Source organism: Crotalus tigris, unplaced genomic scaffold (assembly GCF_016545835.1).
Source record: "Crotalus tigris isolate CLP2741 ecotype Arizona unplaced genomic scaffold, ASM1654583v1 scf7180000017674.1595824, whole genome shotgun sequence".
In the NCBI taxonomy this organism is placed as follows: domain Eukaryota; kingdom Metazoa; phylum Chordata; class Lepidosauria; order Squamata; family Viperidae; genus Crotalus; species Crotalus tigris.
In genome coordinates, this window is record NW_024096559.1 from 800209 (window position 1) to 944387 (window position 144179).

At 42.7% G+C, this 144179-nt stretch overlaps 2 protein-coding genes across 16 annotated transcripts in view; one reads left to right on the forward strand and one right to left on the reverse strand.

The window, feature by feature from the left end:
- Positions 1-9947: 9947 nt before the first annotated feature.
- On the forward strand, positions 9948-82024 carry BAZ2A (bromodomain adjacent to zinc finger domain 2A). Of its 11 annotated transcripts, none has more exons than XM_039337338.1 (31): positions 9948-10086; positions 11019-11084; positions 12525-12646; positions 41748-41885; positions 44936-45478; positions 46226-46390; positions 48122-48343; positions 49009-49206; positions 49302-49362; positions 49492-49600; positions 50917-51018; positions 51867-52077; positions 53729-53790; positions 54616-54696; positions 54805-55053; positions 56205-56459; positions 58598-58812; positions 59603-59677; positions 60105-60270; positions 61020-61079; positions 61245-61389; positions 62786-63366; positions 67112-67337; positions 68748-68903; positions 68990-69153; positions 70662-70945; positions 74935-75067; positions 76207-76353; positions 76607-76854; positions 77110-77253; positions 77923-78091. In XM_039337338.1, the coding sequence occupies exons 4-31, from the start codon at positions 41750-41752 to the stop codon at positions 78089-78091; spliced, it is 5307 nt and encodes a 1768-aa protein (XP_039193272.1). In that variant the 5' UTR covers positions 9948-10086; positions 11019-11084; positions 12525-12646; positions 41748-41749. The 11 variants fall into 11 exon arrangements, with proteins under 11 accessions (XP_039193272.1, XP_039193270.1, XP_039193273.1 ...); XM_039337336.1 differs by lacking the exon at positions 12525-12646 and adding an exon at positions 38538-38678; XM_039337339.1 differs by lacking the exon at positions 12525-12646.
- Positions 82025-91128: 9104 nt separating this feature from the next.
- The window catches only part of RBMS2 (RNA binding motif single stranded interacting protein 2), a 72635-nt gene continuing 19584 nt past the window's right edge, over positions 91129-144179 (reverse strand). Inside the window, exons 1-14 of one of the 5 annotated variants that reach the window (XM_039337348.1) lie at positions 140887-141185; positions 120824-121017; positions 115062-115120; positions 113839-113930; positions 111650-111807; positions 107312-107391; positions 102479-102588; positions 99746-99792; positions 99472-99565; positions 98425-98475; positions 97696-97809; positions 97523-97603; positions 95971-96057; positions 91129-94130 (exon numbers count right to left, since the gene is read on the reverse strand). In XM_039337348.1, coding sequence (XP_039193282.1) covers positions 95977-96057; positions 97523-97603; positions 97696-97809; positions 98425-98475; positions 99472-99565; positions 99746-99792; positions 102479-102588; positions 107312-107391; positions 111650-111807; positions 113839-113930; positions 115062-115120; positions 120824-120993 — 1137 coding nt within the window. In that variant the 5' untranslated portion in view covers positions 120994-121017; positions 140887-141185 and the 3' untranslated portion in view covers positions 91129-94130; positions 95971-95976. Of the gene's footprint in view, positions 94131-95970; positions 96058-97522; positions 97604-97695; positions 97810-98424; positions 98476-99471; positions 99566-99745; positions 99793-102478; positions 102589-107311; positions 107392-111649; positions 111808-113838; positions 113931-115061; positions 115121-120823; positions 121018-121514; positions 121682-140886; positions 141186-144179 lie in introns of those variants that run through there. The other 4 variants (XM_039337346.1, XM_039337343.1, XM_039337345.1 and 1 more) reach the window with 4 other exon arrangements.

Sequence of the window (144179 nt, forward strand, 5' to 3'; positions counted from 1 at the left end):
GGTGGACCGGAGGAAAAGGGAGGGGGAAGCATTTTACATGCGTGCATGCGCGCACCGCAAACGGGGCAGGGCTAGCGTGCGCGCGATACTAGCCCTGCCCCATTCTTGCATGGCGCAGTGCCTTGCTTCCGTGCCCCGCGGCGTGTCATCGTCCATTTTTACACCTTGCCCCATGGCCGCAGCATTAGCGCAAGTGAGGGGGTGTGCATGCATGTGCGCGCACTGGCCAGCCTGTCTCACGGCCCGGTGGCCAGTACACCATGGCTCACTACTGGGCCGCAGCCCACAGGTTGGGGACCCCTGATCTGAGGAACCTTCTCACCCTGATGCAATTAGCCTGCCCCCCCCCCACTCCATGCCGGCATGCTGCGGATCCTGTCAGTCAAGGAATTTCAGCTGACAAGAGTCCAGGACAAGAGCCTTTTCTGCCGTGGTGCCCACCTTCTGGAACATTATGCCTCCCCAGATGAGATATGCACCTTCCCTTCGGAAAGGGCTTGAAGACCTGGCTCTGCCAGCTGGCCTGGGGCCCCAATGGGGAAGTGGTATCTTGGAGGTGGTTAGTCAACTTGGTCAACTGAATTTTACATTTATGGACTTTATTGTTCTAATGTTTTATATAGTATTTTTATTGAATGACTATAAGCCACCTAGAGTTGCCTTGATGAGGCAGGCAGCATAGAACTGTGGTGGCATGCAGAGCCCTCTCTGGGCATGCGCGTCATCGCCCCAGTCCTAGGCCTTCAGCTGGGTTTTATAAAACCTTTTTGCTTTAGGCCTCTGCCGCCGTGCGCAAAAAAAAAAAAGGTTCAATCAATCAATCAATTTCAACTTCTCGCGGAAAAAAAAGATCTCACAAAGTTGGAATTGATTGATTGAACTTTTTAGTCCCACCCAGTCTGCTGTTACCACCGCAGCCACGCCCACCCAATGGGTCACCCCCACCCAATGGGCCACGCCCACCCAGCACCCGACAATACATAAGTGGGTTTTGAGTTGCAGTTTGGGCACTCGGTCTCTAAAAGGTTCGCCATCACTGGCATAGAAGTTTAATAAATAATCTGAAGCAGGACTATGGAACTTCCCTCCTTTGCTTCCTCAGTAGAATAGGAAAAAAATCTAATTTCTCCTTTGTCCCAGAGCTAATGGTTTTTCATTCCATTAAGATGATACTCCTGGTTGATCAAACTCAAAGACTTCTGATGCAAGAAGCTCCTATTTTATTGGTTCATTAGGAATCTGTGGGCTTCAAATTCTACTTCTGATATGAAGGATTAGGAGGCACACACCTAAGAGTTAAATCATATATTAGGATGTTCCCTGCAGCTATATTTGTCCTTTCCTTACTCAAATGTAATTTTGTGTACGTACATATGGAGGGAACATCTGGATCAAAAGCACAGGAATAAGAAAAGACAACTTTAATTTCTCTTCTCCTACTGTAACCCAAATTTGGGAGGGGGGGGGTGAGTCAATCTGCTTTGTTCCTCCTCCAATCTGTTTGTTTTCAACCTGCATTTATCAGATAAGAAGAACAACATGAAAAGTGGAATCTTCAGTATTTTTATAGCTGGATCTCTGCTGAATATCTGAAATGTGTTTCTCATCTTATGCACAATTATTTCCACAGGATACAGTTCAGTCATTTTTATGATATTTTCAAATCAGAAACGAAAAAAAAAATTGCTATTATATGCGAGTGTTGGGAAACTGCACTGGATAAAGTGGTTGCATTTATGTAACATCCTGACTCATGATTTGTTTAACCATAGTTTACTGAGTAAATTACACTTGAATTCTGAGTGTCTTCTGTACATGCATATATAGAGTAAACCGCAAACCACACTTGTATGCTGAGAATGTTTCTGTACACTCCATGTGCTCCTTAATTACCGGTAATGGGCTGTGGGCAACAATATATTTATTGTAAGGTAATTATTAGCCTAACTTGCATAATACAGCATAAGTATGCTGGAGCAAACAGCTTGGTTTCCACTTGTGGCATTCTAGTCAAAATGTGCCTGAATTGACCCCTCTGTCTCCTGCAAGAAGACCTGCAAGGTCCTTTCCAACTCTGTTATTCTGTATTTTCTGTTAGTAGAGAATATTGTGTGTGATATAGAATGACTTAGGCAGGTAACTCAGTCCTTACAAAACAGTGTTATGTGAAAGCCATAATGATTCATGGTGGGGGCCCAATCACAGCATATGGAACATGGCTAGGAATGGAAGAGGATTAAATGGTAAAGAAGATGAATTAACATATGAAATTACAGAAGAAAAACAAAAATGTGTTATGTCTGTGAAGCTAAGAGAAAGGGGAGGGGTGTAATTGATGTGAATGAAAGGAGCCAGATTGTGTGGAGTACAGCTAATGAACACATTTAGGGAAATGGTTTAATTATGAATGAAAGAACTAACATGTCTGTCAGAAAGTCATCAAGGTTGTTGTAATTGTATATGAAAGTAGGAATCCATAGGACGGTGATAGTCACATGATGTGCTCTAATGAACAGTTACCACTAAATAAGAATTAGTTGGGGAAGGAATGTACAGTATTGTATGTGATCCAGAAAACTATACTGTTAAATGACATGAGTAGATGGGAATGGGCGGGAGAACAGAAAAACTGATTGAGCCATTTGGAGACCTAAGAATGAGTATCTGCTTAGAAAGAAAGATTTGCTTTTAACTGTGAAGTCCTTGGTGCTCTCTGAGTTTGGTCGTTTGCTTGCAGACATTTCATTACCCAACTAGGTAACAACATCAGTGCTAATGACTGGGGGGGGGGTTGCTCCCTGTTTATATACTGTAGTTTGCCCTGCCAGTGTTGGTGGGAGTGTGGTTTTGTCTTTAGTAGTTCCTGATTAGGGTATTGTTTTGTGCTTCCAAATAGCCAGAAATAGTTAAGTCTGTTCATAGGTACAGATGGCAAAGGTATAAATATATATGTAATAGCATGGCTAATATCATGATTTATAATGAAAGATTGATTCAGTTATAGAAATAGGGTGATGAGAGTTCTTATTGTGGGAACATCATTTTTTTTACTGCACCAAGAATTAATCTTGAGATGAAATGGACAATGCAGAAAAGGGAACAAGTAAAAGAAATGAAAATAGAATAACTGCAGAGTGCACATATGATTCCTGTATAAAGACGTGTCAGAAGATAATATCCACAAAGAATGAACACAAAGTAGACATAGGGAAAGAGGATATAGAAACTATTTGGAACAGAGTAAAAAAAAATTCTGCAAAATATTCCAGAAGTTTCTTGAGTTCCATTACTGTAATGTATGAAAAACTGAGTGGCATGATGAACTGGAAGAGCCTGTGGATGACACATAATATATATTCAAAAGAATTATAGTTGCAAAAACTGAAGATGAGAGAAAGATATTCTACAATACTTATAGAAAAAAATACAGTTGCAAATGTAATTAGGGAGAGCAAGGAACAGTTAAAGTTTTAAAAGGCTGGGAACATGTAGAGCGAATTGGATAGAAACATGAAAAGAGGAAGTTTGAAATATGAAAAAAGAATCCTATTCAGTGCAGTGAATCGAATTAAAAATATAAGTGGAGAAATTATTTGAGATTAAATTTAAATAAATGCATGCTGGAATTTTAGAAATTTCTACGGTATCACAGAGTGAAATTGAAACAAATGACATAAATCCTAGTGTTCAGGAAAACACGATGATAAAAGGGAAATTGTAAGTCAAGCTTTAGTTTACATTACAGAAGAAATGGTGAAAAATGAATCTAGTTTTCTTATCAAGTGGTGTGCAACTTGTTTAATGTATGTGCAAAGCCTCTGTGCCTGGCAATTGGGAGGATGCTATTATTACATTAATAGGGGAAACTAGTAAAAATAAATGCAAAAATATTTTTTTTGAGAAGCCTTTTGACAGTATTCTGACTGAAGGGTAGTTGAGCAGACCTGATAGTATTGTCACCCTACCTAGTCAATATTTCTATCCTACAGACTGACCAAATTAATTAGGAATCTATTCTGATTAACCACTCCACTATTCCTGCAGAGATCTGTAGCTCTTGTCAGATTAAAATCAACTTTGCCTATGGCAACAAGATTTGCAGAAAGCTCCTCCACTCTCAGATCATTAACACCAACCAAATGGTATTATAGCCCATTCAATGGGAATCTTGCAACACTAGATACTGCTTGGGAAAAGTCCATAGTCATCATAGTGAACATTAAACTTTGAGTAATCCCTGATTGGCAGTCTCTGGAAGGTCATTAAATTCCTCAACATAAACCCAGGATAGTCCAATGCTAAGCTAGAAATCACCACAGCTAACTGGAGTGCAGTAGGGCAGACAATACACTAACAGTATTCTTACACTATTCTAGCCATCTAATGATGATACTGAAAATCGGCAGGCTATTGGATGGAGCTTCTAGTCAATAAGATGCAATTCTTATGAATCACAATCACGCCATCACTTCCTGTCCCATTTAAGCCATTACTTAGGAGTCAGGTTGGAACTGAAGAGTGAAAAAATAAAATGATGGCCATTTAACCTTACTACATGTTGAAAAATAAAGCACTACAGCCGGATTCTAGTCTAGATGGCTAGTGTAGGCAGAAATCAAGACAGAAAGAGACAGTATGTATTCTTTGTGATTTAACAAAACCTAGACAGCTTTCCTGAGTGATATTAGCAATCTGCATTGCCCTGGTCTTTGCAAGATAACACACCTAAGTGCCTTTTAGCATCCGACCCGCCCTGAAGCAACCGGACTCATGTTTTAACAATTGCCCCAGCTAGCCTACCTTACCTCCCATGAGATTCACATCTTTTTCCCCCTATTTCTGCTCAAACTGGCAATTTCAGTCCTTATTAGTGTATAATATTACATGCTCACCAAGCACCTAATTACCTACCCAGGGAGCACACTGAATTACCTGAAGTGAAATCTCCAACCTGGCTTGATTCCCTTTAAAGCAGAAGAAGGAATATGTAGAAGCAGATCTGTTCCTAACAATGGAGCATCTAAGGAAGAATGCTCAATTCAAGTTAAGATTAACATATCGCAAGATTTCAAGATTATTTTCTAGCACAGGTCTCTGCACAGAATATATCAGCAATAATATAAGACCCAAGGGTGCATCTGAGCATGTGCAGTATCATTTCTTCACCACTGAGTAACTGGGGACTTGTCTTTACATGATAGGAAATGGGAAGTAAGGTTTCCTGAATAGCACCGGTTCAGTAACTTTTGGGGGGGGGGCTCACCCAAAATGCAACTTTCTCTGGAACTGACACAGAAAATGAAAGGAAATGCTTCACATTTCAGAATTCATTTAGACCAGTGGTTCTCAACCTGTGGGTCGGAACCCCATTTGGGGTCGAATGACCATTTCACGGGGGTCACCAAACAACGCAGTCCACCATTTTTTCCCCTTTTCCTTAGCTGTGCTATTCCCTTTTATTCTATTGGCTTTTGAAAGCCAATAGAATAGACTCTCTTGAATAGAGTCTAATTCTATTGGCTTTCAAAAGCCAATAGGAATTGTCCAGGCTGTCTCTGCCCTGCTGAGTCTGCCAAAAGTCCCATTCTGCAAACGGTGCTGCACCAGTTGAGTAGTCCTCGACTTACAACCGGTTGAGTAGTCCTCGACTTACGACCGATTGGGGGTCACGGCATTAAAAAGGTTGAGAACCACTGATTTAGACATAGCACTGAGCAATTTGGGGTCATAGTTGCTACCTGTAATTTTGGAAAGGTACCCAGAGATGCAGAAGGCTGAGCAATTATGCAAAGTAGGCAAAACCATGTATGACTTATCAAAAGAAAGCCAAGATTGGGGGGGGGAGTTTTCTTGGGTTTGGAGATGTCTTTGAGGTTCTCCTACATTGCAACAATGAAGTCTATTTTAGGAATTACGCTACAGTTTGAATGTTTTAGTTGCCTCAAAATGACCCACAACGGTAGAGCCACATTAGTTTACAGTAGCAAAAACCTGGGAGTGCCATTTCTGTTTAACGAATGTTATTAAAAGATTATAACTTTCTTCATTTGACACTGCAGCTCAAGAAAGCTTATGTCTTTAAATACAATTTGTTAGCTGGAAAAAGTGCTATCAGATTCCGTCTGATTTCTTGAAATGGTAGGAAATTGACTTTCCTATTTTTAACCATTGTAGTTAAGAGGCAGCTACAAGAGCACAAAAAATGAGAGCAAGAAAAGGGGGGGGGAAGAGTTTTGGTTCAGTTTGATTAATTTGGTTAATTATCCAAGTCCTTTTTCACAGCCGTGGCTGCTAGATAAACTGGTATCTACCACACATTTCAGAGGCTTACCATGTTTTTGTATGTGCTGGTTTTATCATCCTAGTGATATATATTCATTTCTTTACAAAGCAACCCATGAGGTCCAAACTAATAGCTTAGTTTTCATTCTGAATGTGTTGAAAGTTCTAGTAACATTTACTAAATGCTTAACGTTCTCCATTATAGTTATTTTATAATTTGTGCACTGGAATTCTTTATAAAAGCCAATGCATTAGGGTAGCCTATCAAATCAGTTAAAACAAAACAAACCAGAATTAAAACAATCACAGTCAAATCTAACAAGAAGCAAAAAATGTTCCATAGATTCACTCTGGGAATGACTACACAAAGTAAGCCCCATTGTAAGGCTTACAACTGTTAAGTAAACATAGATAGGACTGCAATTTAGCTGGCATTTAAACTTCTATTAAACTGCTTAAAAGATAGCCCAAGTGAGCTTTCATCAGAAAGATTCCACAATGTGGCAAGAGAGATATTACCAAGAAGGCAAGTCTACATCTTAAAAATTTAATATCTTTAACAGGGATATCAACACCCCCGGCCACCACCAAAGCCTCTTTACCAGATATGATGGCATACATAGAAATGTATTTTCTTACCTATTGTTTCCCAGGCACATTAGACTATAGGTCCCATCATTTTCCCAGCTCACTCACTCGATTCCTAGAGCAGAGGTCCCCAACCTTTTAGGCACAAGGAACTGATTCCATGGAAAAAGGTTTTTCCGCAGACTGGAGGGTGCGTGGTTTTGTGTGCTGCCTGCATCCTGTGGATGGGGCTTTGCTTGTTTGTGCAGGCTGGTTGCTGGTATGCTGCGGCCCAGTACTGGTCCATGGACTGGGGGTTGGGGACCCCTATCCTAGAAGATATCAGGGCAGGAAAGATTAAAGAATGTTTATCTGGAGAATGTAGCCTGATGCAAAGTTGCTGTCCCATACCTGCCTACTAACTGTCTTAAAGAAATTAAGAAATGATTGCATTTCCCCCTTCTTCTTTCCATTTTGTTTCTCCTTCTTCTGTTGTCTGATATAGCAAATAATCCTGATTTGGCCTGGCAAAAGATAGTTAATCACACTGATGATAACTCAGTACAAGGAAAAATGTGCCCTTGGGAACAGAAACTTTTAAGTATTGAAGCCACACCCAGTTTGTTTCTTGAGCTACCCTTTCTAGTAACTAACTGCAGACATCAGACCATGCCTGTAAATGCACCTATAAAATCAGCCTCCTCCAACAGCATTGGCCAAGTGTGGTTGTTAATTACAAAATGCTGCAGACTGATTGGCTGTTTGACAGAGCAATAAATAATTTTAGATGATTTATCAATCCAACTATGGGTTGGCAGAGCTTTGATATTTCAACTTTGGAAAAGCTCCTAAATCTCTGAATTACTTTTTCAATATATAGATTATTAAAAATGTACTTTGAATGTATACATTCTAATACAAATCTACGAATGACTGGGAGCTTGGAGGTCTTCCCTCCCCTTGGCATGGGGTATCAGAAGTTAGTTGTTTTCTGTAGTTTTTGCAGGGTTCCCAGACTTGGGCAACAAGAATTTAGAGGAACACTAGGTGGCTGCCAAGGACTAAAAGTTTGCGGTATTGCATATCCTTGCTGCCATCTAGTGGTCATCTGATTTGTTTGCAGCCTTCATCTAGTTTTGCCACCCCAACAGCCCAATTTTTTAACATCTTTTTCTATGCTAGCCCTTCATTTTAGCAATGCTCCAGATATGTTTTCTTTAACTGACTGGGTAGCACTTCATTATTTCAGGTATGTAATAATCCAGGCTTTACGCATTTGTGGGCCAACCTACTCTTTCTGCTGTTTTCCTTGAACTTGTGATGCTGCCACTGATTTTCCTTAGACCAGTTTATTTTGAGGTCATTCTGCTCTGGAACTATCTTGATGGAGGTTTTGCTTCTGTTACAGGTTCCCACTTAAACAGTTAACGTGAACAGCAAAACCAATTGTAGGTCACATTGCAAACATCTGGACAGCCACTAGACAACAAAGTGATACAGAATCTCTAATTCTTTGCTACCATCCCCCATGCTGGCCAGGGAATTCTGGGAGTTTAAGTACATACATCTTAAAGTTTCTGAGATTGAGAAACAGTGACCTAGTGGTTGTCTGAATTTTTGCATCCCAAATATGGTGAACCCCAATTTTGTTTAGCAACCCCAACTTACTTATAAGACAGGGATCCCCTAGACCTTTTTTTTTTTAAAGGATCCAATCTTATAAAGGCTTTTTGGAATTCAGCTAGATTTGCCCCTCGTTCTACACTTTCTGAATTTGATTTAAAATATAGTATCCCTTTTCAAGTCAATAAAAATAGAATTTGTCTCAGGGTTTTTTTTAAATAAAGAAAAACAAAAAAGGGCAAATTTCATTTAACCTGTCATTCGTATAAATTACAGACTAGACTAGGAAATTAGAAAAAAAGAACCCTCCCTGAGGAAAGTGATGGCAATGGTGCTGGTGTTGTACAGAATCTAATAACTTCTTATAAGATTTTCCTTATTTTGCAGCACTTCTGGTGGCCAAGCTACATCTGATGCTAAAGCACCAGTATAACCCTAGTTGCTCAGGTAGGCTGCAGAATTTGTTAAAAGCCGAAGCTAAGAAATAACAGCAATGAATACAAGCGACGCTTATTTGAAAAAGGTGATTGACATATATGTATTCTCAGTAATGGGAAGAAACAAGATGCTCATTAAGTCTCTCACTATCACCCCATCTCTTACACAGCAATTGAATGTAGAAAAAAAAAAGCATTAACCGAAACGGGCCGTTCTGTGGGAGGGGATTGTATAGTACCATTACCATAGGACCACAGTCCGTTTTGGAGCTGGTCCTGCCAAAAGAGTTATAAAAGCGGGGTGGGGCCAATGTGTGTCCTACTTAGGTCCCCCCACTGTGAGCTTGGAGTAGCTTGTTGACAAGGTTACTCAGTCCGACTCGGAAGTCTGGATAGGGCATTTCTTTCAGTTCGTATGCTTTACTCCCCCCTCCGCAAGGCGCAATTAATACTGCCCAACGTAAAGCGTCTTTCTCCCGCTGGAATAAATCCTCTTGGCTGCGGTAGGATTTACTTCTATCCACGGAGATGATCCCGTGTACGCTCGCAGCCTTCGTGGTTTCCCAGAGAGCGGGCGAGAGAGAGGAAGGGAGGGCCGGTGCCTTCATCCGAGGGCTGTAGGGAAAGAACTCAGGGCTGTTTGTTCCCCAGGGTGCATTAAGATACCCAGGATGGTGCGTCCGCCTGCAACCAACCGCGTGACATAGACCCGTTAGTGACGACCTGGAGCACGAAGAAGGGGGGGGGAGAGAGAGAAATCCCTATTACTAAGGATCTTTTCTGCCCCCTCCCGACTCGCTCCTTAGCCGGAGGGATCTCCCCGTGTCCCCATTTCTGGGTACAGCGGGAGGCTGGCGGTAACTGGACTAGGAAACGGGAGTGCCCCCCCCCCCCCCGTTTGCGATCTCCCTCGCCTTTGCCTGCAAGGCTCCTGCACCTTTAAATAATTCATCGTCCTGCCTTCGCCTCTGCCTCCTGCATGGGGCTGGGGAGGAGACAGCAGCAGCAGCAGCAGCAGCAGCCTGGTGACATCAGCGCCAGGGTTTCAACAGCCACCTGCTCCCCGACGGAGACTAAGGAAGAGAGGAAACGGCTGGGAACCCCCGTCGGATCTGCCGCCGCCCTCCAGCCCGGCTCCCCAGACCCGCTCTGCCTCCGGAGAAGCTTTCTCCACCAGGTAAGCAGGCACGGGACGTGCAGGACGCGTGGCGCGGGGGGAGCGTGGGGGGAACCCCAGGCGATCCCACCGAGTTGATCGGATCCGATCCAGGCGGAGCCTGGGAGTCCTTGCTTCACCATCACTTTTCCCCCGCCTTATTCTCTCGTCCTTCATGCCCTGCCTGCGGCAGCTGCCGCCGCTCGGAATCCCCCGGGTCTCAAAGCCAGAACGATTCCGTGCGGTTTCTGTTTTCCTTGACATTGTTTTAAGCCGCGGAGAGTCCTGGCGGGGGCGACAACACCACCTCCCCGCTTTTAAGAAGAAGGATTCGAACGGGGGGGGGGGCTCTCTCTGAAGCAAGTTCTCCCCGAGTGTTCATTTTTCTTCTTGCAGTCCAATACCGAGCCTTTAGACCCCTTAAGAAACTGTAAATTCCTATTAAATCCGAAAAGAGATCTAAAATTGGAAGGCTAGCGGGCGGCTTAGAGGAAATCCTGGCTTCTACAAGTCCCCTGAATGAAACGAAGCAACTAGAAAGACGTGTTTTCTAGTACTTAGGCTACCTGAGCAATTCTCTTAAGATCCTGAAGTGAGCCATTGGGTGTTTTCCTTTTCGGAACTTCCCTTAATCGTGAATTGGCTTTATCCACAGTTGATTAGAAACGGGGGAAGCACAGCTCTGACCTCTGTTACGAACATTTAAGTCGAGAATGGTGTTTTAATAGAGCCTGAAGAGACCCATGAAGGTATTTGGGCATCCAGAACACAGGGCTGGGGTTTTTTTAATTAAAAAAGGATATTGGTAATAACAACCCTTCAGCTCTGGGGAGAGATGGGTGAAAAGCTATTCTGGGAGGCGGTGCTCCGACTCTCAGGTGAAATTGGGAGACGGTATTCCTATCCCATAAGAAGGTGAATGAGTTTGCAGAATAAATGCATTTGCTTTGCAGCTCCTGGATTTTCATAGTCTTCATGAAAAGCACTTTCCGAGGAGCCGGTTCATCCTGGAAGAGGAGGTGGGTATGCTAATGAGACCGTCTTAGCTAGCTTCTTCACCTTCATAGGAAGAAGGGGAATGAAATCTGACTGGACAGCCCTTTTCTCATTTCAAGCGCTAGCAAAAGTCTTCATTTCTGAAGCTTGGGTTGGCTAAGTCGGGGGGGGGGGGCGGATTAATGCTTTTGCTCTAGAATTTTCTGCTGTTGACCTTGTGTTTTGGTCCCAGGTAAATCCCAATCTTCCTGAATGGGGTCTAGCTGGTTCTTAGCCTACTTCCAAACTGATGAACGAGCAGCTATTGATTGACTAGATCAACATATCACATTAAGTCATAATCTGTTGTGCTTGATTTTGTCTTGTCTTGGGTGAATTCACACATCGGGTCTATAAATCATTTGTCTTTTGGTGAAATGCATGAATACAGTTAATTGTAACTTGTTAATCCATGTAGACAATAGGTGTAACCCACAACCCATGTAACTTAATTACAATCATATAACATACTTGCCCATGGTTTAACTTGGCTACCAGCTTGGCTGGCTTCAGGAAAGGGCTGGACCAATTCATGAATGTTCTGGAGCTCAATGGCAGTGTGTCTGTCTCTTAAGGCCACCTCCTGGCACACTAGTGAGTTTCCTTATGCAGTTGGTTGGCCATTGTGAGAACAGACTCCTGGACTAGTTGGGCCAAGTGTATGATCCAGCAGGGCACTGCATACGTTCTTAACCAATCTTAATAATAGTGTTTCCTGGGTTCATATAATGCAATGAACTATAAATGGATAACATGGTTTGGGTTTAGCCAGCATGCTGGACTGAAACATGGCTTGCTAGTTTGTGATTTGTGCAAACAGCATGGCTACAGATTCAGCTCAAGGTATTGGCCTACCCAAGTCAGAGCTTCACATACTCCTTCATGATAGTTGTGAGTTTTGGTCCATAATACAGGAAGTCCCACAAGATTCCTCTCCTTGTCCTTAGATGAAATAAATGCAATACAGGTAATCCTCGACTTACAACACTTCATGTGGTACCATTTAAAATTACAACGGCACTTAAAAAGTGACTTATGACAGTTTTTCAAACTTACGACTGGTGCGTCCCCATGGTCATGTGATCCAAACTCTGACGCTTGGCAACTGACTCATTTTTATGACAACCGCGGTGACCCAGGCATCATGAGATCACCTTTTGCAACCTTCTGGCAAGCATAGTCAATGGGGAAGCTAGATTTTTAACAACTGTGTTTCTAATTTAACAGCTGTAGTGATTTACAACAACTGGCAAAACAAAGGTCCTAAATGGGGCAAAAATCAGCTCTTAGCAACAGAAATGTTGAGCTGAATTGTAGTAAGTCAAGGACTACCTATAACAACAGAATGCTATAGTCTATAGTCTAACAGTATCTATAGTAATCTACACGGGATGACCACATACCTGTTCCCTCTCAAATCTCAGGTCTGACCCTGAAAATCCCTTTGTGACCTTGGCCTTTGCATTGTCTGAATACATCTCTATAGTGCATGCATCCTGATTTGAAAAAAACAGTGTGGCAGGAAAAAGAGCAATTCTTTCTTCAGGTAATGAGGTTTGATTCACTGCTCAGAATATTAGTAACGGTGCTTCCTAAACTAGATCACTTCCTCCATGAATTAAATGTTCCTGTGTTTGTTTGTTTTAGTCTATTCTTCTGTTGAGAAACATATCCAGTAGACTACAGGATCTTTAAAAAGATGCATGCAATAAGAAAACTTGAACTTCTATAATGAGAAAAGCTGAATCTTATATACCTAATTCTCATTCATTTTAATGTAGAATTATGCAAAACCAGACAGAGAACAGAAACTGGCACTTTATTTTGTGCAAATTTAACATTTCTCATAACTTATTCTGGTTTTTCTAGAGATGAGGGATGGCAAATTAACCTTAGCACTGAAAGTCTCTCCCAAACAATTTTTACTCTTTCAGCAAATATTGGATAGATATTTTTAACTACATTTTAAATCCTAAAAAGGATCAAAGGACTTCTCAAAGTTGTATTCTATTCCCAAGACCCATGAGTAAGGCATGGTTTAAGACGGGTTTATTCAATAAACCATGTTTGGATGGGTGAATAGAAAAGCTAAAACAAAACCAAACAAGCTACAACATTAGCATAGTACGAAGTGCAAACATAGTTCTTATTTAACTTTTTTTACTGCCTGATTTCCAACAGCTCTGGGCAGCTCACAAGAAAAAAATACAGGTAGTCCTCGACAGACGACCACAACTGAGCCCAAAATTTATCTTGCTAAGGGAGACGTGTTAAGTGAGGTTTACGACCTTTTTTGCTGCAGTTGTTAAATGAATCATGGCAGTTGTTAAATTAGTAACACAGTTGTTAAGTGAATCTGGTTTATCCATTGACTTTGTTAGAAGGTCACAGAAGGTTGGCACATGATTCTGGGACACTGCAACTGTCATAAATGTGAGACAGTTGGCAACAGTCTGAATTTTGATCACATGACCATGAGGGTGCTGCAACAGTTGTGTGAAAAATGGTCATAAGTCACTTTTCAGTGATGTTATAACTTTGACCGGTCACTAAATGAACTGTTGTAAGTCGAGGACTACCTGTAACTATAAATAATTAATATTTACGTTTTACTCAAGCTGTAACAGAATCACAGCAAAGAAAAAAAAGTGCAACCATTCTCCTCTTTGAACCAAAACTTCAATTCTATTATAAAAATGGAATTCACCGGAGTTGGCAGCCAATAAATTTAAATAAATAATGTAAATAAAATCTTATGGACTTTATTTTTGTTTGGAATTAGGTTTCCTTTTCAGCACTTAGATTTTGTAAGGCATGTAATAGATCTAAATTATGAAAAAAATGTGCCCCAAATTAGGTGTTTCTTTATGCTTAAAGAGGTAAGCACATTTTTATATCTTATTCCTTGCTAAGGAGATTTTAATCAGAGTTGGACATGACCTGACCAGAAATGGATTGCAACCAGCCAGCAAATCTACATTAGAAATTACGGTCTGAATTGAGTTTGCTTGCTGTGATTGTAATATTTGCAGGTTAGAATTTTCAGGCTTGAAACAATAAGTCTGATCTACTTTAATCTCTGAATGCAAGATGCTAAGTAGAAAGAAATTGAAAATAGTCAAGCTCACTGTGATTCGGCTAAAACAGAAAGAAAATATGATTTGGAAGATTAATCCATTATTTGCATTTTAAATTGACTCTCATTCAGCTTGGAAGGATTTTGGGTCAAGAATCAGGACTAGTAGAACTAAATCACACTTTATGGTTAGTTTGAGCCATTATTTGACATGACATCAGAGCTGAGCCAATAAATGAGTTCACGTGTTGGGCTCACTCATTTGTTTAACCATAGTTTATTAATCAGCCCAGCAAAACATTATTTTAGGATACCTAAACTACATGTAATCATTTCTTTAGTGGCTTAGATGTGGTAAAATAGTTCTCAGGTTTCAGGAGAGCAATGCAATTCTTGGCTAGAGATTTCTATTATGCCACTAATATAAACTCACTAGCTACTCTCTTTCCATTGACTTATTGAAGGGCAGTTCCTTTAGTATTCTAGGATTACTTACCTTAGCCAATAGATGCAGTGGCTTGGAAAAAGAAAATATGACTGGTTTCACACAAGCCATACTAATAATCACTTGGCGAGCTGTGGGAACTTAGTCTTTGTGGTTTTGTCGGTTCTGTAAATCCAGTCAACTGTTGTTCCTTCAGAAAACAGTGATAAATCAAAGGTTTATGCATTGCTGGAATTTCTTTCAGAAACATGTGTTCCAGAATCTAGGGTTGCACCTGAAGTAATGACATAAGAGTTTACAGATTAGGTAAGGATTTCTTAAATGGAAGACCCAATAAGTTTCAAAGGTCACAAGGCAATGGAAGACGTTTGAATGACCACTTAACCCAAATTTGGCAGTTCACTGCTCCAAATTCCAAAGCTTTTCTATCCATTCCTTAACAACTGTTATTGATTGCTTAAATTGACTTTTGTTGAAAAAGCCTTTTACGAAATTCTAAGGGCAGAGATGGGAAAATGTGGGGTGGATTATATTACCATTAGATAGATATAGAACTGGTTGAATAGTTTACCCAATGATTATACGTTAGTGGCACTGCATCAGGCTAGGAGTTGAATAGCATATCACAGGGCTCTGCGTTCAACATATTTATATTTAACTTGGAAGAAAGGCTAGAAAATACAGTTATCAGATCTGTGGATGACACCAAAATGAGTGGATAGGTTAGCACTTTAGAGGACCACATCAAGATTCAGGAAAGCCCTGACAAGTTGGAACAATGGGGAGAAGCAAGCGAGATGAATTTATCAAGGACAAATGCAAAATCCTTCACTTGGGTAGAAAAATCACAGGCATGAATTTAGGATGGAAGACATTATGTCGAACAGCAGTGTATGTGAAAAGGATCTGGGCATCTTAGTTAATTACAAAATGAATATGAGGTGATAGTGTAATAAAGCTAGGGGGAAAATGCAATCCTAACTACATCAATAGAAATATGTCATGCTTGAGAAGTTAACATTCTTTTCTTTGTTGATCTGCACCTAAATGCTATGGCCAGTTGTGAGCACCATTTTTCAGGAAGAAAATTAGCTCTGGGCATGGAAGAAAAAACTTAGAAGGCCAGAAGCACTGAGTTTGTTCAGTTTAAGAGAACAGGGAAACATGATAGCTTCTCCTGAAGGGCTGCCATGTAGAAGACAAGGTAAATTTGTTCACTGTTGTTTTAGGAGACAAGACAAATACTTGATTTAAATGACAAGGAACATAGTCACTGGGAGTTGGGCGGCATATAAATGTAATGCATGTATTGTTTATTTCATTTAAACAACAGGAAGAATTTCATAACAGTGGAGCTGTTCAAATGGAACAGAATGCTTTGAAAGTGGTAGACATTTTTCTTTTGTTAAAAATATTTAAACAGGCCAAATGGACATCTATAGGGATTGTTGCAGAAGTGGATCCTTGTACTAGGCAGGGTAGTCTTCGACTTATAACAATTCGTTTAGTGACCATTTGAAGGTATAAGAGCTCTGAAAAAAGTGACTTATGACCATTTTCCAGCATTTGATCACATGATCAAAATTCAGATGCTTGGTAACTGCTTCATATTTATGCAGTGTCCCAGGGTCATGTGCTCACCTTTAGCAACCTTCTGATAAGCAAAGTCAATGGGGAAGCCAGATTCATTTAAGAACCGTGGCAAGAAAGGTCATAAAACAGAGAAAAATTCACTTAACATTTGCTGGCTTGCTTAGCAACAGAAATTTTGGAGTCAATTGTTGTAAGTCAAGGACTAGCTTTATATGATGTCCAAAGTCTCTTCTCAGCTTCTTTACAAATGAGCAATCATTTGATTCCTTATTGGTTAGTTTGTTATCTCATTTTTGAGGAGTTCAAGATGTCAGACATGGCATGGCCTCCTCGTTTTTCCCCCATGGCAACAACCCTGAGGTAAATCAGACTGAGAGAGTAACAGGCTCAAAGTCATCTAGGCAGCTTTTATACCAGACCAGTCACTTAACCATCCCCATGTTCTGCAGGCATGGGGATTCCTGCACTGTATGACTGTGGTTCCATCAAATTGTTTCATCAGTGTAAGGTGTTTTAGAAAGCTATCCTATCCTTCCTTACATTTTAAAAAATAACCCAGATGCATTCACGGATTCTTATAGATATGCTGGAGTTGCTGAGGTCATTACAAGGACGATTCCTCATCTTATTTCTATAAATGTAGTGCAGTCTTCCACAATACAGGGTCCCCTCTTTAATCTGTTGAAAACTCATTGCTGGACTGGCTGAGACTTCTGGCTGTTATGTAGTCACCACCTTACCGGGTGAACGGCAGTTTGGACTGGGCTGGAATTGAATCAGAAGGACAATAATGCTGGATTCAAACTCGCCTTTTCTTCTTGCCCGTCTCCCTAGTGAGGATAATTACCAAGCCGCCTGACTTGAGGGCGGGAAAGGCTTCTGTGCTAGTCAGTCCCTGAGCATGACTCACACGCTGGCGGAGAACAGGGTGGTTTGGGCTAAAGGCCCTGGGAGGGAGAGAAGGAGGCAGGCAGGGGGAGAGTGCGAGCGCCCACCCGCTTCTGCCGCTACTTCGCTGGGTGGAAAAGGAAGCCTTTGGCGGCTGCAGCTGGGAAAGGCTGGGGAGAGAGGAGGGACTCGCAAAACCCAAACCATCTGCCTCTCCTTGCTTACCAGCCTGCACCTTGCAGCAGCGTCGTGCAGCGCACGCAGCCTCTAATGGCCTCTAGGTTTGTTTTCTTGTTTGTGGATGGGTGTCGACAGATCTTGGGAGCGACAAACGAAATGGAGCGGGAAGGAGGAGATAAGAGAGATGGGGAGTTTCCCAGCTGCCTCAGAGAACCAATCCCGGCCCCTTCCAGCCGTCCTCCTGGGAGCAGCTATCTACCAACCTCTCCTCCCCCCCCCCCCGCCAACTCCCTGAGAAGCCGCTGCGTGCTTTTCTGTGTTGTCTGGGCGCGCGGCCCGCCCCACTGTTTTATATCCCTCGTGACTCGAGGAAGTTGCTTCTCAGTCCTCTCCCGAGCGTCTCCCGCCTGCAGCTCGAGCCTTCTAGGGGAGGCGAGGTAGAAAATCGTCTCACAGCCGCCGGGGGTCCCTCGGAGAAGGGCATTTGGGTTGTCACTGCGGAGCGGATGAAGGACGTGCCAAAGGCTCCAGGCGAAGCGCCTTTCTCGGAAGAAGTCTCCCCTCGTCCCGAAATACAAACTTCAGAGTCCGTCCCTGAATGCTTATGTTTGGCATCCCTTTGACCTCTATGTTTTCACTCCTGGCGCAGCGAGTTTATTTCAGTTTGCAATCGGGGGCCTTGCCTGGGCTAGTCCGAGGCAGTTTCCCCTGTCTGCTAAATGAGCATTAAATCTCTCTCGGCTTCCTCACGCAGAGGAGGATAAATTCTGAAAGAAGCATATTTCCCTTCGGAAACGAAATGCCTTCAAACCTGCAGAACGAGATGAGCAATGTACTCCTATTCCGAGTCTTTGGCTGTAAAAGAAATGGCCTGCTAATTAATATTTCCAATGAAGAGAATATTTGTAGCTCAGGATTGAAATGAAGGGTCCTTGGTGGTAACATCATCAGTGCTCCCATCAGTGCATCATCAGTACTGATGATTTACTTAGTTAGGGTAATGAAACGTCTGTAAGAAAACAAGCTCAGAGAACACCAAGGACCCCTCAATAATACTTAATATTCAAAGCACTCCATGCAGTGATGGGATTCAGCCAGTTCGGCAGAACCGGTAGGTAGTTTTCATTGCCCAGGCCCAGAATGGACTTCCAGAAATGGCATCCACCAGAACTGGTATAGGGTTTTCTGCCTGAGCAGGGGGTTGGACTAGATGACCCCCAAGGTCCCTTCCAACTTTATTATTATTATTATTATTATTATTATTATTATTATTATTATTATTATTATTATTATTATTATTATTACTGGTTGTTCACCTATTTGAATTCCACCATTGACTCCATGTATGTGCTTTGAGTAATCCTTGTTCTGTAGGGAGCTCAAGTATTGCTGTCCTCATTTTGCTAAGAAGACTGAGGCTTAGAAAACCAGGGCTTACTGGCTTACCTCAGCTGGTCAAAGGGAGGCCTGAAGTGGGGCCCAAGCTGAACAACTGATTCCCCCGGCTCATAGTCTTGGAGGCCCTTCAGCCTGAGCTTCTGCAAGGACCCACAGAGGTCCTTGCAGAACCTAGCTGGTTCCTACAGAGTTCCAGGTCACTGTTTCCAATCGCTCTAGCTTGAGATGCATTTCCCTCAGCTTGGGATCTCTCAGAGAAAAGGAAGGTCTTTTCTCTGAAATGTATAAAAAAAGAAACAATACATCAGCAACTTTGTCCATTCAACATCCAGAAGAAACTTGCCATGTCTTGTCCAATCACTGTGACATCCCACACCCTTGCTTTATTCACCCTTTGTTGACGCTTCTGAGACTGACAGGACAGAGACTATTGCTGGTGAATGGATTTATAGGATACTCGTGTCTACAGGCAGACTCAGCCATTGGCAGGGTTCCTGTTTGTGCAGATCTTTGGGATTTCAAAGATCTGTTTTTTCAACATGATGCCCTGTATAGATTTTAGTGTAGGACTGTTGTGAGACGAGAGGATCAGTCTAAACAATGGCTCCCTATCTCCACTTTTAAAGGAATTGGTCTCATATTTTATTTTAAAAAGTTGATTCCATCTCTCTCTCTCCCTCCCTCCCTCCCTCCCTCTCCCTCTCCCACACACACCACACACACACACACATACCAAGCCCTCTAATTAATACAATAGGTCCTTTCATAGAATTACACTGAGGATTCATGCTGTTACTCAGTCTCTATGGTTGCCACAATGGTGCTACCCTGAATGTTTATGCAGCAGATGTGTGGGCATCTGCAAAGGAAAATCTGCATACAAAAATATCTATATGTTTGGAATGTACATGAAGACTATAGTTGTGTAAGGTACAGGGACATATGATAAATTCTTATTTTTCTTTTCTGATGTTTAATGAATTTGCAAATGGTGCTGTTACTCCCAACTGCTCAAAGTGTTGGATTTTGAATAAGTTTTAGCCAACAGCAATGTCGTGCCATGATCTGATAGTATTTTATAGTAAACACATCTTGAATTCCTGCTTTTGTTTTCTTCTTTTCTGCTATGAAAAGCAAAGGCAGAATCTGAAAACCCATACATTTTCTACACAGGGACCATGTCACTGCAGTATTTTATTCAACTAAAAATAATTTGCAGTGAACTTGATGGTGTTACAGGAGAGAGATGTGCACAAATACTAAATTTAGAGTTCTTAGATGCAAATCTACGAGGGCAGAGTGTTAAATGAAGAAAGCAGAATAAAAGCATAAAATCACCATGGGGGAGATATTCACCATGTATTATTTCACTTCAAATTTGTCACTGCTGAATCTTGGTTTTCACTTAAAAAAGCACAGATAATGTATATTTCATCATCTTAAGCTATAATGTAGGTGAGAGTAAGAACGTGTGTATGTGTGTGTATACACACACACACACACACACACACACACATATATATATATATTCATTAATTCAGCTTATACTGAATTTATACCATTTTTTCTGTTCAGATAAGTATGGCAATTAGCAAGTTTGCAAAACTACAAAAGATTAATATTAAAAGATTAAGTAGTACCATAACACAAAACCAATTAAGAGATTGATTAAAAAGTACATCTTCAGAGACTTTCCAAATACAGAAGGAGGGTCCAGACAAAACTCCTTAAAGGTGGTACATTCTGCATCCTTGGAGTAATGCAAGTAGTGCATCCATGTATGTTATAGATAAGCCTCTGACAGCAGAGCATCTTCAAAAGGCCTCTCTTGTAGATCCTTAGGAGTGGACAGATTTGAAAAGAGAATGGCAGTCCTTCAGATAGTTGCCCTAATCATTTTAGAGGTTTAAAAGTTCAGTATAAAAACCTTAATTTATCATCTGGCAAACAGAGTAGATATTTCCATATTGGCATCATCATATGATCCTTTTAACCTTTATTATTTATCATCATCATATGATCCTTTTAACCTTTAGCAGACTTGCTACACTGCAACCTCAAGACACTTTTCAAGGATAGATCCATATATAATGCATATTGCAATAATTAAGGCGGGATATTAGCAAAGCGTGGACCAGATCTGACATGCCCCAAAGTTACCTAGTAGCTTATATATCTGAATAAGAATTTGAATTCAGATCCAACTTTACATAACACATATATTAAGTTTATATTAAGTTTGTGTTGGAGTTTATAGGACACTATAATTATCCTTGTACTACACAAGGGGGCGCTGAGGGACAGTAGCTTCAGTTGTGAAGCAATTATTTCCTTACTTGATTATATTATTTCTGGACAGTTCCTAGGCAGATTTCTTGAACTTGGAAGAAAAAAAAAAACAAAAACCTCAGAATTCAATTCCTGTAAAGACCAAGTATTTTTCCAAGGAAAAGTGCTGGCAAATGAGAACTCATTTTACTGCTACCTAAACATGAGGCAGCTGTCTTTATATTTCCTTGTCAGACAGCCTCTCAGATCCAATATATCCCCCACCCTATGCTTGAATGCACAGAAAGGTTCCTGCAACACACTCTAACCTACTTTTGCTCCCAGCAAAACAGGGCAGGGAAAACCTCCCTTCCACTCGCTGGATTTTGAGAGCTTGCAGCTCTTAGTTAATGGGTTTGTCTGATGCGCTCCTGCAGAGTCTGGCTCAGAAAATGCTGGACAAACTGGAAAACAGCTGCAAGCAGGTTTGGCTGCAGGTTGAAAGATGAGCCAGCATGCTTTCATCATAGATTACAATATCTGTCCCGATGAAGCAGAAGTGATCAGATTCTGGTTTAGGCTAGCATTCCTAAAGTGATCATTGTTGTTCTTGTTTTCCGGTCTGCAAAGTGATTGGAACTCTGTGTAATTAGATATTCTGTACCAGCCTGGCCATGTCTTTAGTAAGCAGACAATAGTGTAGTATTTTTGAGACTAATTCCTGTACTGTTAACTTCACTTGTAATTATCCACTAAGCCCCTAGGAAGCATAAGAATTTAGGAAATATATGTGTTAAGAATACATTTAATGGAATTGATCAAGTATCAATGATTATTTCAACCTAAAAGCTGATGGATACACAGCATTGTTTTGAAATCTATGCATCTAATGTTTGCATGCAGGCTTCCGTTCCCATAGTAGTGAAGTCCTTCAGCCTCCCCTTACATAGGGGAGCCCTGAGGAGGCCTTGTGGGAAAGTGATGGGGCTTTATACCGACATTTTTGTACTGCATTTTGGGCAAAACATGTAAGGAATTCCTATCTCGATTGGAACAGGATGTTAGCTGTTCCTTTCGTATCTATCCAGAGGTATATCAAATATTCTCACTGCAGTTCTAAGCACACAACCTTCAAGTCATTTATTTTGTAGAAACATAAGTGTTGTTAATAGCTTTATTATAGTTTTTACCAGTGTCAGATTTGTTACAACATAATTTTAGCAATTATATTCTTCCATGTTTTGTGGAATAGAAAATGTATGTGTCATGAGTAATCTGTGACATTAAATGCTATGGGTAGTGGTTATATTCTTCAGGGTGGCCAGCCTGCCTGCCTTCTTCATATCAAACCTTTGGATACAGACCTAATATAAACTATAATGATATGAAGGATATCTAAGCTTTCTATGGCAGAAATGGCTTCCATGATAATGAAGAGTGGGCAGGTTCTTCCAAGGGAAAAGGGTGCTTTTGGCCATAAAGGCTTGAAACACGCTTTAAGGTTTTTAAAAGCACATTGTTTTAAAGGGAGATAGCAGAGCCAATACAAACGTGCTGTGAGAGGGAGCATGTAACGCTGCTTGGCCCTGATGTATTCTCCTCTGCTGACTTACTTGAGAGTAATGCGTCCTGTCTCTTTATTTCCCCAACTGCAGAGTATAGCTAAATCGTTATCAGTGGTTAATTAATAAGTGTCTTTCAGCATACGAGGTGGGAGGCTGAGCTGAGGGAAGATAAGAATAATGAGTTGTTTTGCTGCGTCTGGCTGACTCAACCAGCCGGATTCAGCACAGAATGGAGGGAACTGGGAAGAGAGGAAGATGCATTCTGCTTCCTTTTCTTCCAATCCATTTTGATCTAGGTCCCACTCCCTATAGATTGTAGTCTTTCCCCATTACAGTCTCCAGGTGGGGTGCAAGCATGGGTGCTTCTTCCGTTCGTCCCTTTGCTAGCGAGATTTTTTATGTTCGTGTTTTCCCTGTGTCCTCCAGCTGCCCTCTGATTCCATCCCCCGCCCTCTGGTTCAGATTTTTCCTGCAGCCACAAGAGATGTATTTTGTGAGCGTTGTTGGCGTCAGCTTCTGTATGTCAGAAAAGGAGGGGTGGGTGAGTTGTAGCAGTTCCAGTCTCCTCACACCACAAGCAGCTGGGAAAGCTGAACTTAGCAGTGGGCATCTGCATGGGGAAGCTGCTGCTTTTGTAGTCTGACATATACTACGTGCCTCTTGTTGTGTGGGCTTGTGAAAAAGGAGTTCTGTATAGTCCTGTCCTAAGCAATCTTGTGCCCTGCTCCTCCAAGTTTGTGAATGGTTTTAATGTTATGGACGAGCATACCATAAAATAAACTAGACATTCATAAAACAGGGATTAGAGGTCTTATATTTTTAGAATCTTGCACTCTGTAAGGAGAATTTAATTCCCTCATTTGCTTTTTAAAAAAGATAAGAAATTTGTGGATGAGGAAATTCTGATAGCTGTAGCTGAAAGAGTAAGGGTCTGCAAGAGATGTGTTTTTGATTTCCCCCCTCTTATTAAGAGAAAAATGCAAATTGTTGTCAGCTACAGTTTTTCCATGTTATTGTTATAAAAGAATTGCTAATATTAATAGAAATGCATCAGGAAGAAATACTGTTAGACTGCATAAATGAAGTACAACAATTTCATAAGCCCTTCTCAGAGTGGATCCATCCCATAATTCCCCTCCATACCAACTGGGCATAATCAAGTTAGTTCAACACATCTGAAAAGCAACAGGCTTAGGGATAGTGTCTTGTATTAATAAAATAACCTAAGGGGACCATAGCTACACATAAGATCTGATTGATCTTTCATAGAAATTGTCATTATAAACTCATGATAAAAGCTATGCTAGAAAATTGCTGCCAGTCCAAGTAGACCAGTTTGCGCTGACTTCGTATAACACATCTACATTTAGTAAAAAAAAACACAATAGAGCTCTATCTTTACTACAGCAGGAGATAACCTGATTTTCACTTCATTTTGGACATTAACTCCCTTTGCCCAAATCAATATGACCAATTATAAAAGGTTGTGGGAGTTGTAGTATTAAATATGCGAAGGGCACGATTGCTTACTCTTGCTTTATTGGAACCAACAAAATTGCCACATTACTGTGAATGATTGTGACACTTCAGCTGATCCAAAAATAGCTATTATCACCCCCTCCCTGTTTTTGAATTGGCTGCTCATGCACCAACACAGCTATCTATTCCATACATCCAGACAATTATTTGTAGAGATTTCCCTCTTCATAATGCTATGAAGGAGAGCCAGTTCTGTGTAATGGTTAAAGACATGGGATTAAAAACCAGGGTGCACTAAATTCTAGCCTTGGATTAGTTTAGCCTAGCCATGAAGCTAGCTGGTAACTTTGTGCTAGCCATTCTTTCTCAGTGCTACAAAGACAACAACAACAAACCACTTTTGAAAGTGTTGTCAAAAAGATTGCATGGACTTGTCCAAGCATTGCCTGAGTCAAGATTGACTCAAAGGTACACACATACACACAAACAAACAGCTAAAAATATTCCTCATTCGCTATACACTTAACATGAAATATGCTGCTGCATGCACCGGTGAGGGCCAATAATTTTCAAAGGAAAACAGAATGATAAAAAAAGTTGAAATGTGTAGTTTTGAGGACAAAACTCAGCAGCACTTTTTCGTGCGGCTGCTGATAAAAACAGGATTGCCAACATGATCGCCAACATCCAATAACGGATACGGCACAACAACAACAAGAAGAATTTTTGAGGATGGGGAATAATGGGTGGGTTCTTCTAAAACAAAATAGCTTGATACTTTTGCCAGAATAGGACACTTGGTTCAATGCAGACATACTCCTTTGTCATTACAGTAGATTTACAAAAACACAAACCAGATTTTGGAATATAATTAGGACAGATTGAGAGTCATTCCACTGTCTTTTAAATAACAGAACTGGCTATCTACAGGTTTACAGCTACTTAAAACTGCTGGTTTTCTGTCCCCTTACTCAGCAGATCAACCTTGGGTGTTCCCAGATCCCCCCAGGTTTTCATTGTTATAGTATAGAAACAAAGCCTGGTAACATTGGGAGGAAAGTTTCACAGATTCCCACACCCTAGTTAAGAAGACAGAAGTATACAATTTTATTTCTTTTATGGCAACTAAAGAGAGCTCTGATTCTGTAGCAGAGAATATTCCAGTACTGTATTCCTAAAGATGCACAAGAGCACGTGGAGCCTATGAGTGGGCAGTTGTCTAATTCTGTTACCATCCCTTTAATTCTTTATAGATTAGGAATGGTGACACCAGAGACTTGCTGTTCAGTTTAAATCCTTGTGTTAACAGCTCTTTCCCAGGATGCTTGTTCTCCAGATCTACCGATTTGTATGTCTCTATATACACCCATACTCTTCCTGTTCTTCCTGTTACTACAGTTCAATTCTCTGACAATAAATAATAAATGGCATATTAAATGGTATATACATGCCTCCACACTGATCCCCAAAACAGGCTACTCTACATGGTAGTCAAAGGCCCATGGCCACACAATCTTAACCTCCAAGAACTACTCTTCATTTCCATTAAGAATTTGTTTCATTGGTACCATGTTCTTATTTTGATAGATCCTAGATCAGGCCAGGAGCCAATCCCCCTCTCCCTGTATAGCTTTGTATGCCTTTTTTCTGTTTAAGGAATTTTTCTTTATTGCTGGTATTATAGCAGTCAGTTGCCCATTGTCTGATAGTCACCATTCTACTAAGCACCCTTGGTCACTAGAAACCCATTTTAGCTTGTCTCTGTGCAATAAGCCTTTTGTGATATTCTTTTCTGTTCCTTATTGCATCAGCCTACATCAGTCTAAATTCATTCTATGACAGAGGTCCTCAACCTTTTGGGCACCAGGGACTGGTTCCGTGGAGAAAGGTTTTTTCGTGGACAGGAGGGTGCGTGGGTTTGTGTGCTGCCTGAATCCCACAGATGAGGCTTTGCTTGTTTGTGCAGACTGGTTGCTGGTATGCCGCGGACCGGTACCGGTCCACGGACCGGGGGTTGGAGACCCCTGCTCTATGACAATCACACATTTGTAAAATCAAAGAATTGATGTTTTGTCATATAGTGAAACTTATCAGCACCCATCATCTTTTCTAACTACATGTTTCTCCGTTTCAAATTAAGCCCTTTCTGTTTTCCCAAACAATTGCTTTTAAGCACACGCATTCCCTCACTTCCCACAAGATGCTTCACATTGAAGCTAGCTTGATGGCCCATGCACAACAAATTACAGGTAGTCCTTGACTTATGACTACAACTGAGCCCAAAATGTCTGTTGCTAAGTAAGAGTTAAGTGAATTTTGTCCCATTTTACAACCTTTCTTGTCACAGTTATTAAATGAATCACTGCAGTTGTTAAGTTAGTAACGTGATTGTTACGTGAATCTGGCTTTCCCATTGACTTTGCTTTTAATAAGGTTGCAGAAGGTTATCACATGACCCCAGGATACTGCATCATCATAAATATGAGTCAGTTGATCATGTGACTCTGGGGATGCTGCAACAGTCGTGTGAAAAATGATCATGTCACTTTTTTCAGTACCATTGTAATTTTGGTCACTAAATGAACTGTAAGTCGAGGACTACCTGTACTCTATTTCTTATCCTTTGATAACCTGACAGTAGTTGGAGCCAGGTTGCAAAAGGACACAATGGGTCAAGGAAGTGCTGGTTTAGCTCCTCAGCCACTGTGTGGCTCACTCAGTTCCTTTCTGTCATCCTGACATCTGTTGTGAAATAGAATGAGGCAATGGAGAATCGTATCCAGGGTGCCTTTACTTAATCGCAAAACAAAACCCTTTCCAAACCGAAGTTGCCTGAGGCTAATCATCCTCGTCGTATTTCCTGGCGAAGATTGTCCAGAGTTTGAGAGCAAGCCCAGCCCTAAGGGGAGGAGGGTACAACCGTACGTGTGTGCATGCAGAGCATTCGCTGAACCCGCAAGAGTCCATAGCCTTAGACTGACCTCCACTGGCAATCCCAATCCCTACGTCGCCTCCTCGCAGAAGGAAGTAGACCTTATCTTGGTATTCGTTGCAGGGCTTCTTCCGCCTCAGCAGCTTCGCTTTTGCACGGGGAGGGCGATCTCGGACCGACTCGCTCTTCCTTTAGGCCGCGCGTCTCCTCTGGCGGCGGAGGTGGCGCTCGCGCCTCCTACTCCATCTTCAGCGCTGCTCTCGAGGGCGGGCGGGCGTTAGGACCTGGTGGCAACGGCGGCAGTGGCGGAGGCTGCCGTCGACCGTGGTCCCGGCGCTCTCTTGGTCCTTCGCAAGCTGGCTCGGCTTCCTGGCCAGGGACGACGACGACGACCAAGAGTGTAACAACGACAACGGCCGCCTGGCCTGGCTCCGGCCTGCCTTTGCCTTCGCTCGCCTCGGCCGGCGGCTCCTTCCGCTCGCCGGCCCCGGCCAGGTTGCCCCCGCAGGGCCCGACCTCGCTCCTCGGTGGGCCATGTGAGGGGAGCCGGCTGACACCTCCCACAGGTGAGGGGAAAGAGCTCCTCCAGGAGGCCGCGGGGCGCCTGGGACGCGGCCCCGTTTTTTTTCTGAGAGGAAGTGAGGGAAGGAAGTTTGGGCCCGGATCCCTGAGGAGGAGGAGCGGCGGCAGCGGCGGCAGCAGCGCTACTTCGGCAGAGCGGGCGAGGGGTCTGGCGACCGCCGGGAAACGACTCCGTCCTCGCCCCGCACGGTGAGGAAAGGCGCGGGGGGTGGGTGTGAGGGGAGAGCGGTAATGGCCCCGGCGGGATGGGAAGTCCTGGCGGCCATCCCTCAGGGGTGGGGAGGAGAAGGGCCGGGCGAGAGCTGCCTCCTGGGGAAGGAGTCGGTGCGAGACGTTTTCGTGGGAAAGCCCAGCCGGGTGGGGTAGAGCCAGGGCGGCTGCGCTTCTCCCGTGTTAAAGGGCGGCTGGGACGCGGCTCTTGTAAGGGTTTGGCGGGGGGGGGAGGGGGAAAAAAAAAAGACCAACGAGCTTTCTAGGGGTGAGCGAGGGAAGGTCGGCGGCGGCGAGCGTTGGGAAGCCGGCCGGGAGGCCTGGCCTGGTGGGGAAGAAAAGGCGAGGGAGAGTATCATTAGCCACCACCGCAGCCTCGCCTGTGAAGCGAAGAACCCCGAAAACTTGGGCGGTGGGGGTGGTGTTTCCGCACTTTCTGCGCGGGGGGGGGAGGCCAGTGATGGGCCTCGAGCGGGGAGTTTGAGACGCGAGCGAAGAACTCCCATCTTTTCGCTGCTTTTGAAGAAAGGAGGCGGAGGGCTGCGGGGAGAGGGCTCCCGGGGATGCAGGAAGAGCGTTATATCCGACGAGGTTGGGAAGTCTTTCTTGGAGGGAGGGGGGTAGGTGGGAGGAGGTGGCCCAGCCGAAGAACCTCGTCTAACTAAGCTTTTTTGGATCCTTCCCTGCTGGGAAGAAAATGGCTTTGGAAAAGAGATACGGGTAAAAAAAAGAGCGAGGCACGGGACCCGGAGCTTCTGTATTGGCTGGTCGGCGTCCGTTGCTGCCTCGTGTGTGATTGGCGCTGGCAAGAGGAGCTTTTTTTTGCTGGACATATGAGAGAAAACCTGGGTTTCTTGCCGGTAGCAGAGCTTGAGATTCTGGCATCATCGCTGGCATACTTAGTGGGGGAGGTGCAGTCTGATGCCGGGGAATCTCCTTTTTTCCATGGGCGTATCTTGCCTGTGAGAAATAGTGTTGCCTGTAGATAATCTGAGGTGATATTTAGTGGCGATCTCTTAAATTCTTGGACAGGCCAATATACCTGTTTTTGGAGACTGAGAGAATAGTTCAGGTAGATAATGGCTAAGGCTGAGAGTCTTTTGTGTGGGTGGAGGTGGGATGCAAAGCGTAGTGAAAGAGCCTTAAGTGGCTCTAGGGTGAATGAATGCTCAGAGCTGTTGTTTTCCCTTGCTGAATCACGTGTGCTGAACCTGATGCAAACAATCCTTTTCTTCTACTCCCTCCCCCATCCTTGCAGGAAGTTGCCTGGAAATGGCAGCTGTGTTTGTTGCTTTTTGAAATTTTCTTTTTAACCAGAAATGGTTTCACTTTATAGCTTTCTCTAAGCTCCTTGATTAGATTGTCCCTGTTTCTCTGTAAGGAATTAAGGAAGTAAATAAAATTCATGCAGTTTGAAGATATTGCCTTTTAAAAATATTATATAAGATTTAGGCAGTCATATGCATATCTTTTAATCTAGCAAAATGGCAAATCCTACAGTGTGATCCACATCTAGCGACTTGCTCAGAGACGCTAACCCTTTTCATGTAGACATATATTTCTGTACTTAATTAAAATTAAATTTAAAGGATTAACTGCTATGTTTCTCAAACATAAATATTTTCTTATGGCTTCCTATTTGGAGTTGTTTTTAAGAGAGAAGAACATAACCTTGCATAAACATAGCTCCAAAGATTTAAATGATTTTTAATGATTTTCAATAAAAATATACTTTAAATAATAATAATAATAGTAGTAGTAAAGTTGGAAGGGACCTTGGAGGTCATCTAGTCCAACCCCCTGTTCAGGCAGGAACCCTACACCATTTCGGACAAATGGCTGTCCAGTCTCTTCTTAAAAACTTCCAGTGTTGGAGCATTTACTGCTTCTGGAGGCAGGCTGTTCCTCTGATTAATTGTTCTCACTGTCAGGAAGTTTCTCCTTAGTTCTAGGTTGCTTCTCTCCTTGATTAGTTTCCACCCGTTGCTTCTTGTCCTGCATTCAGGTGCTTTGGAAAATAATATTTTCCAAATAATTTACATTTGAAGTGAAGAGATACTGAAACCCTTTCATTGGTGTCTCAGCAGGTGGCAGCACTTGACTTGACCTTGACTTAGTCTGATTTCAGGAGCTAAACAGTCAAGCCTGGCTCTAATTTGGAGGGACTTTCAAAGAATGCCTATGCTTTAAGCTAGACTAGAGAGTCAGAAAATAATTCCGGGCAAAGATATTAACGAACTATTGTTACATTGCTGCTAAGAAAACTGCATAAAAACTGTATAAATATGACCAGGAATTGAGCTCAAATTGAAAAGGAGTCTTAATTCTTCATTGATATCTATTAGAGGAGGGGTGTCGAACTTGCAACATTACATGACGTGTTGTGTTGCGACGTATCATGACTTTTTCCCCATTGCTGGCAATGGGGTGGGCGTGGTTTCAGCATGACGCATCCGGCTCGTGGGCCGGCAGTTTGACACCGCTGTATTAGAGGGTGCCCTAAATTGGGCTTTGTACTAACTAAACTATATCCTTTTTTATTTATTATTACAGTTTTTAATATTTTACATATGCTCTTCAGTGCATAAATTTGGAGAATAACCAGGAATATATAAATGCATGTAAATGATCTTACATAGGAAGACAGACTTGAACACTGGGCGCTATCTAACAAAATGAAATTCAATGGTGAAAAAAGTAAGGTTCTACATTTAGGCAAGAAAAACCAAATGCACAGGTATAGTATAGGGGGTACCTTGCTCAATAGTAGTAACTGTGAGAGGGATCTCAGAGTCCTTGTGGACAATCACTTAAATATGAGCCAGCAATGTGCTGCAGCAGCCAAAAAAGCCAACACAGTACTAGTCTGCATTAAGAGAGGGATAGAATCAAGATCACGCGAAGTATTAATACCACTCTACAATGCCTTGGTAAGGCCACACTTGGAATACTGCATCCAGTTTTGGTCACCACAATGTAAAAAAGATGTTGAGACTCTAGAAAGAGTACAGAGAAGAGCAACAAAGATGATTAGGGGACTGGAGGTTAAAACATATAAGGAAAGGTTGATGGAATTGGCTATGTCTAGTTTAATGAAGAGAAGGACGAGGGGGGACATGTAGCAGTGTTCCAATATCTCAGGGGCAGCCACAGAGAAGAGGGAGTCAAGTTATTTTCCAAAGCACCTGAAGGCAGGACAAGAAGCAACGGATGGAAACTAATCAAAGAGAGAAGCAACCTAGAACTAAGGAGAAACTTCCTGACAGTTAGAACAGTTAATCAGTGGAACAACCTACCTCCAAAAGTTGTGAATGCTCCAACACTGGAAGTTTTTAAGAAGAGACTGGACAGCCATTTGTCTGAAATGGTATAGGGTTACCTGCCTGAGCAGGGGGTTGGACTTGATGACCTCCAAGGTCCCTTTCAACTTTTATTATTATGGATCATCGCACAGTCAGCCAGATGTTCAGACTGGATTTGGCATTTTGTCTACCTATCGAGTCCTTACCCAGGACCTGAGATAGGCAGATGTGGGTGTTTGATGGTATTACAGATATCGTCGCAGGATGGAAGCAGTTCCTAGTAAGGCCGCCTTTTGCAATTGATTAATAGCGAATTTATCAATGCCCATGGTCTTCAAGTGGTGCTCCCGTTGTTTGGGATTACACCCAAGGAGCCTATTACTATTGGTACTACCCTTGCTTGCTTTTGCCACAGTCTTTCTATTCCTATTTGTAGGTCTTTGTATTTTGTTATCTTCTCCAGTTCTTTCTCGTCTATTCTGCTTCTCCAGGCACTGCCACGTCCACTATCCAGACTTTTTTGTCTTTCTTATCGACAATTGTTAAGTCTGGGGTGTTATGTTGCAGGTGCTTGTCTGTTTGAATTCTGAAGTCCCAGAGCAGTTTAATTTTATCATTTTCTATGACTTTCTCTATTTTATGATCCCACCAGTTTTTGCTTACAGGCAAATGATATTTTTTGCAGATCTTCCAATGCACCATTGTTGCTACTTTGTCATGCCGCTGCTTGTAATCAGTCTGTGCAATCTTCTTGCAACAGCTTACCAAGTGGTCCACTGTTTCTTCAGCTTCTTTGCATAGGCGGCACTTACTGTCTGTTGCTGTCTTCTCAATTTTGACTTTGTATGCATTTGTCCTTAAGGCTTGGTCTTGTGCAGCCAGAATTAGTCCCTCGGTCTCTTTCTTCAATTTTCCTGCTCTTAGCCATTGCCAGGTCTTATTATTATCTGCTTTCCCAGCTATTTTTTTCACGTATTGGCCATGTAGTGCTTTGTCTTCCCATGCCTCTATTCTGTTCTTCATTTGGTCTTTCTTGTAGGCCAGTTTGGTCTCTCCAGTAGTCAGTAAGCCTTCCTGATATACTAATTTCAGTGCATCTTCATCATAGTTCTTCAGATATTCTTCCAAAGCCATTTTTTCTTCTTCAACCATCATCATCATCATCATCATCATTATTATTATTATTATTATTATTATTATTATTATTATTATTATTATTATTATTATTATTATATCGGGATAGGTAATGTTTGGAGAAAACTATTTTTCTTCCCAGCAATTTTTTATTATTATTTCTCAGCAAAGGAAAAATGGTTTTGTCAGCCTGAAGTATAATTTCAAGTAATTTAAAGCCTAAATATACCTGTTTAAATTTCTGCATGAAAATTCAATAATACAGCTAATACTGCTAAAGGTAGCCCTTGACTTATGACCACAATTGAGCCCAAATTTCTGTTGCTAAGCCAGTTGTTAAGTCAATTACAACTCATTTTACGAACTTTTTGCCACAGTTGTAAAGCAAATCACTGCGGTTGTTAAGTGAATATGGTTTCTCTCATTGAGTTCGCTTGTTGGAAGCCAGGTGGAAAGGTAACAAAAGTGATCACATGACTCTGGGACGCTGCAGTTGTCATAAATACATTCCACTTACCAAGTGCCTGAATTTTGTTCAAGTGATCATGGGAACGCTGTGACAGTTTTAAGTGTGAGACCAGTTGTAAAGCAACTTATACTTTTTTCAGTGCCATTATAACTTCTAACAGTCACTAAATAAATGATTGTACATTGAGGACTACTTGTACCATAATTGTACACTAATAAATGAAACGTCACTGAAGCAATGTTAGAATAGTTTTCCCTTATACCCTAACAAAAATCCAAATGAGAGCTAACACAGAATTATTTTCTTTCACTTTGTTTTGCTCCTAAGCCCAAACTTCTCAGTCTGGTTTGGCCTGAATGCTCATTTCTTTTTTCTTTGCCACTTGACTGAAAAATGGCAGCTCTGTCCTTCTTTTCTACCTGGCTTATCACATATTTGTGGAGGGGAATTACATTACTTTTGTTTATCATCACTGGTATGCATGCTACTGGTTGAGAAAATACTAGCCCAGAATAAGCAATTTTCTTATAGGTAGTTGTTAGTAGACCATTCCAGGTTATTTGTTTTCACCAAGCATTTTGAAGAGAATTGGTTTTGTGGGGCAAACACTTATAGGATTATTTTGTTAACAGTGGTAAATTATATATACTGCAAATAAAAGAAACCCCAAATTTCTTGAAAATTAAATTGAGCCATATTTTGAAATAGAGATGGAAAAACCCATGTGATCTAAACTCCTTTCTTTGTAGCTTTGTGGTGTGATATTTTTTTTATTTTTATTTTTTGCAGGAAGTGCAAATCATAATCAAAGTTGGAAATCTTAATCATCAATTCTGTATTCCAGGGATTGGAATCTATGGTTCATGGGCCAGATGCAGCCACCACCTGAAATCAACTTGTCTATAGTCCCCAAATGAAATACATCCCCCAGCCCACAAGAGAGAAAGGAAGAGCAGCTATTCACGGACAGTGACAGGTCACCACCTCCGACAGCTGGTTTGGTGACAGTATCACCAGCTGCCCTGGCATAGGTGGAGCAACAAGTCCCCTAGTTAGAACAAACTGTGAGGCAGAAAAGGAGAAAGAAACAACAGTGCGGCAGCATGGCCTCTGGCTCCTATGGAGAGGAAGATTGCCAGCTTTTGTCCTATCTAGTACAGGAGTATAGACAGCATCCTTGACTGGTGGCCATGCAGCCTCTGTTTAAACAGTTTCAGTGTAGAAGAATCTATTATCTCCAATCTCTTCTGCTGTTGAATACTTAGGAAATTTTTCCTGGGATCCAATCAAAATCTCCTTGTAATTTAGATCTATTTCTTGTCTTTTTGAAAAACTTTGAACAATTTTGTCCTGTCTTCTATATAAGAGGCCTTTTTATAATTGAAGATAATTATTGTGCCTTTTTGCAGTTTTCTCTAGGCTAACCATACCAACTGTTCCTCATATGCTCACTTTCCAAGCATCCTATTATTTTGATTGTTGTTCTTGATATATTCCAGTTTGTTAGTGTTCTTCCTAAAATTTGAACATAATCTAGATACAGTCAACCAACTGTTGACACAACAAGAATTGCATGTAGAATTGCACCTGCTCTGCTACATAGTATGGTGTTCTCCCATCCTATACTGATGCCTCTGATTTTTTTCCTATCCAGTGGAGGATTTTGGATTTGTCCCTTTTGAAGTTCATCTTACTGTCCTCTACTCAGTGTTTCAAGTTGTCAGGATGGATCTTGTTACTAACTTGTAAACCATCCCTCCCCAGCCCCATCCATCTTTGTCCGGTCTGCATTTTCCTTATTACACTCACTTTCCATTTCCCAAATTTTCTCTTTTTTATAGTACTCATTAAACTGGTGTGTGATGTACTTTCAATATTTTATTTTTATTTTATCCCAACCATTCTGCACTCTTTCACCAAGGGACTTCTCTTGATGAATGCTAAAATACTTCTCTAAGCTTTTGAAATTAATTAAATAGATGACTAGGTTCCAGTTTGTCTTTCTGTAATGTCATGAACCAGAAGATGACATGGTTACTTCCTTTCAAAGTTCTCACTGCTCATCCCTATTGGTTAGTATCACATTTAAAAGAATGGATCCTCTTATTTCTTCTTCAAACTTATGAAAAATAAAGACAAATAAACCAGGTGCCTTAAACTTTTAAACTTACATGTGGACAGCTACCCCCAGCCCCCAAGTTGGGAAATCCCCAAATTTTGGAGAGTTAAAAAAAGGGGGGGGGGCTCAAAATCTGTAGAAGAGCAGGCAGAACTGGGAGTGGAGTTAAACAAATCATCAGTTTAGAGTTGTTGAATTGCCACAAGCGATCCAAGTCCAGCCCTACTTGAGTTCTGTTGACCCTTATCTAGCGCCAATTTAGTACTGTTAGTTGACTAGATTCCTATTTAAGCTTTGAATGAATTTTCTATGCTGCAACTCTATTAATGGTCCTGATTCTTTACAGCTAACAAAATCTTGCTCCTTGCTCCATCTAACAACAATAACAAAAATGAAGCCCCAGGCTACAAAAAAGACATCCATTTTTTTTGAGATTTTTTTTAAAAGAATCCAGTTAAATAGATAAAGAGGTTTCATAGTTCATAGTGGCTGAGAACAGTTGTTGCCTAAAAAATTGTATGTTCTTTTTGTACGCTTTCATTTTGGATGTGGCATTATTGGTAAATTGCCTTGCACTGCACAAAGCTGATTATTGATTTTTAAGAAAGTTCTGACTTTCTATTACATGTCTGGGATTTTCCTTATCTTTCATACAAGGAAAGCTTCAATAAAATATTGTCTATCAGATATTTTCTTGGTTAAAAACCTGATATTGTGTAATACTTTTAAAATATGGAGTTGATGGGCATTTCAAGCTTTAGTTCTTTGTAATCTGGTCAGATCATTAGGATTTTTGCAAGACCAAACAGATCCTTTAACTACAATTCTTAAGTATCCTTTTTAAGAAATGCTAATTTTGCTAGAACAGGAAAGCATAACATTTCAAGACAAGTCTGGGGATAGGATTGGCCAGGAGAAAAGAGCACATTAAAATAAGTTCACACTGCTTAAATCAGGAATTCTCTGGTTTTTAGGCACAATTCCTTGTTTCTTTGAGGATGTGCAGGATTATATAAACTCTATAAATCATTTGTTAAAGCATAATTAAGAATGAAAAATGTTATAACTACACAAGAGTATGCCTCACCTAAGTTATTTGCAAATGCCATTCCTCTCCACATGGAAACAATTATACCTGATTAAATACTATGTGAAAGAAATACGGTGTTATCTCTTAGCCCTCTTTAGACTATCCACACTTTTATTACTACTACTCTTGTATATTTAAACATGAACTGTTACAGTGTCATAAAAGAAATATAGTTTTGATATAAATGAAGCCTCTTTGACTTACCAACTGTTCAGCATTATCCCAGTGTTTCTGTTTAACCACACACACACACACACACCCTTTACACTTTTTCCCCCTATGTTGACCACAATTAATTCAACCATTTTGCTTGGCCTTTTTTCTAGCAAGCCATTCTGCTTTCCCCTTTAATTACAATGCTTTCCTAGCACCTCCCTTCAACTCAACTCCCAGCTCTCTGTACTGGAACAGCAGTTGTTTTTTCTCCTGATATCCTGTCCCTTAAAGGGATATTCAAAGCAATGTGATGACTTAGGACACTTGTTGGGATATTATCCATTGCTTTTTTGAAGGGAAAACAGTAAGTGGCATAGGATGTCCTTAATATAGTTTTGGAAGATATACAGTAGGGAACAATATTTCCTGTGTTCCTTCTAGCTGTTGCCCTTTTCCCCTTTTCTTTGCAGTTATAGAAGTTTTTTAGTTTAGATGATAAAGCTTGATATGACATTGCAGGAATAGAAGGTCGTGTTTGTGTATGAGAAAAAAGCTCCCTAATGTGAGATTTATTGAATCTGCAAAGGAATAGTTATTTAGACCAGATCAACCACATGAATAGATTTCAGGATGGCAAGGAAAAATATATTCTAAAATTCTCTACATTTTTGTTTTCTCCCTTTAAAATTGTCCCCTTTTTAAATCACTCATCTCTTCCTATGCTTGTGAGTATATGAAATCCTCATAAGATTGTGCCTGAGAGTAAGGGCCCTTAAAACTTGGTTTTTTCATGTATTTGACTATGTGCAGATGATTTTCTGTGCCTTCTAGAATTGAGTGTGGAATCTGCTTGTCAAAAGAAATGCACATACCTAAAGAGAAAATTCCATGTTTTCCTATATATAGTTTTCACTCATCATTCAGCAACAAGAACAATCTTTTCTATCAATTTAATCTAGAATAGTTGGTCCTTTTTATCCCCATATTTTTCTGACAGTTTGCACTTTTATTTTTATATGTTTGGGTCATAGTATATTTATTCTGTTTACATTATTGCTACCAACAGCATCTTTTTGGTAGAAGAGCTTTTATTTAAGAAAATTAAAAGGTGAGGTATAAATTTTTCCACAACAGATGGCCTTTTTTGCTGTTTTCTTTGTCTTAGGGGGAAATACAGTGTAGTGTACACTTATTATTACTCCTAAAATTCTTGAAACAATATGGAACCAGTTTGTCTTTGAATCACATGTGGTAGAAATGTGTTTTGCCAGTATGGGAACCCAAAATACTTTCCAGCTTGCAGTTCTGAAAGCCTCTTTGTTTTATAATATCTCTGAATTTTCAGTCTACATAATTCTGTCCAGTGGCTTTCTCCAAATTAGTATAAGTTCATTCTCAATGATGGCCATTAACATATATCTAACCAGTTTATGCTCAATATATGAAAATCATCTGGGGCCACTATCTGCCTGAAACCTCAATTTGCTGTCTCTTAAGGAAATCTTGGTGGCCATTGGATCTGCATACCAAACAAGCAATACCGTACTTATACTTTCTATTAGAATATTTATGATTAAAATAATTCATGTGCTTTCATGGGGAATTTTTTTTTTAATCTTGAAAAGAAGAACTTGAGTTACAAAAAAAATGAATTACTAGATTAGACAGAATGATTGTGAGACTCAGGTAGCATTGCTCTTTCTGCACTTTCTGCTGCTAGAATCAGTCTGTCCAGTAAATACATCCTGAAAGAAATTCCTGGGAATTCTGCTAGTAATCGCTATGATATTAAGATGTAAAAATCAGAAGTAGATGCTTCTCTATAATGACCCTCACTTTAAGGAATGCCCTCCCCCTAAATATCCCCTGACAGTTTCTTTTAAGTAATAGTGGCTTTCCAGTATGTGATAATGATAATGATAATGTACCATCAAATTGTTTTCAACTTTTAGCAATCACAGATAGCTTGGAAGCATTGTTTTCTAACAAATACTATGTAAATATAGTAGCAGAGCAATTATGCATACACACACACCACATGTATATATGTGTATATATAGATTCTCGTGTTATTTGAATAAGCAACTGAGAAACGGGACTCTTATTTGCTTTTTCTTCTAATTATTTCTTTTGCACAGTTTGGTTATTCATATTCTAAAATAAACTAAGAATTTGTCATGAATGAAGTACACATACACACAAGTATGTATGTACTTCATTCATGACATGTTCTTGGTTTATTTTAGAATCTGAATAATATATATAAACCTGCTCTAAAGTTGCTGTTGCATTCAGAATAGAGCTGTGACCCTCACCAAATTCATCAGTTTCTGATTGAGTTTGTTCTTACTTTTGGGGATTATCCAGCCTTTTTTTTTTCATTGACTCTCAAATTAATTATTAAGCATAGCTTAGATGATTTGTAACCTATAAAAATAGCTGATTGGGAAACATACCCAAGTACTTGTCAGATCATAGAGAAATTGCTGGAAATTCTGCTGATAATTGCTGTTTGTGGCTTGTTTAGAATTTACTGTATGTCTACTTCTAGGAGCAGCTAATCAGATGGCCTTGCTGTAGAAAACCCAAACAACCCATGGAAACCCCCACAGAATTATCCTACAGACACAACTAAGTTCCAAAGGAGTCACAGACAGCACTTTTTAAGCTGAGCTTCTTGGTGGAGGATGAAGTGAGATTTTCCAGTAAATCATCTTTATTGTGCCATAGGACGAGTTAAAAATCATATTACTAACATTTTTTAAGTTCTTAAGCATGAATTTTTGAAGAAAATCACTCGCAATATATTACCGGTATATGAAATTTGAGGCTGATTTACTTAGCATATTTCCTAACAAATGTCAACCCTTCACAAGAAATTGATTCATTTCACATGTAGAAATACAATTTTGACAGGAAATCTGAAAATGTTCATATTTATCCTCAAGTTTATTTATCTACATGAATGTGTTTATTTCCCTCTCCTTTTTTTAAGTAGACTCATTGGATTTCTTAACTGTTATTCCTTCTAATTCTACAGCATTATTGATTTTTTTTGTTCTAGTTTATTTATTTTTCATCTTGCAAAATAGATGAAAAAAAGAAGCAGTTCTTGACCTTTAACTTTACTGACAGAGGTCGTCCTCGCTTAGCGATAGCTTTGTTTAGCAACCATTCAGAGTTATGGTTGGGGAAAAAAAAGCACTGTAATTAATAGTCACATTTATAGCCACTGTAGCATTCCACAATCACATGATTGCTATTCAGGCACTTTGCAGCTGGTGCACATTTACAAGCATTGCAGTGTCCTGTAGTCATGTGATTGCCATTTGCGAGCTTCATAACCGGCTTCCAATACGCAGAATTAATGGAGAACAATGAAGTGAAATTGAAAGTCATGGTCACGTGATATCTCACTTACTGACAATGGTGATTTGCTTAACAATGGGAGTGAAAGTGGCATGAGTCCAGCACAGTCTCATTATTTTCCACTTAGTGACCATGTTGCTTAATGGTAGTGAACTGCTGGTTCCAGTTGTAGATGGTAAATAAGGATTACTTGTACATGCATCACTTACTGTCAGAAATCCCAGCAGGGTGGTGGCCATTGTAAGTCTAGGACAGGGATTCCCAACCGGGGGTGTGAGACAATATATCAGGTGATGTGAAAACTTGGGTTTTCAAAATTATAGTGTATATGCATAATTCGTTGCCGTTATTTCAAATTCTTGTAAGGGGTGCAAGAATATATCAGAAGCGTTCTAGGGGATGCGGGGTATAGAAAAGGTTGGGAGCCGCTGGCTTAGGACTTGCACATTGTTACAAGGGAAAAGGCAGGAGTCCTAGGTAAGGAGCATAGGGGAAGGCTTTGGGTGTGTGTGTGCTAGAAAGTGCACCAGGGTTGGCAGAAGCTACGAGAGGGCCTGTAGGATGATTGGCACAGACTATGGAGTATGAGCAGGCAGGGGGCCCTACTTAGTACAAGATCTTTTGGATCGCATAGTCCAGGAGTAGGCAATCTTGGCTCTTTTATGACTCATGGACTTCACCTGGCATGGCTGGCTCAGGAATTCTGGGAGTTGAAGTCCATGAGTCATAAAAGAGCCAAGGTTGCCTACCTCTGGCATAGTCCATGGCAGATTCACTGAGGAAAAAAAGCAGTGGAAGCGACTTATTGACACAATTTCCAACCTTCCCTGCCAGCTTCCTCAGTAACCTGAAAGCCCTCCCTTCACCTTTTAACTAATTTTAATCTCTTCCCTCTTCTTAAACTTTTTAATTTTTTAAAACTTTTATATAAACTGTTTTATAATTTAACATTTTAGTATACACTGCCAAAAGTCCCTCTTTCCGGGAGATGGGCAATACAGAAATGTGAAAAATAAACAACTTGGGTTGTGGGAGGCTGGCAGGGAAGATAACAAATGACTATCACATGATATGACTCACACTAGGACATTGTAATTGCGATTCCAACACCTAGATCATGGTCACATGACCATGGGGATGATGCAATGGCCGGAATTTGGACAACTGGTCATACGTTCCGTTTTCTTCAGCACTGCTGCAACCTTGAACAGTTGTAGAACAAATGAACATAAGCCGAGGGCTGCCTCTTTTGGCAGAGTAGACTAAAGCCTGGTTTGCTTTCATTAGTAGTTGAAACATTTTCCTCTTAAAATATAAGAGAGAAAAAAAATCCTATATCGGTTGGATAGAATTGCCCAAATTGCAAACGTGTGCTCCTAGGATTTTAATTGAGTATGGTTGTAACTTTGAATCATCATTAAATGACGACCACAACTTATGACCATAATGGACTTAAAACTGCAAGGACTTACAACTGTGGTGGAGCCTGCCCATTATGGTCGTAGGTTGTGATGGCTGTAAAGAGGATCACCCACATGACCGACCCAATTTTCAAACCTTTTTAGCAGCAGTCAGTAAATGACCACTGTGGTCATTAAACAAACCCATTTTTGCTATGGGGCATTTTTACCAAAACCCAAAATAAGTGCTGGTTTTGGGGAAAAAAATAAATCATAGTCACGTTGCTATAAATACAGATTGGTTGCCAAGCACTCGAAATACGATCATATGACCACAGGGGGCAAGTCAGCCATTAGAACTTTGGGACCAGGTCATAAGTATCTTTTGGGGGTGGGGGCGGCTTCTGATAACATAGAACAGTTTGCTAAGTTCCCAGACGTAAGTTGAGGACTACTTGCATAACTTTTCAAGGAGAAGCAACATTAATAAAAGCATAGAATAGCAAAAAACAACAATAAATGAATTATATTAAAGGCATGAACAAGAAGAGAAAACTTATTTAAAACTCATTCCAGGTGTTTATCGCCCAGTCAGATCCATAGATATTGATTTCTGCCTGTTCATCTCTGCCTGTCAGCTTTTGTCAATTGGGGTTTCAACCTAATGGTTTTTAGTAAGATAGAGAGGGTGTACAATAGGTTACCCGTGCCACATGCTGCATTGATTGCTAACGCTTTCTACACTACAGTATCAATCAATTTTGGCAGACGTAGGCTAGTACGTCAAATGTTCTACCAAAACTCAGTTTTACCACAGGCGTGCTCCTGTTGTTCTATGCAAGTTAAGGTTTTAAATCTCTAATTTACCATGGAAACCAACATACTGTTGTTTCCATCCATCAACTAGGTGGGTATAGGCAGTATACTAATACACACTTAGAATGTATCTTTCTATTGCCTTTAAGTCTTTCTTGAATGTCTTTTTATTTTAGAAATGGAAGCAAACAATCATTTTAATTTCACTGGCCTTCCCTCTTCACCTGCTGCCTCAGGACTGAAACCTGCTCCTTCCTCAGGGGACAATGTCTACACAAATGGATCTCCTATGAACTTCCCCCAACAAGGCAAAAGTAAGTGAAGACCAATGGACCTGACCATTATGGTGATATTAATAGTAGACTTGATCCTTGATTATACACGGTCCAGTTACTAATGCTACCAGCTGTTTTCTTTTTGGTGTACGGTTCTTTGGGTACAGAATTATTACTTTATTACTTTGCAATGAAATGTGAGGTTCAGAAGGTCTTAATAGAGATGGATAATTCAGTAATAAAAAAAGATTTTGTGTATCGTTACATCCACGCAGATAGTAGAGTTGGTGCACAAAAAGTCTGAGCTTTCCTAATTTTATTATTAGGGGAGAAAAAGGCCTAGACCGTATATGATTTTTTTTTTAGTTTACATTGAAAATATCTATATACACAAAATCTCTTGTGTCTGCTTGAAACCTTCATTTGAGCAAAATGGTGCATCATAGGGCAACAATGTTTGAACCAAACTACCTCAAACTACCCATTACTTCCTTGGGAATGAAATTTGGGGAAGGGACTGCTTCAGCACTGCCACACTGTTGCAGTCAGCCATGTCACATGATGTTATTTCCACCATTCTCTTTCTTAAGTCAGTGGGGAAGCCAGCCAGAAGTATAAACTCGATTGTGATTGCCAACACTTCTGCCACCTCCCACAAGAAAAATATTTTTTTTATGGAAAGCTTGCAGGGAGTGTTGGCAATTGGGAAGCTGGCAGGGAAGATCGCAGGTTGCTTGGTTAAGTCTCCCCCACCGTTGCAGCTTCCCCAACCTCTCTGTACGTGTGCTGGACCTTAACCCATTCTGCACCCCATCCCCATGTATGCCCTGTGCCCTCCCTGATATGTGGGGCGCCTCATGCAACCCTGCACATCCTTCCTGACCCACACCATATCCCTGCATATCTCCCTGTGGAGAGGAGGCACCATGTGGGTTGCAGGAATACAAGGGAGTTCACAAGAAGCCCAGTGCAGGTTGGGGACATTGTGCAAGTGTGTGAGAGATTGCACAGGATGCAGTGCGGGAGATGGGGAGGGTGTGTGCGAGGGGGCGCATGTTGTGGAAGATGTGTCAGGATACTAGACTGATGTGATAAGACAGTAGTTCTCAACCTGTGGGTCGGGACCCCATTTGGGGTCCAACGACCATTTCACGGGGGTCGCCAAACAAGGCTGTCCGCCATTTTCCCCCCCTTTTCTTTGGCCACGCTCCTAGCACCCGGTGATGTATAAGTGGCTGGGGGTCACCACAACATGGGGAACTGTATTATGGGGTCGCGGCATTAGAAAGGTTGAGAACCACTGTGATAAGAGGAGGATGTGCAAGTGTTAGGTAAGGAAATATCTCTGAAACAAAGACCTGACAAGTCATAGGTTGTCCAGTGAACCTCTAAAGGTAATCTGCTTGCTGTGAATAGAAGTTGTTAATCAAATGTAATTTTCCTTACCATATGTTAAACTTCACATTATTTTGAAAAGTTTGGAAACATTGCTGCTGTTGTTTTGTCTTGTTGCTAAAAGGTAAACAATCCCAAATGGCTGCACCCTCACCCACGGTCACATGATCACATTTTGGGCATTTGGCAACTGACTCACATTTGTAACTGTTTGCAGTGTCCCACAATCATGTGACTGTGATTTTTGTGTGTGTGTGTTTTTTTTCCCCTAATTTCCAGCATTCACTTCCATCTTCTGGCAAAAAACGGCCATTGAAGAAACCAGGTTTACTTAACCGTGGCATTTGCTTAACAACCGCCACAAAAAAGGTTGTAAAACTGGGTATGGTCATGTGATGATCCTCTTAATGTCTGCCATGATGTATGATTCTGGGCTGAATTATGATCATAAGTCAAGGACTACTTGTACTATAAAAATCAGCACAATCCTTGAAGCCATTCACTTTATGGATGAATTAAGGGAAAATGGTAGAACATAAACCACAGCTTGATTCTAGCTTTTTTCATACTGAAACAACACCATTTGACTGCATAGAGCAGGAGATTTCATCATTCATGGTTATCGTCAAAACCATGACATACAGTAGAATGTGACAAATCTTTAGAAATTAGAACATAACATAAAAACTGAGTGTTTATTCTTCCTCTTCCCAATTCACTTAGAATCATTTTTTACTTCTCTTTGCCTTCATCACTCTTCTCTTTGCCTACATTCTTTGTTATGTTATACTTGTCTTTCAGCAACAACTTCCACCCTTAACATTGTAATGCAAGATAAAAGTAGAATAAAAATACCCTTTCTGACTGTTCCTTGTGTGACAGACATGGGGAAACTTTTTTTCTTGTTGTGGTGTACATTGCAAGGATAAGCATATCTGTAGCAGAAAGTGAATTGAGCCAGAAGTGCATGAAATATGGCTGTGGTTCAAAATGCAGTGCAAAAAGAAAGAATGAGAATACAATTGTATCCGTGCGTTTGTTTTTTTATGTCTTCAAGCAACTCCGTAGTGGGAGAAATTGAAGGATGGAGTTGGAAATAGCCAGAAAATGATGTGGGCTGAGAAAATGTGAGAGGATGCTGACTTGCATTAACGGAGTAGAGTATTCAGCTTTATTATGTCTTCTCTCATTTTGCTGGTTCTACTTTGAAAAAGAAGGCAGGCCTAAAAGAAGAAGATAATCTCTCTCTTAGTACTGTTCCTGGTATTTATTTTTTATTGATTTATTAGATCTTTTTAATACCACCTTTATTACTTCATAAGGAACTCAAGATGGTGAACATACATAACTTCTTCCTTCTCCTGTTTTCCCCATAACAACAACCCTGTGAGGTGAGTTGGGCTGAGAGAGGGTGACTGGCCCAAGTCCTAGTCTAGTCCTGTTCGGTCAGCTTTCATGTCTAAGGCAGGACTAGAATTCACTGTCTCCTGGCTTCTAGGCCAGCACCTTAACTACTGCATCAAACTGACAATGATGTTCTGACTCTTAGCCATTCCATGGGCCAAGTCTTTCCAATCTACCGATATTGCATTGCTTCTTTGAGTTTTTCTGTGCTCTGGCTGGTATCAACTTTGATGGTGACCAAACTAGCTCTCAGTATTTGTTCTTTCTTCTTCTTCTGTCCCTCATGGCAGGTTTAAATGGAGACATGAATGTCAATGGCTTATCTACTGTATCTCATGCTAGTACTTCAGGGACCCGTTCCTCAAACAACTCTCACCTCCATCATCCCTATGACTATCTGTGGAATTACTCCCAGTATCCCTCTGGCAACGGCAACAATCTCAAAGATGGTCCGCTGTTCTCCCAGTATCCATTGAACGGTACCCTTGAGAACAATCGGCAGAACTCACCTGGACATAACACCAGTCTGAGGGGAAGCAGTGGGCAAGAGTTCTGGGCCAATGGTACCCCAGGGACCATGGGATTAAATTTTGACTCAGCAGAGCTCTACGACTCTTTCCCTGATGATCAGAACTTTGAAATCCTACAAAATGGCCCAACAAGCTTCTACACATCATCTCAGCCTTCTCCCATGCTTGCTTCAGGGAATCAGGACTTCTCACCACAGCAGGATGAGCCAGGCAATGAAGAGGCTGTGAAAGAACCACCATCTACAGCTGCAGAAAATGGCACCAGATTGTTGGGCAGCATGGAGCTGGAAAATGCACAGCCAGGTATAACTCACAAATGGTCCTCGGAATTTTTATTCAGAATGCTTACTATTGAATTATATTCAATAATATTTCAGGACATGCTGAAATTTAACTTATCTTAAATCCAGTAATACCTTATGATTAATTCCAACTTAAGCTGGAAGAGTAGGTACTGTACAAGTCTTGCTTACTGTTAAGATTTCAGTATCTGCCACTTCTAATTGTTTCTTTAAATTTCTAGAAATAAATAACTGTGCCTCCTACCCTTCACTACAGTAGTAGTATATCCACCTTGGCATCTGTGTGGCCTTGAAATACATCTTACGATAGTAATTCCCAATACTCGGTTCTTTACCTACCAACAGTCAGATTACTTTACTGTAATATATTGCTTTTCCAAATTTGACTAGTAACATGATTTTTGGATTTATCAAGGACTATGGCCGTCTTTTAAATCTAAATTGCAGACTATTGTACTTGGGGCAGGGATCTGCCAGTTTTCTTCTTATTTTGCCAGGTACCGTGGACATGAATGGCATTTGTAGAATAATGATAAAAGTATTTTTTCCAGACAAATGTAGCGATAGGGTTAGAATTACTGAGATAAGGAATGAAAAGTTCTTTGATTAATTTAAAATGGTGTGCATGTGTGTTTGCTGCGAGATTCTGCTTATTTTTAAAGCTTCCTCAAGACCTGAAGTGAAATATAATTTTTAAAATCACAATTTAGAAAGTTCCGTGTGACACTTTTAATAATATTTCCTGTAGAATTGAAAATATGTGGCTACAATGGTTCTTCTCCAGTTGTTGAGCCTCTTAGCCAAGAGGCCTCTGTCTTGGAACCTGATGCTGGAGCTAGTTGCCTTGAAGATGCTTCTCGGATCCCTCCTCCTCTGGAAGACTCTTTGGAGCCTTTTGAGTCACTAGACAGAGGTAAGTGGGTGAAATTTTCTTCTTTGCATATACAATTTGAGCTGGTGGTTTCTTAGAAATGATGTCCTTGCAGAATGAAAAAAAATATATGAAAAAATATAAGACATCCACATACTTGAGTAAATAAGAAAATTTCAGCAAATGTAGTTTGTTATACAAGCCCTTCATGGTGAAATTTCCCTCTCTACTATTCAAAATGCAAGAGCTCTTTTGCAGAGATCTGGGTATCCCATGTTTTACCAATCGTCACAGTATTCCATGCATTTCTTGTGGAATGGTAGGAAGTAGGCCGCTGTGAGACATAAAAGATTATCCCGTTGTAAACTGGATTAAGATGTACGTTGACTTTAATATTTCTGTAAATGAATTAACATGGTACCTTGTGAAAACTGTTTTGTTGGCAATGTTTTTCTTAAAGTCTTATAACTAATGACAGTGAAGAAAACTACCTTGCCTAAATGTAGCTTCTATATCAATGTTTGCTGTTTTTGTCGTTGATGTGCAACTTCTCCAGCAGCAGCATTTCTTGGAAATGTAAACACTTATATTTAGATCTAATTAGCAATATACAAAACAACAAGCAAACAATTCCCCTGCAGCCCTGTTCCCATCTTATTGCTGTTCATGGTTAGAGGCTTAAGCAAACACTTTGCTGACTAGTAGTAGAGGCACAGTCTCCTTCATGAATTTATTATTCAATTATATTTTGTATTGTGTCGATGCATATAGATTTAAAATCTAGTTTTATAATTTAATTATAAACATCAAAAGAGACCAATACCATGATGGAGGCAACTAGTTAGATTTAGAAGGCAGAAGATTAATGGTTAGTTCTGATTTCTGCCCAGTTTATGTCTAAATGATCTCCAGTTCCAATAGTTGCTTTTAGTTTCAGTAATATGGGATCAGTGGGAGAAAGGAGAATAAGGGGAAAAGAAATGTTTTTAGTAGTGTTTTTGAATGGGCAAATAAATAAAGGGGTCATGTACATATCAGTTATTATGTGAATATACAAGTTCCAACCCAACAACCTGTTTGCCTTTTCCTTCAATTATACTGTCCAACCAATTCTATACATTCAGCTTATTTATTAGATTTATATCCTATGTTTATTTTGTCCAATTCAAGATGGCATACATAATATTCCCATGTCCTGTTTTTCCTACAACAACAATCCAGTGAAGGAGATTGGGCCGAGAGAGAATGACTGGCTGAAAGTCACCCAGTTAGCTTTCATGTCCAAGGGAGGACTAGAAATTGCAGTCGCCCAGTTCCTAGTCCAACATTTTAACCACTGTGCTTTTTGCTTATATGACTTGTAGATGTAAGCAGCAGAAACAGATGCAAACACTTCATCTAAATGTTGCTAGTAACAGGCTAACTTCCATATTTTTCTATTTGGCTCTTAATTTTTTTTTCCTTTCCTAAAGTGGATTTCTAAAAGATGCACAATGGCTCAGATTTGGAAGTTGGTTAACAAATGGTTAGGATGCTAAGCCCCAAGCAGGTGGCAGTCTGTTTTCTTAAAAATAACAAGAAATTTCTTTAAAATATCATGAAATGTTTCTTTAGTGTAGCATTTCTAAGGACCAGTCTAATTACACAGAGAAGTGTAAGGAGCACTATGTATATTTAGTGTTTAAATTATGGATAGTAACGCAAAGACATTGGTGGAATTAAATTGCTAGTTTGAATAGCTTGTAAGAACTTTTACAAATATATGATTTGTAGACCCAGGGACAGGAGATCTGTATGAAATGGATACATCTGAACTTGTGAGTGGCAAGTCTCCACTGGAGGATCCTCCTGACATTTCTGCCCTGGATTGTCCTGGCAGTCCCTCTCTCAACCACTCTGACTCCTTCAGCCTATTGGCAGATGACAGTCAGCCTGATACCTCTCTTTTTGGAAGTGCCAGTTTGCCTCCTGTTCTTGGAGAGTCTGTTTTGCAAGGTAAGCAAGACCCACCCATTGCTCCCTTTTCATCATTGATCCATTCTCTTATCTTCAAATACAGTAGCTTTTGCTTAGTACTTGCAAAGGGAATTGTGGGATCCAGAGGTACACATTTCCAAGTAATAAGTTGCATAGATCTGTGGGAGGGGAAGCTATTATAAACTTTTGGTATAGTTAGGAATTTAATTAGAAGGAGAGAAATCAAATCTAACTGTATAGAACTTTGGAAAGGTGTATATTGGAATGCCATATACAGTACAACCGGAGTCCTCGGTAGCTATTTTATTCAGCTAGAAGTTTATTTTTTAAAAATAAGTGTAGAAAATCCTTCTCTAACAGTGTTTAGAAGAAAAGACAATACTGCATATTAATCCTGAGTAAGTTACGCAGGACTATGTTGTTCACATAACAATTGTAATTATCATGTGAAGGTTTGAATTCTTAAAAGAGCTTCCAAGTGACGAGGCTAAGTACTTGAAATCTGTATTCCAAGTCTTACACTGTATACTGTAAACAGCTTGTAGCATTCCACTAAGTGACTAGGAATGCAGCAGAAGTAAGGAATGTCTTATTCTCTGCAATGCTCAACGAACTTTTTTCATTGTGTGTTCATTCTTTTCTCTGTGCCATTCTATTTCTCTGTTTCTTCTCTTTTGTTATAGAGAGCAGCCTGGAGCTGACAGGTGTAAATGAAGTAGGGCAAGAGGGCACAGAGTTTCTGGATTCACAGGCGTCCCTTGAACCAGAATCTCTAAATGCCTCTTTGGAAGAGGCGGTCAGGAGCAGTGGTCCAGACAATGCTATATCTGTAACAGACAGGGACAGCAAAGAAGCTTCACAGCTAAATGTATCTGCCAAAAGTAAGTAAACTCTTTTCTTCATGCTTCTAAACTACTTGGCTGCCTTTAAATCTAACTTAGTTGATAGCACTGGTAATGGTTGTTTGTTCTGACAGGTGATGTTCCAAGAAGGAGAATAGCCACAGTAGAAGAGGTGTACTACCCCTTGAAACATGGGTAAGTTTTTCCCATTTTCCTGGCAGGAAGGATTTTTGCTTTTGTATAGTGCTAGGACATGCACAGCAAATAATATTTCTGAGTTAGGATGCAGGTTTCAAGTCTTTGATAGGCTATCTTTGTACTCAGATGGCGAAGGGAGGTGCGCATCAAGAAAGGGAGCAACCGATGGCAGGGAGAAACCTGGTACTATGGACCCTGTGGCAAAAGGATGAAGCAGTTTCCAGAGGTGATCAAGGTAAAAAAAAAAAGTTTCCCAGATAGGAAGTGGTGGTGGCTGATTTCTTTTGTAAGTGACTTCTCCATTTTATGTACTATTCTGCAACACAGTTTTAAAATCATTCTTGAACATTTATTTTGTCTGCTGAGAATAATGTTGCTTTTTTTCCAGCCCAGACCCAAGTTCCTCTTTTTTCACTATTTCCAAAGAAAAGAAATACTGTGTCAGAACACTCATTTGGTCTTCCTTCCTTCCTTCCTTCCTTCCTTCCTTCCTTCCTTCCTTCCTTCCTTCCTTCCTTCCTTCTTAGAAACATTTGGTGCTAAATCAGAGTTCTGATCTGCTGTCACTTCAGTGCTTCCCAAACAGTCCGAGGGTAAAGAATGTTCCATGAAACAGGCTGCCAGAGAAAAATCAGGCTTCCTAGCTCCCATAAGAGGGCAATGTTTAGGGAAAGGGACTGGGAGTATGCCCACCCCATCTGACCTGGCAGGATGGGTAGATGTCTTTAGGGAAAGGAAGTCCTTTAGTTAACTTCATCCCATGAAATACAGGGTTTTAAAGGTGATGATCTAGCATTGAATTGTACCCAGAAAGAAACTGGAAGCAAGAGCAGCTTGCGCAAGAGAGGTGTTACGAGGGGCCTAAAATTACTGTGTGTTCTGGTGCATTCTAGACCAGTTGAAGTTTTGGGGTAGTCTTCAAGAGCAGCCCCATCTAGAGCACGTTGCAGTAATTCAGATGGAGGTGACCAAGGAATACTGACCCTGAACAAACTCTCCCGGTCTAGGAAAGGGCACAATTGCCACACTAGGTAAATTTTTTCAAAGGCCTCCCCGAACCATGGCTCCCCTCCCGCTTCTTAAGCAGAACTGTAGCATGAGGTTCAATACTATTCATCTGCCTGCCTTATCGTTCTTTGATCCTTTATTTCAGACTGTGGCCTCTTGTTATAGAAGACTCCTTCATATCTTCCTCGTAAACTCCAGTTGCTGTCAGGCCTATCATGTAGCATCCCCTGCCTTTTATTATCATGTAACTACCTTCATCATCTTCTCTGTCAGAATATGAATATAGTTCCTGTCTTGGTCTTGGAATAAGATTTGCTTTGCCCTTTTTGAATGCTTCTTGTAAGACACCAAGCAGAATCTAAGATTGTTGATCAGTTATAATGGATGTTATCCAATATGCTTGTTTAGATTACATGCTTATCTGGACACCGATTTAGAGTATTTCAGTAGTTCCAAAGGTACTATGCTCACTTTAGAGAGAACCTCCATCTTAAAAAGAAACTAAGTGCTTGATTAATGTTTTGGTGGTTTATTCTCCTGTAGTACCTGAGCAGAAATGATGGGCGGAACGTCCGCCGTGAACACTTCAGCTTCAGTCCTCGAATGCCAGTGGGCGATTTCTTTGAAGAGCGAGATACATCTGAGGTAAATCTTCCTCTTCTGAGGAATCATTGGCATCTTGTGATTTTTTTTTTTAGCATCTGTTCTTTTGTCAAAATTGTGCTAACAATCCTGGGGCCATGTAACAACAGAGTATCTACATAGAGCCTAATTTCGGTATTTTAAATAAGGGAGGACATTCTCGTAAACAGCTGTATCTCTTGAAGCATAGTACAGGTAGTCCTTGACTTACAGCCATTTATTTAGTGACCATTCAAAGTTGCAGTGGCACTTGAAAAAAAGTGACTTAAGTGACTTTTTCACACTTATGACCATTGCAGCATCCCCATGAATGCACGATCAAAATTTGGACACTGGGTAACTGATAACGTATTTATGATGATTGCCGTGTCTCCGAGTCATGTGATCACCTTGTGCGACCCTCTGACAAGCAAAGTCAATGGGGAAGCCAGATTCACTCAACAACCAGGTTACTAATTTAACAACTGCAGTGATTCACTTAACAACTGTGGCAAGAAAGGTTGTAAAATGGGGCAAGACTCACTTGCTAAGCAACAGGAGTGTTGGGCTCAATTGTGGTTGCAGGTCAAGGTCTGTTTGTATCTGGCATAATGGCTTAGTAAACTTGAGTTTGAAACACATCGCTAGTCCATTCTTCATCCTCTCCCCAAATTGTTTTTCTGCTTCTAGACCAAAAGTATGTTACAGGAGTGTATGGAAGGATTTGTTTCTGTGGATTCTGAGGATATGCCCTTTGCCCTGCAGTTATTGCGGTCTTCAGTTTCCATCAGCACTAACCAGTATGGCCAGCAAAAGGGATACTGACCTGTGTAAGCTACAACATCTGCAGCATCCTTTTCTTCATTTCACAGGGCTTGCAGTGGGTAAAGTTGTCACATGAAGAAATCCCTTCACGTATCCAGGCCATCACGGGAAAGCGCGGCCGCCCTCGAAATACCGAGAAAATCAAGGCCAAGGAAATGCCCAAAGTGAAACGTGGACGGGGCCGACCTCCCAAAGTGAAAGTGCCTGACCTGCTGAGCAAGACGGACGTCAGAGTTTTGAAGAAGCTGGAAACCCAAGGTACCAGTCGGACCAGCCTTTTTTTTTTGCATGCTTGTAGCTTTCACAAGAAAACATTCTAGCTTGTGGCAGTGGTTGTTTGTCAGTTTCTGGAGGAAAGGCTGTTCATTATGTGCAGCAAGAAAATTCAACTTTTGCTCTCAAAAATAACGCCAATCGACAAGATGCATGCAAATCTGCTTATTTTTCATTTGCATGCCTTTTCTGGAAACTGATGTGTGAGTTTTTGCAAAATTTGGAATTTCTTGTCAAGGAGCGGTGTGGCAGCAGGAAGAGAGGAACGGATAAGCAAGGGGCAGTAAGAATATATAGGTAAGAGAACATGACTGGAGAACTTGAGGGGAGGGGCAGGTAGTTACACAGAAAATAAGAGATGTGCTTTTCAGAACTGGAAATGCTTGCAGGTACCATCTTCTTCCTAGCTCTCACTTATGTTTCCACTGCAGTGGGGGCTAGAACTTTTTTTTTTTTGTTATTATTTAAAAAGCTGAAAGATTTAGGATCAGATGTCTAAATAGAATCTTTGTGGAGTGCAGCCATGGATGCTCTATCAGTCCTGTCTTATTGTAAGTAGCTTCAAATCAGGTCACTGAATATTTTTTGGTAGCCTTAGGACCATAGTAAATTGGGTTGGGCTAAATTTTGTTGGGGTGGGGAATGGATTTTGTGTGGGTTTTTTTATATCTTAATCTATTTTAAGCCCCTGTTGGATTCATCACTACGGTTTCCATTCTGACTCAATATGGTGAGGAACTATGTTATTACTCTTCAGCAAATATGAGCAGAGGATATTCTGAGGCCACACAGAAGGGACTTACAGGTCACATGCTGTTCTGGGGCAGAGATAGCCTACCTTTGTTTTAATTGCAAGAAATTTGAAGTATCCAAGGTGTTCTAGTCTCCATAATTATTATACTTTTAAGCAGTAACATGCTCTCACTACCATGAATACTGAATGCTTCCTAATAAAGCTACAGCTCTGCCTGGGTATTGTAGGGAGGGAGCAATTTAGCCACATTGATTTAATTATGACTCTTTGGGCTTGCTGCCAGTTTCATCTGGTGAAGCCACTGTGTAGAATACATAAGAGATGGAGGAAAATAGGAAGAATTTTTTATTCATTACACAATGAACTAAAATCCTCAGTGCCACATGTTGACACATTATATCTTGTCTGCACTTGATCTGACCTTATAGTCCACAGAAAGTATTTTATTATTATTTTTATTTACTAAGCAGCACTAAAATCATGCAATAGATTCATATTTGCTGTTGGACCTGTGAGTAGATTGCTCAGTGTTTGGTGATTAGATTATTTATATTCTTGCAGTTCACAAAATATCTTTAAAACAGCTCATTCGTTTATATGTGGGTAGAGTTTGCAGATTTCATTCCTCATAATGGAACTTATATTAAAAAAAAATTCATGATCACGAAAGCTTGTTTAATGGCTGAAACAGTTAAACCTGAGAAAGGAACAAAACTGTAGCTATGAAAGAAGATTGTGTTGTGTTCATGCTGAGTATATTTCTTCTGGCCTATGTCAGCAATGTCTTTTGGAAAATTAATACTTTCCTGTAAAGAATAAAGGTATTGTTAGACATCAGATGTAGAGCTAGTTTAGTCTCATTCTCCCTTTTTATATTTGCAGAGTTTCTGAGTGATGAAGATAAACTGAAGATGACCAAGATCAAGAAAAAAATGAGACAAAAGGTACACAAAATAGAAAAAGCTTGTGCATTCTGCTTTTAGAAGGCTCGGTCATCCTTGTGGGCAGTTTTTGAGAGAGAAAAGGCATTCGTGAACTCAAAAATGTAGAGGATGGAGGCGATATTGTAAGACCTTCTTTCTTGGGTACTAGTAAGGCTGCAGATATGCAGAGGTTTAATAAGCCTTCCATGTTGTACAGGAGAAAATCCAAAACTGAAGTTATGTTCACATACCTTTTTCATATTTTAAAATAATGTGACGGGGGGGGGGAGTGGTTTTAGTGAAAGGATTAGAACAGCAAAAGAGAATTGAGAACCAAAATTACCTGAATTTTGACATTGGGAAGGAACGAATGCCCCAGTATTTCTACAGCTGTGTCTCTACAGTTGTAGGGGGAAAGGGGAGTTGATATTTGTTAAAACCAAAGCACTTAAAACGCCAAATCCTGCAATTCACTTCCTGGTGAATCTAAGCAATGTGAAGTAGATCACGTCTTGGTTAGCAGAATCTTGGGGGTTTAGAATGTTTTGGTTAGAATGTGAAACAGGCAAAATACGATGGATAAATCTATGCTGTAGAACAGTGTTTCCCAAACTTGACAATTTTAAGGCATGTGGACTTCAACTCCCAAAATTCCACAGCCAGCAATGCTGGCTGTGGAATTCTGGGAGTTGAAGTCCACATGCTTTAAAATTGTCAAGTTTGGGAAACACTGCTGTAGAAGTTGGGGAAAACCACTGTTTTATTTAAAACATGGAGCAATTATTTTTTTCCCCCCACCCTTGGTGTTTTTCCTTGTGTTCTCAGCATGGTTGGTTTTCTCCCTAGGTACAAAATAAGCAGAAGCAGGAAGCCAAGATCACGAAGTCCAAGGAGACCAAGTCTAAGGAAGCAAAAAAGAAACCTAAGGTAGGTAGTGATTGTGAGGGATTTCTTGGAAAAGAGGAAAGCTGCCAGGTTGGGAATAACCTTATGCGAAGCTTAACAACTTACCTTCTCTCTCCCACCCCCCTCCAGCCCCAAATCAAGAAGGAGAAGAGCAAGCCAGAGAAGAGCAAACCAGAGAAGCCGAATGAGAAAGTGAAATTGAAAGAAAAACCCAAGGAAAAGCCCAAGGAAAAGCAAGCGGCGCCCTCAGGGAAGGTTCCCCGGAAGGCTGATAAGAATCTCCTGGCTCAGCGCCGTCAGGAAGAACGGCAGCGGCAGCAAATGATTTTGGAGGAAATGAAAAAGCCCACTGAGGATATGTGTTTAGGAGACCACCAGGTAGGTTGGTCTGCTTGGCTAGATTCACGTTGTAAGGTACTACTAGTTCACCCTTCAGTTTCAAAGGGATCTTTTTCAATAAAGAAGGGATTTCTGCACCAGAAGAACGTGAATGCTGCATCAAAAGTACCTTTGGCAATTTGTCACGTGTAAATTCTTAATTTGTTTCAATTTTTAAATCTTTAGAATATTTGCGAATGCCTTTTGTAGTCTTTGTGGTTCTTGGAAAACACTTGACTTTTGGGGAATATAGGATGAACAGATTGGAAAAATGGGAAAAAATAGTAATAGAAAGATTAACCTATGCAAATTGTTAAAGCTATACCTAGAATAGAACCTTTACTAATTTGGAAGGTGTCTTCAGCTTCTTCATGCAGCAGCCAGTGAAAAAAGTGCCAGAACTGAAATATCTTCTCCCAGATAATATGTGGGAAGAAATGTGCAGTGCACAGACCATAGTATAATGTGTCCTATCAGCTAGTACCAGGATGAAAGTACTTATTAAGTGGAGCTGCATGCATGAGCGCCCGCTGCTTGCACAAGTGGAGCTTCGTGTGTGAGCACGAGTGTCCCCCGCTTGAGCAATTGGAGCTGCATGTGCGCACGTGCGTGCCCGCTACTTGTGTGGCCCGGTTCCAAACGTGCTGCACCCAGGTAGTGGGCCATGGCCTGGGGATTGGGGACCACTTTGCTAGGCAACCTGTGATTCCTTGGGTCCTCATTTCAGAAATATTTTCTTACCAGATTCTTCAATGCATTTATCAGTGACTGAGTTTCTAGTATACTGAGTTTCATTGGAAAAGTTGCGATGCGTTCAGTGATATATCTGTTTTAAAAATAACTCATATTGAACTATATAGCACAGTCGAACATCGGCACAGAAATGTCTTATGTTTTGTATTATGTCATAAACTGTTTTATGTTTATGTTGGACACATTCTGTAAGTTTGTCCATTTGGTTCAAAAATTGTTGCCCTATGATACATTTTGACCAGTTAAAGATTGTGGGAACAAGATTTTTGCTAATATATAAATATTCTTGGGCTCTACCTCACTGGAACCAGTAATTGCTATTACTTCTTATGTCAGTCTGTGCCACACCTCCCTTTTGTATTGTGTTAATATTTTTGCCTTTTCTCCATTTTCTCCAGCCTCTGCCAGAATTTTCTCGCATTCCTGGATTGGTTTTGCCCAGCCAAGCCTTCTCAGATTGCTTAGCCATTGTGGAATTCCTACATAACTATGGCAAAGTGCTGGGTTTTGATGTAGCCAGGGAAATTCCCAGTTTGAGTACCCTCCAAGAAGGCCTCTTCAATGTAGGAGATAGTTTGGGTGAAGTGTTGGATCTTCTGGTAAAGCTGGTGAAAGTGGCCTTGTATGACCCTGGCCTTCCTTCATGCTGTCAGGTATGGATGTATATGTGTGGTCAGGATGCCCTTACCCTCAAGCACTCCAAATTCTTTACCAAGAAAAATGAGATAATGCTGAATAATTTTCCTACTTTGCATAATGCTGCAAAAACTGACTTCTTTTATCATCAGGCAAGTCAATGGATTTTGCAAAGAATTGAAGCTATAACTAAAATGTTGAGCATCCTATTTAGCCAACCTTTAGGACTTAAGGATACTACAGCCACATTTTCAAGCAGATAACAGAGTCCTAACAGTTAGAAATAAGGAAGAGCCAAGTATGAGAGAGCTGCACCTACCGGTACTTGGTTTTTGCTCTGCTGTGGAAATGAGGAATACCTGCAGGGTTGGCTTTATTTCAACATATATCCTGTTAATAGGATCTGGACTAAGACGGCTTGTCACCAAATGTCAACACTGGAAGTCAGCCTTGTAGACTAACAGGGATTGTCCAATTGTAGCCACTGAAAAGATCTACATACTAACATGGACCAGTTGACCTAAATCCCAAGTTCAGAGTAAGATTGCTGTATAATGCTTTGGATTCAAAGGGGGAAAAGTGTTTTGGAGCACATAGCAGCACTATCATAACCCTGGTTCTTGAGTCGAACGGTCTTTTCCCAGTTTCTGCTGCAGAGTCCCATGAACAATCCCATGAAGAGATTCAGTGGCTTTAAGGAGTTGTTGACAACAGCTATCTGAGTGCCTCTGTATCCTCCGGAACATTTCCCCCCCCCTTCAAATCCAAAATGCTGCACAGTCCTACAAAATCTCTGTATCCAGGGAATACTTTTGTATTGATAATTTGATTTCTATGCAGATTAAGCTAATAGCAAAAGTCTGAATCGAATGACCTGTCTTACACTTTGCATAGTTTATGATTCACTATTACATATGAACCTAGCTAGCTGTGGTGTGTTCAGTAAACTACAATTAAACAAGCTAAAGCTTATTGGATGCACAAACATACTTGGTAGTTGCCATACTGAAACAAAGAGCTAACAAATGGCTACAGAAGTGTGGCAAGCATTTCTGCTGTTTTCCTCATTAGAAGCCCAGAGTTTCAAGTTTTCTTTTTCAGCCAACACAATAGACAGGTTGGGCAGAAAATAAAAAAGGAGGGGAAAAATGTATGTTTAAAGGGGAAAAGGCATGTTTTTTTAAATGTTGGCGTTAAGAAGTCCTTGGCTAGTGTTCAGATAGTTTTCAGATTCTTTTCAGATACTGGAGATGTTTGCTTGTAATACAAATTCTGTTTTACAATGAAGAGAAACTGGAATGTTGCTTTTGTAGGAACCATTGCTTTATGGATTCAGTTCTGACACAAAGGAAATCTTAAGGCATCCATCAGTTTCCCTGAACCTGTTGTTAGTTTTCAAGGTTGCAGAGCGAAACGTAGACGCGTTTTATGAGAGGAATCCTTGAAAAGGAAGGTTGACTGATTGTGCTGCAAGTTGTTTTTGTATTCCTTCGTATTAATCCAATCCCAGCTACGTGATGCCGTAAGCTGTGCATCACTAAAAGTGGTGGAGAAAGATAATACAATAACAATGCTGTATAAACAAGAATAGTGCAAAAACTAACTGCCCACTATACTTTTCATATATCTCTAGTAACATAGGGAGAAACTATGCAACATGTGCAATTCCCTTGATAACTTGGAAATTTATTTCCACCCCACCACTGGCTTTGAGGTTTCACCAGGTGCAGTCAGCATATTTTCATATCTATCTCTCCAGCCAGTTTGTTTTAGCTTTTGTTCTTTTAAGTGAAAGTTGGCCTTTTAAAGACTGCTGGACTTTGTTTATCCATATTAGACCTTGAACTACAAAGTATAACATAACTGAAGAGTTTACAAGATCCAGGTTAAATATCTGTTTCCCCCCCCCACACACACACACACTTTTCACCATTGCTCTATTTTACATTTATTGCAGAAAATGCAATCTAGTACAAGTTACATAGATTGTAGAATTTTTAAATGCTTGCTCAGTTGTCACATAAGAACTTGCTTCCTCAGCAAAGGTGATAATTATTTTTAAAACTATCTGTTGTTGACAGGAGGAATTGGGATATATGTGTGTCAACAACAACAACAAAATATCTATGGTCCTTTTTTTTATTTTGCTTGCCAGACTTTGAAGATCCTTGGTGAAAAACTCACAGAAATAAGCCTAAACCGTGACACCGTGTCTGAGGTATTGCGCTGCTTCCTCATAGCCTATGGGGGAGACGAGAGCCTGTGTGACAGCTTGAGAACGAAACCCTTCCAGGCACTGCCTCCAGATAAAAAGGCTGCCATCCTGGCCTTCTTGGTGAATGAGCTCAACAGCAGCACCCTTATCATCAAGTAAGTGATGTCAAGGTTAGGTGACTCCTGCAATTGTGCTTCTCACCGCTAGGCGTGACTTACGTGTCATCTTACGTGTGGCATCGAACATTTAATATTGACATGGATCGGGGTAGAGTGGGAGTCTCAAAATTCTGTTGTTATCATGAGATGGAGGATAAAGGCATGCAAGAGAGCCCTATAGCGTAGTGCCACACACCATTCTCCAAAAAGCAGCTTTGGAGTGTGGCTGTAGCCACCAGCTTGCAGGACCTGAATGTAATAATTCCCATTTCATACTAGCTTAAAACGTTACAATTTGGTAAGAACTTTTGGAAAATTCCAAGGTGGCCACATTCAAAAGCTGCAGGGTGGGCAGGCATGCATACATGGCCCTCGGCCTCAGTTTCTCAACGTATGTGCTGTTTGGGTTTAGACATATGTATTGGCCATAGAATTCTGGCTGCCATGATGCAGCTTTGATCCACAGGAGGACCTGTGCAGGTACTTGCGATGGCCTTCTCTGAGACAGGTAGAGAATGCAGACGTGTTGCCACTGATACTCAAACTTAGGAAACAGTAGTAAAATAGTATTGATGAAATGGGAGTGGAAGCAGGGTCCAAACACTATACCCGTATAACCTGGGGATAGCTGTCCTAAAGGAAGGAATGGTGAATTTCCATTGTTATAAGCCAGATTGCATTTTCAGATGTCTTTTGAAATTAGCATTACACACAGATGTTGATAAAGGAACGTCATTCCTCTGTTATCCTCCCCATTTTCCTTAACAATTCTTTCTGCATCCTGCAGTGAAATTGACAAGACTCTGGAGAGCATGTCCAACCATAGGAGAAACAAGTGGATCATTGAGGGGAAGTTACGCAGGTATGTATCTGTAGAATTAATTTATGCATTCTCTCTATGGGAATGCCATGACAAGAAGAAGAATCAAAAACATGCTGATCATAAATGTATTTAATGTGAAAATCACCGTAGTATGGAATATTATTGTGACTCTAGGCTTCTACCACTTTTTATTTACCAGAGGATTTAGGAATAAAAACTTTTTCACCAGTTCTTCCCCTTTACTATATGGATCATCTAAGCCAGGGGTCCTCAACCTTGGCAACTTTAAGACTGGTGGACTTCAACTCCCAGAATTCCTTTGCTGGCTGAGGAATTCTGGGAGTTGAAGTCCACCAGTCTTAAAGTTGCCAAGGTTGAGGACCCCTGATCTAAGCCCTTCGTAGTAAGGCAACATGTCCCTTTCCCCATTTTCTTCACACTTCCCGTTCTTCTTCTTGTATTGAAGATTAAAGATTGCCCTAGCTAAGAAGACTGGGCGTCCTGAATCGGAAATCACCGGTTTGGAGGAAGGACGATGGCGACGGAGCTCCCGCATCATCGAGGAAAATGAGGACAAAGAAATAGAAGAAGAGGAAAGAAGAAGGACAGGCAAAACCCGGAGAGATAATGAAGTAGGTCTTAGCCCAACTGAGTCAGTGAGGAATATGATGTGTTCTTGTCATCTAATAATGATAACATGTTTGGACAGAAATATGTTAATCTCTTAACACAGCAAATAATGAATAACTGGAACCCTACATTTATTTATTTATTTATTTATTTATTTATTTATTTATTTATGAGACTTATATACCGCTTTAAGTGCAAGCACTCTCTAAGCGGTGTACACCAGTAAGCAATGTATATATATATTTACATTGCCCCCAACAATCTGGGTCCTCATTTTACCTACCTCGGAAGGATGGAAGGCTGAGTCAACCTTGAGCCGGTGAGATTTGAACCGCTGACCTGCTGAACACAATCAGCTAAAGTGGCCTGCAGTACTGCACTCTAACTGCTGCGCCACCTCGGCTCTTACGTTGCAACTTCTGGCATAAAATGTTTTTTTTTTTTTAAGGAAGGATGTTTGAGGATTTCTATCGTAAGCATCGCAATATTCTTTTTAAAAATTCTTAAGAGGTTTTTTTTTTTTGCATCTTCTTTGTCTTTAAATGAAGTTTGCATTTTCCTAAAGAGTTACAGCTATCAACTAGTACATTTGTCATACTTCCCTCTTGGCTTTTTAATGAGAAACATTTCAACTGCCAAGAGAAGCAGAAGAGTTGATGTTTTACCTTTGGGAGATATAGTGTTTTCAAAACAAAACTTAGTTGGGGAGGTAATCAGGAATCTGGTTTTAATGTGTCTCCTCCTTCCACAGAACGAAAGTTTGATTTCCAGCGTGCCAGAGCTAGAGAGGCAAATTGAAAAACTTTCCAAGGTAAATGTTTGCTGTTGAAAAAAAATAAAATAAAATAGAAGAGTTGAAGCTTCTGCCAGATAGAGCAGTGGTTATCATTCCTGTAAGGGTGATAGGTGTAAACATTAAAGTTTAAAACAATGGTTTTTCCTTTTACATTCTTGGTGTTCCGATTTTTTCCTGCAGCGCCAGATGTTCTTTCGCAAAAAGCTGCTCCACTCCTCACAATTGTTACGCGCATCATCACTTGGGCAAGATCGATATCGACGGCGGTATTGGGTCCTGCCCCACCTAGGTGGGATCTTCATAGAAGGCTGTGAGGCTTCAGAAGGTATGCAGAGCCTAGAATGTGGGTGGGTGGTTCCTTCTTTGCAAAGGAAGGAAGGAAGGAAGGTTTGGGTTCTAAGTGGTATCATTCAGTACAAGTAGTCTTTGATTTACAACCTCCATTAGGACTGGAATTTTGATTGTAAGTCATTACAGTCATACATTGAGGCACTATGTGACTGCTTTATGGTGGTTGTTAAGTGAGTTGCCACAGTCGTTAAAGCAAGCCACATATTCGGTGAACCACATGGTTGTAAGTGCAAATCCATTTTATCCATTGGGGTTTTTTTTTGCTGAAAAATGGCAAAAAGCACCACAAAATGCTATCAGGTGACCGTGGGATGCTGCAACCAGTCATAAATATGAGCCAACTGCCAAGCTCTTGAAGTGCAATCCGCACCACAGAAGTTACAGATGTAACTTCAAGGACAGGTAACTTTTCAAGTCCGTCATAATCCCGAATGGTTATTAATTGACCAGTGGTAAGTTGAAGGCTACTTATATACAATACACCTTCATTACCAGCATCCAAGGAGCAGGATGGTTACCCATTGGCAATAGATAACAACTAATAAGACAAATTTAAAGAAGTGTAACATCAGTCTGCTATTTAGGATAGTAGAAGAATAGAAAATAAAGAATAGTCTTTTACAAAGCCTTCCTTAATAACTCCAGCACTGAATTACAGTATCTGTTGACCAACTTGCCGTCTGAATTTGGGTTATACAATTTGACCATCATGCCGTCAGTTAAAAAAAAATTTGTGAGCCGGATAATTTATAATGGGAAGAGGAAAGTACTATTTTCTTTGTTCCCTTTTTTTTTTCTTTTAGAACAGTGTTTCCCAAACTTGACAATTTTAAGGCATGTGGACTTCAACTCCTAGAATTCCACAGCCAGCGTTGCTGGCTGTGGAATTCTGGGAGTTGAAGTCCTCATGCCTTAAGATTGTCAAGTTTGGGAAACACTGTTCTAGAACATCCTCTGTCATTTTTCTAGTGTGATATCTACAATGTGTATCTGGCAACTGGAGAGTGGGGGTTACTTTTCAGTGGCGTAGATACGTTTGGTACTGAGTGGCATGGTGGCCTAGTGGTGAAGACACTTGCCTCCCATTTGGAAGGTTGAGAGTTCAATCCAAGGTAGCTGCTGCGAACTTCGTGTGGCGTGAGGAAGGGCATCTGGCCAGTAAATGCTCAGCTCCATCCAGTCACTCTGACTCTACCTCAGATTAAGGGATTACAGGATCGTAAAAAGGGAGTTTAGATGCTGCTGGTAGTATACTGTGTTGCTTCACTGGGACATTAGATTCTGTTGCTTCTTTCACTTCAGTAGGTTTGAGCACCATCTAGTGGTGAAACCCAACTTTCTCTGCTTTGTTGTCCTCCCCCCCCCCCAAGCAGTGTCCCTCCCAGTGTCCAAGAACTCATTGGAAAAGGGAGAGGCTCTGAAAGAGGAAGAACACGAAGCACCATCAATCAAAAAGGAGAATGCTGACACACCCTCAGATCCTGATTATATGAACTGCACAACTTCAAGGTCGTGGAGTTGGCCGTGGAGAGGCAACGTAGGCATGTCACCGCCAGAGCATCTGGAATCCAAGTTGCCAGAGCCCACGCCCTTGTCTGTCAATGGGTTTTTGGAAGATCCAGTGTCCCTGGGCCAGTCTCAGCACGACCTCAGTCAGTCAGCCTTCCTATCTTGGCTCAGCCAGACACAGCAGACCTCTTCATTGTTTAACAGCTCTGTGCTCACCCCAGACAGTAGCCCTGGCAAAGGGGATCAGTTACCCCCAGATGATCTGCCGGACTCTACAGCAGATGATGAAAGTATCTCAGAAACACAGGTGACCTGGTTCAATTTGCTGCCTAGGACATCATGTAATGACTCTTCTCTTGCTCCTTCCACCGAGCGACCCTCTCGAACTTCACAGCTCTGCAAGCCATCTACCAAGGACCAGTCAAAGACTTCAGCTCAGCAGGTGAGTGCTTCAACACCAGGTTAAAAGCTTCACCTTGAATCGGCAGAAGGAAATTGTTCCTGTGGATCTTAAGGAGTTGGGGAGTAAAGCTTTATTCATTTCTGAGACAAAGGCTTGGAACTTTTTGGGTTTGGAGATCACATATTAGAATCACGTAAGATCCATTTCCTTAAGAATGGTATGGCTTTTGCAGGGAAAACATTAAAAAAAAATGTTTTTAGAAGAACAAAGCAAGTAGGGAAATTGTATGACACAAATGTAGAATGGGGGAGCCTTGGCTTGGCAGTGCCACATGTGAAAGACTTCTGAGTGTCTTTGTTGACTGCAAGTTAAACATAAGCCAACAGTTCATGCAGCTGCTAAAAAGATAAATGCTATCTTGGGGTACGTTAACAGAAGCAGAGAGTCCAGATAACAGAAAGTAGTTGTTCTACTCTACCTTGATTAGATCCCCATGTGGGGTAGTGAGTCCAGTTCTACATACAACAGGTCAAAAAGGACTGACAAATTGGAGCAAATTCTGAGGAAGGCTACCTTGACGACAAAGGACCTGGAAACCAAACCCAATGAGAACTCTTAAAGGATGTGGCTGTCTTTAGCCTAGAGAAAAGATGAGGTATGAAAGGGCTGTGAAACAGGACAAGGAGAGAACTTATTTTCTGTAAGACTTTAAACGGGGGCTAAAAGTAATATCAGGAGGAACTTCCTGAATCTATGAATCTGTCAGCAAGTGAAACAAAACACCGAATAAAGTGGTGGTGATGATCACTACTGTGTTTCTCCGGAAATAAGCCCGGGTCTTATTTTGGTCCAAAAGACCCATTAGGGCTTATTTTCAGAGGATGTCTTATTTTTTTCACCACAAGGCCCGGCTCGGCCATCGCCTCGCCTGACCAGGTGACTCGGGTTTCCCTCGGTGGGGGAGGAAGGCTTTGGAAACTGCCTTTTCATTTACATTCATCAATATTGTAATCCGTCCCTTTATTTTTTTAAAAAAAAATGATTTGTATTTACCACGATTAACCTCCTTGATCGCCAGTGGGACAGCTCAGTGTGAATTCTGCGCACGAGCCGCGGAAATACAGACACTCGCACCCTGAAAGCTCACCCCGCTTCCTCGCTCGGGGCGCACCACTGCTTTACGTGAGCATTGTGGCTCAGCTAAACTCTTCAGCTGCGGCGGGCTGCAGTTCCCATCAGCTTCAGGAAGCCTGGGCAATGGAAAAGTTAGGCCAGGATCCTGGCAGCTGAAGCAATCCGGCTCGCCCGGGGTCAGGCGAGCCAGATTGCTTACAGGGAGAGGCAGCGCATTGCAGGAGGACGACTGCAAAGGGCACACGTGGATTCCCACAGCTCCTGGAGGCTCCGAGTGTTGTTTTTGGCACCGTGCTTGTGTGCGTGTCTGCCTCGCTGTTTTAGGGAGCGGTTTGGATCAGCTGCAGCTTGCCGTGGAGAGGATGGCTGAGGTTTGGGGGATGGTCTATTCCCATTCGGAGGGTAGCTGCCGTCCAATCACTGCGCCGCCTCTCGGGAGGGTAGCATCAGCTGCCAATGCAGTGGTGGGGAAGGCGGAAGGCAGTCCCGCCCACCAGATCAGCCTAGCAGGATAGGAAACCAAGCGGCACCAAAAACAGTGCCAGAGCCTCCAGGAACTGTAGGGATCTGCAGGCACCCTTTGCAGTTGTCCTCCTCCAACGCACAGCCTCTCTCTGTAAGCAATCCGGCTTGCCCAGGGCCAGGCTGGCCGTTGTGGGAGGCTCATCCTGCATGTGTGGCGGAGCTGGAGGACGGGGGATGGGCCATGTCTCTGGCAACGGCCAACCTGATCCCAAGTGAGTCAGATTGCTTCAGCTGCCAAGATCCTGGCTTAAGGTTTCCATCGCCCAGGCTTCCTGAAGCGGATGGGAACTGTGCCACGCCACAGCTGAAGAGTTTAGCTGAGCCACAAAATTGAACGCTCACGTAAAGCAGTGGTGCGCCCCGAGCGAGGAAGCGGGGTGAGCTTTGAGGGTGCGAGTGTCTGTATTTCCGTGGCTCGTGCGCAGAATTCACACCGTGCCTTCCCATTGGCGATCAAGGAGGCTAATCGTGGTAAATACAAATCATTTTTTTGAAAAAATAAAGGGACGGATTACAATAATGATGATAAGGCAGTTTCGAAAGCCTTCCTCCCCCACCGAGGGAAACCTGAGTTTTCTCTCAAAGTGGGATGTCTCGGGACGCCCAGCTTTCTTTCTCGCCCTTCTGCAGAGGAAGAGAAAGCCGGCAAAGCCCGCGGGGGGGCAGTGCAGGCCGCCTCCGGAGGCTGATTTGGGATGAGAGCGAAAGAGAGAAGCTGCTGGTTGAGGCCCCGGCCAGTCCCCACCCCCACCTGCCCGTTGGATTCCCTAATCCAGGGCAGGGATAGAAAGGAGGCAGCCTCTGCTTGCCTCAGGCCCCGGCTTTCATAACGTTCAGGCCATCTCGCAGCATCGGCACTGGCAGAAGGCAAGGCGGGAGGGGGGGAGGCATGCAATGTGGCCTGCCAAAAAACCCACGGTGGGACAGAGTGGGCAGGGTCTTAAATAGGTCTTATTTTGGGGGTTAGGGCGTATATTAGGCCCACCCCCAAAAATCAAGCTAGGTTTTATTTTCCAGGTAGGTTGTATTTTCAGGGAAACATGGTAGCAGTCTTCAGACAGAAACTAGATGGTCATCTGTCAAAGATGCTCTAGAGCAGTGGTTCTTAACCTGGGCGATATTGCCCCCCAGGGGGCAATTTCATTTTTCAGGGGGGCGATGGAACGAAAAGGGGGTGATATGGGGGCGATGGAGCGAGAGGTTTTGGGGACACTTTTGAGACTTTTTCATACACTGAATCACTGTATGTCGTACAAAAACATCAGATCGCTCGCTATTAGTGGATTGAATTGTGTTTTCAAGTGTTCCTCCAGCTAGCTTCAGTACAGAATGCCGTACATATGTGAAGACACATTGCTTATCTTCATGCGCGTTGCGCAGCAGCCTCTACCCTTTTTATATTTCTTTTTGCGTCTTAAATTTCACTTGTAATTCAATCATTAAATATTACTGTTTTTCTTTTCGGGCATTTCACTTTCTTGCAATTGCAAAGTGGTCATTACATTTAAGTGTCTTGAATAAATAAGATAATAATGAATATATGTATCACAAAGTTTGGGAATAAAGTGACGGGTGGCACCCAAATTTTTCACACAGTTGAGATATGGGGAAAAGATTAGAAATAAATTATTTGCATCAATATGTCCTGATGACAGTTTTAAAGAAAATAAAACAAGTGTTTGCATAAATTGAAGAATTATTTTCTATGTTGTGATTGAGAGGTTATGTTGGGGGAGAGGGGCGATGACAACTTCCTCATTGGCTCAAGGGGGCGATTCGTTCAAAAAGGTTAAGAACCACTGCTCTAGAGCAGGTCTAGGCAACCTTGGCTCTTTTATGACTCGTGGACTTCAACTCCCAGAGTTCCTGAGCCAGCCATGCTAAGGGGAAAGGGAGAGGTTTCCAAGCTGAGCCATGCTGGCTCAGGAATTCTGGGAGTTGAAGTCTACGAGTCATAAAAGAGCCAAGGTTGCCTAGACCCGCTCTAGAGAATCCTGTACTGATCAAGGGTTTGGACTTGGCATCCTCTAAGCTTCCTTCCAATGATGTTATTCTTTTCTAAATGTTGTTATGCTTCCTGTAGCAATGCTTGATGCAAATGGTTTTTGAATTTTCCCTTCCGCAGCTGAATGGCTATTCCACCTCTAGCCCAGCATTGCCACCACTGTCCTCTACTCCGTTGCATTCCAGCTCCAGGGTCCACAGCACTTGCTCCAGAGCCAAGGATAGTTCCAAAAAGATGCTTGAACCTTTAGGGCAGCCGAGGCGAAGGGGGCGTCCCCCCACTAAACTTTTCAAACAAATTGAGCAGAAATACTTGACCCAGCTGACAGCACAGCCTATACCTCCTGGTAAGTGACAAACACATTGGGAGTTCCTGGTCCGTCTGCTGGATTCTTTGAAGGGAGGAGAGGAAGGGAAAGTGAAAAAAAATAATGTTTTATGTTTTGCAAAAGCACAGCTGGGAAAATTAGTTCAGTTTCATGTGTAGGTGATGCACAAGTAAGTTATGAGCCATTCAGTAATTAAGGGACAAGAAACTTTTTAGTAATGATGGAGCATGCTTTTTAATATATATACAAATGTATACATTTTTGACAGTACAGGTCAAAATCGAGCATTCACCTAACGCTCATTCAAAATTATGTGATGAGCGCCCCCTAGTGCTTACGAGCAAGTCCAGAAGTTACGAATATTGCAGCACCACAGCAGTCGTTCGCCCTTACAAACAACCACAGTGGCTTTGCAACATTCATCCTGGTTATTCCCTCCCTCCCCACCCCCGCCCCGGATCTCCCTAGGCACCAGGCCTTCAATACTTCGCTTTTTTGGTTGCTCCAAGCCTTTGGTGCATTCACAGAGAATGGAGGCCTAAAGTAACGGAAGATCACGTGAGATCAGTGGGGTGATATCTCATGCTAGTGATCTCGCGTGATCTCATGGTACTTTAGGCCTCTGCAACAGAGAATGGAACTGAAGCCAGGGGACGCTTCCACATGCCTCCAGAGGCTGGACTGGGGCCCCAGAGGCCTTTTCCATGCCGCTACCACCCGAATCTGAGGCCGGGGAACGCTTACGTAGCTCTCCGGTGGCCCGTTCAGGTGGCAGCAGCCTGCAAAAGGCCTCCGGAGCCCAGATTGGGCCACGGGGGGGGGGGGGGCGGAATAGAAGCATCCCCTGGCCTCAGATACAGGTGGCAGCAGAAACTGGCAGAGAGGAGACGGATCTTTTCCAGGTGAGTCCGGCACGGCAGAAAGGGAGGGGGAAGCATTGAGGTATCTTAGTGGATCGGGGAGGTCTTGGGGACCTGTTCCACCACTAGGCCCTTCATGGCCTTCCCCACCCTGAGAAACCTCATGTTCGCTTAATGAGCCACGTGCATTTTAACAAGCAAGGGAGTGATCTCCTTCGAGATAGGAGCTTCACTCTATGAATTATGAGTGGAATGGGCAGGCTCCATTACACTCGTTAACTCGTGGACTACCGGTATACTCAAACTGTGGATACACTGGATATGCCATGATGTCAAGCATCTTGATGAAATTGGTAGTAATTGCTTGCTAAGTAGGTAAAATCTTCAGTGCACACTGATGGTGAAATGTAGTCTGGTAATGAAACATCTGCAAGGAAACAACCAAATTCAGCGAGCGCCAAGATCTCCACGCAAGCTTCAAACCTGAGCCATAAATATTAGCTTCTATTGGAATTGGTAATTTTGGGAAGGTGTCAGGCTCTGAGCTTCTTCTGTTCTTCCCTTGCAGAGATGCAGAGTGGCTGGTGGTGGTTGCAGGATCCAAAAGAGCTGGAAGCTGTGGTGGAGGTACTACACCCACGAGGCATCCGGGAAAAAGCCCTGCAGAAGCACCTTAGCAAGCACAAGGATTACCTACGGGATGTGTGTGCTCGAGCTGCCAATGGTAAGAAATTCCCATTCTGTGGTCCGGTGCCTGTGAGCAGGACCTTGATTTTTTTTTTTATTGACTTTTATGACCTTCCTACCTAGATCCCATCTTCAAGATTCATTCTGAGGTTGCCAGCCACCTGATCTCTCAAGAAGCCCTGGTGCAGTGGTCCATGTCTGAGCGTGCCTTTGAGACAGACCTATCAGTGCTTCAGTGGGTGGAGGAGCTTGAGCAGCGGGTGCTAATGGCTGATCTGCAGATTCGAGTAAGTGCTAAGGTTCTGTGGAATCTGCTCTCCTGTTGACAGTGGTGTGCCCTTTGACCAGGATGTTGAAGGAGGTTTAGATTCCAAAGGTCATCCTGAAAATAATCATTCAATGCTAAATGAAGTTAAGTTTTGAAGATTAGAACTCAGACGACTAGAGCAGGGGTCCCCAACCCCCGATCCGTGGACCGACACTGGGCCACGGGATGCCAGAAACTGGGCCGCACAAACAAGCAAAGCCCCATCTGTGGGATGCAGGGAGCATGTGAAACCATGCTCCCCCCTCCTGTCCATGGAAAAAAAAAACTCCATGGAACTGGTACCTGGTGCCCAAAAGGTTGGGGACCACTGGACTAGAGAAATCATCTAGGCCAGCAGTTCTCTATGGGTCGCGACCCCATTTGGGGTCGATCGACCATTTCACGGGGGTCGCCAAGCAAGGCTGTCCGCCATTTTTTTCTCCTTTTCCAGCGGGTGCCTTACCTCCCTTGGGCTGGGCCAGCTGGTGGCCCAGCCGGTGGTCGGCCTGCTCCATCTCTGCCGCTTGCCAGCTACACCTTGGCCGGCACAGGGGGCGGCACCACGCATGCGTGGCGCTCCCGGGCAGGGAAAGTCCTCGACTTACGACCGGTTGGGTAGTCCTCGACTTATGACCGGTTTAGTCCTCGACTTACGACCGGTTGGGGGTCTCTGCATTAACAAGGTTCTGTGGCAAACCTATGTGGCACGCAGGGCCCTCTCTGTGGGCACATGCGCCGTCGCCCCAGTCCTAGGCCTTCAGCTGGGTTTAATAAACCCTTTTTGCTTTGGGCCTCTGCCGCCGTGATTGATTGAACTTTTTAGTTCCACCCAGTCTGCCGTTACCCAACCACACTCACCCAATGGGCCACGCTCACCCAATTGCCCATGCTCACCCGGCACCTGTCGATACATAAGTGGGTTTTGGGTTGCAGTTTGGGCACTCGGTCTCTAAAAGGTTCGCCATCACTGATGTAGGCCATCTTAAAACAGTAGGATGGATGTAACATTTTCATTTTTAACTTACTGATGTTACTCTCCTGAAGGGACAATTGTACTGAATTGGAAACGGCAGCTAAATGAAACTGCAAAATACTAGTTGATTCTAGATAGTAAGTATTTTGAATATAGCTAGCTTTCTGTGGCAAATTACAGTTGCATGAACACTGCTTCCCTGTAGTCATAATTTAGGGTTTTTTGTTTAGATAGGATAGGAAGATTTTATTTTGGATGTGTTCTTCATTCTAGAATACCGGAACTCCTAACTCTTACTCAGAACTTCTGTCCCATAAGTATCGTCACCATTTGACACGAAGCTTCCCGGGGGCAGGAACAGCATAGTCTGAAATACCAAAGAGTAGTTATAAGGACTGCTTTGAATCATTATTTGGAGAAACATTCCAAATGGCTTCTGAGTGTTCACAGCTTGGGCTGTAATCCTGAATATTTTCCATTTATCATTTTGGTTTTGATCTTTTGCCTTTCTCTAGGGTTGGACAAGCCCAGATCCTGATTCTGTTAGGAAAGACCTGCGGTACTGTGAACGTGAACTAGAACTCCTGGAAGACATCACTGTAAAAAACAAGCGCGAGGGGCCTGTCCTGCAGCGTGACTCTAACAACCCTCTTGATCTGGCGGTGCTCCATCTTGCAGACCTGGAGCAGAACCTGGAACGGAGATACCTCAGAGAACCCCTCTGGCCCCCGCATGAGGTGGTGGTAGAAAAAGCTTTGCTGACTAACCCCAGTACCTTGGAGCAGGATACCACAGAAATGTGAGTGTCTTCTTTTCTTAATGGCTGAATCGGCAAATTTATATCCGTGATTCTGTATCCCAGGTTGTTAAAAAGAGTGGCTTAGGAACCCCAAAATCAGTTGATTGGTTGTTGTTTTTTTTACATTTCGGGAGACTGGCATTATATGAACTTTTTAGAATGATTGATTTCCAGGCCAATTGCCAGATGGAAGATTACAGTAGGATACGATAAGACAATACTGCTGTTGTTTGTGCAAGGGCAGTTAATTCAAGAGGAGCAGAAAACTTGTTTTATTGGGATAGAGCCAAGTACACGTAGTCCTCACTTAACAACTGGTCCTTTTATGACCATGAAATGGGTTCTTAATGGCCTGCAACGCATCCACATCCATCATAAATGGTTGTTTTCCCCACCCCACCCCAGCACAGTCACGTGACCACACGTCAGGCATGTTAACCTTATGATCATGGAGTTCTGCAATCAAATAACTTCAACTCATGAAGGTTTTTACTAGTTTCCAGCAAAAAAATGACAGTTCAAATAAATAGGGGTCCCTGAAAGACCATGGCAATCACTTAACTGTTGCAAAGCAGGTTGGAAAATTACTTCCGGGTATGTGAGTGCTTCAACTTATGATCATAACTACTTACCACTGTAATTCCGGGCTCAGTTATTGTCAAGAAGTAAAGTTTGTTTGCTATCCATCCTCTGATATTTACTTATCCTTCTCTTTTATAAAAGCACCCTTGCTGCAAAAACATTGTTGGAAAAAAAGAAAAGCAGCATTTTGCCTATAACCTCCAATCTCATAGAGCAGGGCTTTTCAACCAGTGGTACGGGTACCACCTGTGGTACATTGGCACTTGGCAGGTGGTACGCGACCATCCTAGAAAAGTAGTGGGGGAGGGGAATGAGCTGAACCAGTGGCAGCACCGCACAAGCCTGAACGAGAGATGGCTGAAGCTGCAGGGCTGTCAGGGCTCAGCGGAAGCGCCAGGATCAGCGCTTCTTCGGGGCTGTCAGGGCTCAATGGAAGCGCCAGGATCAGCGCCAGGCTCCAGCTGGAGCTCAGCGTTGATCCTGGCACTTCTGCTGAGCCCTGAAGAAGCACCAATCAGCTGGAGCTCAGCACTGATCCTGACGCTTCTGCTGAGCCCAGAAGAAGCGCCGATCAGCTGGACTGTTGCAGCATCTCCAGGGTCTTGTGATTTACATTCAGATGCTTGGCAACTGATTCATATTTATGACGGTCACAGTGTCCCAGGGTCATGTGAAGTGACCAAAACCTGCTGCAACCACCCAGCAGATGGGGGGGAATAAAAACCAAACACCCCCCCCCCACCCGACCCCCGCTGCCAATCCTCAACAGAAATGCTCACAACAATGAAAACCTTGGACAGGAGGAAGAGGGCAGCCGGAGGGGAGGCAGGTGTCTTGCTCAGCTGTGGCTTGGGGGGCACTTTTTTCAGTGCCATTGTAACTTCGAACAGTCACTAAGCGAACTGTTGTAAGTCAAGGACTACCTGTGCTTTATCACTTTTTTCCTTTTTTTTTTTTTGGGTCATCAAGTTTTTGACACCTTGCTGGGCGACTGGTAGTACTCGGATGTTGCCATATCCTAAAAGTGGTACAATGGGTGAAAAGGTTGAAAAGCCCTGTCATAGAGGAAAAAAAAATGGAAAGATAAAAAGAAGATAAATGAAAAAAAAAAAAAGATGGGCTGGGGAGATTTGAGACTTTCCCTGTCTTGTATCTATCTCTGTGTTAAAAGGAGCAAAGACCCCAAGGTTGGCCACAAGAAGCTTCAGGAAGATTTTTCTTGCTCTTTTTTGTTAGTTTGTTTTTGAGGTCTCTTTGTAGTGTACAGTAGCACCAGGTGAAAACAATGGAACTTTTCTGCCGAATGTATGAAAATAATACTTGCATGTTAATAATGTATGTTAGTGGAGTGTAGCATTTAATTTGGTAATATTTTAAATTTGCCAGAAAATGTCAGCGTTCTTCAAAATGGCTAAAATTTACTAAAAAGATACATGTTCACGAGCTAAGGCATTTTAGGAACTACAGTAATCTTTTGGGAACTAAAAATAGAAGGAGCTTAAGTGACCAGAAAAGGCAGTCTCTGATCTAGAAGTTCTTTGTGATCTGTGGATGACAGATTGTATTGCTGCATCTAAAGAGAGTAGGATTGTAAAAACTGTACTCAGGCTGTGGGCAGCCCAGCAGCATCCTTTCATTATTACCTCTTAGAGGTCTCCCAGGAATAGTGGGGCCAAAATGTTTGATTCTTTCTTGCATTTTGGGGTGTTGGGGGAAGGTTTAAGGGGCAAAAAATGGTGCTTTGAGCTTTGCAAAGGCTTACGGTTCCCATTTTACAGATAGTTCTCAACAGGTAGTTACGACCATAGTTGAGCCCAAAATTTGGTTTGAGCAAGACAGTTGTTTGGGACCATTTTACAACTTTTCTTGCCACCGTTCTTAAATGAATCGCTTCAGTTGCTAGAAACGCAGTTGTTAAGTGAATCTGGCTTCCCATTGACTTTGCTTGTCAGAGGGTTACAAAAGGTGAATGACCCCAGGACACCACAACCATCAGAAAATATGCCAGTTGCCAAGTGTCCAAATTGCGGCAATGGTTGTAAGTGATAAAAAAGGTCATAAACCACTTTTTCAATGCTGTCGTAATTTTGAATGATCTCTAAATGATTGGTTGTAAGTCAAGGACTACCTGTACTCCTTAAAAAATCAGCTCCCTAAATCCCCACAATTTCAAGTCCTCTGCTTTTGGAATGTGGCCTTCAAGCAGCAGAAGTCACCCGTCTCTTGGACTTTGGCATTCTCTAAATCGAAGTCCAATTTGTGGAACAGCTGCGGGGTGGGAGCCCTACAGATCCCCAAAGGAATTCTGTTCCAGGGAGCAGATGGTTCAGTCAAAGCAAATACTTTAATCAAAGACCGTCCAGAAGAAAATTGTTAGTTTACTTCTTTGTCTCCTCTCATCTAGGTGTTCTTATTATTGAGATTCTGAGCCCAATTTTCTCAGCTTTTAGTCAGAGGTAAACATCATCATAGTTTTCCATATCTTCTGATAGAATAAGAGGCTTGAGCCCTTTGGTACCCATTTCATCTACTGGGTTCATTGGCATTCTGGAACAAAGCTCCTAAGGACATACTTTTAGGACATGGGTATTGTAGGGTTCTCGGTCACCTGATTTCCAGCCTATTTGAACTCCTAGTGACTTGAATCCTATTACCATTATGCGTATCTACCTGTTGTGATTCCGTGCCAGCCTGTGCTCCCAACAGCTGAGGAGGAAGCGGAGGAGGCATTTGAAGGGCCATCAGGGGCAGAGGGAGGCTCTGATGAATTACAGGACTCACGGTTTGATGCAGAGCCTGGGCCCTCCAGTCGTGATCCTGATGAAGCTCAGCTGTGTGAGGAGAATGAGTCAGACTCAGAGGACTCACACCTGATGGACATGCTAATTGGTGCTCACACACGTCGTCAATTTGCGAGAGTAAATCAGCAGCAGTCAATACGGCAACTCCAGGGTAAAAGGAGAAGGCACTAAGAGGCAGCGCCTTGGGACTGCTGTATAAAAAGAGGAGGTATGGGCGGTGCTGGTTGCTGAAGGCAACCGTTTGCAAAGTACTTCTTTGAATCCTGGTTTGTTCGTCTTGCTTGTGACTACTCTTCTGTTTGCATCGTGTTTCCTGTGGACTATTTCCTTCATTTGGATTGAGTTTTGCTGTTAGTGTTTTGGACTATTTGGCAGGTTTGTCACCCATATTAAAAGGGGCTTGTTTTGTTTTAAAGTCTCCAGCCTATTTTATCAACAGGGGTTTAGTCTATAGGCTGAGATAGAATACTACCATACAAGTAAAGATTGAGATGTCGGTCCCCTAGACTTGACCTTCTACAAAGGTTCTTTGATGTCACTTCACTAGTCATATATTTTGCTGACTGAAATTGATATTCCTTATCTAACAATTTTTTTTTTCTACAGCACATACGAAATCACACCACGGATGCGAACGTGGCGCCAGACTTTGGAAAGATGCCATAGTGCAGCACAAGTCTCCTTGTGCATCTACCAACTGGAGCTCTCTATAGCATGGGAGAAATCGGTTGTCAGAGCGGTGAGGAAAGGGGCATTGGGCTGAAAGAGTTTTAGGGTAGGAAGTGTAACCAAGTCTAAAGGAGATATCCAAGCCAGTTAAGTCACCCGTGAAATGCTTGGTGCAGAAAAAAGCATTAATGATTCTTCTTCTGGCTTGCTTATAGACATGTATATGGCTAAGCTAATACTAACCAGAAATTAAAAAAAAAAAAGTTATTGGATGTATGGGATGGTATCTCTGTTTGAAAGTGGTGTATCTCAAGCAAAGATTTAGCCTGGGTGAATTTCATCTAGAACAGGGGTGAAAAACTCAATTTCATTGAGGGCCACATCAGTTGCCCTCTGGGGGCTGGGTGGGTGTGGCCAGGGTGAGTGTGGCCTACTGGGTGGGCATGGCCAGCTCTACATCATTTGCGTCAAGGGTGTTTGTGGGGGCCTGGCCAGGAGTAGGAACAGATCTGAGGGTCTCTGGCAAAAGGGGGTGGGACCAGGGCAAGTGCCAAGGCATGGTCCACTGGAGGAGCCTCACTGTTCCTCTCAGGCCATGCCGGGGGGGGGGGCTGGATGGTGGCACAGGCTGCTGGGAGCCCTGGACAGCAGAGGTCAAATGCCCTCTCAGTGCTGTGAGGAGAGCGCCCCACTGCCTGCCGAAACCCCTCCCCTGGAGCCCATCAAGCCGGATATGTGAAGTAGGCGAGGGCCATTTGCTGGCCACTTCCAGGCGATGGTGCATTTCTTCATTCCTCACAAAGGGTGACACATTCTCAGCATGCACCCAGGGGGCGGGGCCAATGTGGCAGGGGCTGGTTCCTCAGTGTTTCCAGACGGCCTTGTGGAGCTAAGACTGAATGCGTTTCAGCATAGATGGCCACCACAAAATTGTACATTGGCTCCCGGCTGGTCTGGGCCAGGCCAAGGCAGAGAAGGCCGTTCCCTCACTGTTTCCAGGATGGCTTCACAGGCCACATGAAACCACTTTGTGGGCCGCATCCAGCCCCTGGGCCTTGTGTTTGACATGTCTGATCTAGAAGGAGCTCACCTTTGGGGTGAGAAGATGTTTCACTTTAGAGAAAGAGAATAGGAAATCCTGTTAAGAGTGTGGCATTCATCTCGTGAAGCGATTTGGGGTGATCCGTTTTTGTCTTCTCTGTTTTCCAGACTTGCCTTGTGTGCCGAAAAGGGGATGATGATGAGAATCTGCTGTTGTGTGATAGCTGTGACCGCGGCTGCCATCTCTATTGCCATCGACCCAAGATGGCGGAGGTGCCAGATGGGGATTGGTTCTGCTCTCTCTGCATCGCTCAGGTACCCACTGCGTGTCTTGTCTCCAAGTCCCTGATTTTTTCCCTGGGTTGGCAAGATTTTTCTTTTGTTCTCACTGAGTGCCTTCGTGTTCCAGGGGAGAAAGGGCGGGATGCAGTGTGATGCTTACCTATCGGGAAACTGGCATGTTTACTAGCAGATGGCATTGACTTCACTGAAAGGGACTCCTCATCCAGGAACTTGATGATAGTTTCTCTCTTCTCTCTTTCTGTCCCCCAATGTTTTCACGATGCAGATGCAAGGGGAATATCAAGATGAGTATGGCTCTCCACGGCGGGGTAAGAAGCGGAAAAGTGGTCCTTCCGGGCCTTTTGGGGGAAAGGAAGAGCTCAGCCTTCGATCTCGGGCAGCCGCCGCAGCCGCCTCCCAACAACCTACTATCCAGGCAAATACATCCCCTCGCTACTCAGGTGAAGGCCTCTCTCCCTCCAAACGAAGAAGAGTGTCTACCCGAGGCCAGAGCGCTGACCTGACTTTCTGCGAGTAGGTGTTTCCTCTCTGTAAATTAGGGTCAGGGAGAGAGATTTATGGGACCTTTCCCAGAGAGAATTGGAAAAGGTGGGAACAGGGATTCAGGTATGCATTGGCAAAAGTTAATAAGGAAGAGAGGGGGGGGGAGAGAGAGAGAGAGAGAGCTGTCACTCAAAAGTGACTTTCTGGATTAAAAGAGGCCAAATAACGGTCCTCGCTTCTGGCCAGAATTATTCCCTTCAGTGCCACTTGGCTCTTCTTTTTCAGGATCATCTTGATGGAGATGGAGTCCCATGAAGCTGCTTGGCCTTTCTTGGAGCCTGTTAACCCCCGGCTAGTGCCTGGCTACCGGAAGGTCATCAAGAACCCCATGGACTTTGCTACCATGAGGGCCCAGTTGTTGCGTGGTGGGTGAGTACATGGCAGGACTTGTGAATAAAGCCAGGGCAAGGCATTTGGAATTGCAAAGAGACCCTCCTTTTTCTTCCCCCTCTCTATCAATAGATACAACTGTCAGTAAATAAGTAGCTGTCAGTAAGCGGCCATTTAAGTAACCAACTGTAAGGAGTGATACTGTGATCCCATGCAACATTCCACCTGCTGGCTTGTTCCCAGTCAACGATTAACTGCTGTTCCTTCAAAAAATACTTGCACTTCCCATCTTTTTCAGGGCTGTGCAACTGGTGGAGGATGGAGGGTATGATGAGACCAAATGGCTGGGGCTGCTTCCTATAAGGACGGGGGTGGGGATTTCCATTTCTCTCAGTTTGAGAGAGGGAGGGTTAGCCATCACGGCAGTCCAGCTCAGAGCTTTTGGAAAGAGGGATGCCGTGGAGAGAACATTCTAATGCTTATTTGAAGAGAGGCATATCAGACTGGGATGGTTTCGAGGAGTTGCTAAATGCAATTATATATGGCCTGTATTAAATTCAGAAAGACATGCCAAAAATTGGCAGCAGTTGTGAGAAGAAACAAAACGAGGAGAATGGAGCTATTGAAAAAAAAGGAAATTCTCAACAACTGACACGTGTGTCTCAGTGCCCTACTTTTACACTCACCCCTGCTTTTTGTGTCCCACAGATACAGCAGTTGTGAGGAGTTTGCTGCTGATGCTTTCCTGGTGTTTGACAACTGCCGGACCTTTAATGAAGATGAGTCGGAGGTGGGCAAGGCGGGGCTGGCTATGCGCCAGTTTTTTGAGAGCCGGTGGGAGGAATTTTATCAGGGAAAACACGAGACAAACCCATGAAGCTGGCAGAACGGGAAGAAGTGCAAGGAGCCAGAGGGGAAAGTGCCTCCCCTTTTACCCTGGGCTGCACACTTGTCTCTTCTGGAGCTCATCTTGTTACCTGCTGATTTAATTTTTTCCCCCTCACAATGACTGGACTTGGATTGGCATTTAACATCACGCCTTGATTCTCTTCACTCCAAGCAACACAAACTTTGACTGTATAAGCCAAATAAAATATATATCTCTCTCCTTTTTTCAAAATGGAAAAAAAAAACCAACCACCCACATCCCCACCTTAGCTGGGGCTATTTAATAATAGCAATAGTTCTTAGTGAATGTGTAAGAACACTTTTTTTCTGTGCAGTGTCAGTACAATACATTAATGGCCAGTAATGTGGACGTTAAGTTTTCCTCCTTCTTAGATTCTCATTGAAATGTATAAAATCAGATCACTCCTGCCTCTAGGAATGACAACCTTGACGAAACTAAAATGTGCTGCTTCTTTTCCCCTTGCCCCTCCCAACTCTGCCTCACCCCTGCTTCTCCCCTTTCAGAAGAGCTTTTGTTTCTGTGGCCAACCTTTTCTTTCTAGCCTGATTTCCTTTTCTACACCCGAGAGTAGAGTTTAGAGTTGGTATGTGCATTGGGAAAGGAAGTTGAGGGACTCTGTCCGTGAGGGTGCAGGGTGAGCTCCCTTTGAAAGTGCTTAGTCCTTCTAGTCAGACAAGATGGCCCCCTTCGCTGGAGAGGTATCCAAATACGAGCCTCTGTGTGAAAAGTTAAGGGTGGGTGGGGTTATATTCCACCATCAGATTAATTGCCATCAGCTATCACGTTTAAGCCCCAGTTGCTCAGGGTTACTGAGTTATTCCAGATTTTATTTCTAAGGAAATAATGCAACAAAATGGAAATGACCCACAGCAGTTATCCACTAAGCAGTCAGTATCACCCAGATTGTATTTTTCTCTAGGTGTGCAAACGATGATTGACTCGGACTAATCTTTGCACTCTTTCCCCTTCCAGATCGCTCCACAGGGGCAATCAATGGTAATTCCATAGTATTTTGGGAGGAGGTTCCTCTGTCTAATGATCATACAGTTCATTTCCCTTCCAATAGCGGGCAGTATGCTGGAATGACTCACTGGGCTATGAGGGACCAAAGTACGCAAGCTTGCAAGACTGGGGTGCTCCAATCGGTATCTTTAGAGGAACTGGCTTTTGGGTGCTTGATGCTAGTTCTTCTGAAGATCATATAATGGGGACTCAGCCTTATTTGAATGTCCACAGCTCCCCCCATCCAACTCTGCCCCTGCGTTATTCCTCAGGGATAGCTTCCGTCTACAAAGCTTGATCTGCCATCTCTGTGTATGTGTGGCAGGACTGTTTGTTTCTTGCCTTGGCATGTGACTACCATAATCCTATTGTAAGGTTGCTTCCCTTATGAGAAAGTTGTGAGATTGTCTCCATTGTAATGGAAGGAATACAATCCTTTCATTCTTCAGTAGCTATTTGGACCTCAACAAGATGATAAGAGGATTGTTACCGTTTTCTTCTGTTAGGTTTCTATTTCCTGACCATATTTTAATATATGTAATCTAAAGCGCAGCCTCCTTTGATTATCAAAGCTGAGACTTAGCCTAAATGCAGCTTTGGATGTGAAGGCAAGTGAAGGCAAAGTCGAAATCTTTGTATTTCATGAGGTGGGCTACAAGTTATTGCTTCATATGTCTACACAGGAAGCACAAAAATTGGAAATAGAGCAGTGCTCAGCTGGACATCTTTGTGTAATATCCATAGCTGACTTGTTTAAAGATCCAGATCTGTTTATACATGTTTCCTTTTCTTTTTGGTCGACATTTTCTATATAGTATTTAATTTATACACATACCACGTGTGAATAGTTTAATCTACTTTATATTTGAACGTAGTTCTGAATGTTTTGAGAGGAGGAAGCAAAATTCTGATTTAGTCCAACCATAATAGTTTTCCTGCACATCATTTTTACCAGTTTGTCATTTGGTCCTGTGCATTTGAGTGTCTTGTCCTAGAGACTTGCCAGATTGAAATAGTGGTTGAAGCCAGTCTCCTCTTTAACTCATTCCCTCCCTTGTTTATCTCTTATTGAAGCAAGAAGTAGATTGTGGTCACAACAAAGGCTCCATCTCCATACCTGCCTGTGTATGCATATGTGTCTATACACACACATGCATGCCAGTGCATTCACCAGTTGGCTGGTTGGTCCTTTAAAAGAAAAAGAAAAAAACTGTCCCCGAGAAGTTTTATTGAACAAAAGATAAGATAAATTGGCCAGTTCTTTTCAGTCCCAGTGTAACCTCTCTCAGTCATTCCTTGATGATAGGTTAAGGCTTGTTTGCAACCTGTATTCCAACGTGACCCAGGAGATCCCATTTCCCACCATTGCTGAGAATGTGAGAGTTGCCAGAGAACTTGTTCACTGGCCTGGCCTCCGTTCAGGAGCTGCAGACTGGGAGAATCCCATCGCCCAGGCACACTACAACGAGGGGCCTCTGCTGTTCGGCCCCTGGGCCAGTTCCTGCTCCCAGAAGCAGGGGGGCTAAGCAAGCCCTATTCCAACGCACCCTCCAGAAGGTCTCGACGTCTGTTCAGAGGAAACAGCTTGGTTCTTCCATTTTTCTTCCATCTCTCTTGGTGGATCAGAGGCGTAGAAAGCCACCCCCTGGAACCTTCCCTCCCTTGCTGCTTTCATATCCAGCCTGGCTCCTCAAACCATTATAATTACGGGTATCACTTGGGGCAGATACTTGGCTGGCAGGGTCCTGCTAGGAGATGGCTTTCTCCCCGATATCCATCTGTGCTACATCGGAGTGACGTAAGGGTGTGTGTGTGTGTGTGTGTGATTGTGCGTGCACATGTGTGGGTGTTTTCTCCTTAATCCGCGTCAACCAATCCAATTGCAAGAGCACTGATGTAAGTAAAATGTAACCACAGGTGATATAACCTGCAGACGGAAACCTCCCTTAACTGTGCTTCCTCCACCCCAACCTCACTTTCCTTCCCAAATTGTTTTCCACAAAACGTAGTAGCCTTTTTATATCAAATAAACCTCAATCTTTATTTTATTTTAAATTTGGGGATTTTTGTTTTGTTTTGTTTTTTGGCTTTTAAAATAAAGAGGTAGAGTTGAAGTCTATTTGAAACTGACTTTATATTATGCATAAATATTTATATTTTATCTAAGCGTGCTGTAACAAAACTTCTTTTGGTGGGTTTTTAGTAGTATTTTTTTCTGGAACATTTGGGTTTTTTTTTTTTTTCATCAGTCATGAGAAAACTAGAGTTGGAGATGTTAATTTTTGGTTTTTAATTTAGAGTTTCATGGTTTTGCTTTTGGGGTTTCTTTTTTTGTTATAGAAACATTCGATTTTTGGATTCAAAGCCTCACACATCTTAAGAAGAAAGAATCCAGGTTTGACCTAATCTTGATCTTCATTAAGGGATACGGTCATTTCAATCAGTTTATTAAAAAAAAAACATGTTTATTGAAAGTTACATGGATTTTGGAATTTAATTTAAGAATTGCAACTAGAATTGGCCTTATCATTCACCACTGGCTTTTTCTTCCCCTTTCATCTTAATTTGGTATCGGAAAGGAACCAACTAACCCATCATCCTGTGAGATGTTCTGAACAGCAGGAAGGGGAGGGGGGAAATCAAAACTTTTTTATATGAAATAACCAAATGTGTTTGTTTTAGTGAATTTTTGATAATGTACAGTTTTTTGTGAATTTAAATTGATTTCTTTCTATATTTTTAGGACCAACCTCATTTTTAATAAGGTTTAAAAGGAAGAAAAAAAAAGTCTAGAATTCTTGTTTGTTTCCTTGTGATGTTTCCACAAGTACAGATGTTAGAGTGCTTGTCAAGTTTCAAAGAATAAACAAAAACAACCCATGTTTGATAGAGAAGAAACTGCCTGAGAATGTTGTCTTTTCTCATAGGAACTCTTGATCATCCCTGCTTGGGGGGGGGGATGCATCCCCCTTGGATCCCTCCCCTCCTCCGCTCTCATGCAATGCACCGGTTAGTCTTTAAGGCACATTTCTTCTGCATTCCCTGCTAGGAACGGGTAAAGAATCACAATTCTCATTTTCTACTTTTCTGACCTTGAATTTCAGTAGTCTGGCCAGAGGCAGCTGCAGCGCCTCCAGTTCTCCACCTGTTCTCAATGATATCAAAATTGTAGTATGAACTACAGAACTGGGATCAGAACTGTAGTCTTCATCTCACAATAATGTAGTTGCCTGGAACAAAAGTGTGTAAATAGCAAATTTTTGCTCATTTTGAATGCTTGGGGATCAGTTGGCACTGTTCACTACAGTATACTACAACTGCTTTAAAAGATTTGGAGGAAGAGCGCGAGTAACTTTAATTCAGAGACAAATGATTTTCTCTATAGGCACTTAAACTCAAGTCCTATTTTAAATTCTCCAATTTCATCAGACTTCGTCTTCATCTTTCAGATTTTACATGGCCGATTACAGGTGCTAAAAATTAGTCCCCTCACCGCCCCCAAAATAAAATCTGCAGCTTTAAGATTGGCAAAAGCTAAACCCTCTGTGTTGCCATGTCTGCACACAGCTCACGCCGGTTCGCTCGCTGTCGTTGCAAAATCTCAGGCTGTGTTAGTAGACGTGTTCTCGCATGTTATTGCTCCCACAAGAAAAGATACCAGGTAGAGCAATGGCTGTTTAAATGTCCCATTAAACCTCCTTTGTTGTGTAGAATCTGTACCAAGCATGTCACAAGTAAAGCTGTGTATAACAGTATGATAGTGGGATCTAAAATGATTGGAAAGGTTCGGGACTGGAACCTGACCTTCTCTAAGGGGTTACTGGCACTACTTTTAGCATTGTTTTTGCCCTTTTATTCTGAGAAGGGTTCCACTTAATGGGCAGTGTTATGTATTTAAAAACATTTTTATTGTAAGAGTTTGTCAACACAAAAACGGTCAAATATTGCCTTTTCCCCTCACAACTGTTTCCCAGATGGTGGATTAGTTTTCTGGATATAAACACATTGGGATTTTTTGATTTTCGAAAAAAAGTTGTCAGTATTATTACTATCCATTGAGTCAACCCCTGACCAGAGACTGCTAGAGCAAATAGTTTTGGGAGTGGCTTGCCCCTGCCTCCTTCCCAGGGCGAAGAGAGAGGGATGGGTCCAAAATCACTTAGCTGGCTTGGTGCTTTAAGGCAGGACTAGAACTCCCAGTCCCCTGGTTCCAATCCAACAAATCCAAACCTGGAAATCTGGCCCTGTGCATGGGAGAAAGGCTATTCCATTACACCTCAGGTTGCTATCTGACTTCTCCCAACCCGAGATAAAAGTTCTTTGTCAAAATAATGCTCCATTTTTGTAGTCCGTTTTCCTTTGCCTGCAGAACAGGCTAGCTGACTTTTCCAGGCAAGAAAAGCTGAATCAGGCAACCAATTACAAAGTGATCAGATTTAACGATGGGTGGTTTTACTCTGAGAAAGGTATTTTCACCACAAATTGTTAGTGGCTTAATTTTGTCCTACAGGAAAAGCCCTTCCAGAGCAACCCAAACTCCTCATCTTGCCATTTCATTTCCAATTAATGGCTTATACAGGAAACCTTTGGAGAGTTGCCAGCAAAGAAAAGATCCTTCTTCCTATGGCAAATACTTAATGGCCTGCTGGCTTTGAATAGAGAGTTGATAGCTACAAAAAGAGCTCCAAAAATATAGCTGTTCTTTCCCTTTAAAAGTGGTGGGTATTACCATCACGTCGATAATTTGCTTGGGGCAAAGTACTTCCATTTGGCCTGAAAGGATATGTGAACTATCTGAGCACCTATGTTCCTATGACTAGGTTTTCTTATCGACATTCTTCATACAGTAAGCAATTTGAAACATTTTCATAGCTGAATTTTATAAAGAAGAGTACATTAATAAAGCTTTGGTTCAGCTGGAAATTTAAGTTCTCACACACTGCAATAGTCTAGCCGCGTGTAGCAATGGTATGTCACTAGTAAACAGGAATTGTCGGCTTTAAGATGGTACCCAATTGTAATTCACAGGCTGTTAGGGGGCAGAGTGTTCCTCACGTCTCCGATAGCTTCTGGCTTTTGGCTCTTTGCTTCAGGATCTCTCCTGCTGCTATGAGTGGCTTTTGCTAGCCCCTTGGCTTAAAGAACAAGGCATTCAGTAGCCTGCATCCTTTTGCCCAGGTCTTGAATCACCCAGCCTAGGAACAGTGCCTTTTTCCTTGGCCACATAAAAATACATCTTCCTTGTGAACACAATGTATGTTTGTGCATGCTTTTGAGTCAGTGTTGACTCCTAGCAACTGTCCGGACAAGTCCCTCTGGTCGTCTTGGCAAGGTTTTTCGGAAGTGGCTTGTCGGTGCCTCCTTTCTAGTGACAGTGGACCGGCTCATGTCGCCCAACTGGTTTTGTGCCAAAGGCGGGTCTAGAACTGACAATGTCCCAGTTTTCAGCCTGGAGAATTAACCACTTCTTCCTGTAACTCCATGGCTGATGGAAGAACAGCAGTGGGCAAAAGGGCTTTCTCGAATATAACCTGAAGCTGTTATTAACAAATAATCCCTATTAAATCTTGATAATTGCTCTCATATTAACAAATGGCTCAAATCCCACTAAAACATGATGATCGTCAGGTGCATGTTCCCTCTTTAAAGTGAAACTTGAAACAATCGAGGCATAGCACTTTTTTTTCCATCTTTTATTTCAAAACAAAAATTTGTTCAAAATGAGACCAGTCAGAGCTCCACAGAGGGGGCAATTGTACAGGGTTGAGAGAGAGAGAGAGAGAAAGAGAGAGAGAGAGAGAGAGAGAGAGAAACAGGTCTGGCGGTATGTAGCATGGAGGATACAAAACAATAGAAACTTCTCAATTAAAAAAACCTGTACAAATAGTCCCTAAGTATATAAATAAAACTAGTCAGTACAATGAATGGAGAAATGGCCAGGAACTTTCCTCTGGTTTGTGGCGAATGGAAGCCTTTAAGAATTCCAGTACCTTCAAAATGGGAGTTCTGAAGGTCTTGAGTAAGAAATGGGATAAAGGCAAACGAGGTTCCATCCTCAAGTTGGGTTGACTGCCAAATGTGTTTTAACAAAATACATTTTTACATCCATGACGTTTTTTTTTCTTAAAGCAAACATTTAGCTAACTTGTTCCCAAGTCATGAAAAAGTACAAATACACTGAAGCACATGAAATAGCCTGTAGCTTGTTATAGCCATGATCCAGCATGAGAAGGACGTTGCGTAGGGTGGATGCCTATTGCTATTTGTTTAAGGGCAATTTGCTATAGGACAAGGCATCAGTGCAACCATCACAACCCCCAGGTTAAGGGCATATTGCTCCAGAGGAAAGTGCAGACAAGCTAGAGATTTGTTCAAGACAAGTTAGGTTGAACCTTGTTGCATTGAATCAGAGATCCTAGTTTAAGCTCATCTGCACAGGCCCTTCCTGCTAGGGATGGGAAGACTATGGAAGAACACTAAATAGTCCGCAACTGTACACATTTATTCCACAGCAATAGTCAAAAAGTGGGAGGGGGCCGTTCTGATTTCATTATTATTTTTTTCTTTTTTCTAAGTCACACAGTTTCAAATCATCACCCGCATGGTAAGTTTGGAAGAAAAAAAACATTGCCTCTTCTGCCCTACCTTTGACCCATCCCAGAGACAGCTGCTCACTGTTCTGTTGGGGCCGTCTCTAGAAAACCCAAGTGTGCAGCAAAAATGGAAGCAGGAAATCATAGCACCGAGAGTCCTGGAATATAATTGGCCGGGTACAACTTCTGGTTAATTACAAGTCGATTTGGAATGGCTGAAGCCCATCCTCTCTGCCGAGTGTGCTGTCTTGCATGCTTGCTTTGGGAGGGGGGGCGCGAAGAGCTGACATTCCTGGGGGGACAGGGCTTCCCAGGGCACGTGGGCTACCATTATACAGCTCTTACTGGGAGCAAGTTTGTATCAAGCAAGTAATCCTTTTTGGTGAGCTCTAGATCAGCCATCCTGGGCCAAACGAAGGATCCACATAACGTCTTCTTTACAATGAACCAGAGTTTGATCTTTGGAAAAATTTAACAGTATAGTAGCACTAAATATATCTCTTACCCCCCTCCCCTTATCATTCCCAAAGCCATATTATTCATACATCACCTTATACAATTTTTACAGATGATGAAAGTCCTCACTCAAAAGTAGTCTTTCCACTAATTTTGTCAACAGGGTCTGGCCGGTTTTTGTTGTCTGCATTCTACCTCTCAGTGGTTTTTACAGGAGAACCAGGTATTGGTGGTTTAGAAAGTGTGGCGTATCTTAGGGCAATGATTCTGTTGTTGAAACCAATCCCTTGCAAAGACTGTACTTGGCTACTGTAAAACTCTTAGGAGGACAGTAGCCTCTTCTATGCTTTGATACTTTCCAAATTGGATAAGGTCTTGCTTTTGCCAGAAAACTTTAACCACCATTCTCCGTTATAAAACAAAACTGATGGTGCCCACTGTCATTCTGGAACCTCCCTTGATCTCCAGTGCAAGCAGTGAAGCCCTAGGAAAACTGGAGAACTGTGGCAAAAAAAAAAAAAAAGGGAGAGGGAGAAAGAGGGAAGCAACTCTGTGGTCTTGTCAACTGTTGCCCAGTTGGGGGTCTCACAACAAGCCACCAAAATGCTTCTCTAGATAAAACCACTTCTGCTCCATTTTAAATAAACTAATAACATTTTACAAGGAAAATTAGAAAAGCAAAGCAAAAACGAGTACATTGAACATAAAACTGTATTAATTAGCAGCAACACGGGTCATTTTTCATTCAAACCAACATTTTTCTTCTCTCTCTCTCTCTCTCCCCCCCCCCCTTCCCAAAAGCAGAGGAGCCTAAAGGGTTTTCTCTTTTAAGGATGAGGTGGGGAACGTATCCCTTTGGAGAAGGTGCAGTTTGCCGGTTCTGGGTCTACGGATGAACTGCGAGTGCATGTGAGGTAGATGTGTAGCTAAGAATGACAAAAACTGGAATTGATGAGCATAAAAATGAAGGGAAATTCTGAACCGGGTTTCCTCTCTCTCTCTCTCCACCCTCCCCCACCTCCCCTTACACCACCAACTTCCAAGGAGTTCAGGTTTCAATGCCAGCATGATACAGCTAAAGAATTCGGGGTGATGGTGCTCGCTTTCTAAACTATCCGCATTGGAAATGGACATAAGATGTGAGAGGCTCGTCTTATTAGCCTTGGGAGGCAGCCTGCTGCATTCTCCTCCAGTGTGATGGGTGGAAAGATGGGTAAAGGCTGGGTTAGGGGGAGCTGGAATAAGAAGCAGCAGCCAGGTAGAAAGGAAGGACAAGACTACAGCATCCTTGCTTTGAAAACTGACACGGAGAAAAGCTGAACTAGGACTGGGCATTTATAAAGTGCAGGGACTGGTTTCCCCCACTGTCAGAATGGGACAGGGGAAATCAAGGCACAAGATAAAAAAAAAACAAAAAAAACCAGCAGCTCAGAGGTGTGGGCTCCAAAGGTCCCAGCTGCTTGTGTTTGGTCCCTGCACAAAGCATGCAGGCTTCCATATCGTGATTTAAGCAAGGGATGGTTTTATATATAGTAAAGCACTGTTAACTGTGATCTTCCCAGCCCGCAGGTGGGTTGTAGCTGTGGACTTGACTTGCAGTCTGCCAGGAAACTGGAACCTTCCTGTAAGCTTTCAGCGGATACCATGAGATGGGGCTGGAGCAGAAAGGCCGCCATCCAAGGTGCCCTCTGCAGCCTACCGCGGTTGAAAGAGGAGCCTAGCATTTTTCATCACCCACTATGCGTCCGTTCCGTATGGATATGATGGAATAAACTCAAAATAACACAATGTTGCTGCCCCAAAGCACGCATCTAGTAAGATTGCACAGGAGCATCTCGAATGGGCAACTAGCACCTGTCGGCAACTCTTTTAACCCCCTGCCTCTTTGCCTGGGATAACACACTTGTCCTCTTCAGCTGCCCTGGGTTCCTAGATAAAAATCCGGCTGCTGTAAAGAGTTGTAGAGAGATGCTATGTCTGTGCACTCTTGCATTCCAAGGGACCTGCTTGGAACTAGACCCAGAGTGTGGCACAAACCTAATGTCTAGCTTGGATGAAAGGGTTGTGAGGCAGTGGTCCTGGAAGAGGAATGAGACTAGAGCTGAGGCTTAAAAGGAATCTTTGCTAGGGCAAAATGTGTGGGAAAGAATACATATCTGCATGTCTATTTCTCTTCTAGCAGCTTACATTCACTCTTACATCCATCCATCTCTAGCTTTGATCTTCTTCAATCTTACCCACAGCAGACTTCCTCCAAAACATTTTTAATCTACAGCTGTCCTCTTTTCCAAACTCTTAGCAATCTCTGTCTTGGCATGCACACCACACACTGGCCGCTGCTACTCTATCTCCACCTCTCTTGTTACCTTTGTCCCAATAGTCTCAATGCCTTTGGGTGGCAATTCCTGGGTGCCAATTGTGCTGTAGAGTCAGGTCTACTTTTGTTTCTAATATGGTGTGAGATTTCTTAAGATTCCTAAGGAGTCGCATTTGATAGACCACGCCGAGTCCAACATCTTCATCCTCAGAACTGGCTTTGAAACACCACTCCCTACGATTTCCCCCATCCTATAGCTTGGACTTTGGCTCTGCCAAATGCTGTCTCCTATTCCACATTCAAGATGACAAACAGTGAGCCAGTCTAATCTCTGGTTCTAAAAGAGAAAGAGACCCAGCAACGCTTCGAAAGGAACGGCTTTCAGAGATCAGAAGAAAAAAAGAGGAAACTGGGCTTTCATCTTCATTTAGAAATGAGTACTGCGGTTTGGACAAGTGGGCGTGCTCTGTCTTATGGGTTCAAGATTCTGTGAGCAGGATACACATAGACTGGACCACAAGTGTGTTGCCCCCTTGCCGGGAAACATGCTTTTTGCCACAGACATGCAAGGATCCATTATGCATCGTCATAAGGTAGAGAGGCTGTGGGATTTTATTTTATTTTTTTAATAAACAGATCCTATGCCTGGGACAAACACTGTCAAAGGGACAGCCAACCCAGAGGAAAGCTTCATGTTCTTTCTGGGTGGGAACTTGATTAGGAAATGCTAGGTGTTTAATGGCAGCCGAATACCAAATGCAGAGCTCAGGAAAGCAATCCAGGCAGGCAGGTGCGCTAAAAGAAGGAACTCTCTGTTCCAAAGCAGTACTTGATCTGGCACTTGATTTTTACAGAGCCATTGGGGGCTTTCAATGCAGACATTTATTTCTGTGCACAGATAAGCATCCCAGCGGTTCAATGAGGGTCAGATTAGTATTGCGCTAGATCAGTGTTTCTCAACCTTGACAATTTTAAGGCATGTGGACTTCAATTCCCAGAATTCCACAGCCAGCAATGCTGCCTGTGGAATTCTGGGAGTTGAAGTCCACATGCCTTAAAATTGTCAAGGTTGAGAAACACTGCACTAGATAGAGCAGGGGTGGGGAACCCTGGCTCTTTTATGACTTGTGGACTTCAACTCCCAGAATTCCTGAGCCAGCTGGCTCAGGAATCCTGGGAGTTGAAGTCCACAAGTCATAAAAGAGCCAAGGTTCCTCACCCCTGCACTAGAGGTACATAAATATTGGGGGCAGGTCTACAAATCCACATCCCCCACCCACCCTGAACATTTCCCCACTCACATGGAGGTTTAAGGTTTCACTAAGGCTACAAAATACAGGAATGTGCACATCTGCTTAAAAGTCAAGTTTCCTGAATTTATGGGAATTTCCTTCTTGGTGAAGGCTGCTCTCTTAATCATAATTGAATTTTACCAAGTTGTAATCCTGAATTTCTTTGCTTCCCCCCCCCCCCCCCCGAGTGCTAGAGGGAAGAAACAAAATTGAGAAAGCTAGGATACTTCTCATTTCATATACGGGGCAAAATAAACTTGGTAGCTAATTAACTAAACTCCTTTGATCTCCCAAATTAGCTTGGGTTCAAAGAAAATTCTCCTTAGATTGCAGCACAGAGCTTTGGGAGTGATGCCTTTGGAGGGCTGCTGTGTTTTACCACTTGAAAACAGTGACACACTAAGTCTAAAGGTCTGTTTTAAAGTCCCGATTTGCTAATTTTATTTACTTATTAATCAATTATCTGAATGGTTTTTTTTAATATATAATTTAATTAATTTTAATGTTCCTAGTATTTAAGGAAACAGTAACCCTGATTTTAATGATTACACCTGAATACCTAAGCCATGAAAGGGCTGAAAAGCTAATTCATGTTTTCATTACCTGCTTGAAATTTACACCAAAGGCAACATAACATGGTTAAGCCTAATCCTTGATGTTTATTTTCTAACAGTTTTCCAGATAAGAGTTTAGGACTAGGGACTTTTTAATTTTATTTTTTGATTACTGCTACATTTAAAAATGGCCTCACTCTAAAGGCTGTACAAGCACAGACTAAATTTTAATTTAAACCTATCAAGATTCTTGCCATCATCAAATGCTTAAATATCTAGCATATTTCCCACTCCAATCTAAAATAGGTAGGGGCAGGGGTGCTTGGAGGTGACTGAACTTAAGTCTATTAACACAAACCAGGAGAATCTTAATTGTAAACTCATTCATTTGTAGGAATCGAACTAAAAGCTCAGAAGATCCCTATAGACAATATCCCCGTCATTTTATCTTTTTTAAAAAAACACGGGTTTCACTAACCACCTAAGGTTAGTTGTTTTAGTAAGATCTTGGGGATTCGAACAAGCAGCTATAAATCCTAATGTAGCAAAAAAAAAATTGGCAGCATGAATCCTATCAAAACAAGATTTCTACAGATCTCACTCACTCACTCACTCTAAGAAAGTGTCCCAAGAAAATTTCAAAGGATGCCTTGCCTCAACCTGGTGTCTTCCAGATGTGAAGCTATGCTTTAATCCACGTGGGATTTTGTAAGAAGAGGTCCTAGGGGGTTAAAGAAAGAAAATTCAAGGAAATGAGTTTCTCTGCTATATCCTTTCTAAAAAGCTGCTCAAAAAAAAAAAAAAAAAAATGGGGTAGGGGAAGGCAGGAGAGTGGCCTGTTAAGGAACAGGTGTACCCCGATGTAGTCTGAGGTTGCAGCCCATATTTGGAGCACATCTGGAATCAATTTCTCAAGTAGAATCCTGTTATAGCTTGTATTTATTCTGGCTGCAGATGTGAGGTGTTTCAAAGTTTCCCTGTAGTTTGGCATGTGAGCACTGCAGGCAAGTAAGACAGGGAAGGGTGGGTGGGTATAAACCCCAACCTATCTGGGAAGTTCCTTTATTAGTCCTGCAGAGACTGTGTGCTCCTCTGCCTTTGCCTCCCAAATAGGGACAGTTGGAACCAGAATCTCAGTTGCTGTAATTTTTGGTTTTGTTTTGTTTCTCTGGCCATCCCAACCTCTTTGGGACCCGACTCTGCAAAACTCCATTAGGCTACGGATGAGGCCCATCGAAAATCACATAACATAATGATGAAGGCAAGCTTGCATGCCCCAAAAAAGGCACTTCAGTTTCTCTCAGCACTAGGGGGAGGTGTGGGTGGGTGGGGGGTGATTATGCCAACCAAGGGTCTGGCCAGGCCAGAGAAAGGGGCACCAAACGTAGCCAGCCTTTGGATCCACTGGGCTCCTGCACTGTCAGTCTTGCCTCTCTTTTGGGGGGGGGGGCATCACAGTTGTGTCTCCTGTCTGTGGGTCGTCCCTTCTCACGAGCAATGTGGGAAGGTATCGAAACAAGCCTGACTGAAGGATTATGAGGATGGAGTGAACTGAATCCTCCCCAAATCTCCAGTAGGAAGTCAACCTGCTCTTGCTGGGTCAGGACCATGCTTTAAAAGTGGCTTAAGACAACAAAAGGATCCTGAGCAGTGCACAAGTCCAATTACACCGATATATTAATGCCACCTCCTCCAGTGCCACCCTACCACAGCTCTTTCTCCCCTCCCTCAAAGACATGGATGGTACACACACAAACCTAGACAGATAGGGACACATGCACACATACTCTTGCTTTCCTAGACTCACGTGACACCCGTATGGCCTCCACCATTGCTCCTTCCTGATTGTCAGCTGCATAAGAGCCATTTCTTCAAAGGAAGGGGCCAGCAGGCAGGAGGGGGAGGAGAGAAAAAGGGGACAAGGTGATCACAGCCCATGGGGGGACGGGGGACAAGAGGATGGAAGGGTCAGCTACATGCCAGCTGGGCTGGGGGGTGACTTTATGGTGGAAGAGAGGATGACTTTTAGCACCATCTGGTTGGGGGAAAGGGGAAGGGAACATGCAGAGGTGTCTAAAGCACTTCAGGAGGCCCTGCAGGGAAACACAAGGTAGGAAAGGCTGAATTATTGCACATAGTCTCCTCCTATTGCAAATCTCAGGGGGCAGCCAGCAATCAAGGGCTGGGGGAGGAAGGGATAACGTGCATAGTAACTAGGATCTCTGGAGCGGGGGGGGGGAGCGGGGAGCTGGAACATCCCCTTGCAAGGTGCTCGATGCTCCTTGGTTGCTTGGTTCACAGCAATTGGGACGGGCTTCCTGCAGTCCCCACCAGTCGGAAGGAGAAGCACCTGTTCCCAGCTGAGTTGGTCGAGAGACCGGACGGACGCACTGTGGACCTGGGCTTGGCAGGCATGCAGGAACTGGGGGGCGGAAGGGGGGGGGGCTTACGGCAGCACAGTCCAGACCGCAGGCAGCAGAAGGCACTGTGTGTGTGTGTGTGTGTGTTTGTGTATCCTGGGGATGGGGACGGGGTGAAGCACTGCTGCTGGCAACGTGTCCATTCAACGTCCGAGAGTCCAGAGGTGATGACGCATCACTGGCGACAGATTCCTTAGTCCGTTTATTATTCCTCTGGTCCAGGGCAGGACAGGGCAGGCGAGGAGGGGGGAGGCCTCCCCGTGGAAGCAAAGACGGGTCTGCACAGAAGCTCAAATCAGAGTCCAAAACATCCAGCAAAAAACAGTCCAATTGGATAGAGGGCAGAAATTGAGGTCTGGCGCAAACTCTGTTTTTCTCTCTCTCTCAGCTGAGGCAAAATTTATGCCAAAAAAAAAAAAACCCACAAAAAGATTAAGTTCATCGGATGCCTCCAGCCGCATCATTTCATTCCAACTTGACAAGCATTAAGCAAACCCCTCTTGCTGCCGCCAAAGTTCAACTTTTTTTTTTAAGATTTCCTTTTTTCTGAATTTTTTTTTGTAAATTTCCTCTTTTTTATTTTTTTGTAAATTTGTCTTTTTTAGAAAAAAAATACCCTCTTGAAATAATAAAATAATCCTTTCAAAGCAAAATTCCCTCCCCGCTCCCACCCCCAGGAAGAAGAAGAAAGAAAGAAAAAAAAAAAGAGAACTCCGCACTGATTTTTTATCCTACAGCTGCGAGGTGGGGCTTTTCAGAGCATTTTTTTTCCTTATAAAACAACAACAAAAAAAATATTCAAACACTTTTGCATATTTGTCCTTTAGAAAATCTTTTACATGACCAAAGAAAACAAAATGAATTCAAAGGAGCAAAAAAAAAAAAAAAAAAAAAACCTTCCTCCCAGAGGTACCAAACCAGCTTTCCAAAAGAAGGGGGAAAAAAATTCCTTTTCTTCTCTGGGGAATTCTGGGGCATCCAAAGCGTTTGACTTTGCTGTTATCAAGAAAATAAACACGCACGCACACACGCACGCACACGCGCACACATACACACACAAATGTTCTCGTATTAAAATAGTCCTTAGTCCATCTGTACATCTAAGGGTTGGGGGTATTTTTTTTTTTTTTTGTACCCCCATTCTAACCTCCTTTGGTTCCTCGGTGACAAAAGTCTATTGCGGTTATTTCCTTTTTAAAAAAACAAAACAACCTTTTTCTTTGCCAAAAAGAAAAAGAAGAAAAAAGAAACAAAAAACAAAAATGGTTCCAACATCTTCTAAACGCAGCACAAAATTTTAACAACAATAAAAAAAAAAAGAACACGTTGTCTCCCTCGAAGTGATTGCTCAGAGTTGAGCTGCTCGGTGGCACTAAAGGGATGAAAAATGGCGGGAATTACGAGAGCAGGCAACAAAGACATCCGTGGAGGTAGTGTGTCTGTGGCACACAAAGTAGTAAGCAAGAAGAGAAACCGTCTCAGCCCCAAGCCTTCCTCCTTCAGCCTCTCTCCCCACCCACACTTTTGGCAACTGCCCTGGTGTCCAATGTGTTAGGAAGCATTTGAAGAATCGATCTGAGCACACGCAACTTTCTCAGCCACTTGGCCTCAACCTTCAGCTGCTTACCTATGTGGGAGAAGGCCTTTGGGCTGAAAGCTTAGGTCTGAATTAGTTAGGGCAACTCCACCCTGAACAGTTGCTCCAGGAAGCCTTGCCCTGCCTTTCCTGCAGCGAACGAAGGAGACACAGAACATGGGCCTCCTTCAAGTGTTCACTGTGGGAAATGTTGAGGTCACACCAGGAGCTCCTTCAAGAAATGTCATTCTGAGAGTTGGTCTCAGAATTCCAAGCGAAGAGAGTCACATTAGCCTGCTTGGGAGAACAAACAAGTGTGTTTTGTGACACTTTGAAGATCAATATATAATATAGGTCTCATTGAACATGCAAAAGGTTCAGCAGGGGACTTTCACTAGTCCCTGAAGGGATGAAGGGATCACTTGGTCACAAATTGCCAGGCTAGGCAAGGGGGAGAATCCTTATTAGTCTCATTGAGATTCCACTCTCTGCTCACTCAGTTTGCGGTTGTGCCCAAGGTCCATATCTGAGGGTCCTGACAGAAAAAAGCTGGAGCCAACACAGAAACTGGGCCTGTTCCTGGGACAAGAAGTAGATTCTGCATCCTAGGTCAGTGAGACGTTTGATCCTTCTTCATTCTCGGAACAGGACAGCCTCCACCAACCTAGGTGACCTCCAGATGTGAAGACTTCAACTCCCAGAATGCCCCAGTCACCACAGCTACTGCTATGAATTCTGGGAACAAAGCCACACGCTCGAACAACGTCCAGCTCATTGCAGAAATGCTCTGTGGAACATGATGTGGAGACTCAAGTCTAGCCTCCTGGCTTCCTTTTTTCCTTATTTAGGAGCAACGGAGTAGTTCAGCCTCCTGTCGGTCCTTAAAAGCGTCTCAAAACCCTTTTTATTCCTCTTTTAAATTAAGCAGCAGGAAGACGCACAGGGCACCGCTACAAGCCTTGCGCTTGGCAACTCTCTTTTCTTCTTTTTAGAAATTAAACCCTGCTTAAGCACAAGTCCACAAACCGGTTTCCTGCAGTTACTTAAATCACATGGGGTGGGTTTTGATTTTGGGGAGGGGAGGGAGTGTGATTTAATGTCCAAGCCACATTTGCTGCCCCTCCACAATAAAGAACAGGGAGGGGAGGACCCCGGATCTCATTTTCCAATTGGCCAAGACTGAATGCTCTAACAAGTCACACACACCCCCCGTGACTCATTCACAGTTCTCGTCAGTGGCCCAGTTCTCAAGTGCCACGCTGACCTCTTTTAAGGAAGTTTCCTGGCATGTGGAGAAGACAAACAGAGCTAAATCTAGGTTTCTGGAGTTGCTGGAGAAAATACCTTCAATGGACTCCTAACTCCCGCTCTCTCTTATCTTTCTTTCTCTTGCACCTCTCTTCCTCCTTTTGGGAGGAGAGAAAAGGGGGGTGAATCTACCCAGATGGCTCAAATGACCCCGAGAAGGACCCCCCCCCGGTGGTCAAGGGCTATTGCCCAAGGCACCAAGCATGCGCTCCAAACTCAGTTATTTTTTCCGGAACTGGCAAAGGATTGAGTAAACAAAAAGAACGGAGCTATCTCTGGGAGAAGAAGACTAAGATACATATGCCAGTCCCTCCCCTCCTGTCCTTACCTGTTGTTACTTGTTGTACTGATACGAGTAGGCAGCATGATCCGATGGAGACTCCACTGTCACGTGGCTCTGCTGGCCACTGTTCTCCTGTGACAAAATACCCATTGGGGGAATTGGGATGGTAGCCGTATCTTCCCCAAACCTTTCAGCCCCACTAAGATGAGCAAGGTCAAATCGCCACGTGGCTGGGCAGGGAATCAAGACCTCTCCACTTCCCTCATTAAGAGCTCAGCAGCCGGCCACGTGCCTTCTCCACCAACAGGAAACTGATCTCCAGAGACGCCTCATCTTACCCACCACACGGACTCAGATCCCCAACCCTGTGATGGGACTTGGAGGCTTCCCCGGTGTTGCTTTTTATGCTCGGCACTGAAAGACTCTATGTGGCTGGGAAGAAAAAGCATTCAAGGGCCTCTGTGGGAAGACACCAGTGTGTAGAAGCAAGAGCTCATTTCGGAATAGGACCTATTAAAGCAGTGGTTCTCAACCTTTTTAATGCCGCGACCCGCAACCGGTCGTAAGTCGAGGACTACTCAACCGGTCGTAAGTCGAGGACTACTCAACTGATGCAGCACCGTTTGCAGACTGGGACTTTTGGCGGGCTCAGCAGGGCAGAGACAGCCTGGACAATTCCTATTGGCTTTTGAAATCCAATAGAATTAGACTCTATTCAAGAGAATCTATTCTATTGGCTTTCAAAAGCCAATAGAATAAAAGGGAGTAGCACAGCTAAGGAAAAGGGGAAAAAAATGGCGGACTGCATTGTTTGGCGACCCCCGTGAAATGGTCATTCGACTCCAAATGGGGTCCCGACCCACAGGTTGAGAACCACTATATTAAAGAGTAGTGGCTAATCAACTTCCCAGAGTAATTTAAATTAGTTTGGTAAACTTCATTATCGAAGCATGTATGCCATAGCTCCTATGGACAATTGGGTGGCAGTGGAATATGGAATCCTCTTCCATCTATGGGGTACCATTTCCAAAATCTATAAGACATGCTCTGGATTTCCACCCATCATCTTACCCTCCTTTTTACTGGAAACACACAACACCAAAATGTATATCAGTGCAAGATAAACAATCTCTGCATAGGCATGTAGTTTACCCCAGACAATATACAGTCCGGAGGCTGCGTTCACACAAAATGCCAAATCCCAAAACCAAGTTAATGGGTCACATAACATGTTATGTGACTCACTCACCCCTAATGGTTTGACGTAAGAGCCAGTTGCTAAGGCAAAGGTTGAGACCCTGGAAGAAAATAAGCCACACATTTCCCATCCCCATTTTAGCTTACTCAAAGTTGTTGTGTCAGTGTTTCCCAACCTTGACAATTTTAAGGCATGTGGACTTCAACTCCCAGAATTCCACAGCCAGCAATGCTGGCTGTGGAATTCTGGGAATTGAAGTCCACATGCCTTAAAATTGTCAAGGTTGAGAAACACTATGCTATGTGAACTCAGCATGCGTGTTTTTTTTTTTTTAAGGCATAAATCTGTACCAAGGAAGCATTCCCTAATTTAAGCAGGAAGGGGAAAAGGGCCTCTTACCTCAACTGCGACACTAGAGGAAGGCACCGGTGTATACTGGGGAATATAGGCTCCTTGCATAGCTGCTGCCGCTGGCATATACTGGTGAGAAGGAGAGAAAATGTCAAGAGGCCACAGCAAAACTGGGTCTCAGCCCCACAAAAAAAAAAGGGAAGGAGGGAAGGGGTCCTTACTGTGCCAGCACTGCTGAGGGACAGATGGCCCAGCTGTTGGGTGAGAGGCCCCATCATGGAAGTGGGCTGGATGGAAATGGCGTGGTCCATGGTAGGTGTGAGCATCGTCCCCTGCTTGGGAACAAAATACTGAGTAAAAGAGGGCACCGTTTGAGACAAAACGGAAAGTAATGAAGGGAATGAGTCTAGAAACATCCTAAGAACAATGTGCATTACAACCGACTCCGGTATGAAAGCACTGCATTTCCCAAAAGTTCAAATTGGAGGATAATTAGAAAAGGTGGGACATACTGACTTAGCACTCTAGGCCACACAGCACTTTGAATTAAAAGCAAAAAAAAAAAAGTCTTCCCAATGAGTAGTAAAGTATATCAGTCGTTAGTTAATACATAAGTGTTTTTACCCTCCTGGTCCAGGAAGACGAAGAAAACAAAAAACAGTTACACAGTTTAATAATTTTTCCTGTCATTTGGACTAGAAAGGGAGAAAGCCCAAACTCTTGCAAGTTAAAAAAAAAAAAAACAACCACCCAAGTCCAACTTTCACTGTTCCATCTGAATTCACAATTAAAAGGACTAATTAGCACTATGAGAACTTTTGCAACGTTTTCCTTAATGGAGGATTCCAGGTAGGTAGGCAGGCAGGCAGGTAGGCAGGTAGGTAGGCAGGCAAGCAGGTAGGTAGGTAGGCAGGTAGGCAGGCAGGCGGGCAGGCAGAAACAGCTCTCACCGTGGGCTGCATGAGGTATGACTGATGGTGCATCCAAGATGGACTGTGGACCTAGAATAAGGCAGCATGTTTTATACATGGTATCTTAACAAAACAGTCCAGTCCTAAAAGGTAGATTGATTGAGCTATTCAATTCCCTGTCATGAAGCAGGCTGAGAAACAATATCCAAGTAGTGCAGATAAGACTTCAACCAAGGACTTCTGGTTCACAGCTCACATCCTTGTAGACCTTTCTGCTTAATCTGGCTTGCTCCACTCTGGGTTCCTTCCTAAAAACTGGATTTTGAACTACGACTCCCATAATCTTTGAACACGGGTCATGCAATTTGGAAGGCCACTTTAAAGGCAGACCTTTCCTGTCACACACAGAGTCAGCGAACAGGGGTTTTAGGAGTAGCAGGGCTAGCTGCATTCTCTCTCGTTAAAGTACTTTTCATCTAAACAAGGTGACTTCTGCTAGCTGAATAGGCGGTACAACAGGAAAGTTAACCAGAATTACCTTCCATTTGTTCTAAAAATCAGACATGTGTTCTCATTCCCCCCCCCCTTGCTGGAGAAACACAAGGGATTGAATAAATGCATCATAATACCATCACATCATTTCTTGCCATTTCTGACTTGTTATTAGTGACCCAAGCCATTTTAATCACGGAATCTTGTTATTGTATGTGGCCAACACATACAAAAGAAGAAGGAGAAGGAGAAGGAGAAGGAGAGGAGAAGAAGAAGAAGAAGAAGAAGAAGAAGAAGAAGAAGAAGAAGAAGAAGAAGAAGAAGAAGAAGAAGAGGAGGAGGAGGAGGAGGAGGAGGAGGAGGAAGGAGGAGGAGGAGAGGAGGAGGAGGAGGAGGAGGAGGAGGAGGAGGAGGAGGAGAAGAAGGAGGAGAAGAAGAAGGAGGAGGAGGAGGAGGAGGAGGAGGAGGAGGAGGAGGAGGAAAAAGAATGGTTGCCTCCTTCTCCTCCCCATTCTTAGCATAGCCATTTCCATCTCTTGTTGTGACTCCGATCCCAGTTTGCATTCTCCAGTATTAGCTGCCAAAGTAACATACCTGGTAGGAGGAAACAGGTGATGGGAGATAAGGGGAGAGCGCAGTCTGGGCAATCATCCTGTTTGGGGCCAGGCTGTAGGGCGTTGTATAAAACCTGCAGAGAAAATAGGGGGAGCAAAGCCGCCTGTTAGAAGTCTGTCCCAAAACTGAGAGTGCGCTCAGCAGACCTCTCTTCCCACTGGTTGCCATGCCAGCTTAATTCTGCCAGGCCCCATTTTCTAATGAAAATATTACTGTACCAATAAAAGGTGAAGGCACAAGAACAAAGACATACCCGTTTTGTAACGCTGTTGTCGGGTCATAAGTCAAGGTCATCCCACCCTGCAGGAAACAATAGTTAATTCACATATGGCTCACGCCTTTTCCTGTCCCCCAGTGCACCAGGTTCTCAGCTCAGTGAAGCCATAGTTATTATTTCAACTTTCCAGGAACACGTCACAAGCCTTACCCAGGCCAGTAGAGAGCCTGTTCTCTCAACCAGCTTAGTGTGACATGTCAGTACAGCCAATCAAGCTGTTAAAGAACTTTTCCTGTCTCTAAGCTTAGCCTGCACAACCTGTGGCCAGTTCACAAAATCCAAAGGGAGAGATGGGAAACCAGTTTGCTTAGGAAGTTCCATGCCAGAGATGCAGTTGTAGACTTCCAGTGAAGAAATAGCACACTGACCTACCACGGAGCAGTGGGAGAGATTACGGTTGAAAATGGTAACAGGAAGCAGGATCCAAACAGCCAAAATCTCTCCGGACAAAGGAGAGACATTTAAGATTATTCATATGTATTCCAGACAGCTATTTCTTTTGTGAGTATAAGGCAGAAACCAAGGATTTTGCCGCTGCTTGCAATCAGCTGGGAGTAATGGGATTCCAGGTAGTCCTCGAATTATAAGCACAACTGAGCCCAAAGTTTCTGTTGCTAAGCGAGACAGTTGGGAAGTGAGTTTTGCCCCATTATATTACCTTTCTTGCCTCGGTTGTTAAGTGAATCACTGCAGTTGTTAAGTTAGTAACGTGGCTGTTAAGTGAATCTGTCTTCCCCATTGACTTTGCTTTTTCAGAAGGTCACCAAACGGGATCATGTGACCCCGGGAATTGCAGCCGTCATAAATGTGAGCCAGTTGCTCAGCGTCCCAACTTTAATCACGTGACCAAGGTGGTGGTACGATGCTCGTAAGTGTAAAAAACAGCCCTAAGTCACTTTTTTGAGCGCTTTTGTAACTTCGAACTGTCACTAAACAAACGGTTGTAAGTCAAGGACTATCTGTACACGAGCCAGAGACATTACTGAAGCCTTTTCTGAACTCAAGGTTCAAGAAAACCTCACTTCTTAAAGTGAGGTTTTTTTTAAAGATTGAAAATCTTCAGAAACACAAGTTTTATTGTACTCACTGGGCAAGGGTTTTGTTCTTCAATTTTCTTTCTTTTCTTTAGGAAAAATTCATGAATTTAAGATTTTGTAGAAATTTTTTTTTTGAAAATATAGCAAAAAAGTGATTAGTGCTGGGTTCTAGAAATTTTCAAATAGATTAAATGTTTAGATGAACTTGAATTAAAACTTTGAAATTAATTAAAAGGATTTTCCTCGTGAGAAACATTCAGTATTTATATTTGAAAACAATAATTGATGACTTTGAAGGCACAAGAAGGAAATGAATGTATCAAGCGGTTTACTGAGTGAGGTATATGACTTTTGGGCGCAAAAAAAAATAATTTTAAAATTATTTGCCAGGATAAGATAAATTGGATGTTGTTGTGGAAGAGAAACAGATTTGATTGAATAAAGTTGAAATTGATTTAAATGCAGATTTAAAAATTATAAGCAGAGGGGAAAGGTGAATAGTGGAAACACTATTGGACATACAAGTGAAACTGGTTGATTGAAAAAAAAAAAACCTCGTAAATAGTAAACCAGAAGAGTGATGTGAATAATCTCTTCATATGGGATTTGCAAAAGGAATTTGTTAAAGTTATCAACAATTTTGTGAGAAGAAACATGGAGAATATGAAGAATGATGTGGATAACCTCTTTATACCGGATCTACAGAAAAAGGTGCCAATGATTTTATGAGAAGACATAAAGAAAACATGAAAAGAAAACAGATGTTTGGATATTATCTGAGGAGGCTAAAGGTTGTTATGAGAAAGGGGAAAGATTACATAGTTGGTTTATTTGACCAAGGTTAAAAGAGATGGATTGCTAAATCTGGTAACGTTTAATAGACTAACGTGGACTAGAACTGTTTTATGTTTTAAAAGTTTTGTTTATTTACAAATCAGTTTGGTCTAGGCCAGGGGTAGGCAATCTGGGAGTTGAAGTCCACGAGTCATAAAAGAGCCAAGGTTGCCTACCCCCTGGTCTAGGCTAGAAAACGGAAGGCCATTTGTTCAAGTCCCAACTTAGCCATGAAAGCCAACTGGGTGACTTTGGGCCAGTCATTCTCTCTCAGCCCAATCCCACCTCACAGAGTTGGTGGTGGGGAAAATAGAAGGAGGAAGATGTGTCGGATAACTTTGCGGCCTTCAGGTATTTGTAAAAAAATAATAAAAGTGGGATATAAATAAATATTTGAAAGAATGATACAGGGGGATTTGTTTAAAGAAAATCAGAAATATATGTAAAAAGAAGGATTCAAAATGGATTTATTGAACATAGTTTATAATAGTTATGTTGCTACTTTTTAAATCTTAATGGACTTTCACTGACGGAGATGGAGTGGTGCGGTTTTAAAGATTTGTTGATAGAGAATGGGATGGAATAGAGGATGAAGAGAGTGAAAAGTTGTTAATGTTAACTATACTTGCTGGGCTTTTTGATTTTTTTGTAGTTTGTATTAGTCTTATTTCTACAATGCAATTCTTAATACAATTATTGCAAAAAAGGAAGTTCCATGCTAGGAGTGAACATGACAAATAAACTTTTTTGTCAAGTTCTCGTTGGGCCCCCATATATGACCAAAGGGTATTCTGTGACTGTTGAAGCCCTCTAATCTCCTGATGACCCTCACACTTACCGTGTCACTTTCCCTTGGCCAGGCTCGTCCATTTTGCACATATTTGCCCTGATTCTGGCGCTTCTTCTGGCCACCATCAGCAAACTTGCAAAGCAGTGGATCTGGAGGAGCTGCAGAAAAAATAAGCCTGGGATTAGCCTTGGGACTTTTGTTGTAAGAGATCTGGACGCCCCTAGTTTGAATGATATTCCTAGGGCTCAGTATTCTCTCAATGCCCTAAATTAGACATGTCAAACACAAGGCCCGGGGGCCGGATGCGGCCTGCGAAGTGGTTTCATGTGGCCCATGGAGCCATCCTGGAAACAGTGAGGGAACGGCTCCCGCTGCCTTGGCCCAGGCCCAGGCCGTCCGGGAGCCAATATACAATTTTGTGGTGGCCATCTATGCTGAAACGCATTCAGTCTTAGCTCCACAAGGCTGTCTGGAAACAGCGAGGAACCAGCCCCTGCTGTGTCAGCCCCGCCCCCTGGGTGCATGCTGGGGAGGTGTCACCCTTTGTGAGGAATGAAAAAATGGACCATGCCTTGCCGCTTGCCCAGGTCCCACCCCTTTCTTCCAGAGACCCTCAGATCTGTCCCACTCCTGCCCAGGCCCCCACAAGCACCCTTGACATGAACAATGTAGAACTGGCCACGCCTACCCAGTAGGCCACACCCACTCCATCCACACCCACCCAGTAGGCTGCATCCACCTTGGCCACACCCACCCGGCCCCGAGGGCAACCACAATGCTGATGTGGCCCTCAATGAAATTGAGTTTGACACCCCTGCCCTAAACCTTCTCTTGACAGCTGACTTGATACACTGAATTCCACTCGACACACTGTTCCATTTTTGGTGCACTCATTAACTGGAGGCTATTTTGCTTTGTAGCAGTAACTGTTACATCAACCTGAAGATCCAAAATGGACAACCGTGGCTGATCACATTGGACACAGTGCTGCTCACCCTTTCTTCTTCTCCTTGACTTCATCCTACCTCTGAACCACAGAGGATATCCTCCTCTTTCTCTTTTTTCACCCTTCACGGCTAGAACAGAGAATGAAACCTTCTGCCGTTGTTCAAGAGCCAGCCGTGTCCAGAAGAGCTAATTAACATCAATTCAGTGACTTTTGTGAGACCATCAGCAGACTTTTATTTTCACATTAGCGCTAGGCATATTAGCATTTTGTCGGGAATGCAACAGCCTCCATCCATACTGTGTGTGGCCCAGGCAGGTTTCTATTTAAAGACTCGCAGACTTCAGTGTCATGCTACTGTTTTCCTTGAGCTCTTGTGGTTAACCTTCCTTTTTGTTGCCAAGCAACTACTCTCTTCTCCCACAACTGGGAGAGTGTACAGAGCTACATAGCATTCTGAATTACTACCACACGAGCAGCACTTACGTACAAGAGGATACTCCTACTTCCCTCCACTGGGCCCTTGGCCAACAACTCAGAAGGGCCAGCTGATACATGCACCAAAACCAAGGAACTGCTAATCTGTGAATTATTGGGGGAGGGGGGGAAGGGCACAAGATATGGGCACTTTGGAAAAGCAGATTATTAAAATAGCTTGTCAAAAAGAAGGCAAAAAAAAATAGTTGGACAGACATGCTTTTTTATGCCCCAATCATATATACTTCCTCTGAGTGGAGTGGTTGTGTTCCCTCTCCTCAAGCTCAGTTTTGTTATGCAGCCTAGTTTTATCGCAGCCTGCACTGGAGAGCCTGCAGCTGTAGCCATTGCAGCACTGGATGAGTATCGTGGACTTGGTATGTTTCCAAGCTGAGCCATGCTGGCTCGGGAATTCTGGGAGTTGAAGTCCACGAGTCATAAAAGAGCCAAGGTTGCCTACCCCTGGTTTAGATGATTTGGGGACGGTCATCTTCTTTCAACATAATCCATCTTTATTGTTGTGGGAATTAAATTCAGGTCAAGTCTCTATCTAAGCTCCTGGAGTGTTCAGACAAAATTGGGGACACAAATGCAATAATAACAGCCTCACCCCCACCAAGGAGCAACCTAGAGAAGGCAGCTAAGGGAAAGGAATGGAAGACAGTGCAATATTGTATTTATCAGACATGATTAATTGATCATAGCCTGGAAATGGCAAGAAACCCTTAATTCTTTTGGTAGCGCCCCCACTTATTTGAGATGTGATGAGCTGGACACAAATAAGGAAATAAAAATGCCCCTCTTATAAATACCTTTGTTGGAGTGAAGTCTATTCCACAAGAACCACGCTGTGAAATTTACTCCATGGGAAAAATATGATTCCTTAACTCTGCTGTACATAGGAAATGACTCCAAACCTTTCGCCACACATGCCTCTTAAGAGCGTCCTGCTATTCTAACTTGTTTATCTGCTTACTCCAGTCGTGTCTCTTCCTGCTTGAAGTGTTTTACCCCTCCTCTTCAGGCCACAATTTTAGCTCTGGGTCAGATTTAGATGACTTAATTCATACTTCACAGGAAGAGGCAGAATCAGGAGTCCCCAACCCCCCGGTCCATGGACCGGTACCGGGCCGCAGCATGCCAGCAATCGGTCTGCACAAATAAAGCCCCATCCATGGGATGGGGTAGCACACAAAACCACGCCCCCTCCGGTCCACGGAAAACCTCTCCCCACGGAACTGGTCCCTGGTGCCCCAAAGGTTGGGGGCCTCTGGCCAAAATAATTTTAGCAGCCCCATTTGACCAGAACAACCCTTCTGATCCAATTCCCTCCTTCCTTTTTACCAGCCGAATGAGTAGAGGCAGGGGGAAAGGCCATGTAGTAAATAAAGGAAGGAGGGAATTGGATCAGAAGGGTTGTTCTGGTCAAATGGGGCTGCTAAAATTAGCAGTAGCTCTCAGTTCCTTCCCTGTCTCACCGTCAGCCATCTCATTGACCTGTTTCAGTCAGGTTACCCACAGCAACACATTTTTACACATTATAAATGGAGAACCACGTAGCTCCAGTTTCAGGGCTATAACTTCTTTCTGCTGCACTTGAAATCCTGACCATTCAGCCACACTGCCCTCTTCTGAAGTTACCTTGGAACTGCTCACACTGTATTTCAATGGTTTTACTCCTACTTATCTCAGAACATTTTTTCTGTGATGTGGAACGTTACAGTATCCTAGCTTTTTCATAGACAACACACAGGTGTACTTTTGAGTGAGGCAGCCAGGGGGGGTATCTTTCCAAATGCCTGGATGGATGTTGATATTGGGCTGGATGGGTTCCCTCCAACTCAAACTAAATGGGAAGACTATTGTGTCTCAACCCTTCTCTCTCTGTTTCTGGTTTTGGGTAGCCAGTTGCCACCAGCAAGTCCAACTCAATGGTCCATTTTCATTAAAAAAAAAAACCTTCAGTGATAATTTTGTTCTGGACAAAAAAAATAGGAGCTGAACATATGTTCACCCCCTTGAATTGACGAAATTTTTTAAAAGGCTGGATAAAAACTTAAAGCAACAACAAAAAAACAATTCGCTAGAATATCTGTAAAAATGACCATGAAAAATTGGGGGAAACACAGAGCTGAAAAAGTAGTTGAAAATGAGTAGGTTAAAATATTGTGAGATTTCTGGACACAAACTGACAACGATTTAACTGTGGTTGAAAAGAAAATGTGGATAACTGATGTGACAATACCAAGGGATAGTAGATAGAAGATAAAGAATTGGAGAATGTCACAAAGTATCAAGAACTAATCATCAAAACTGAATGAATGTGGCATAAAGAGGCCCGGTGGCATCCCAGTGGTTATTGGCATACTGGGTACCAAACCCAAAAAATCTGGGACAGAACTTAAAAAATCTGCACTTAACACAAAATTCCCACCTGTCATTTGAAAAAGACCACTGCTTGGATCCACACATATACTATACACTGATAACAGTATGACTTTTTAGGTTCTTGGGAAGATCTCTGTGTGTATGAAGGCTAACACAGTTTTAAAAATGGCAGCTTTGACTTCACATTGTTGTGAACAGGTAATAATAATAATAAAAAAAAACTTGGAGATTTTATTTAAAGAATATTCATTGCCTTTATCAGTTCCTCATCACAGAAACAGCAAAGCAATGGCTTCATGCCCTGATCTTTCCTTAGCTGGATCATTGCAGCAGTCTCTTAGCAGGTCACCTAACATTTTTCCTTATCTGATGATCTGGATCTAGAACAGCACAGTGTGTGCTATTCCGATCCTTCCCTGATTGAATCTTTTCTTCCTTCTATCAGTGATTAGAATTTATGAAAAGTACCAACTTTAATTGCTGGCTAACTCGAGTCTTTATATCAGTGGTTCTCAACCTTTTTAATGCGGCGACCCCCAACCGGTCGTAAGTTGAGGACTACTCAACCGGTCATAAATCGAGGACTACTCAACTGGTGCAGCACCGTTTGCAGAATGGGACTTTTGGCGGGCTCAGCAGGGCAGAGACAGCCTGGACAATTCCTATTGGCTTTTGAAAGCCAATAGAATTAGACTCTATTCAAGAGAGTCTATTCTATTGGCTTTCAAAAGCCAATAGAATAAAAGGGAGTAGCACAGCTAAGGAAAAGGGGGAAAAAAATGGCGGACTGCGTTGTTTGGCGACCCCCGTGAAATGGTCGTTCGACCCCAAATGGGGTCCCGACCCACAGGTTGAGAACCACTGCTTTATATAGTAGTTGTGACCTTAATTGTAGTATAGGAAGTTACTGTACTAATGTTTCAATATTGTTTTATTATTTTGTATGGTGCCCTTTTACAGATGCAAGAAAGACACTACTAGTCTTGCTGCTGTTGCTGTGTCTACTACCTTAAACTTTTTCTCCTCTGGAAAGGAACCAATTCACCCTCCCTCTTATAGTACTCTCTCACCTGGGACCCCAGGAGGTGTCTTGATATATTTGCCATTGAAGTGGGTGATGATGGCTTCACACTTTTCTGTAGACTCCATCCTGGAGAAGCAATGAAAAGAAAGTGTCCATGAAGCTGGGATGGAGAAAATGCCAAATGTTTCTATGCAGGAATAAGTAGGGAGAAGAATGTGCTCTGTTAACCCAGTGCTGTGGAATTCCAAGTCTCTCAGACATGAGCAACACAGCCATGAGAAGGGATGTGGACAATCTCAGCAAGACATCTAGGCAACCTGCTCCTAATTGATAGGACCTGCAGCTCAAAATATAGTAGATGTGAGAGTTACCGACTCAAAATTCCTATGGAGAAATTCATTGGTTTATACTTGGCTGAACTGACGATCTGAACGAAAAACAGCTTCGTGTCAACTCCAGTTTAAGTCAACACTCATCTTCAGGTTGTCCAGATTGAGAAACAGTCCTTTAAATGGCGCTGCTTCCATTTAAAACAGCGTTTGCCAATCTCAGCAACTTTAAGATGTGTGGACTTCAACTCCCAGAATTCCCCAGCCAACACGCTGGTTGGGGAAATCTGGGAGTTGAAATCTACGCATCTTAAACTTGCCAAGGTTGAGAAACACTGATTTAGAGGACTTTGCAGAGAGGAAGGGACAGGGGCATTGGGGTGAGTTCTTGAGGGAGAACATGTACTTTCTGTTAAGCTCAGAGACTTGTGATGAGCATCAGTATTTGGAAAAATTAGATAGGTATTAATAGCCCGTGATTCTCCTAGAATCTCCTAATCAAGATTCATCAAAGCTAACAGATCAAATCTGGAAAATTTATGAGATAGCCCGTTCCTAGGCAACATTTCTTTGGGGAGATTACTAAAAATGAATCCAAGAATGCAAAATCTGACATCAGAATTAACCTGGACTATGCAAACCAATCCACTGGTTTTGAATCTCTAGTTGGATATGAATTTATGACTCCAAATAGCTCCAATATTGCAAGGAGCTTTCAAAATAGAATAGAATAACAGAGTTGGAAGGGACCTTATAGGTCATCTAGTCCAACCCCCTGCCAGGAGACCCTATACCATTTCTGACAGATGGCTGTCCAGTCTCTTCTTGAAAGCTTTCAGTGATGAAGCACCCACAACATCTGAAGGCAAACTGCTCCATTGGTTGATTGTCCTCACTGTCAGAAAATTTCTCCTTATTTCTAGGTTGAATCTCTCCTTGATCAGTTTCCATCCATTGTTCCTTGTCTGGCCTTCAGGTGCTTTGGAAAATAGGTTGACCCCCCCCCCCTCTTCTCTCTGTGACAGCCCCTCAGATATTGGAAGACTGCTATCATATTACCTCTGGTCCTTCTCTTCACTAGACTAGCCGTGCCCAGTTCCTGTAACTGTTCTTCATATGTTTTAGCCTCCAGTCGACTAATCATCATTCTTGCTCTTCTCTGCACTTTTTCTAGAGTCTCAACATCTTTTTTACAGTATGGTGACCAAAACTGGATGCAGCATTCTAGGTGTGATCTTATTAAGGCTTTATAGAGTGATATTAATATCTCATGTGATCTTGATTGAATCCCTCTGTTAACGCAACTTAGGATTGCATTGGTTTTTTGGCTATCGCCGCACACTGTTGGCTCACATTTAATTGATTGTCCAATAAGATTCCAAGATCCCTCTCACAATTACTGCTATTAAGCCAGGTTTCACCCAATCTATATGTGTACTTCTGGTTTCTCTCGCCTAAGTGTAAGACTTTACTTTTCCCTACATTGAATTTCATTTTGTTAGATAGGGCCCAGTATCAGGTCTTGTCAGGTCTGTCAAGATCCACCTGAGTTTGTCTTCTGGGGTGTTGGCTTTTCCTGCCAGCTTTGTATCATCTGCAAATTTGATGAGTTTCCCCTTCTATTCCCTCATCTAAGTCGTTTATGAAGATATTGAAGAATACTGGGCCTAAGACGAAACCTTGTGGTACCCCACTGCTTATTTCCCTTCATGTAGACAATGTACCATTAAGGACTACTCATTGAGCACGGTTTGTCAGCCAGTTATAAATCCACTTGGTGGTGATGCTATCTATCCACTTTTTTTCTAGCTTACCAAGAAGTAGGTTGTGGTCTACTTTGTTGAATGTTTAGCTGAAGTCTAAGTATAGTATGTCCACAGTATTTCACTGGTCTACTAATTTAGTCGCTTTGTCAAATAACGAAATAGGATAGGTTTCGCATGATCTGTTTTTAACAAACCTGTGCTGACTTCTAGTTTTTTACTTGATTTGTTTCTAGATGTTCACAGATCTGTTTTTTGATGTTAGGCTGATTGGTCTGTAGTTTCTGAGTCTGTTTTTTTCCCCTTTTTGAATATAGGAACCACATCAGCTCTTTTCCAGTCCTCTGGTAGTTCCCTGGTGCTTCTAGATTTTTGAAAGATATGGTACCGTGGTTCTGAGATGAGTCTGCCAGCTCCTTTAGAACTATGGGATGTAATCTGTCAGGTCCCGGTGATTTACATTCATCAAGCTCAGACAGGTGTTCTCTTACCATTTTCTTGCTTATTTTAATTTTTATTTCTAGTCTGTCTTTTACAGTTATGTTTTTAGTAGGTTGGGCTATAGTTTCTTTTTGCGTGAAGACTGATGCAAAGAATAAGTTAAGCAGCTCTGCTTTTTCTCTACTGCCTGTTACTTCCTTTCCATCTTCTCTCTTTAGTGGACTGACTGTTTTCTTGATTTTTTTTTTCTTGTCATTTATATGTTGAAAGAGACTTTTAATACCTTTGACTTTTGTTGCAAGTCCTTGTTCATTCTGAGCCTTTGCTTTCCTGATGCTGGCCTGTGTTTTCACATGGCTCTGCTATGATGATTAAACATCTCATTGGCTTGTTATCCCTTTTGGCTTTGAAATGCTACATCTTAGGACTCAGGGAAAATATTTTAGAGCTGGAGACTTTGAAAGAAAGCGGGGGGTAGCAAATCAGTTTTGACAGAGAGGGAAATCAGTGTTTCAGTTCTCTCCTCTCTTTAGGAAGACCAACCTCATCCATTATAACCAGCTATAGGAAACAGGGATATATAATTAACCAACCATTGCCAATTCGACCAAGTTTACTTTTTCAGGTATGAAGGAAAATAAATATGGAGGAGCCAGGAGCTGTCTGTTGCAATGTGAACATTTGGCAGTAGAGGGCAGTGTAGGATAGAAAAGAATGCCCAAGCTGGCACAGGAAAGGGAGAATACAGAACAAAACTGCCCACCCAGGTGGAGGTCTGAACAGCAAAGGAGGTACCCTTCTATGCCTAAAAGTAATTCAACAGTTAGACAAATCTTTAGCAGGGATCTTGGGTTAGGAACCAAATGCACACAGATGTATTTTCCTCTTTCTTAGCAACAATGCTAAACGTCATTGTAAATAGGGGAAATTCTAGGATCAATGGTGCTTCTGTCTTTCAGCATTCCTGTTCCACATCAAGCCATTTTCTAAATCACCAGTTTTCTGCTACCAGTTTTCTTCCCGTCCCTTCTCAAGCAATTGGCTAAATATCTTGCTTCTCCCTAAGGCTAAACTGAAGACTGAACAGCAGCTGAGTGCCATAGGAAAAGAGAAGGAGGTAACCTAGGGCTTTATACTCCGCATCAAAACATCTCGGACATTTTTTTGGCCCACAAGCTAACCACATGTTTGTTATAAGGCTTTAGGACAGACAAAGTGCCACTGAAGTTCAACTTTTTCCGCCTGCCAAACCTGGAAAGGAATCATTTTGAGTGTCAGTGCTCAACCCTCTTTTGCCCCAGCCTATCTTAATCTTTTAGGAACATTTGGTGATGGCATATTTAGGGAAAAAGAAACTGAAAGACACACACAGTCAGCTAAAATAATATGGTTTCAGAGGCATGTAGAAAGCTTCCATAGAACATCCAAATGTCCATAATCTAGTTCCCAGTGGACCAACTCAGAAGAGTGTAGCTATAGCTATCCCAACCCTACAACGTAGGAATAGGACATGGAAGAGTTTAAAAAAGGCAAATGCCGATCACCACCTTGAACCAAGAGGGAAATATTTGCAAATGCTCAGCATATTTGCACATGCTCCGTGCAGAAGGGAATATTTAGCCAAGCAAATCTCTGTGCAGGTATTCCGACAGAAGACCATCCTTGGTCAAAGGAATGGTTCAAGGTGCTTGCTCACCTACGGGATGTGAATGGACCACATTTCTGAGGGCTCCCTGAGTGAACATAGGCTAGGTCTGTTTGTCTTTTTAAGCTAGCACTACTGTATATAACTGAAGAAGTGTATCATTAAACCAAAGGATCCCCAACCCTGTCCCAGCCATCCTGCCTGACCTGGCAAAGCCAACTCCTCGGCTGGTGCCGCTGGCATCACGTAGGATACGTGTAGAGATGACTTGTCCGAATGGCTTCAGCATCGACTCCAATTCAGCCTCATCCATGCCCAAAGGCAAGTTTGACAGGTAGAGGTTGGTAGGATCCTGCTCCTGTTGCTATGGAAACAAGAAGTCAGGCTGTTGCCTAGCAATAGTCCATCCCATCCCGAGGACGCATTCCTTTGGACTTTCCTTTCCCTTCCCTTCCTGAACGTGTCACCTGCCTCTGTTGAGATGCTTGCTGCCTCCCTTTCTCTAGGCACACTGAGGCCGTTCCATTTATGAAGAGAACTCAACATATTATCTCGGTAGAGAGCCCAGCTTCTGCTCTAGGCAACCCCACCAGTGAGACTCACTGTTGTGAAGTAGAATGAAGAGAAGCTGACGCATTGGAAATATCCAGCATCCAGGAGAGCAAGTGAGGCAGCAAACATGGCCTCTATAGTACTGTTGGCTATAGCACATATACAAGTGTGCTAACTGCAAGAGCTGCACACTGGGAATGACATACGTGCCCTACGTGCATGTGTGAACGCTGTGTGTTCTTTCTAAATAGATAGATTCAGATTTCAAAGACATTTCAAGGGAATCCCACCACTGGCCATGGCTTTAATTTATGAAAATGTAGCGGATATATTGGGAGAGAGAGAGAGAGAGAGAGAGAAAATGAGAAAGAGAAAGCCTTCTCTAGCAGGGATCCTCAATCCCCAATCCAGAGCCCCTGATTAGAGTGTAATTTACTCTGAGTAAATCCAAATCTACTGGAGTACCAGAGTACAACATCTGCCTCCCATTGAATGTGTAGATATTCTTGGGCTAAGAGAGCATTACTTATTTCTTACATGGAACCACAATGATGCTCTCTGCTTCTTTGAGTAGTAGCTGATACTGGCCTACAGAACAGTGGTACTCAACTTTTCTGGCTTCGTGGACCAGCAGCGGGAGGGGGGGAGGACCCCTTGCTAGAGAAGGCTCTCTCTGTCTCTCTCTGTCTCTCTCTCTCTGTGTGTCTCTGTGTCTCTGTCTCTGTCTCTGTCTTTCTCTCTGTCTTTGCCTCTGTCTCTCTGTCTCTTTCTGTCTGTTTCTGTCTCTCTCTCTGTGTGTGTCTCTCTCTCTGTCTCTCTCTCTCTCTCTGTCTCTCTCAGGAGAAAGAGGATCTGCAGCTTAAGTCAGTATCCACGTTGCCACCTGGTTCAAGCAATCAGCCCCAACCAAATGGTGGCATCGTAATTTGCAGAACATTTCCCACTATATCTGGAGAGCACCAGCTTGGGGAAAGTGGAATTAAAGTGATCAGCAAGAAACAAGGTGTATGTTTGGAGAGGAATTAATACATCATAGAACTGAACAGTTTATCTTCAATCATTAACATCTCTAGCTTTAAAGATGTTTTGGGGAAAAAAGAGAGTGTTCTTTTCCCAGAGAACTTGGGAAAGGAATCATCGCCTGACCAAGTGAGACTGAGTAATACTGGAATTATTCTGGGATTCTAAGGCCAGGATATTGAACTTAATGGATACATAATTCAGTCTGCTATGGTAGAGTCTCATGTAACTGCTGGGGTCTGATTCACATATAACACTAAGATACATTAGCTCTGGGTGCTGCTCTTGTCTACTTGTCTGAACGATGGCTTGCATAGGAAACCCAGGTTCCTGCAAAATTTACCACCACACCTACTTGTCATGACTGTACCCAGCACCACCCACTCCAAGCACATGGCATGAAGCATCAGTGGTACCCTTGAAACCCTGGGCAACACAGTAATGCTGGAAAACACACTCTGAAGAAGAGCCTCTCCATCATGGCAGGATATAAGAAAGATCTCGCTTCAACAGGGCTAAATCACAAGGAACAAGGTTAAACTAGAACAGGGGTAGGCAACCTTGGCTCTTTTATGACTCGTGGACTTCAACTCCCAGAATTCCTGAGCCAGCCATGCTGAGGGGAAAGGGAGAGGTTTCCAAGCTGAGCTATGCTGGCTCAGGAATTCTGGGAGTTGAAGTCCACGAGTCATAAAAGAGCCAAGGTTGCCTACCCCTGCACTAGAAATTTAACCGTGGTTGTCTTACTCAGGAAGATTCCCATTCTCATTTGTTGAAGGGAGGAGGACGGCTCTGCCATGTAGGCCTGCAGCTCAAGGCTTACCTTGGCCATCTGGGCTTGGACCCCGCTGGCCTTTAGTGCAGTCACGGCCTTCTGAGCTGCTGTGGGGCTGTCAAAATCCACAAAGCCATAACCTGAAGGTTCAAGGAGAGGAAAGATTAATCTTGTTAACCTTGGAGATTCCATCTCTAGCTTGGACAGGTAGTCCTCGACTCACAGCAGTTCATTTAGCGACCGTTCAAAGTTACGACGTCACTGAAGACCGTTTTTCACACTTATGACCACTGCAGCATCCCCCTGGTCACATGATTGAAATTCAGATGCTTCGCCAGGGATTCATATTTACGCAGAGTCAGTGGGGAAGCCAGATTCCCCACTGTTACTAACTTAACAACTGCGGCGATTCACTGAACAACCGTGGTTTAAGAGAGATTGTAAAATGGGGCCAAACTCACTTGAGACATATTTCACTTAGCAACATAAATGCTGGGCTCAATTGTGGCCGTACGTTGAGGACTACCTGTATAGAGGATCCTTCCTCCAGCCCTCTGCTTCTGGGTGAGCAGCAAAGAGACTTACCTTTGCAGCGGGAGCAAAGCCCTCCTGCCTCACCTCACCTCCTTTACATTCTCAGCTGCACCACACCCTCTAGCACACCACAACCCGCAATCATTCTGAGGGGCAAGACTAATGTTATCTGGCGGGGTTCGCAAACATTGGCAGGAAGGCAAGAGAGGGAGGATCTGTCTCCCTGTTAAGCCATACAGACTGCAGGATCCCCCTTCTCTTCTTCCTCTTCCCCTCTCCTCCTCCTCCTCCTCCTCCAGCTTGTACTCTGAGTGGATGCTCCATCTTTCTTTTCTCCACAGCAATGTCTGGCATTTCAGGAATGCAGCTCCTCCCCCACACAACCATCACCCTCATGCCAATAAACCATCCCCACCTTCAGACCAAGCCCATCTTCCTCAGGAAGTTTGGCTCTAGATTCTGAACCTGCCTTGTGCCCCAGCCTTACATTTAGGTTTCAAACTTCGCCAGCCTCAAAGCTGTGGATGGAAGAAACCCTCTTTTGAAAGAGAGATTAAATTCTCTGGACCGCTGCAAGAGTCTGTGGGCGATAAGGATGTAGCAAAACAGGACAGCTCTGCGCTTCCCCCTTTGAGAAACCCCAAGCAAAACCCCCACTTGTTATCCAGACTCCGATTCAGATCCTGTGGATACCACAATATTACTCCACACGGGAGGAAAACCCAGGCTGAGCTCACCTTTGCATTTATTAGTTGTTTTATCCAGGATGGCCTTGGTGGAGACAATTTTGCCATATCTATAAAAGTACAGAAAAGTGTCAAGATAAGGGATGGAATAAGCACAGCTGTTAAAGCAAGTTTGGGAAATGGATTATAATAGTCCTAACTATCATCCCCGGAAATGCTTCTCCTTCATGGACTCTTCTCTGCTCCCCCACCCTCTACCCGAGAAGACTGAAAAATAAAGTTTTTCTCTACTCAGGAATTAAGAGCTGCCCTTCAATTAATTGCAGAACAAGCAGGGTCCACTACCGGTGAGAAAAGAATGTTTCGCAGGCTGTATTGGGCCCTTGGTTTCCCACCCAAATCCTACAGAAGAATTGTAAATTCTTCACCTTAACAGTCAAGAAGCTGAAAGTGTCTAGAAAACTTTACTCAGACTTGTGTAAATCCCCTGGACAACTCTGTCACATATTTGTAAGCTGTGATGTCCCATCTCTGTGAAGGAACCCTTAGCCAGGAAGGTGAACGAAGCAACGACAAAAAAGACAACTGATCATCTAGCACAGCTCTCATTTACCACCGTGAAACTCTTCATAAGGTGCCTTTATTTGGACAGAACCTGACAATAAGCCGGTTGCTACTTATTTTATTTTGGGGGGGCAAAAAAGGGTCTGGGTCTCCAAAGGGACAGCCATGACATTTTAAACTATCAGAACATATAGCTGGCATGTATCAGGGGGGTGATAGGAGGTGGCTCATCTTGACCAGTGGTTGGTCAAGAGCCCAGTCGGTTTGCAGACATGGAGCAACATAACTCAGTGTCAAAGAGGCATCCCTAGATTAACTGCAGACTCTTCCCATTTCAAAGGCACCACAGCTGAGTTCTGACAGCAAATGAATGGCAAAGTAACTCTGGATGTCACGTGAATCATTACAGGTAGTCCTCAACTTACACCTGTTCATTTAGTGGCTGTTCGACACTTATAAGGCACTTATGACCAGTCCTCACGCTAACAACTGTCACAACATCACCACAGTCACGCAATCAAAGTTTGGGTGCTTGGCAACGGGCATGGAATTACAACAATTGCAGCGTCTTGGGGGGGAGGGTCACCTGATTGTCACTCACTCCTTCCTAGCCGGCTTCCAACAAGCAAAGTCAGTGGGGGGGAGAGCCAGATTTGCTTAATGACCACATAACTCGTTTAACAACTGCAGTGATTTGCTTAACAACTGTGGGCCAAAAAAAGTCGTAACCTCAGATGCGACTCACTTAACAACCCCTTTGCTTAGCAATGAGATTATGATCCCAATTGGGATTGCAAAATTGAAGGCTACCTGTATCACAAGGCTAGGCGAGTTTTGTGATGTAAGCCGTATTCAAAGACTTTTGGGGAGTGAGGACTACTGAGAGCTCAGCGATACGAACCAGGATGGAGCTAAACTTCCATTTTTGAGTGGGAATTTTGTGTTTTTCCTATTTATATTATTATTCCCATCCTTGAGTGCCTCCAAATGGTGGGAAATCGTGTTGCTCAAATTAATAATCCTGCAGTCAGTATTTAGTAGCATGGTCAGACATGGGCTTGAGAGCCTAAAGAAACCCTTTCAGAAACTGCGTTCGCTGAGGTTATCCATCACTGCACTAGAGAACAGTCAACATTGGTGCATCCAACAGTTTATACTGTGCACAGAAGAATGACCTTTGTGATATCTGAGGTTCAGCTTTAAAAGAAAAAGAAAAAAAAGAAAAAGAAACTGCACGCTCCTAATTATAACTTGCAAATAAAATGTCGAACTCTGGAAGATGTGCAATTCCTCACCAGATCTGAAATTCCAGTCTTGCACAATACAGTCTCAGAAGTACAGAACGCTGAGTCTGGGTGGTAGAACTTCCACAGACACATATAAAAGCCTGAATGTTGTCCTTACAGGAGCCTACATTAAAACCTCGAAAGGTGAGAGCTGGGAATATTAAAATAGCCATGGCTATTCCCTTGGCTGGTTCCCACCAGTCCTTGAGCTAGCAGAAAACTCTACCAGCATAACATAAGCTGCCCCCAATGATGATCTCTATCCTGCCACAGATACGATACTGACAAATGGTGCTGTTCTTATTAATAAGCAAGCAGGACACACACAAACAGCAGGGCATCACAAAGTGGTGGGAAAACGCTTTCCTTAATGTGGGTGAGGTTAATGTGCGTGAGATATGAGCCAGAGGCAACTTTTTTGATGGAGGGCTAAATCAGTGAGCTGCACTACCTGTCAAAACTTGCTTTGGTTTTGCGCGCACATTTTGTACAGGTGTCGTCAAAGGGAGCCCAAGTATCAACTGGCTCAAGCTCATTTCAAATAGGGGTTCAGAGCTATTCTAGCAGGGCACTAAAACTGTGTTCAAAAGTGGCCTGAAGAATAGTTCAAGGGGAAAATTACACCGGAAAGCAGCAGAGAGAGGGCTGGCTGTCTCTCCTGCTTCACTGTGAAGCCTACCCCACCTCTACCATTTAAGCGGATGCAGATCACCAAGCATGGGATCGGAGGGCTGGTACAGGATGAGAGCTCTCCTGCTGCTTAAGCGGAAAGGCTTTCAAAGAGAACGCCCAGGGCTCAGGGGAAAGTGGATGTGCCATAGGTCCCTGGCCAATCTCGCCCTTTAGGGGTGGCCTGGCTGCAACACTAGCCAAATAGCTGCTGAAAGGTACCAGACACCTCCCGTGTCAAAACCATGGGAACTTACCGAATGCTTAAAGAGATAAGTAAGGTTTTAACTCTGGAACAGCTAAGGACAATTTTGAACTGCTTCAGGTACGGCTCCTGGAGGAAAAGAAAGCAGCACCACCAAGACAGGGCCAGAAAAGATGGTGACTAGGATATGCTCCTGCCACAGTTTCCCACAGAAGTGAAGAAAGAGGTAATGGTTATTCCAGCATCCTCTGAATAGTACTGGAACAATTAGAAACAGCCTTGGTGGTGTAATCATTTGCTAAGAGTGGCCCTAATAGCCCTTTTCTTGTAAACCACTTGATTAGCTTCCTTATCACTATCTTGCAAAGGAAGTCACAGTAATGCATGCAATTCTTTGGGCCACTCTTCCTAGGACACCCTTAAATTCCTCCATCCTCCCTCTCTCTCTCTCTCTCTCTCTCTCTCTCTCTCTCTCTCACACACACACACACACACACACACACACACACACACACACACTGCAAGCCCTGAATTAGTTTCCCTTTAAAAATAGCCAGCGAACTCTGGCTCTCTTCCCCTCCCCCAAGTGCTGAGCCCTACAGAGTCCATCCCAGCTGCCCTCTGACCCCACCCGCAATGCTTCCTGTTCACCCTGAGCAGGATTTCCTGCCCAGGGAAGGACAAGCCCAGGAAATCCGACCGGCGCCAAGAACAGCCGAGTCTTGGCGCCTCCCAGCCAGGACTCAGGGGAGTACAGCTGCAGGGTTTCAGAGTGAGATGAATCATGCTGAATGCTGTGGTTGTGGTCAGACCTCTAATTGGGGGGGGAGGAGGAAGGAGGGGGTCTACTGCTTTGCAGATGTGGGAATTAAGGCACAGGAGGAGGAGGGCACTGCACATAAATGTTGCAAGATAGGGGCAGAACCAGGAACGCCGCCCAGAATTCCCAGCTCCTGCCCAGTATTAGTCTCTGGACTTGTTTCCTTCCCTTCCCTTTGGTCCTCCCCAAACTCTCCACCGCTGGTTGCAGCTCTCATCCATGATCCCTTCTCTCACACATTCCTGGTACGAAGCAGGCGTGTTTGTCAAGTGTGGCTTTGGGGCCAGATCCAGCATTCCAGACTGGGGTGAGCTGAGGTAAACGAGGAACAGCCCCCTGCCCACCCACCCCTCCTGGCCTCCTGGCTTCAAGTACTATAGCTTTGCTCAGTCTCCTTCGGGCAAGGCTAGGAGACGGAAGAGTAGAGCAAACCCTGGCAGGCAATTAGAGAGCCACAGACTTCACAACGTCAATAGGTTGCTGCAGGCAATGTGTACGTGACTGCACTCTACTTAGTCCCCTTCAATTCTCCCCTACCCCAGAAGTCACTTTCAGAACTCTTTAGCTGGGAATCAGACGCCTTCCCATCACTTTTTAGATAACTTGGCAAATTAGGGGATACCAAGGCAACACTGATTATTAGTCAAGGCTCCAGTATTGCACTGAGCTTCTGGAAGATGTGGGAGTTCCATACAGCAGATAGCACTAAGGTCTTAGGCTTCTGATATCCTTAAAACAAGGACACTGAATTACAAGTTTCCATGAGGATTCAAGAAGCAGGTGAGCCACAGCAGTAGCATCTGATGCTGCCAGCTTCCCATCCTTACAAAGAAGGACATGGTCCTTCACCAAAGTGCTGGAAAGAGCTAGGATAGCTTACGTTTATTCTTTTATTCTTTCTTTTTTTTACTTCTCACCCAGAATATCCTAAAGGGGCCAGGTAGAAGAAAGCCAAACTGTCATCCATACACTTTCAAGTCTGGCTCCAGTTTAAGTTGCGGAATGGGGAAAAGACAGGAAAATGGGTGAAGAACCACAGTGAGGAGATAGGAGAATAGGGCAAAGGAATGAACATTCCTGATTCCTGTCTCTTTTCAGAAAAAAGCCCCTAAATCTGTAGGCAAACCTGATCCACACTTGACAATAACTGGGTGATCATTGAGTCTCTGAGAGTTCCAGATTTGTGGAACGCTTAAACTTCTCCTTTGATTTTGGTGATATGGCTAAGTCTCTTTCTGCTTCATCAACATGAATAATCAATATGAATAATCAACATAGGCACATGATGCAGAAGTGGCTTACTGCCCATATTTCTTGGTAAATCATACATTTGGCTTGTTGCCACATCACGTGAGCAATAGCAATAGCACCTAGACTTATATACTGCTTCACAGTGCTTTACAGCCCTCTCTAAGCAGTTTAAACAGAATCAGCCCCCAACAATCTGGGTCCTCATTTTACCAACCTTGGAAGGACGGAAGGCTGAGTCAACCTTGAGCCGGTGAGAATCGAACTGCCAAACTGCAGGCAGCCAGCAGTCAGCAGAAGTAGCCTGCAGTACTCCATTCTAACCACTGCGCCACCACAGCCCATCTATTTACTAGCCCAGTGTTTCTCAACCTTGACAATTTTAAGGCATGTGGACTTCAACTCCCAGAATTCCACAGCCAGCAGTGCTGGCTGTGGAATTCTGGGAGTTGAAGTCCACATGCCTTAAAATTATCAAGGTTGAGAAACACTGCCAGAAGGAACTGTATCCTCTCCAAGAGCCTGAGCCAACCCTGATCCAATAATGCACAACCATGCCATTTGCCTCCAAACATATACAAACATTTTAGTACATGCTATGTTTCATACGACTGCCTTCATGTTGCCCTCGTAATGAGACTTCATTCATCCCTACCTGTACTACTAGTGTTACAGAACTATTTTCTGTTTCCCCCCCCCCCCCCAGCTCTATCCGAGGGCCTCTTCAAGAGGATTGATAGGACTTGTCCCCTGGAGGAAGTCAGGGACTGCAATGGCTTGAAAGAGCAGTTGTACAGGCAGGATGGGGATTAGCAATGGGGACACACATTACATGCCAGTATAGGGGTTTTTTTTGCTGAATTCAGGAAGTGTGGATAGCATTCGGTACTGGAAAAGACCGCTAAGTTCAATTCCTACTGAAAACAGAATACTACAGACCAAGGTCTAAATAGTAAGTACACAACATTTGGCCACCTGGATTTACTTCCCACCCTATGTTTCTTGGATGATGGTAACTTACGGTTGGCAGAGCTTGACAAGATCCTGATCGGTGGTACCAGGATGCAGGCCCCGGATATACAAGTTTGTTTTGCTCAGCTGGTCCCCGCCACCTCCGCCACCACCTGGCCCACTGCTGCTGCTGCTGCTACTATTGTTGTTGCAGCTGCCACTGGGGCTTGGGGGTGCCATCTGCTGGGCCACTGAGACATAAGGCTGCATGGCAAAGAAGAGAGAGCTTGTTAAATGGCTGTTGGGTCAGGCAAGGCAAAGACAGCTAGCAAGACAACGCTCCATTGTGGATGACAGAGACACAGTGAGCCGTGTGGAATTCCCATTGCACTTGGTCTAATTTTTCTTTCAGTTCTTCATAAATGGGCAACTCTGACCTCTAATCAGTATGAGTATAAAGGAACTGTAAGTTATATATGCAGAATGCCTTGCTGAAAAGGTGGAAGATAAGAAGAATTGTCTTGTCTCCCTTTGGTACAAAGACCCCATAATGGATCTGCATCAGAGGGAGGGACCCTTGAGACAAAGATTTCGCCTGTTCTGCTTCCTAGAGGTGGAAGCCTTTACAAGTTAAATAAAATTAAAACATGCAGTTGTAAGATCAGATTGGGGCAGAGAGTTTCAAGCTCCTTCCCCCTCTCAGGGCTAGAATCCCCTCACACCACCCATCCTAGGCCCCAAAGGGGTCCCTGATCAATTGCCTTCAGTCCCCGGATGGGGAGAAGTAAAGAGGTTTCCTCATCCAGGATGATCAGAAGTTCCACCCTCCCGATGGATCTGAACCCCTGAATGTAACAAAGGCCCCCAAACACTGCCACCATCAGAGAGGCTAGTATAAAAGGAAGGGGGAAAAAACAGCCTTGCTATCATTGGTCAAGACACCTTTGATGTCATAATCATACAGCCAGCAAGTAAATTTGGTTAGAACATTCTCAGCTTGGACTCTTTTTATAGACAATTCCTGTCTCCCTGCAATGAACTCGTAGAGGAGGGGTCTTCAAACTTGGCCCTTTTATGACTTGTGGACTTCAACTCCCAGAATTCTTCAGCCAGGCACGCTGGCTGAAGAATTCTGGGAGTTGAAGTCCACAAGTCATAAAAGGGCCAAGTCTGAAGACCCCTGTTGTAGAGTCTTTGCTCATGTTTCAGAAGAGCAAGGGCTGTTCCATCCCAAAACCACCCCATTTTTCAGTACCCAAACAACAATTTTGTTGCAGAATTTTAGCTTTCTAACTAGTGTATTCATCCTTATTGGTGACTGTGATTGCCCCATTGAATGTTTTTGCTTTAATATAGTGAGCTTGCACCAAACCATAATAAGCTCTATTTACGTTTAATTTAGCACATTGTAGAAATTCAACAATTTTGATTTGTAAGCCATAGTTTCTGGCTTCCCATCTTATGCAAATCTATCCAATTGTGATTCAGGACACTAGATTTAAATCAAGTCTAGTTTAATGCAAGGTATGGTGGTTAATGTTCAATATGATCTATAAAGCCAAAGGATGCAGCTTTTCCTTTTGTTCATACTGTTTATGTGACCATCTCTACAGTTTTAGGAAGCAAATACTCTGATGCACCATTCTGTTGCCACTAGCATGTGACTGGCACTAAATTGGGAGTTAACAGAAAGAAATTTATTTTGCCAGGTAATTTTGGGAATTTGCGCTTCTTAAGGAAGAGGACTAACCATCACTTAACAAAGTTTTCAGCACTTCAAACTACAATTTCCAGGATTTGGGGAGGTGGGGATTTTAACAGTAGAAATACAATATATACTTTTACGTTTTTTAAAAAAAATCTTGACAATCTCTTGGAGACCTGAAAATGCAAAAAAAAAAAAAAAAAATTCATATCCAAACTGGTCACCTGGGCAGTATGGAGGGGGGGGGAAGATTTTGTGTCTACCCAGACATCTAGCAGTGTTAGCTTCAAAAGTCAGGTGATTATTCTTTTCACAGTACAATCCTAGCAGTGCCTGCTAACGTCTGCAAATCAGACCGATTTAAAAGGCCCAGAAGCAGAGTTCTCATTCTCATTCTTATATACTTTGGTTTACTTTCTTCATCAATGAAAAACAAGTTAGTATTTTCAGATTTTGCCAAGCTAACTTGCTAACCCAAAGGATCACTCAGTCTTTCTAAGATCCCTTTATATCCCATGATTCCTCAGGCACTTTTTTTTTTACAAGGTCCTCCGATTGTGGGAAGCAGAGGAGGAGATGCAAAGGGAAAAAGGTGGAGCTCTTCCAAGTTATTTCTCGGCTCCAGGGCATGTGCAGGACATGACCAGATGTACATATGTTTGGCTGTGCAAGAAGAGGCTGTATTCCCAACCTTCCCTTGCAAAGTTGCTGCTGAAGTCACAGAGTCTGCCCTGCCCACAGGGACACTCGGGGTGGAGTACTTCCATTGCAAAACTGCTCAGCTATTCAGCAGGCCTGGCTCAACGCTCAAGAGAGGCCACAGGCTGGGATCAGAAGGGGCTTTAAAGGAAGCAGAGCAAAACCAGAAAGGGACACCAGACTCAGAGAAGTAGGCCGGGGTATGTGTCCTGCTCCACATTCAAAAACAAAAGCAGCCCAGTTTTGCCTTCTCATCTAGTTACCACACTTTGATTACCGATAGTCCTCGACTTACAATCATTCGTTTAACGACTATTTGAAGTTACAACGGCACGGGAAAAAGTAACTTACGACCGTTTTTCACATTTACGACTGTTGCAGCATCCCCACGGTCAAGTGATCAAAATTCAAGCACTTGGCAACGAGCGTGTATTTATTTACGACGGTTGCACAGTGTCCCCAGGTCATGTGACCCCCTTTCGCAACCTTCTGACAGGCAACGTCAATGGGGAAGCCAGATTTACTTAACAACTGGGTTACTAAAATAAGATAACCTTTATTGTCATTTTTTTACTGTGGGCACAACGGCACACATCAAAAATGAAATTCAGTTGCCCGCTCTCAAAGTGAAACGTACATGACACACACCTAAAACATACTATATACAACATATGTATAGACCCACACCCCTACATATACATAGCAAATAAATATTAAATACTGTCCATCTTGAATATATACTAACTTAGCAACTCCAGTGATTCTTTTAACAACTGTGGCAAGAAAGCTCATAAAATGGAGCAAAACTCACTTAAAACCATCTTGCTCAAATTACGATTGCAAGCCGAAGACTATTTGTACATGCCTATAAATCTACTAAATAGAACCGGGATCTTTAATTTCTATTTTAATTTACAACCATAGATTGAAATAATGGATACTCCATTGTTAACACTGTACCAAAATGACAACTTTAAATTTCCAACTAAAGCCATGGTTTAAATAAGGTGACCAATTTTTTTACAATGAAAAGGAGGACACAAATAAATTGAAGAAAAAATATTGTAAATAAAAGAAACATTTTATTCATTGCAACAATAATACAGAATACACTATAATATGATAAATGCATAATAAAAAACATTTGTAACAATAACATTTTATATTGTAATTATGCTTACATGCCGCGCCCGCAGCCGCCCCGCCAGCACTGCTGCCCTGCAGTGTAGAGCGGGCCCTGCAGCTCCCAAAGCACCAGCTGTGCTGGCTCCAGCCCCGGGGGGGGGCAGCCCGTCATCAACATACCCCACCTGCAGCCGCCCCGCCAGCACCACCGCCCACCCTGCACAGCCCCATGTAGAGCAGGCCCCGCGGCTCCCACAGCACAGGGGGGCAGCCGGCCACCACCGCTCCTCACACTCCTGCCCGCAGCAGCCCCGCCGCCCCTGCTTCTTGCGCCCGCAGCCATTATTGCCCTAGCAGGGCTGAAGATCAAGAGAAAGTTACCATGGCGTCTCCGTTCCAGTCTCCTCCAGGTATCTTTGGGACTAACTAGGAGATGGTGTAGCAGGGAGGGGTGCAAAGTTCCTACCAATTCGCCTTCGCAGCAGACAACTTATATGTGCAAAGTCTGCTGGCCGGGTGTTTTGGCGCGCTCAACAGCAATTCCTATTGGCTTTCGAAAGCCAATAGGGGGAGTAGCACAGCTCATGCAAAAGTTGAAAAAAAACCATCAAAAAAAAAAGGTGCCAGAACGCCATTCTGAGCATTCTATAAGAAAAAAAAAAGCCCTGCAGATTAATCTTCAAATATCGAAAAGGAGGACATGTAGGAGGACACTTTTCGAGGAAGGACAGAACTTAAAAAGGAGGAGTGTCCTCCCTAAAGGAGGGCAGTTGGTCACCTTAAAAACAAAGTTTGACTTAAATAAATAAATGTAACAATGGTACCTTTACTCTTAGAGACAACAACTCAAATAAAATCTCAAAATAGGATAGAGACAGACTGCAATAAAATAAAACAAAATAGAACTTTTAAATATATAAGAGTCAACTGGCTAAAATAATTATTAAACAAATCACAAGTTAGCAAAAACAAAAGGAATAAAATATTAAAAATAAACAGAATTAAATATCTAAATTTTAATTCAATTGCAACTAAAAGTTTGAGCTATTTTTCTGATGAGTCAGTATATTTAATTTTACCAATGAATGAATACAAGTTTATTATCTATCACTGACTGTTATTTAGCACTGTAAAATACTAAGATTACATTTTTAAAATTCTATTCCAGCCATAAGATTCTAAAGAGGGAAAACTAAACAACTGCCTGGTAAGCAGGATTGCTATTCCTACAGGCCACTCCTGGAGGCCCTCTAAAGTTCTGCTCGACAGGATGGCTGAGGAATTCTGGGAGTTGAAGTCCACAAGTCATAAAAGGGCCAAGTTTGAAGACCCCTGGGATAGAGCAAAACTGGCCTTTGATTTGCTAGGACGATGCTGAAAGAAGTTAAATTTAAAAAAATTAATGCCAATTTGACAGAAAAGTCAATACAGAAGGATATGTATTATTGATTCATTTTTTTTCCAAGGAACTTGGATATAAACCATTTTATATGGATCCTTTCTTAAAGGAGCTAAAAGTAAGACAGTTTGCCTGGTTAATGCTTTTTTTTTTTAAGTTTGGGGCACAAAATGCTGATAAAGTATTTGGCCATGATGAACACTCCTTGGCATGCAGAAATTACTGATATCTGGAGTACAGCTTGGATTCTTTTATAAATCTAGATTGAGAATCTGTTTTACTTTTGAAAGACAAAAGTTTTCTCAAAGCCAATCAGGACCAAATATTACATGAAAATCTGAGAAAATTTAGATCAGGCTTAATTTCTATTAGCCATAAACACATATAGTTATCTTGGATAATCAATAAGATTAGCTTGAGCATAGTGGACAAATATAATCAATAATCTCACAGCATATCAAACTAGTGGTCAATAAAATAAATTAGAAAAAATAGAATAGCTAAGCATGAATTTTCTGAATATACAGTTGATATATTTGTGCTTCCATGGCTCCTAGTAATGGATTACTTAACACAGGGGTGTCAAACTGCTAGCCCGCGGGCCAGTTTCATCATACTGGAGCCGCACTCACCCCATTGCCAGCAATGGCAAAAAAGCTCTGATACGTTGTGCGACGTCACGTGACGTTGTGAGTTTGACATGTCTGACTTAACAGTTAAAATACAGGCTTGAGATACAGAGTTTTTACATAACCTAGGAGAGCAATTCAATCTCATGGAAGAATCGCAGTGAGACTTGTATCACAGGTACAAAACCCTAGCTTTTTGACAGAACTGATCGCCTTTATTCCATTCATATAATATCCAAGGTATATTGTTCTTTTGTTTTTGAATATATAAAATCTTATGCCTCAGATCAGTGGAGCAAGAGGCTTCTTCTTGATAATGCTAGCTGGCCTGCAATTAGGAAATATAAGGGGCAACTGAATAAGGTGAAATTATGATGGTGTAGGGCAGGGGTGTCAAACTGCCAGCCTGCGAGTCAGTTTCATTGTACCGAAGCCGTGCCCACCCCATTGCTGGCAATGCAAAAAGAATCGCGATACGTCGCAACACATCACGTGACAAGGCGAATTTGACACCCATGGTGTAGGGGATATGTATTTCAACCGTGCCTGAACTTGACTGAGATCTTAATGGTCAAATATATTGAAGACCGACTATTAAGTTTGTTCTTTCCAAACATAATCCCCCAAACTGTAACAATGGGTTGTATTTCAGGGTTGTGGTAAACTATAATCCTCGCATCAGGCCCGTTCCCATTAACAATGGAGGAATAATGCTAATTATTGATCAGGCGGCAAAATTACCATAAACCACTGTCTCCATTTGTCATATAAGCTACAACTGCAGATTTGTCACAAATAATTTCTCACAATCTCTTCCAGCATGCTATGAAACTATTTTAAAAGATGTTTCTGAACAATCAGATCAAAAGGAAGCCTAAATTAAAAGAAGTGCAGCCTTTCTCTATGGCTTTTGCTAAGTTAGCCTGGGCGTGTTGCTTGGAGAAATTCTCCTAATTTTTAAAAGAAAGGAAGGAAGGAATATTTAAAATGCCCTCTCAGTGCTGATGAAGAAGGCGATTAATCAATCATATGTAGAGAGAAGCTACAGCCAACAACGTTTTTTATTTTTATTTGAAAAGCTAGCCAATTTCTCTATTCTTTTGATCAGTCTTTTGGATAATACCCTTTCTTTGTCAGTGTGCCACCATCTCTAGTTCTTCAACCAGTTTTTACTGCTATAAAAGTCAACATGAACTACATCTCCTAGCAGTCCATTCCAGCAAGTGATGGGGAGGGTTGCAATTCAGCAAATTTCTGCAACTCCCCAATGGGAGATTGTAGGCATCTTTTTCCTGCTATGTCTGCATGATGTCACATTCCTCTCATTCCCCACCCCACAAGGGAGGCAGGCTTAAAGATCCTTAGCTGAACAGGTTTTGAAATATTTTCCCTCTTGACCCGGCACTGTCCAAGAACTGCCTCAAGGTGTACAAAACCTGTTAGTTAGGCTGAAGGAAGGCAGGGGACTGCAGAGACTTGAAACAGAGACAATAGAGACAGGACAGGGATTGCCAATAGGATGCATATTTCACACAAGCATAGTTTTTTGCTGACGCAAGAGTGGGCAGAGAACATTTCAATTCAGCAGCGAGAGAAGTCCCAGAATGATGGTGACATTGGTATCTATTATACTGACTGCTAGACCGCGGGCTAATAGAGAAGTGTGCAAATCCAGCTGAGGTTCTTTCAGTAAATGAAACATTCACATTTCTTACAATATTTAAAAAGAGGGGAAAACCAGTAAAGCAATAGCAATAAAATGTATAGGTAGTCCTCGGCTTACAACAGTTCATTTAGTGACTGTTCAAAGTTACAACAGCACTGAAAAACGTGACTTATGATCATTTTTCAGTTATAATCTTTGCAGCATCCCAGGGTCACGTAATCAAAATTCAGACGCTTGGCAACTGGTTCATATTTATGACGGTTGCTGTATCCCAAGGTCATGTGATCTCTTTTTGCGACCTTCTTAAAAGCAAAGTCAATGGGGAAGCTAGATTCACTTAACCAGACTACTAACTTAAAAATTGGAGTAATTCACTTAACAACTGTGGGGAGAAAGGCTGTAAAATGGGGTAAAACTCACTGAACAAATGTCTCACTTAACAACAGAAATTTTGGGCTCAATTGTAGTCATAAGTTGAGGACTACCTGTAATGTGAAAATAGAAGCATATAAAATGTGCAAAACTTCCTATTCCAGTGCGTAATAGGCATTAAACCCAGACTGTGTACAAAATTATACAAGTTATATGTAGGATGTGTTGTATGAATAAAATTTATGTACCCAACCGACAAGATTTAGCCTGCAGTCTCAGAAAAGTTGGTTTTATTCCAAAAGCAAAATTCATTCAGAAAAGTACCACATAAATCCAGGTTCTTTTGAGGGAAGGAGATCATTCATGCCTTTCCCCCAGTGAAGAGAAGACTTTCCAATCTGCAAGAAATCATTATATATGTACACTGACATTAAAAAAGATCTATCTAGGTTACTTCTAGATGTGCTGTAATGCAGGGGTCCCCAACCCTCAGTCTGTGGACCAGTACTGGTCTGTGGCATGCCAGCAACCAGTCTGCACAAACAAGCAAAGCTCCATCCGTGGGATGCAGGCAGCACACAAAACCACGCGTTCTCCAGTCCGTGGAAAAACCTTTCTTCATGGAACTGGTCCCTGGTGCCCAAAAGGTTGGGGACATCTGGTGTAAAGCATTTCATAGAAGGTTGATTGGTAATTCAGAAAGGTACCATCTCCACCACACATCCTGATTGCCTCAGTGTGGGAAAAGCTTAGTGACTGATTTAAAATGGAACAAATGGTGGTTTTTTTTCCCTTTGGGAAGCCTTGCAGCTTTCTGATAGGAGGCCAACCAGAGCTTTATGAAATCTTCAGACTAGGCCTGTACAAAAAAAAAAGATACAACCAATATTTTCCTCTTTCTGTCTTGGATTTCCTATGTCCGGGCTCATAGTGTTGGACAGGGTCTCTCTTGTGCCAATCCATATTTTCCAAGGATAGGATGAGGAGTAAATGAAAATCCACAAGGTCACCCGTTTTCTAAAACATCACAACTATATCGCATATGTGACAGACTTGGCTCAGATCTATGCTTAGCTAGTTGATCAGCCACTAGCATGACAGCTTAGTATTCCTCAAAGGAGTGTAAATTCCCCTTCTCAGCCGTATAGATCCGTCTCACCTGAGCAGTCGCTAGATGGCCAGCTTTGATGAAGCAGCTTGAGCTCTAGACTAAGGCATTTGAAACAACTTATTATCTTAATCCTGGTAAATCAGACCATTTATTAGGGGCAATAGTCTTGCAAAACCAGAAACCCACTGCATGTCTTGCTCTTAGTGGCCTAAGCTAACACAAATACCCCCTTTTCAGGAAGGATGGACAGACAGACTGATCAGTGGCTGCTAAGAAGGAGCATTAGACAGATGTAGGAGGTTCAACTTGAAAGGGACACCAGCTAGCTGGATGCATTTCTAGGGCAGCCATCTGTTGTTCAAATTCTTGGACTACTCTCTACCTAACTCTCAAGATTGTTAAGAGCACTTTATATTCAAGATCTGTACCCTAAGGACGTGAAAGAATATGAGATACCTGTGTGTGTTATGGCAAAGAAAAGTTGTTGTTGTTTTTTTCAAAAAATTGTAAACACACCCAATGGAACGTTCTCCTTTGGAGAAGTTTGCTGTTGGGGATTACAAGATTTCTTTTCCAGTAAAGTTTACATTTTCAACGGGTGCATGGATGCATAGATAAATTAACCCAATGGGATGAAAAGGAAGCATTGCTCCAAGTGAACAAATGAGGGCCTCACTAACACAGGTACTTTGAGGGGTGGCAACTCTAATAGCAGCCTATTTGCTCCAATATATAAATAAATATGAACTCTAATACCATGAAGAAGAAAAATTACAGGGCTTTCCTAGTGATGGCTCCCCCCCTCTTACAGTGGAATTTTCCACCGGATGGAGACCTACAAGACCAGTTCTCTTGCAGAGCAAAAATAGAGGATCATCTAAGACAGGGATGTCAAACTGCTGGCCTGTGGGCCGTTTGCATCATATGGAGGCTGCGCCGACCCCAGCTCCGGCAATGCAAAAAAAGTCGCGATACATCACATGATGCAGCGAGTTTCATACCCATGATCTAAAAGAACTCTTAACAGGTGCTTTAATTGCAGACATCTTCCCAATGGAGTTGACAGATGTATAGATGAATGAAATGCTAGTTCAGCTGTCTTGGCCCACCCCTTCACATGCTGGCAAGGTGCCTGTTCCAACCTGCTCTGCTGATTCTTTATTGCAGACATGTCAAACTCACGATGTCACGTGACGTCGCGCAATGTATCAGCTTTTTCGCCGTTGCTGGCAATGGGGTGGGCGCGGCTCCGGTATGGCAGTTTGACACCCCTGCTCTATTGTGTCCCCCAGTGACAGACAGTCATCCAAATGTCTTATGGGAGTCATCTTTTAGTTTCATATGAATGCATGTAATGAAAAGAAATTGTGTATTCATTTTCCTAATAGTAGCTTTGAGGAAAGGGACTATTTTTCTTAGAGAAATGGATAAGAGTTTTTTTTTTAAAACAACACCACTCCAAAGCAGGTCCAACTCCACCATTCCAACTTCTGTCTACAGAAGTGCTAAAGAACACATTCACACAACTTATTAGTAAAACATCATAACTCTGGCCTGTAAAAACTTGCACAAGTTTTTTCCCCCAGCTGATTGGTTCCAGGTCTTTCAGGACTCAAGAAACCTCATGTTCTGGAAGGAAGATAGATTCTATCATTAGTTCTTGTTATCTCACTTTAAATTTGAGACCAGTATCAAGAATCCAAAACCTCTGAAAAAAATAGATGTAGACATTTTTCCTTTTTTTGTAAATTATACTCTGCATATTCAATATAAGTGTATTCTCCCACAATGTTTAACGACTTCATAAAACAAAATACATATACAATTTTTAAAAATATGTGACTCTTCCTAATCTAGGGCTCTTGGATTGGTCTTGTTCCAGCTTTTGCCTGCTGATCTCTGAGCTTTAGAGTCCCAAGGGAGACAAACCTTGTTCTGCTAGAACAGGGATAGGCAACCTTGGCTCTTTTATGACTCGTGGACTTCAACTCCCAGAATTCCTGAGCCAGCCATGCTGAGGGGAAAGAAAGAGGTTTCCAAGCTGAGCCATACTGGCTCAGGAATTCTGGGAGTTGAAGTCCACGAGTCATAAAAGAGCCAAGGTTGCCTACTCCTGTGCTAGAATAACAGAATCTTATTCTTACTTGAAGAAATATTCCGATTTAGGAGTAATGGAATGGGTGGCTCTTCTAAATGCTTTTACTTGAATCAGAAAGGAGTGCTAGTCCACAAACCTGCAAACGTGAACTACATAGCACTTAAGATTATAGTTCTTCAAATTCCTCACCATCAGCTGTAGTAGCTGCTGCTAATGAAGCTACTATCCCCAAAAACTAAAATTTAGTGGACAGCAGGTTGCCTTCTCTTGATCTATAGAAATTACGGAAGATAAACATTGAAAGGCATCTACTTTCTCTTTTGAATTTTGTTAGCATCATTTTCAAGTGTATCTCCTGGTCTTCTGTCGAGTTTAATCCTAGGAGCTTTCCTCTCTATACAACTTTGCTGACAGCAACAAAAGACAAGCACAAGAGCATCCCTGCAAGCTTAAGTCACTGCTCTTAGCATGAGCTTGTCCTCTGCAAGGTTAAGCTAAATTTTGCAGTGGGTCAGCTGGTATTATTTAGAAATAAAACATGGGAAGCTATATTAGGAATGTGACTCAAATTAATATAATTGACTTACATTTATGCCAGGAGTCCACAACCTTTGGGGCAGCTGAGCACATTTGGAATTTGGAAGTCGTGGAGGGATACTCTACCTTTTCATAAAACTGCTGCTGGGGCAGTTATAAACAATTGCAAAGCACTGATTTGCCAAACTGCTACCTGCGTCTATTCCTGCAGGATTCTTTCTACTGCTCCCGATTAGCTTTATCCTTGGAGGCATGGGGAGATTTCAAAGCACTTTTCAAAGCACTGAGTTTTAAATCTCTATTAGTTTTACTTTCTAAGAAAGCTTATGGGGCTCACAGGTATTCCTGGAAATCAAAATGACGCCAAGGACTGGCAGTTTTCTTTCTGCATAAGGCAAGGAGCCAACAGGCACAATGTTCGGCAACCAGCTGTACAGACTGTATTCTGAAGACAAAGCATGATGCGCATACGCAGCAATCATACACTCTTCTTCTTCAAGTTTTGAAACTACAAAAATAATGTACCAGGCAGGACCCTTTCAGATTCCCTTTTTAATCAGCTGGCAGAATACATATCTGCTGGCACTTTGAACCATGCAGCCATTATGCCATTGCTAATGTGATGTATGCGGCTCCCTTCTCTGTCAATTTCTCTAACAAGGAAATATCACTGTTACTTTAAAATCCATCACAGGCTGCCATTACTAGTAGGCAGGGAAGCCCATCCAGACTTCTTTGGCCAATGTGGATGATCTATTTCACCCTGAAGGAAATTCTTGCACTCCTCTTGCCTCCATTGCTATTCAGCTATTTTACTACTATGGGAAAAGAATGGAGTTGTGCATTGGAAAATCAACTTCCAATAGCCTGGTTGTGTGTGTATCACAGAGCAGATCTTTCACTCTCCTAGTTTACTAACAAGCAACCACAAACACAGCAAATAAGAAAAGTAAGACCTTTGAAAACAAGGTCAGCTACACAATTCAGGTGGCTGTAATTTTGGAGCCACTGTGAACATACAGAATCCCAAGGGCTCTGTTTACATTTTTACTACCAATCCTCCTTTGCCACTCCTATCCCTATACCAGCCTTTCAAGATTTTTCTCCCCCCCCCCCCAAACTACTAGATACTCAAACACATGCAGACAAAGAAAGACATACGCATATGTGAGGGGTGCTGACAAGTTCCCTCTTTTTTTTATACCTCACAGACAAACAAAAGGATGTTTGTTAATCCACACATCAAAACTCAGCAGGGCCCAGTGACTTGGAGATGGCATAATGTTGCTATCTGTTCAGGTCAAACAGTCTCCTGAAAACAGCCTTTGCCAAATGTAGCGCTTCAGTAGGTCCAATATTGTTAAAATACATTGCTGAACTGAATTTTGCTGCCTGAGTAGCTGGCAAAGGGAACAAGGTAAATTAGCCAAGGAATTGGTTCTATTTGTTTGTAGAAGTGAGGACCCGTAGTGGCCTTAAGAAATGTTTCCACTGAAGACTCCAGTCAACATAGTGTAGTCATCTTGAAATCCTAATTCAAAGTTTTGCCCAGCGAGAGAGTAAAAAGGGAGAAAGAAACCAAAAAATTATACTGCTTCTTCCTATCTTAAATCTTTGCCTTTTGTATTGACCACTAAAGTGCGTATAGTCCAGGCCATGGTTTTCCCAGTTGCAATGTATGGCTGTGAAAGTTGGACCATAAGAAAGGCTGAGCGCAAAAGAATTGAGGCCTTTGAACTATGGTGCTGGAGAAGACTCCTGCGAGTCCCTTGGACTGCAAGGCGTTCAAACCGGTCAGTCCTAGAAGAGATCAACCCCGACTGCTCTTTAGAAGGCCAGATCCTGAAGTTGAAACTCAAATACTTTGGCCACCTAATGAGAAGGAAAGACTCACTGGAGAAGGGCCTAATGCTGGGAAAGATTGAGGGCAATAGAAGAAGGGGACGACAGAGAATGAGATGGCTGGATGGAGTCACTGAAGCAGTAGGTGCGAACTTAAATGGACTCCAGAAGATGGTAGAGGACAGGAAGACCTGGAGGAACGTTGTCCATGGGGTCGCGATAGGTCGGACACGACTTCGCAATTAACAACAACAACAACACTAAATATTACCTTCAGGATCATCTGATCCAACCAGTACTGTATTTGTTTTCACTGGTTCGAACAGCTGGGAGAAATTTCTTCTACATCTCATTTCTCAAAGATTTGTGGGGTGGGGGCTAGACAGCTTTTCTCTGGCTATGCTAATGCTCTGGGGCAGCCTCCCAATAGAGATAAGGTTGGTCCCTGCCTTTTCAGGTTTCCAGAAACTCTTTAAAAATTGGATCGTTCTGGCAGGACTTTCCTCAAATCCATGTCCGATGCCATCTTGCTTCTTGATTCTCATTTGTTTTTGTCTCCTTCTTTCTACATGGGAGCTGATGTAGTTATTGTTAAAATTGGGTTTTTTGTGCATGTTTCGAGACTTGTTCGTGTAGCCTTTAGGCCACCTAGAGTCATTTGACTGCAACAGGTTGGAAGTGTTATAAATAGACAAACATTTGGATTTAAGACTGCTGCAAGCAGGTTGCTCCAGGAAACAGGGCAGTAGGCTTCAGTCACAAGGAAGTAGACATTGGTTAGGTATCAGAAGAGGCATCTTAATGGCAAAAGCTGTTTGACTGCCCTTGGAGGTGGTGGTGGCCTCTCCTTTGCATCAGATATATAAACAGACTGAGTGGCCATCTGTCAGGGATGCTGCTGTAGGAGATTTCTGCATTTAGAGAGATGGCAGGTTAAATTACTTGATCTCCCTCCAACAGCTCTTCCAGTTCTTTCATTCTAGGTTTCTATAAACCCTGGTGCTTATCCTACTATATAGCAAGGAACACGGGTTTCTAAAGAGTAGGCCTCAGAAAAAGAGCCTTTCCCCATTTGCATCTTACCATTGTCTGAACACTGCCCTGGCAACATTTTACTCTGCTATGTCTTCATGATGTTTTACCTTCATCTTGTACGCAGCCCATACAAGAAGTACCATATGCAATCTCTAACTACACCAGTGTTAAAGATAGAGTTTTCCCCTTCAACCAATAGCAAGCAGTGGCTTTTTCAAGGCCTCCCAGGTCTGACCCCCATCAAGGCCACACTTGGAATATTGCATCCAGTTTTGGTCACCACGATGCAAAAAAGATGCTGAGACTCTAGAAAGAGTACAGAGAAGAGTAACAAAGATGATTAGGGGACTGGAGGCTAAAGCATATGAGGAACGGTTGCTGGAATTGGGTATGTCTAGTTTAACGAAGAGAAGGACGAGGGGGGACATGATAGCAGTGTTCCAATATCTCAGGGCCTGCCACAAAGAAGAGGGAGTCAAGCTATTCTCCAAAGTGCCCGAAGGCAGGACAAGAAGCAATGGATGGAAACTAATCAAGGAGAGAAGCAACTTAGAACTAAGGAGAAACTTCCTGACAGTTAAAACAATTAACCAGTGGAACAACCTACCTCCAGAAGCTGTGAATGCTCCAACACTGGAAGTTTTTAAGAAGAGACTGGACAGCCATTTGTCTGAAATAGTATAGGGTTTCCTGCCTGAGCAGGGGGTTGGACTAGATGACCTCCAAGATCCCTTCCAACTTTATTATTATTATTATTATTATTATTATTATTATTATTATTATTATTACCATCCATGCGGCGGGCAATGCAGTCAGATGTCTTGTAAAGTGTTGGATCAACCAAGCGCCTGTTGGTCACCTCAATCAGTGCAGGCACACAATCCTCCCTCTGGTCTCAGGGAATTTATTTCCAAAACACAGAAGACTGCCATTGACTGCTTAGTGCATTTGCAAAGGGGAGAGGTTTTGAAAAGAGTCACTCTCTACCAAGAGTGTGGCAAAGTTGAAGACTGCAGATCTTTCAAATTCAGTGGGCTTGCAAAGATGCCAGGTTTTAAAAGACCTTTTACTGTTCTTTCAAAGCTCCATGTCTCCCAGAGTTTCTTCAACCATTGAGCAGGCCTGCAGAAGCACAGAAAGAGCACTCACCTGCACTCTCCCGAGAGGAAGTACAAAAACACAGGTTGAGCCACCTGCAAAGCTCGCCACCCAAACGCTAGTCCAGTGGGCTTGCAGAGCGGGTGAGAAAAGCTCTGTGCTTCTTTTTGCTGTGCACAGGAAAGCCAAGCCAAGTCACCTGCTAAAACTCAACCCTTCTCCAGGCCCCATCTCTGCATCATGACTAGAAGAGGTGTCCCACTGATTAGTGACATTTGCAAAGGGAACGGCAGTTAATCCAGAAGGTTTAACAAATCACTTAACGTGCCATGCACATGCATTATCGAGACAACACCAATCAACAACAAATCAAAAAAAGAAGGAATTGACACATGGCAGAGAGTGGGAACAGCAAACCTTCTGTTTGTGTAGACTTCTGCCGATTCAAGAATGGTTGGATAGCAATAGGTACAGATTATCATTCTACGTTTTCCACAGACAGTGTGGAGTTTTTCATTATTATGGCTGATCCTCCTCTCCTCCACAGGTTTAATCCTTCTCTAAAAGTCTTTCAGACTGAGATTCTTTAAACCAAGGCTTTTCAACCAGTGGTACGGGTACCACCTGTGGTACCTTGGCACCTGGCAGGTGGGACGCAACCATCCTAGAAAAGTGGTAGTGGGGAAGGGGAATGAGCTCAACCGGTGGCAGCACCGCACAAGCCTGAGCGAGAGATGGCTGGAGCTGCAGGGTTGTCAGGGCTCAGCGGAAGCACCAGGATCAGTGCCGCTTTCCAGCTGGAGCCCAGCACTGATCCTGGCACTTCTGCTGAGTCCTGAAGAAGCACCAATCAGCTGGAATGTTGCCTTATCTCCAGGGTCTTGTGATTTACATTCAGATGCATGGCAACCGATTCATATTTATGACAGTCACAGTGTCCCAGGGTCATGTGAAATGACCAAAATCTGCTGCAACCACCCAGCAGATAGGGGGGAATAAAAACCAAACACCCCCCACCCCACCCCTGCTGCCAATCCTCAACAGAAATGCTCACAACAATGAAAACCTCGGACAGGAGGAAGAGCGCTGCCGGGTGGGCAGGCAGGTGTCTTCCTCGGCTGTGGCTTGGGGGGCACTTTTTCAGTGCCATTGTAACTTCAAACAGTCACTAAACAAACTGTTGTAAGTTGAGGACTACCTGTACTTCATCACTTTGTTCCTTTCCTTTTTTTTGTCATCAAGTTTTTGACACCTTGCTAGGTGATTGGTGGTATTCGGATATTGCCATATCCTAAAAGTGGTACAATGGGTGAAAAGGTTGAAAAGCCCTGCTTTAAACCTCAGGTGCTACCCAGCTGCCAGGAAATTAGAGCCTGAGAGGCACTAAATTAATCTACTAGTTTTTGCAAATCACCATCAAGTGCAATAAGCTCCTTCCCTATGCAAGAGCTGCCTGCATCAATCTGAGATTGGCATCACGCTTTTTATGCCTCCACAGCATAAAAAGGCAATGTTGTTATCATAATCATAATAAAAAGTTGGAAGGGACCTTGGAAGTCTTTCTAGTCCAACCCCCTGCTCAGGCAGGAAACCCTATACCATTTCGGACAAATGGCTGTCCAGTCTCTTCTTAAAAACCTCCAGTGTTAGAGCATTCACAGCTTCTGGAGGGAGGTTGTTCCACTGGTTAATTGTTCTAACTGTCAGGAAGTTTCTCCTTAGTTCTAGGTTGCCGAGCCCTTCCTAGTTCTTCTGTGGAGTGACTTTGCTACCATCCCACATACTGGCCATTTGGGCTGCTTTATATTTTTAACCAATTATTTCACGTTTTGTAGTGATTTGCTGGAAGGAAGACAGATAAGCCCCATGGGGGGATAGAACATAATCAACAGCAAAATCATGGGTGTGGCAAAACTGCTGCAAAGGAAATAAAAGGTCAAGCTGGGTTGTATAGGTAGTCCTTGAGTTATGTCCACAATGGAGCCCAAAATTTATGTTACTAAGTGGGCTATTTGTTAAGTGAATTTTGCCCCATTTTACCACCGTTCTTGCCATAGTTGTTAAGTTAGTAACATGGTTATTAAGTGAATCTGGCTTCCCCATTGACTTTGCTTTTTCAATAGGTTGCAAAAGATGAACACATGATCCCGGGACACTGCAACCATCATAAATATGAGTCAGTTGCCAAGTGTCTGAATTTTGATCACGTCACCATGGGGATGCTGCAACGGTTGTAAGCGCAGAAAACGGTCATAAGTCACTTTTCCAGTAACTTCAAATGGTCACTAAATGAACTGTTGTAAGTCGAGGATCACCTTTATATGGAAGTGCCCATAAACTGGTCACTTTCTTATAGTGGTCACATACCTGGTCCAATTTCACACCCTTGTATTCAGCTACTGACACAGCTCCATAATTTTCCATAGGAGTGAGCCAAGGCACGTTAAGAGTAATACAATTATTACAGAGAAAGCTGTCCATTTGATGAAGTGATGTGAATAATATGAATACGGCAGTGAATTAATTAGTCTTTAAGTTGCTAGAGGATTCTCAGTATTTTTTAATAAGAAGTCAGCTAGACAGGAATGTTGTTTACAATGGATGAGAATGCTCCAAATTCTCAATCTTTTAAGACTGCTTGTCATATGTTTTCCTTTGTCATCCACTATAAAACGCTGCAGAGACATTTGAAAAATAGGCTAGTTTCCCAGTTCCAGTGTTATGGGCTTCTTTTAAAAACAATTGTAGGTAGCTATAAAAAGGTAGAGGTCCTTCTGACAAAAATCACCATCCTATATACAAATAAGCCTTCTAGATGGTTATAGGATTGCCATATTCCAATCTGGAAACTGAGTAAAAGCTCCTTGTTGTAGAAATACTGACTGCCAGCCTGCAACAATTTAGCCTAGCCTGGACAAACCCACCCCATGTGATTAGTACAATGGAGTATGTCTTGATAAAATCTAGAAAGCCAAGTTGAGTAAACCACAGGCAAATATTAGGTGGATGTTATATGAGCGCAGCCACTACTCGTACTGGGTTGCCGGTTATATGATCATTGCCACTACTAAAACCACACAATGCAACATACAGTAACATAGCTAGCCCCAGCTACACCCACTTATCCCCTCCTTAATTTTGTTACCTGTGCCATGCAGAAATCCTGCTTCTGGCAGCCAATAGGCCTAAGGGTGAACACTGCTATAATGGCCCTTCTCTTGGTGAACTTCCTCTTCCTGTTCTAATCACCTAACTGATCCTAGATGTCCAGAAATCTACGGGATTACAATTGGTAGGTGTCCCAGTGAGTGATGAGTATTCTAAACTAAGGGAATAAACTGAGCCATCCGTAGCAGAGTAAGGCTGCAAGTGAGAAAGCAATGAAGATAACATCAGAACACGGCAAAGGGCATCCTGGGTGTGAATGTTGTGATACACCCACAACTGAACTGAATTACTAATTCCTGTACCATACACAATACTAAAAGCATTCCAAGAGCCGTGGTGGCGCAGTGGTTAGAATGCTGTATTGTGGGCTAATTCAGGTCACTGCCAGCAGTTCAATCCTGACCGGCTCAAGGTGGACTCAGCCTTCCATCCTTCCCAGCTGGGTAAAATGAGGACCCAGATTACTGGGGGCCATAGGCTGACTCTGTAAACCACTTAGAGAGGGCTGCAAAGCACTGTGAAGCAGTATATAAGTCTAAGTGTTATTGCTATACCTAGATCTCTCTCTGTCCTACTTATATGGCATGGTTAGATTTTTAAAAAAATGAAGATGGACTAAAAGTTGTTTTAGAGGTCAAGCAGCTGTGGACAGGGGTGCTTTTACTACCTAGGCTTCAGCACTCACTGTTGTCTTGATCACAGGATGTCATGAGCTCTTATCAAGGATGTTTCACCTCATACTGTGACTAGTGTTTTATATATGAATGTTCCCCCCCCCCATCACTTCTGAAAGGATATTGGTTTGACATATATGGAAACCAACCAATTCCATTGTGCAGAAACTAATATTCTGCAAAATGCAAACTCTGTTTCAGGAAAGCAGACGTACAAAATGCAAAGGTTAGCAAGATAAAACACAAGGAGTCCCTGTTGCTGGGCAGAGCGAGGAAAAGGTCGACCAGACAGAGCATTTCAATTCTGCTAATGGCTACCTGAATTCTCCTGTGCTTTAAAATTACTAAAAAAAACAACAACATCTACAATAGATCACAAGTGTGTGTGAATGGAAGCAGGCATGGTAGGGAGTCTGGCTTTTCATCACCAATGAAGTCATGGGAACAATGGCACCGGCTGCTCACGAGAGTCATATTCCACCCAGCCCTCGTGCAGTTAAAGGGCCTGCAAGTCAGTTCTGGGCAAGGGCAGAGCATCTGTTTTTCGCTTGAGGACAAGTCTGTTGCAAGAAAAGCAGTCATTTCTGCAGCTGTAGCAGCAGCAGCAAAAAATAATAAGCTCTTTCCAGAAAGTTTACACCATGCACAGAGTCAGCAACATGCTTTAATTGGTTACCCCACTCTTCTGTTGTTACCGCTTCAGGGAGAGTTTGGTTTAGATTATTATACTGAAGAGCTGAACCATTGAAGTACTTAGGCTAGTACAAACGGCCGGGGGGGGGGGGAGAGGGGAATTTTGACATTGTACCAGTGACCGAAAATCCTGACCTCCAGCATCGTGACAGCAGTGTTGTTTTTTTCAGTGAGAGCAGTTTACCAAAAGAAGACGCAAAGGTTTATCTGAAACACCAGATGTTCGCGTAGGACCTTTCCTGGCAAAACCCTGAAAACTCCGTGGACGTCGGTTCAACTCACCTATTCCTGCTTGCAAAGACCTCTTCATTGAGAGTGACTGGGAGGACTTGTGGACGGGGCTGAGGGGAAGAAAAGAGGATGTGCTCCTTCAGGAAACATGCTGGGGCTGAAGGTAGAAAGAGGGCAGCCCCTGCGGCAGGGGGTGTTGGCAACAGGAGGAAATGATTCATAACCTGCTGTTGCTGCTGCTGCTGCTGCTGCTGTTGGCTTTCGGTTCAGTCTTAGCCACAAAGACTGCCAAATCCTTGGAGGTTGGAGTGCCAGTCAGCCCTCCGGTCCTAGTGCCCGTTTTATTCTTTTTACAGCAGCTGGGAGCAGCTGTGGCCTTCTGATGTACTTCATGCTCAACAACCACAAAGCATTTTTTTTTTTTTTTGCCAACATGACAAGAATATGCAAAGCTGCCAAATTCTGGAACAATGTCTAGGATTATAAAAATCTGCAAAATGCTGAGAAAGAATGGCTTGGAGCAAGCACCTTTGAAAGCATGGATTTAGCTTGGAAACAAAATGTTCAGTCAAGGGCAGAGATATAAGGAGTTACATGAGACTGACTCAGATCGACACTCGGTTCCGTCCAGGCTGTCAATATACACACACATAAAATTTCACTGAAAGGAATTTTCCCAATTTCAAATGAATGGAAAAGAACATCTTGTAAGCAGCTGACTAGTTTTCTCTATAGTTAATTAAATATGGCTCTGATCTCTAAAATGAGAAATATGATGGAACACAACTCCAGCTCAGCATCACTCATTAATTCCCAAATTGTACCTCATCTCTACCATATATGACTATCTAGTGTACAGTTTGGTTGTGCAGCATAGCTTTTTCCAACAAGTTCTGACTTCCAGAAGTGTTAGAAAGTTATTCTGGGAATTGCTATTCAGCATTTCCCAATAGCTCCAAGTTGAGACTTGGTTTAATGCATATAGTTCTGTAAAGGACCAGTCTTGAAATACTGTTATCCTTAACTGGACAGGACAAGCATACTACTAATATTAGAAGTAAGCTATTATAATTTTCTCTCTCTCTAACCTGTGGCTTTGAGAAAGCTCCATTGGTTGAACTGGTGATTCATTCTTTAGAGGTTTAATCACTGCTGAGTCAAAAGAAAATCCACACAAGAATATCTATGGAGAGTCTCAGTCATCCAGGTCATGGTTGTCCCAAAAGTGCTTTTTCAAAAGGCAGCTGGACTTTGTTTTTTCCTTGAAGACATTTCGCTTCTCATCCAAGAAGTGTTTCCTTGAAACGTTTTCAAGGAAAAGACAAAGTCTAGTTGCCTTTTGAAAAAACACTTTTGGGACCACTCGAGATTACCTTACAGAACAGTCACTTGGGATCAACTGAGAGAATCCTGAAAGAAGCCATTACTTCTTGGGATAATTTCTCCTAGCCTTGCTTTGTCTTCTCCATCTGGCAGTGTCTTTCCAGAATGTCAGGTGCTCCTTTTCAACCTTTCAAGACCACATTGACTTCGACACAAAGGAAGAGAAAGCCAAACTTGCATTAGATAGTCTTCCCCCAGCGACAGCACTTTTGAAGAACTCTCAGGACGGCTGAGAACAACCTGTTTTGTGTCTCAGTTTAGGAACAGCCTACGCAAGGATGACATTTTGTCTCCTCAAAAAAATCTGGCTAATTCCTACGAGCACCTTCATTTTTAGCAGGCAATTTCATACATACACGACAAGAAGCAGAAGTATAATTTGACTGCGCAATCACATACGTTCCCTGCAAAAGGAAGTCCCTGTAGCTGAACAGGACATGCTCCCAGGTGGTGCAGCCTTAAGTGATCTTTCACCAGGAACCTTCATTAAGAAATAGCTATGCAAAAAGGTATGAAATATATTGCAATTTTTTTCTGATAGCAAAAACAGTCTTTCTGGGCAGAAATAACTGTATTTTTATTACAGAACTGTACACATTCTGGAAAGGTTTAAAGAAAAGTATTAATTTTCTAATCTCTCTCTCTCTCTCTCTCTCTCTGGCTCCTATTAACAGATACCCTAACCAAGTTACCTACTTTTGTCCCCTTGGCAATGGTTAAAGCTGCAATCATCCTAATTTACAAAACACTTGAAGGAAAAACAAACAAAAAGAGAGAAATTATAGCAATAGCAGCAGCAATCATCTCTTGTTCTTTCCTAAATTTAAGATATACATGCCCAGTCCTTCAATAAAATAAATACGAAAGAACAGGGCAGAAGATGGCTTGGTCTTTTTTCATGCCAGTTAATAACGCATGAATTTTCTGTCACGGAGAAGTAATGAAGAAATGTGCCACTTTATCATGTTACGATGGAGAAATGCACTAAGTCCAGTGGCATTTTTGGCTGAGGAAGAAGCAGAACATGAATTGGTAATACTTAAACCAGAGAAAGGATAGGAGAAGAGTGACAGTCACAAGCCAATATTCACAAGGACTTTACTATTCATTTCACTAGAACATTTATGACATGCTTTTCAGAGTCACGGCTTCCCCAAAGTGATGGATCCATACACACATATATAAAAATGCACAATCCCTGAGGAAATTGAAGCTGAGATTGTTGAGAATGGAGTGCCTTTCTTGTGAAAGGCCCTTTGGAACAAAGACATTTGTAAAACTTTCTTAAAGGCCAGCTCCAAAAGCAACAGGAAATACATAATTCAGAGAGCATTTCTGAGAAAGCTTTGTGTTTCTAACCAGCGAATATAGGAATTAAGTCCAATGTAAGAGATCTGCAGACAAGCTCCATTTCTCCCACAGACTTATCATGTAGCTTTTGGCGAGACCACCTCTGGGTCTTAGAGGAATCTTTATCCAAGAAAATTATGCCATTATGGAGCCAATTCCAAGTCTCGGCAATTGTCTTCTGCTTCTGACAGCTGGGCTAGGCTCTTTTATGGCTGCTCTGTGATTTGTTTGAAAATTCTATTCTATTTGTTGGAAAATTCTAGAGGTAGCATTTTCTTTGCAAAATTCTGCAAAATTTGGAGAGTTCCAATTTCCTAACCAGAAGTTTTGTCTGTCTTCCTTTTTATTTTTCTCCATTGCAAAATCGCTTCACTTCACCATTAAGGTTCACAGAGAGGGTTTAAACTGAAGGATTGGGCAACTAAAGGCAACTTGAATGTTTCCTTTTTAAACCCAGGACTAGTGGTGGCCAAGGGGATGGGTGATATGGTACTGAATGAATGCTTTTACACTCTTAAAATTAGTTGGCTGGAGGGAACCTTAGTTGCCTCATGATGATTTTTCCACGTTTTCTGCATTTTAAAGTTGACAAAATCAAGGGCAACTGCTGG

Excerpts from the sequence above, each read along its gene's own strand:
- BAZ2A (XM_039337338.1), top strand. The coding sequence starts at position 41,750 with ATGGAAGCAAACAATCATTTTAATTTCACTGGCCTTCCCTCTTCACCT. Across the intron at positions 68,904-68,989 it reads GTGTGCTCGAGCTGCCAATG|ATCCCATCTTCAAGATTCAT; the intron begins GTAAGAAATTCC and ends CTTCCTACCTAG. Across the intron at positions 70,946-74,934 it reads GAGCAGGATACCACAGAAAT|CACATACGAAATCACACCAC; the intron begins GTGAGTGTCTTC and ends TTTTTTCTACAG.